At 39.5% G+C, this 144179-nt stretch overlaps 2 protein-coding genes and 1 long non-coding RNA gene across 6 annotated transcripts; 1 reads left to right on the forward strand and 2 right to left on the reverse strand.

The window, feature by feature from the left end:
• Positions 1-19978: 19978 nt before the first annotated feature.
• LOC117399335 (nuclear receptor subfamily 4 group A member 3-like) lies at positions 19979-55480 on the reverse strand. Of its 3 annotated transcripts, none has more exons than XM_033998428.3 (8): positions 55148-55479; positions 50262-50426; positions 45973-46844; positions 40446-40575; positions 37677-37840; positions 36713-36912; positions 31039-31217; positions 19979-25144 (listed from the first exon to the last, which is right to left on the reverse strand). In XM_033998428.3, the coding sequence occupies exons 1-8, from the start codon at positions 55308-55310 to the stop codon at positions 24870-24872; spliced, it is 2148 nt and encodes a 715-aa protein (XP_033854319.1). In that variant the 5' UTR covers positions 55311-55479; the 3' UTR covers positions 19979-24869. The 3 variants fall into 3 exon arrangements, with proteins under 3 accessions (XP_033854319.1, XP_033854321.1, XP_033854320.1); XM_033998430.3 differs by lacking the exon at positions 55148-55479 and adding an exon at positions 49587-49668 and having other exon boundaries at positions 50262-50384; XM_033998429.3 differs by lacking the exon at positions 50262-50426 and having other exon boundaries at positions 55148-55480.
• Positions 55481-56118: 638 nt separating this feature from the next.
• LOC131736940 (uncharacterized) lies at positions 56119-62544 on the reverse strand. Its single transcript, XM_059022785.1, has one exon. It carries the CDS (start codon positions 62118-62120, stop codon positions 56517-56519), a length of 5604 nt encoding a protein of 1867 aa, XP_058878768.1. The 5' UTR covers positions 62121-62544; the 3' UTR covers positions 56119-56516.
• Positions 62545-68667: 6123 nt separating this feature from the next.
• Positions 68668-100926, forward strand: LOC117400676 (uncharacterized). Of its 2 annotated transcripts, XR_004544238.3 has the most exons (5): positions 68668-68784; positions 70103-70251; positions 80174-80254; positions 90046-90138; positions 99403-100926. It is a non-coding gene; the product is annotated as an uncharacterized LOC117400676 (long non-coding RNA). The 2 variants fall into 2 exon arrangements; XR_004544237.3 differs by lacking the exon at positions 99403-100926 and having other exon boundaries at positions 90046-90912.
• The last annotated feature ends 43253 nt before the right edge of the window (positions 100927-144179 follow it).

Here is a 144179-nt window from a genome sequence, read left to right on the forward strand (position 1 = left end):
TCAGAAATCCATTGAGGAAATATGCACAGGTCATGCATTTTCTCGGGGCACTCTGGGTATTTTTATTCATTATTTTTATTCATTCCAGCCTTCAGTGATGCAAGCTTCTGCAGGTTCCCTTGGCACAGCGACAGTGAGACAGAGTCCTGGCAAAACTCAAGCAACACAGATGAGAGAAAACAAGTTTATTTTTTATTTTTTTTACAGACAAGGATAATATTCACTCAGTGAACCAATCACCTATTAAATTGAACTTGAAAATGGGCTCTGCAACCTAGTTTCAGCATTCTGGTTATTGGGGGAAAAACTGTAACTTGGGGACCTGGAGATTTGAAGATCACTTCTGAGATCCAGCTTTTATATATTGCAGGAATTTCCTTTGTATAAGAAATGACATGGCAATCCATTTACAATGTACAGGTTTTTAAAAAATGGTTGTAGACCAAGAAGGCAAAATCCCTCAATTCATTAAAAAATTCCATGACATTTCGCTAAACATTTGTAAAGCATTTAAAATGGAAAAATTTAATCTAACATACATGCAGACAAAAATGGCCCACTACAACAGTTCAACTGAACAGTACTGCCTGAATATGATCACGTAGCTTGCGTATGAGCTTAAGCTCTTAAACTCAGTACACCCCTTTCTGACACCTTTGCAACTAGCCCCTACCCCCACAGTCAGCTGCCAGCTCCCATTCACATTCCATACTATACAAAGGCAGTTATCAGCTGCACCACTCCAACATACATTGACCCATCACCCTTTGTACACTAACCCACTTTCCATAGAGATCCCTGCCCTGCCCATTTTATTTGCAATAGTTCCATGTCGTCACAACAGGTGGCTGCCCAATCAGTGGCCACATTCACTCTCTTGCTCACTCTCTCCAGTAAGGGGTATACAGAAGTTAGCTCACAAATCTTGTAACAGAGCCAGAGTGAGCCACGTCAGGCAGCTGGCATCACCTTATCTGTGCAGAGAGAGAGAGACAGAGAGCAAGTGAGGACGGTACATTCTTTGACCCATGTTCGGCGCTTCAGTCAGCAGTTTTCCAAGTATTGTATTATTTCTGACATCATGGAAGACAGACAGGCAATGGGATAGCTAGGATTCAAGCAGCATGCCACCAGCAATGCAGCAATGGAGCTCCCTGTCCTCCCTGACACATGACATGTTAGCAGCTACTGTACTTCATCTGGTCAGCAGCAACTTGGAACAATTACCACCTGTACTTTTTATCAACAAAGCCCCAACTTCATAACCCACCAGGATTATGGTTAAGATAATGTAAGGTAGAACAATACGGTTCTTTCTTGTATACAAAATTCCTTGTAAATCCATGAAATACCAGTGCAAAGCACATTGAGGGTTTGCAGTTTGTTTCAGAAACCTGAAATAAGCAAGTTATGTGATGAACCTAGTTCCTGACAGAGGAAATAGATCTTAACTTCCTGCAGCCTTGAGAACCATTTCCTTGGCAACATTAGAGCATGTTCAGTGCTGTAACCATTACTAGAGCAAACGGTTGGAGTCATTAGCCAAGGACATTACCAGTCTCAGATGCCACATCTTGTAGGCAGAGACCAGGTTAAAAGATATGGGGGAGAGGGGGGTAGGATAAGGGTTAAATAAAAATAAAACATAAAATTCATTTTTCTGTGAAATGTACATATTGCCATGTAATATGTAGTTCCTCATGAGAATTCCCATTTCTGAAAGAATACTGTAAATATTATACCAATTTATATCACTTTAAAATAAATACAGCAAACGTTTGCCTTATTGATGCACTACACTGCATTTAGGAACCTGACAGACGGTTTTGTTTGTTTGATAAATGATTGAACACAATTTCTTTAAAATGTCTTCAACAAAAAAGACACCAACTGCATCAAAGATCAGAAAATATTTCTGCTAAAGATTGCTCTGTCCAGTACAAGAAGAGGACAGTTATTTCATGTGTCTGTTGTTATTTATTTATGTTTTTATTTTGTTTGACAATCCACTGATGGTGAAAACAGAAAGGTAAACATAAAAAAACTAAATATTCTATTTTGCATATACTGTTTTTCAGGTAAGCATTGAAATATTTAGGAACAAACTGTATAATAACTCTAGAGAAATTGATACATTTTGAATGTGACAATGCAATTTTTTCTGCTTTAATAAATATTTTGTTTAAATTGTGAAATACCTTGAAATGCCTATTTTTAGACTGTGAATTAAGCCATTTCTTACTGCGAAAAAATAGAGACCTAACGATATATCTTATCGTAATAGAACAAGCTATGTATTGTTTGTACAGTCAGCACTCACATATCCGACCCTATAAAATTTTGACTTCAGTGACGGTTAAAACGTGTGTGATGCATATCTAATTATTTCATTTTGGCCCATTCCAACCCTTGTCAGTTTTTCACAAAAAATATACAATGTCCAAAATACTTAGCTGAAAGGACTGTGTTTTAAAATAAGTAGGCTGCTATTAGCAGACACCCTTATCCAGGGCGTTACAAGATATCACATTATTTTTACATATAGTTACCCATTTATACAGTTGGGTTTTTACTGGAGCAAACTAGGTAAAGTACTTTGCTCAAGGATACAGCAGCAATGTCCCCCACCTGGGATTGAACCCACAACTTTCTGGTCAAGAATCCAGAGTCCTAACCACTACTCCACACTGCTGCTTTAGATGTACTGTCATTGGTTTTCTTGGTACAGTACTATATTTTGAACAAAAGTAGTAGTTTAATTCAGAACGATATGATTCTGAAAATATCACTTACCAAAAGAGACAACAATTAAATCAAAATGCTACCCATGCACAGAACTGCGTAACACGTAAAAGGTAATGTAATTTAGAAAAAAGATTAAAAAAATAAAATAATAAAATGTAGTGACAACTATTTTGTATTCAAAATTGCAGAATATAGTGCTCGATAAGGCCATAATGTCACAGTTCATTTGCTAATGAAAATGCACAAAAGCAACTAAAGGTAAAACGCGATTGACGTGTATCTGAGTGTCGTATATCCAAGTTCTGACTGTATTATGATACAAGACCAAAAGCACAATATAGCTCATTGTAGATCACCAAATGGTTCTTGAATGAAGAATAAGTGTGTTTTATAGGTGTGGATACATACTCTCCCTATCTTTTAACAGAATGGCCCATCATTAAATGTCCATTAGCCAACCAGGTCACTCTTCATATATTTTATTTTTTTAACAACTCAGATTGTGTATCCACTTTTGATAACAGCATTAACCTTCAATAATGAACAACTTACCTAGTTCACATGACATTTCCAGAGCACATTTACTGTAATGGAAGCCAGTTTACACTGCTACTTCTATTTTCTGAGAGGCATTTTACTGTAGTAATACTTTTATGCAACTAAGACTTTGATGGCACACTTCATGGAGGACACACAGCGTTGAATGCACAGTCCTTGACTCTCTCTTTCACTTATGGTTCTACAATTTGGTAAGCACACACACACACAGCACTCCTAGAGGTTGTGTGCTCAAACTAAATTTTACTCACACCAGTCCATACCCTGTCCTGAAATTACTTCAGTATAAGTGGTCTGCAGGTCTAGATGCAGTCAACAATTAAAAAATGCGGTCTTCGCAATACAGATTGAAATACATGCCACAGTAAGATAACACTGATATTTAGATTTGAATCCTATTCAAATGGTGATTTTTCTTTCAAAAATTGACCTTTTTAATGTTCTCACAAAGCAAGTACCCAATAATAAGCAGACACTACCGGTATACAGAACATTCAATGATTGCCAGGCACCCACATCTCAGCGAATGGCTAGTTTAGAGATGTGCAAGAGCAGAGTTTCCAGTAAACCTCATCAGGAAAAGATAACCTTTCTCATTTTCGCACATCCCTAGTGAAAAGCTACTGTTCAACAAATATTGCATATGCCTTTCTGTTGCAAAACAAATGAATTAATTAGCATTGGACAATTTACGTATTTATTTATTTATTTATTTATTTTTGCAAGTACATTGTAATGTGTTTGGTTTATGTATAATACTGCAGAACTTTTTTTTGTTCCAGAAACAGTACACGTTTGTGTTTCTAACATCTACAGCATTGTACAGTGATAGTGGCACATAAACTCCCATGTATGTTGGGATTCTGCCTCCCTTTACCTTCTAAACAGCATGCAAAGAAGTGCACACATGTTAACTATATTATGCAACTAGTCCACCTGTTTCTGACAACGCGATATTGCATCTCATTTATATTTACTTAAAGAGACATTTACACAGGCATCTCATTAAACCATCATTTTTTTGTTATAGAATCATACACGGATACAGGCTGATCTTAATCAATCTGTTAGCTCACTTTTAACATAATTAAAGTATATGTTGTCCGAGATAGCAATGGCAACCTAGAATTAAAAAAAAATAAAAGTTTTTGTTTTTCATTTTACAGTAGCAGAGTGTACAAACTAATCAGAGTAGTTTCTTTTGAATGGCACATCTTCTATGAACAGAATACAAACATGGTGTTTGTTTGAATATTCAAATGCTTATCCCAGCACTATTTTTTAATGGCATTATTCATAATCTTGATTTGAATGACAGTCCATTGGAGATCTGTTCTAACTGCACAGTGCAGCTGGCATGGATGTGCTCCTGGTATAATGTAGAGACTCCATTGTTCCATAAAATAGATCCTAACAGTTGTGATGGGGTGTGCCTGCGCTACTGTAACCCAGGGGCTTTTAGGACTATGGTGAGGGGCAGCCATTGTGGACACACATGCTCTCCCAGCTTCAGTGAGTGCAGCTCCCATAGTCACTCGCTTCAAATCAGCTCTCAAGACCCACTTGTTCACTCTTGCTTTCAATGCTCTTTAGCCTGATATCTGTTATTAGCTGCTGTCTAAATTGCTATTTCAGGTTTGTCACTCCATCTTATTCATATGATTCTGTATGACACACGCATCCACAATGTTTAGAATTCACATCCTAGCCTTGTATTTAATGTAATATGCCTGTATTTAATGTATTTGTATTTTTTTACTGTTTGTATTGAATGTACTATGTCCTGTATTTCACTGTATTTAATGTATTATGCATTGTTCCTCACTATCTTGTAAAGTGCTTTGTGATGGTGGTCCACTATGAAAGGCTTTATATAAAATAAATATTGATTGATTGATTGACATGCAAGGTCGGGAGCCAAAATGGATGCCAGTTTCCAAACAATTGGACACAGGTGCAGCTGGTTAAGCTGCTAGCATATGGTATAAAGGGCAGAAGAAATATTTATTTAGGGAGAGGGTGTGTAGGAGTTTCTTGGTGCACCCACACAAAAGCAGTGATAGAGCCCCAGGCCATCCTGACAAGAGGGGCTTCATCACACAGCCCACATTCAGTTTGAATGAGATACTTATGGAGGCTGGGCTCCAATGAATGCCTGGCCATTTTCAGATACCTCAGAGAAGAATACTGTAATTTAACAATTAGCCCTATTCAAAACTGGTAATGGATTTTATAAATGATATCCTACTTTTTTGTTGTGGCTGATCTCAAAATGTTCTGAGGTCAGGTATTAAAGGATCCCAATGAATTTGCATCAACAACATGGCTAACCTAACCCTAAAATGTCTCCTACTCTCTGTTATAATGTTGTCTCCACTTAATTTCTGATTGTGTCCTCTGGTTTTGGTTTCTGTGCTGGTCTTAAAGTATTGGTTAGAGTTAACTTTCTCAGTCTTCTTTTCTGTTCTGAGCTAAATCGATTCATTTTCCTCAACTTCATAGATCATTCCCTCAATTTCACAGATCATCTTAAACCCTGGGATTAGTCTGGTTGCTCTTTGTCAGACTCTCTCCAAGCCGTAATATCCTTTTGCAATGTGGTGAGCAGAACTGAACACAGCACTCTAAATGCGGTCTCACCTGTGTATTACACAGCCTCACGACGGCATCATTCAAGTCAATATAATGTGATATCTGTATAATGTGAAATAATGTATAATGTGATATCTTGTAACAATTGTAAGTCGCCCTGGATAAGGGCGTCTGCTAAGAAATAAATTATATATATATATATATATATATATATATATATATAATTATATATATAACATCAAAAATGTATTTAAAATGTGAACGTTACATAAGGAAAGCCACAGTAGTTTGCTGCCTGTGTCTTTCTTCTATATGTGTGGCAGTGTGTGGGTGTGCCCGTCTGTGTGTATGCACATGGGTGAGCTTGGTTTTCTTTGAGAGTCTGTCTTTGCATGTGATTGTCGAGTGTCGACATCTTTGTGTTCAATTGTGTGCTTTACAATAAATGCAAATTAAATATAAAAAGACAATTGTGGCCCTAACTTGCAAGTCTGAATATGACAAGTACCGCACTGCACTGGAATTTGTTAAGGAGTTCTAGTACACTGATCCGCACTGAGAGCAAGGGGTTTGTGACGGCAGTGGTAAGGATTATTCTCCGGCGCAGAACGCAACTGTGAAGCACCTGGCAGTGACAGCGGGGAGTGTGAGAGTCACAGCGGTGCACTGTGACAGACTTGTGAACGCTTTTTGATATACCTGCCGTTTAGACAGGCATGTGAAGAAGACTAACAGCCTTTTTTTTTTGCCTGAATGCATCTGTCCTATCAACATTATATGGGAGTAATTGTTAAAAAATGCGGAAAGATTAAATATTGAGGGAGCACTCTATGTTAAATAGTGAATTAGACTAATTAACCTGCTTTTTTAAAAACAGAGCCCTGCAACATAGCTAATGTTTATTACTGTATCTAGAAGGAACATCTTATACATTCTGTACACAGTAAATAACACAACAAATCACGGAGTATCTGTTAATGGAATAGTAGTCTCCGGCTAAATCCCCTTTCACACTGGCACTCTGTGACAGAAATCGAATTATTCTTTGTGTTATATCTCCCTCTCGACCTGCAAGGGTGCTGTGTAAAGGGAACAAAATACCCTGGACTAAATGGCACGACAGTTTATTCCTAGGGTCAGCCATCTAGAAAGGGGGCAGAGCTATGGTACACAAAACCAATGACCCGGACGGGAAATGGCGTGGCATCCGCGGATTGGAGGAGCGGATGTGCTCGTTGACCAAGGGGTAGTGGGTGACATTATAAAAAGGGGACGTAGTGATGTGATCTGTTCCTTTGTGAATGGTTACGATGGAACGATCCAGAGCTGTCGCCAAAGGCCAGCATTAAACCTGGATCAACAACACTGCACTTTTGTTGTCACTAAAGAACTGTATTCACCACGAGCACTAGAGCACGCACTGTGGACTGGCGTTTGTGTTTGTGTACAGTGCCTATAGTAAGTATTCACCCCCCTTGGATGTTTTCACAGTTTGTTGTGTTACAACCTGAAATCTTGATGCATTTAAATGGGATTTTTTTTCCTTTGATTTACACAACCTACTCAAAAGGCAAGAGAATTTTTATTGTGAAACAACAGTTAATGAAAAATAAAAAAACTGAAATGTCTTGGTTAGATAAGTATTCACCCCCCTGAGTCAATACTTGGTAGAACCACCTTTGGTAGCAATTACAGCTGTGAGTCTTTTGGGGTAAGTCTCTACCAGGTTTGCACATCTGGATCATGCAATATTTGTCCATTCTTCTTGGCAAAATTGTTCAAGCTCTGTCAAGTTGGATGGGGATCGTTGGTGGACAGCAATCTTCAAGTCTTGCCACAGATTCTCAATCGGATTCAAGTCCGGGCTTTGACTGGGCCACTCTAGGACATTCACTTTCTTGTTTTTAAGCCACTCCAGTGTCGCTTTGGCTGTGTGCTTGGGATCATTGTCCTGCTGAAAGGTGAATCTCCATCCCAGTCTTAGGTCTTTTGCAGACTGAAGCAGGTTTTCCCTCAAGAATTTACCTGTATTTAGCTCCATCCATTTTGCCCTCTACCCTGACAAGCTTCCCAGTCCCTGCCGATGAAAAGCATCCCCATAGCATGATGCTGCCACGAACATGCTTCACAGTAGGGATGGTGTTACCTGGGTGATGTGCTGTGTTGGGTTTGCGCCAGACATAACTCTTTGCATTTAGGCCAAATAGTTTAATTTTTGTTTCATCGGACCACAGAATCTTTTGCCACATCTTTTTAGAGTATCCCACATGCCTTTTTGCAAATTCCAAGCGGGATTTTACATGGGCTTTTTTCAGAATTGGCTTCCTTCTTGCCACTCTTCCATACAGTCCAGATTTGTGGAGTACCTGAGCTATTGTTGACACATGGACAGTTTCTTCCATCTCAGCCATGGAACGCTGTATGTCTTTCAGAGTTGTCATTGGCCTCTTGCTGGATTCTCTGTCCAATGCCCTTCTTACCCGACTGCTCAGTTTGGAATGATGGCCTGCTCTAAGCAGATTCTGGGTGGTGCCGTATACCTTCCGATTCTTAATGATCGTCTTGACTGTGTTCCAAGGGATATTCAATGCCTTTGAAATCTTTTCATACCCCTCCCCTGATCTGTGCCTTTCCACAACTTTATCCCAGAGTTGTTTTGAAAGCTCCTTGGTCTTCATGGTAGTATCTTTGCTTTGAATGCACTGCCCAACTGTCGGACCTTACAGAGACAGGTGTATTTAATCTGAAATCATGTGAACCACTTTTATTGCACACAGATGGACTCCATTTAACTTGTTGTGTGAATTCTGAAGGCAATTGGTTACACCTTTAGGAGTGTCATAGCAAAGGGGGTGAATACTTATCTAATGAAGACTTTTCAGGTTTTTATTTTTAATTGATTTGTTTTTTCACCCCCCCCATTTTTTCACATATTGAAAGTGTTGAGTAGGTTGTGTAAATCAAAGGGGAAAAAATCATATTTAAATGCAACAAGATTTCAGTTTGTAACACAACAAACTGTGAAAATGTCCAAGGGGGGTGAATACTTACTATAGGCACTGTATGTGTTACGTGTGGGTGAACTGAAATGGGACTGTTATTATTTCGGTGCAAACCCACAGATTATAAATAAGCAATACACGCAACTGTATTGATTCATCAACATTGTTACTGTTTACTGCTGTTAGCCATCAGGCATTGGATTATACAATTAAACCTTCATTGCACCTGGATTATTATTGTTTGTCTGATTATTGATCATCTGCACCTGCACACTGTTAACCACTTTGCCACACACTCCTACCCGGGTCCTGGCTACCCGTGTCACAATCCTGTGTAGTGTGAAACCACGTACCTAGGTCGGACCCGGTTAACCCAGGTCCCAGTGACCCACCTGACCCCGGTTGAGCGAGACAAAATGCTTGATGGCCGTTCGTGAGCCAACGCAATAACAAACAGCCACGCCTGCATGAAGGTTTCACTTCCTCAAGGAACATTTCTGTTTATTCTGTTTGGCCATATTTTTGTTGATTGAGACACAGCATGAGCCAGATTGCAGCAGGGATGTAGAAACATTTGCTCTAATCAACATTTGACGGTTCAATCCAGAGAAGCTTGGATGGAAGCGTCTGTAACAAGCTGCTTCCAGGGCACTGATACATGCATTGTCACCCAGGTCAACCCTGCTTTATCAAAAGCATTGTGAAATCACGTACCCAACCGGCATGACGCCAGGTCCTGTCCGTATAGGTTCTGACCCGGGTAGAGCATGCCAGTGTGAAAGGGACTTAAGAGAACACCCCTCGGGCAGCAAGCGAAGTGTTCTTATGTTCTCTAAGACGGAGTTAGCCACCATACACAATATGAATCAACAAGTAAATAAATAAATATGTATTACTTGTCATGACGCATGAAATGATTAAGATTAACTGATTAACAGAATGGAGAAGCAACTCACCAGAACAGGAAACACCAAATTACTTGGCGACTTGTGTCTGATTCAGGTTTTCTTTCAAGAGCTTGAACAATTTCCAACAATTTCCGATGTTTGTTTACATGCCATTTTGTAGCGATGATGTGCACTCATGGAAATCACAATACTGTACCTACATACTGTAGGAATCTATGCAGGGTCAGGTGTGGTCCTATTACCTGTAATACCGGAAGTGAAGAGATGAGGAAAACAAGTACGACATTACTGGTCTTAGTGAAAGTGAAGATAAAGTCTGGAAACACAAAGGTCATATTGAGAAAGGGTTTGTTGTGACATTGTGTTTATTTGCTAATGAGGGGAAAGGGTATGTTTTTAAAACCTTACTTATAATGGACTCTATCTGCTCTCAACAGGATATACCCCCTGTAAGTGGGACACTGTGTCTCAGTGGGTTATTTCCTGTATACAATTGCTCAATTAATAATGTCAGATTGGCTTCATAGACAGTAATTTCTTAGAGCTGAAGTCAGCATGAGGTACTGCATGCCTACAGATGGGACCGGCCCTGTTATATAATAATATTCACTTGCTTTCTCTGTACAAGACACCTCAATAGACGGTGCAGTTCAAATGGCTGCTACACCCTATAATATATTATTGCAGTGCCAAATGTTACTACATGGAGAATGGAGGGTGTTTAAAGGATGGGGATGTCTGTAGCTCTGAAACTTACATTATAACCACTGATTTAATGTATGTTTACTGTATTCATATATATATATATATATATATATATATATATATATATATATATATATATATATATATATATATATATATATATATATATATATATATATTTTACATCTTTAACATGAGGAATAATAATAAGAAAGCAAACAAATAAGCCAGGAGATTTATGTTGAACTGCTAAAACTCACAGCACCTCTGGTTGCTGGTTTCCAGTGGGGTGTTTGGTAAACTGGTCAGTTTGTAAGTGTTCTTGTAGGTATTTATTTTCAGTGAAGATATTCCCATTAATGGATGGATTAAATCAAATAATATACAAAAACCATACAGTGCTCTCCCATTGTTTTCTATAGAGGTCTGCCATTCTGTTATTACTCAGTAATGAAACAGTGAATAAAGCACGGCTGAGAGGGGATGCTAATATTGCACCTGTTTTCAGCCAAACAAAAGGTGCATAAATAAATTCATAACTCACCAATAATGAAACTCCCTTGCTCAAATAATGATTTACTTTATTACCTCATAACATGTCAAAGCAATGCCATTATCCCTTAAATATGGCTATATGTGATTTCATTGTTCTATGGCCCTATTCAGTCAAACTTCCATATATAGCAGGTAACACCATAGCTTTATTGACAAAAATGCCCCAAACACTTGATAACATTCAATAACCCTATGGCAGGGCGGAAGCCCTGCCTGTGTAAATTGTGTGTGTTTTATTATTTTTCTATTTAAGTTTGGCAGAGATGGGGTTAATTCAATCCCTGCCAAAGCCTATTGGAAAATGTGGCTGGAGCTTAATTGATTAATTGAGGATCAATTATGCCTAGCCACATGCTATATAAAGGGAGCCTTTGTTTGGGTGAGTTTGTTAGTTGAGGGAGAGGCTGAGTGCAGCAGGGTGTGCTTGTAGGCGAAGCAGTGTGATAGTCCAGCTTGGGTGCTGTTCTGTTTTGAAGTGTTTTTGTTTAACCCTTTTATTTAACAATACAGGAACACAAATAAAAGGGTTAAACAAAAACACTTCAAAACAAAACAGCAAAAACAGCACCCAAGCTGGGCTGTCATAGTGCTTGGACTGAGAGTTTGGACTTACAGTTGGAGACAATTATTAAATTTTGTGTTCATATCACTTTTCAAAAGTAGCGGTGAGCTGAGCCTAAAAATAATTGGTTATTCTAATTTGGGAGAAAACACAAAAAAATTATTGGCTACTAGTAATTTTTTTTAAAAAAATTGAAGGGGGTTAGGTAATGGGGGTCAAAACCAATTAAAACTGAAAATGAAAAACCTCAAATAAGGGACCTTACTTATCAAATCCTTTGAACATTGTAGAGACTCAATGGCAAGGTGAACTCAAGCTGGCCTAGCTCCCAGGGTTCTTGGCTTGCCACTGAGTGCAGAGAGACCTTGCATAAAGGCCACCTTGGTACAAAGACCACCCTGTAATTAAGACCATATTATTACAATCTCAATTCTATTGACTTCAATGTTAAAGACCTTTGATATTAAACCCACTATTAAGGCCACATTTTGTTGGTCCCTTGACTGGTTTCAGTGTAAATCAGCCTGAGGATCTGGACAGGTTAAAGTTCTTATATGCATATTACAACTAAAATTGATTCTGAATAACACAATACAGTACCTGAGTGGGTGCATGGAAAATCTGAATGTGCGGTTGAAACAGAAAAGGTTAAAAGTTGTTAACATTTGAAAATATTTTCATCACTTCACCGGTTAGCACGACAATGTCGTTAATCAATTCTTCATATTAAGCTCTTGTGCAATGATAAGGATCAAATGCCTCAGAATTCAAAAGGATCCAAACCTGTCACTTTTCATATTGGCATGTTACATCCAACCCCATTTCAATCCAAATTAAGAATAAACATTTCAATATCTATCACATTTCACACTTGTGGTTAATCTAAAGCTCTGACAGTAGGGAAGGGACCAAAAGGAACGGTAATAATGGGCTTCTTTCTTTTGGTAGAGGAGGAGTCTTTGGGGAAAATGACATGCCACTCAGATGCAAACGAAACCAAAGGGAAGCAGGGTGGTGTCTAATAAAAAAACATCTCTGCAGATACAAATACAACCAACACACACACACACAGTGCTCCTCCATTATGAAGCATTCATTCATACCGCAAAACTGGTCATGAGGCAGTGTGGTCATGGCTCCTATTTTTACCATAACAACTCTAGCATGATAAGTATATTTTATTGGCCTTACATTTAGAGAAAAAGGAAGCAAATACTGGTAGTTTTATGAACAATTTATTATTCCAGGAGCATATGTGTTTATATGTGAAGCCTTATAGATGCTACTGCAGCTGCAAGCATTTTCTCACCAGATGAATTGTCAACCTGCCCTTAAAACACATTAACGGTGGTGATGCTATTGAAGTTGTATGGAATAATCATTTAAAATAAGTAACAATTTCCAACATGTTTTCAAAACCAACAAGCAACTAAACTCCTTTTAGGACACGTAGAAAGAAATGTGAGAACAAAAGTGTTTCCAGACAATTGTGACATTTCATTGTCACAGTAAACTGCAGATAAGCAGTCTAATTATTGTCAACTAGTTATTACACAAGATTGATATAGGTTTCACACAAGGTCAACTTCTATAACTAGAGATTCAGAAAACTAACAAGGGAAAGCTATTATGGATGTAATAGTGTGACCCACGGCTTGGGATGTTCTGACTGGAAAGCAGGCAGAAACAGCTGGTTTTGGTGCAAAAGTACAAGATTTATTGAATGAACAGATCAAACTATTTATACAACAACAACAACAACAAACTTCCACCTGTATACAAACTAACAAAACAAAACCCTAGCAGGTTCACCTTTGCAAATATATAAATAAGCAGTATACCAGGGTAAAATACCTTTTACCTCTTCTCCCCCCAGCTAAGCAAAACTGCCAGTATATATAGTCCCTCCCTGGATTAAACCATGTGTGGGGGTCTAAGTCTCTTATTAACTAACCTAATAATAAATAAAGAATCATATTAAACACAATAGACACAGGCTTGTAAAATAATCCTATATATATACAAACAGTCATCATATACATATGTAAACAGATAGTGCCTAAAAGCAAGCAATCTAAAATAAACATTTCAAACTAACCCCCTCCTGCTTCCCATACTTGGTATGGCCCTAATTACAGGAAGTCAGCCTGAAGCAGGGTAGTAAAGGCTTCCTCACCTAAAATTGGCGGTTTCTTCATTTCCTGTTTTAAAATAGAGGTCATTATGACAATGCCAAACAAGGTGAGTACGAACATTTTGAAACTAAACAAATATACAAAGTAAACGTTTAAAACCAATGTATATTTATAACGCATATGTTAAAATAACAATACAGGGTAAGACAGAGTCCATTAATGTCCATGTAAAGTTTATTATGCCATCACAATGGAATACACAGATGGTGATTTTCTAACTGATATAAAGTTTTTTTTTGTTTGTTTGTTTTTTGCCTCTGTATATGGAGATGGTGAAATACCGGGGTAGAATACACGGGGTAGAAAGGCAGCAGATATTGCTACTAAAACCAAAATGTTGGAAGCCTCTCTTTCTTTTCTGTTTTTTTCTTAATTCAGCACTTTGCCTGCTAGGGCTTGAGCAAGAGAAAAATAATTTGCACCTCCTCAGCACCACCACAGCTCTCACCAGTCACTGCCGGGACATCCCCACACCACCTTATCAACAAACATGATCAGCTGCACCTGCAGGCAACACAACGCCACAAAGAATGGTGTCGTAATTCCAAAGACGAGTCAGAGCAACACTGCATTTTATATCCACGACTATTGTGATATTATATAATTATAAAGATATTATACATACAGTATTATATATATTGTGTTTCTGACAGTTATCTAAATCTTAAAAGGATAAGTGCTACCAAGGTGTTCTGTTCCTCTAATTTCCTGGAACTTTTTTTTGTATAATACTATTAATTAAAAAATAAAATATTACTGTAGAGGGAAAACAGAGATTTACAGGAATATATGGTCAAGTGCAATAACATATTTGCTTTATGAAACTATGGGCTATTTATTAAATTAATGTACATATAAACAGAATGATATATATGGGTCAGAATATATTACCACACAATAATATGTCTCGAGTTGGTTTTGAGCTGTAATGCACGAGTGGCGTATCCACGAGTGCATTGCTAGCTCAAAACCAACGAGAGGCGTTTTTGTGTGGTAATAATATAGTCTGACCCATATATATATATATATATATATATATATATATATATATATATATATATATATATATATATATATATATACAGTCACCTCCAAAATTATTGGCACCCTTGATAAAGATGAGCAAAAAAGGCTGTATAAAATAAACAACACAGGTAATGAGCTATATTTTATGCTCAAATATATGGGAAAACCATATTCTTTTATTCTAATACAATTGCTCAGAGAAAAAAGTTTTTTTATTAACAAGTAATAACATTTTTTCTGAAAAAGATAGGTGTCAGAATTATTGGCACCCCTAAAGATTCTTATAAATACAATCAAACAAAATGAAATCTGCATTAACATTCTACTTCTTTAAGTTCATCTCAGTCTTAAGGAACTGTATTGTGGCCTTCCATGGCTTCCTGTTTCACTGGGGTATAAAAATGAGGTAACAAGCATATGAAATCCATTTGTCATCCATCACCATGGGGAAAGACAAAGAACTCACAAATGAAAAGAGACAAATGTTTGTTGACCTTCATCAATCAGGCAATGGGTACAAAACAATAGCTAAAAAACTAAATATACCACTTACCACTATTAGGGCAATAATTAAGAAGTTCAAAACCACTGGAACAGTGGTAAACTTGCCTGGTAGAGGATGCAAGTGTATCTTGCCCCCACGCAGAGTGAGGCAGATGGTTCGGGAGGCAATGGGAAATCCAAGGGTCACAGTTGGAGAATTACAGAACTTGGTTGCATCTTGGGGTAACCAAGTCTCCAAATCTACAATTAGATGCCACCTCCATGCCAATAGGCTATTTGGAAGGGTTGCCAGAAAAAAAAGCCTTTATTGAGAGCAACCAACAAATGTAAGCGCCTGGAGATTGCTAAATGGCATTGGCACTTCGCTATGGTCAGATGAGACGGAAATAGAGCTCTTTGGCCACGCACACCAGCAGTGGGTTTGGTGTCGAAAGAAGGATATGTGTGCAGAAAAGAACCTCATACCTACTGTAAAATATGGTGGTGGAACTTGGATGTTATGGGGCTGTTTTGATTCCACTGGTCCTGGGGCCCTTGTTAAGGTCAACGGCATCATGAACTCTATCCAGTACCAGGACATTTTAGCCAAAAACCTGGTTGCCTCTGCCAGGAGGCTTAAACTTGGCAGCAAGTGGACCTTCCAGCAAGACAATGACCTCAAGCACACATCAAAATCCATAAAGAAATGGTTAATTGACCACAAAATCAACATTTTGCAATGGCCATCTCAGTCTCCGGACATGAACCCCATTAAAACCTGTGTTTTCAATTGAAGAGGGCAGTCCATAAGTGCAGAACAAAGGATATCAAGGATCTGGAAAGATTCTGTATAGAGGAATGGTCTATGATCCCTCCCAATGTGTTCTCCTATCTCATTAAACAGTATTGAAAAAGACTCAGTGCCGTTATCCTTGCAAAGGGTGGGTGCACAAAGTACTGAAAACAAGGGTGCCAATAATTGTGACGCTTCATTTTTTTTGGAAATAAATTCATAATTTGAGAAATGTGTAATTTTGGTTGATTCCATTGAATCATTAATAAAGTCAATTATATTCCACATGTTGGAAAATTACAGTATAGCTCAGTACTGGTATTATTTATTTTATACAGTCTTTTTTGCTCATCTTTATCGAGGGTGCCAATAATTTTGGAGGTGACTGTATCTCTCTCTCTCTCTCTCTCTCTCTCTGTCTCTCTATATCTATCTATCTATCTATCTATCTATCTATCTATATCTATCTATCTATCTATCTATCTATCTATCTATCTATCTATCTATCTATATATATATATATATATATATATATATATATATATATATATATATATATATATATATACAGTGCCTTGCAAAAGTGAGGTTGGGAGTGGAGTAATGGTGCACCAGTCAACCATATCAAGAGCTCTGCATAACACTGGCCTGTATTGGAGGGTGGCAAGAAAGAAGCCGTTACTCAAAAAGTACCATCTGAAAGCACATCTGGAGTTTGCCAAAAAGCATGAGAGTGACCCAGCTGCGATGTGGGAAAAGATTTTGTGATCAGATGAGACCAAGATAGAGCTTTTTGGCCAAAACGCAAAGCGCTATGTGTGGCGCAAACCTAACACTGCCCATGCCTCAAGACACACCATCCCTACAGTGAAGTATGGTTGTGGCAGCTTCATGCTGTGGGGATGCTTCTCATCAGCAGGGACTGGGCATCTTGTTAAAATTGAAGGTAGAATGGATGGAGCAAAATACAGGGAAATACTGCAAGAGAACCTGCTTCAGTCCGCTAAAAAACTGAAGCTTGGGAGGAAATTCACCTTTCAGCAGGACAATGATCCCAAGCACAAGGCCAAAGCAACATTGGAGTGGCTCAAGAACAAAAAGGTGAATGTCCTACAGTGGCCCAGTCAAAGTCCTGATCTCAATCCCATTGAGAATCTGTGGCACTATTTGAAAATTGCGGTCCACAAGCGTCGTCCAACCAACCTGAACAACCTGGAGCAAATCTGTACATACTTACCCCAAAAGACTTAAAGCTGTTATTGCAGCGAAAGGTGGCTCTACCAAATATTAATTTGTGGGGGTTGAATACTTATGCAAGCAAGATATTTCAGTTTTTTATTTTTCTTACAAATATTTCCCAACATAAAACCAATGTCACCTTACAATAATTGATTTTGAGTTTCAGTGTTTTAAAATAAAATACCAAACAGAACGAAATCTCAATTTGTAATTCAGTAATATGAGAGAATTGGTCAGGGGTCAGGATACTTTTGAAAGGCACTGTATATATATATATATATATATATATATATATATATATATATATATATATATATATATATATATATATATATATATACATATATGCTAAATCACAATGGAGTCAGTTTGTTACTCACCTTACTGCATTTAAATGTATAGATTTCCTTTACAGTTTAATTTACTCATAAACTGATGTTTTTCATTGCCGTTTAAATAATAATTTTAAATGATCTTTTATTAATAACTTGAAATTGCCTAAATAAAACATAACATTCACTGAGTAACGGTTATATATCTGTAGTCGGTAGCTATCCAGTAGCACTGGTTATAGTGTCATACTTAGCTTGATTCCTGAATTTCTAAAAGAGTACTTTGTCAAAACTGACAGGTTTCATTTGTTGTTGTGTTGTCTGTAGCAGAAAAACTACTGGAGTGTATTTTGAGAAGTGAAAGCATGTTTAGCACGCAGGTGATACAGCAGACTAGATGCACTTCTGCGAAACTGGAACTCACTTTGACAGTAGATACAAGTAACCCTCTTTCTATCTAATGAACCGTCAGAAAGTTTTTAAACAATAAACGTCCCATTGACATTTCCTTCAGTTTGAGTGCTTTGCTACATAATGCAGTTCCATGACACATTTTATAATCAAACAATAACTATTCATTCAACACTCATTCAATCCTGGCATGCACTTAATGCACTTAATGCCGCAGGAAATAAATTATGGTATGCTAAGAGGGACAAGACAGGAGTGCGATTAACGTGCTCCCAAAAAATGTACACATTAATCGCAGAAGTTAACTGCGTAATTGACAGCCCTAATTATTACCCATCTTCAAAAATCTCCTCCCCCCTCCACCCCAGCCCCGAAACAAAAGCCTAGCTATGCCACTGACTATATATGAATATATCTATAAAGTTTACATTTCAGTAATAACACAACTATTTCACTTTCATTTTGTTTATCCCCAATATGATGACCCTGCTGTCTAGTTAGGTCCTACAGTATGGTTTGAAAACAGTGGAAACTAGGAAGTAATATGATAGCACAGTAAATCATAAACAACAAATAAATAATGCATTGTGTCATGTGTTTAGCACCTCTTTGTGCAGGTATATTTTTTTCTGAAGAAATGGATCTTCAATCTAAGCTGAATTGCAGTCGTGTGGTAATGCCACTGTGGGGCACCTGGCCCTGCTTTCTCTGGATTCAGTAAATGGAGCACACAGAGAACACCAGGAGAACATGTCTTGTTTCAGTTGGGAAGGGGCTGAGGTGTGGAATCAATGCGGAAGGACGCCTTGTTGTTTCAGCTGTGACGGGCCGATGCTGTAAAATCCTGTCGCTTGTCAAGTAGCTTCACCAGCCTACCTGCCTGAATAGGGGCTCAGCGTGGGGGATTAGGATATAAGGAGGGGCTGTGATGATTTCTGCTAATTGGTTAAATTCAAGTGGCAGGTGCTTGATACAGGAGAGATAAAGAACTCTGTGTTAACCATCTGGATGACAGGACCCTTCACGCCTTTTTAACACTGCACAGAGACCACGGAGAGCAGGACAAATTAAATCCACGCATGATGTTACTCACAGGCTCATGCCAGGCTCAGAGGAGTGCCCCCCCCCCCCCTTTTTAAGATGCTATTGGTTTCCTTTTTTAAAATGAAGGAAAATGAATACCTGTTACCTCTAGTGTGACCAGTTAGCACAACTAATGACTGGGCAAACCCTTTATTGGACCATAGACTAGATTCTGTGTTTGACATGTCTCTTATGCATCATGATCAGAACAGGAAGGACAAACAGCTTTGAAATCACTTTATGAGGAGCAACCCACCAAACCAGGGGATGATTTGTTTAACCCCAGAAAGTAGTATCATAGACCCCGCAACTGAGTATTTCCTACCTGAATGTATAGCATTGTGATTACATGGGATTTAGACCTGGTTCAGAGGGCATTTGTCTGTCAGTGTCTTGGATCATGTCGTATTTTGACTGTTGATGCACCTTGATTCCCTTGGTGTATAAAGGCTCAGACAGCACTTAGATATTCTCAATGGACCTGTCTGTATTAGTACACTGCCAGCACCTACAATTTTTTAAATCATACTTGGGTTATTTAATGAAAAGAGCATACCTTACTAGAGGAGTTCTCATATCCAGTTCAAGCACACTACATCATTTTTGCAAAAGACATCAGAGAAATCCTAAACAACCATAAATACACGTGTGGGGTAACGTTTTCCCCTATTTGTTGCGTGTAGAGGTTGTGGGGTGCAGTTGCTGCAGGAGCCTCCTCGAATGAATACAATTCTTTTTTTGTAAAAGAGAATAAATATGATTATACAAAAGAATTGAAACCAACTCGAATCAAAGTCTGATCAAAGTTTAATCAATGTAATCTTTTTTTTTAAATTTACACAATCTCTTTATGTACACAAACAACTTGAGAAATGAGAAATGCACTCATATTAACACGACACACTGTCTTGATGCTAAAGGAGCTCAATGGCTCTTCGAGATACACTCTGCTGTCAAGAAATGCAAGGCACTCTCCTACAACTGCTGGGATATTCCTGAATTCAGCCTGTAAACAAGGGAGAGTTCACACTGACACCAAAAACAAAACACTCTGCATTAGAACAAAATGGTCTAGACTATTTACACCGAACCCTGTAGATTATGTTCAGTCAAGGGACCAACAAAAAGTGAGCAATTTTTTCTGAAAGTCTAAAATAAATATGAAATAACCTGGCTCTTTCCAGGCTCCTAAATTAAATGTTGGATTTCTTATTTCTGGTTTGGAAACAACATTATTGGATGCACTAATCATGATTTTGGAGTGAAGAGCTTTGAGAATCTAGCACAATGCCAGCATTTCATTAATGGATCAGTCTTGCAGAAAGTGTTTTTGATGCTTCTTTGCCTTGTCAACCTTTTAATAAGTAGGAGGTGACCTCGCCTGTATGAATCACATAGAGCTAAATTTTCAAAGCTATTTACTCCAAATCATCATTCACACATTTTTTTTCAGAAAGGAGAGACACACCCAATAAAGTTACCAAACCAGATATAAACAACTAATTCTGGGCCTTGAATGATGTATGAAGTTGTTTCGTATTCATTTTAGATGTTTACTTGGTTGTTTTTCCATTCAGAAACAAAGTGCGCTAATGACAATTTGGAGTAAATAACTTTGAGAATCTAGCCCATAGTGTTCTAGTATTGTCAAAAATATTATTGACTGTAAAAGTATTGACTGTATGTTGGTACTATGGGATTTATGGCAGCAGTGTAGAGCACATAAGGGTTCTTTTCTTGCCAATTTTTATTTAATGGATGGGGGTTGTCAGGTAACTTGGGTGTACCAACAATCCCATCCTGTCCGTCAGGGTGCTATATTATTATTATTATTATTATTATTATTATTATTTAAATATCAATTCAGTACGAATCATCTTTTGAAATCACATAAAGATAAAAGGATTCTGAGAGAAAAGGGGAAGTATGTACAGTATATGCTTGTTGGAGGGAATTGTATGTTTTTGTGAGGGCTGATCCACACACACACACACACACACACACATATATATAAATATACTGATGCACAATGAAAACACAACAGAGTCTATGTTTTACATCAATAGCTCATTGGGCATATACATAATGTTATTTACATTTTAAATAGTGAGCAGATAGGTTTGTTGATTGTTTGAGTAGTATTGTTCCTTGGGATAACAAAATACTGAGCTCAAGTCATGTGATTTCATAAAAACGTTAGGTGCTCAGTGTTTGGTATTTGAGTTGAGTTAAAATTGCCAAAATGAGTTGATTAAGAATCTGTATAAATAGCCATTTGAAAATACATGATTTTAATTAACACAAGAACACTGAAAGATATGCCCTGCTTGAGTAATGAAGATTGCCTGGTTGCTAGCGGCATGATTGAAGGTGGCCTGTCTGTGAGAGAAGTTGCCCGGAGAATTAGATGTTCTGCTTCAACAATCAGCAGACTAGTCCAGAGAAACCAGGAGACCGGCTCTGTGAGGGACAGGCCACGTCCTGAAAGGCAGAGGGTCACCACACTGGCCCAGGACAATTACAGTGACTTGTGCGTTGTTCAAGCCAACCGGTGGGGCGGAGGAAGTGTGATGATGTGGGGAGGAATCTCCTTTAATACAAAAATGCCTTTGGTGCAGATTGAGGGCAACCTTACTGCTCAGCGACACATTGACAAAGTCCTTGAGGCAACAGTTTTTCTGTTCCTGCAAGCCAATCCGGAAGTGTCGATTTTCCAGCAGGACAATGCAAGACCGCACAGTGCTAGGATTACAATTGCACAACTTCAAGAAAACAATGTCGAGGTCTTGCCGTGGCCAGCTTTTTCTCCTGACCTGAGTCCAATAGAACATCTGTGGGACCAAATCGCCAGTGCCATCCACAGGAGACAACCGCGACCAGCGACCCTTCGCCAGCTGGCTGCAGCTGCACAGGAAGAGTGGTGGAACATCCCACAGCAGTCTATCCAGAGGCTGATCAGGTCTATGCGTCAACGCTGCCAGGCAAGTCATACCCGATACTAACTTTGTAATGTTTTCCTTTTGACAGTGTGTCATGTTTCATACCGAAAAACTTATCATGATTCTTTGATCTGTATTTTTGTTCACATTTTCTGTGATTTTGTTTGATATCTATGTTTAAAATATTTCATTAACTCTTGAGTGTTGCATTTCTTTTGTGTATCAGTGTATATATATATATATATATATATATATATATATATATATATATATATATATATATATGGCGTACTAAAATGTTATGAATCATCATGCTTGCATGAATGCCTTTATTTATATTATATCTGGGTAAATGGGCACTTGGGTGAGCCCTGGCTATGATCTGTTCCTGGTTGCTAAGACTTAGTGCTTGAAAACCCTGAGCAGTTTCTCTTATACACATCAGAGGTGCTGATTGTGCTTGCGTGCGGGTCTCAAATGTCAACTTTACAATCAATGATGTTCCGATGATGCTATGAGAACCCCTTGATGGCTAACAGATAGCAACCCATGATCACACCTGCTTACAGCCTACTGCACACATCTACATAAAGACACAGTTACTCTAACACACCTTTACAAATACAGCTATTATATGTCAATGAATGGAAAGCTTGCAAATTGACACAAAAAAACAGTCTGTAATCGCTGCTAACCTGCCTATGAACTTATCACCATGAACTGGGAGTAATGTCCCTCTGAACCACATTTATTGTACTCACAAAAACTGGCCCTTGGTATTTGGAGTTGCTTGTTATTGTGCATTTATAGCAGGGAATGATAAATATACAATAACTGTATATTACTATTACACTGCATTTTAGTTCATCTGATTTAACAACATCTGATTTAACAACTACTATCTGAATGGGAGAAATGCCAAACCTGTTGAGTGCTGTCAAGCTGCTTACGCTGCTAAAACCTTTCTGATTTAACTGAACGATTTAAGAAAATATTATATTTCTTAATGAATTACACCTATCCATACTTTCACTGAAGAATCCACTCTAGGGGGTGCAATAGAAATGCTTTGATGAATAATTGACTATAAAATATCATGGTTGTGAACCAGGTTTCTGATTTTCGGTTTCTTTGAAGACACACTGAAATTCTAGTGTTCTGCCTTTTTTTTCTTTTTTTACTTTTATTTGGTGTATTTCTTTAAATTCTGAGAAACATTAATTGCTACAGCAAGTAAAACAAAACAAAAAAAAACATGAGTTATAGCTAACAATCCAAGCTGGATCTTTTAGGGCATCTCTGACGTCATTTTGCCTCAATGCAATTTGATTTTGTGATAGAAAGATGCTCGCATTGTAACTCGTGATAAAGACTTCTAGATATTATCAAGGTTCTTTTTGGTGGTTTGGTGTGGAATGGAGGATGGCAGCAGTGTCTTTCAGTCAGTGTGAACAAGTCCTGGAATAACTCTGAGCTGGCAGTCTTTGCAATAAATACAGGCAATGTCGTTACAATTGACCATGCATATAATCTTTTTTTGTACAAATAAAGACATTTAGCAACAAATGCATCTTATATTAATAAATGGCATCAACAGTATAAACATAGAAAAAAAGAGTACGAACTGGGAATGTATAATCTCGGCCCTCTGTACCCTGTCTAGCACACATTCTCCTGCACGTCTCTGGAAGCCTTGCTGGTTTCTCTAAGAGAGAGCAGTGTGCCAACCTTATTTTAAAAAACAGAAAACCAAACAACGCAGTCTTCCGTCTCTGACCCTGTATGACCCAAAAACGACTTCCCGACTTCCCTCCTTCCTCTTGATAAAGGAAACAGTGCTCGTCCTAATTCTCTGTGTCCAGGCTTCATTCTCTCTTTCTTTGTCCTAACTCTAAATCAGTAAAATCTCCACTACAGCAATTCAAGTTCATGTAACTTTGTCGATAAAAATTAGTGCGAACATTTCATATTTTTTTGCTTTTTGCTTCTTCATGTCTTAGTATTAAAATAAATTAGAGTTAAAATAAACAAATTAGGCTGTTTTTAAGATAGCACTTCATAAATTGCACTTGAGTATGAGAGCTAAGAGCCTTCGTCATGTTTTTTTTTGATGTAATCCATTTAATGCGTACAATTCAAAACTTACTTCCAACCATCTGCACCCTTTTTTTTTTATAACATTTTAAGTCAAACTGTCAAAAATAATGAAATGTCTATCAATTTTACCCAAAATAAAAAATATATATATTCTGGGATGTTATATTACATACAACTGTAACAATGCTTTCCGTCTAAGCCAGCGATGGCTTGGTTAGGAGACTCCAGACATTTCTTAAGGATATTACAGACTAACCACAATCAAAGAGTTATGCTGTTTTCTCTGCCAGGACAGCATCGTGCAAGAAAGTGCCATTGTTAGCGATTTCCCCATAAAAGGAAATATATATATATATATAAAAGCAGCAAAGCATTTTTTGTGTGTTAACAGTTCTGCAATAAAAAAAAAATAAAACAGTCAGGGAGTAGTAAGAAGTCCACAAACATGAAGTGTCTGGGCTTCTTCTTCTTCTTCTTCTTCTTCTTCTTCTTCTTCTTCTTCTTCTTCTTCTTCTTCTTCTTATTCTACTCATGTATTTGTGTTAAACCAGACAGGGCTGCTGAAGTGCGTGGCTCTACCTCCGTGGGGAGTTTACTGCCAGGGGGGAGAGAGAAACAGAGGGTTGCCTCGCTGACTCACTTGCTCAATAGGGGAGAGTGTCCAGGAATTTGTCGATGATGGGCGGTGGCGGGACCAGGTCCTCTAGTTTCAGGTAGAAGATGCGCTGAAGCCCCTGTCTGCGGTGGGACCTCAGCTCGCTCCGCACGTTCAGCACCCTGGACAGCGGTGTCGACCCCTTCTCCACACCGGCCCCACTACCTCCACTGCTGCTGAAGCTCAAGTGATCCCTTAGGCAGCAGATGACCTTGTTCTGCATCTCCTCCACTTTCTTTGGTTCTTTTAATCCATGCCGCTGCTCTGTAGGGGCACAGACATAAAAAAAAAAACACAAAACGTTAACACTGATATATTTGACACCGATCTTAAGGGAGAATCTTATCAGTTTAAAAAACTGTACAGTTCAATTGATAACCAGTTGAAATGGCAAAACCATGCCTTATTTGTGTGGCTCTCTTTGCTTATTTTTTGTTTCAATTTACTGTCTTCTTTTTATATTTATTGCAATGAAATTTTAAGATTTATATTTTTTGTTAATTGTCTTCTTGTCAAGCGAATAAGGAAGTCTTTAGCCATGAAAGGTGCTATATAATTGTAAGTCTATTAGCTTTTGCAGTAGAGCTGATCTGGGCTGAGCAGTCATGGCCTTGACTCAAGGACTCAGAGAGAATGAGTGCCCTGGGAAACATGCTGCTTGATGACAGACAAATCCCGCAGTATGCCCCTTGGTGACCTGGAAACCTGCTAATCGCCATGAGAACCACAGTGCCACTTACCCCACATATCTGACCCCCTCCCCCAACAGACACCTAGAATGCAACACTACAGTTGGTGCTGTATTCTTTTCAAGACTACGGCTGCTGATTGTACTGTCCTGCTGTACTGCAGTGAAAGTAGATTTTTGATGTTTTATGTAAGAATCACAAAGCCTGTCTCTCACCGCTACAATGAAAGAACATTTATCTGTACATTAAACACGTATGTTGTTTTACAAAACAGATGATCCAATATTTCCTGGGGACCTCCTGAGAATTATTTGCGGACCCCAGTTTGAGATCCTGGATTGCATTGAGACTACCACTGTCTCAAAAATAACTGCCCACTGAATTTGTGCTTTCAGCTTCTAAGAAATAAGCTGTGATCCCCTTTTAACCACTGGTCTGCCCCAATCAATTTGTGCATGCATCCCACCTAATGCCATGTCTAAAATCTATTTGAGTAAAGATCTGAAGCCACGACCCCTGGAGGATGCAAGGGTCTGGCGTGTGGGAGGCAGCTCAGCTAGAGAAGGCTCTTTTTGGAATTCTCTCAGTTTCCACCAGCAGCTGCCAGTGTTCAATAACTATGGTTACCATTATTAATTCACAAACTCAAGAGCAGATCAATATCCTTCATCATGCAGTGCAACTGTCAGCTCCATCCTGACCAGGCTGCAAACTCCGCTGGGACTCTCTCCACGCAGCTGCACTGCAGCAGCTAGAGCACTCAGTCTTTGTCCCCACTGCTGTTTAAAGGCTTGCAGGGGGAATCCTAATATAACTCCAAATTGGCTATCACCTCCAAACACACACACCTCAACTTCCACACTTCTATTTTTGTTTTGTGTGAAGGAAAGAGGCGATATTGGGTACAGACCTCCACTGTAAACACTGATGTTACAGAAAGCCCTTTCTGTCTCTCCAGTATCCAATCCATTTATTTTCTCCCTTTTTAAAAGCTCTTAATCCTGTAAGGAGCTCCAGTCAATAGGGTAACCCAGCAGAGAGGTACTGTGGAGGAGCGAATGAGGCACGTTGACACCATTTTGTTTGTGTTGCAACTGCACTACTATAATCTAGGTCTTTGAAACCAAACTGTCAGTTATGTGAGCAGGTATACACTGCTTCCTTTTAAGTCTTCAAGTTCTGTAACCCATTATTTTGGCTGCTTATCAGAATAATGTTCTGTCAAGAAAACACTGTGTTAAAACCTTTCAGAGCCTTCAGTTCATAAAAATGCTATCTAGTAGTTGTGCTAAGTAGTAGTGGTAGTTGTAGTAGTAAATATAATAAACTAATTTAGGTAGACAAACATTTTGGCTAATTGTTATTTGTCCCAACTTCGGCAGCCTAATACAACTCACAGCAGGCACAGGGCTCCCATTAATTGTACAGTACATTAACAAGTAATCTATGAGAACTGTGTGACTACCTATGCAATACAATTGTTTGCCATATGATGAGCTTTATTGATTGAGTTACGTGGTGTACTGATTCAGTAATAAAAAGCTGTGTGCACTCGTATCATGGCTCAACGCGGCTGATGTTAGTAACCCTGAGTGGCTGCTTTATCGTTTGGTTAGTATAAATATTGTCAGGAAGGAAATGTTGGAAAAAATAACATTGCACAACAAATCTTTCATCCATTTCTTGTTTTCTTTTTATAAAAGCACTGTCAATACAACACAAATGTTTACTGGATGTAATGGATTATTTGTATATACATATATAATATACTTTATAACAGGACATTTTGTCGGGGAATTTATTTTGGCTTTATTGGTGGTTTTGATTGGATCGCCAATGATTCTTCCACCAATTAGAGTGTGGCATAGAGTGAGTGATCCCAGCCTCTGACAGACTGGTATGCAGCACAGGTTAAAGATGCGCTGGGCAAAAGGGAAAGAAAGAATGTGTCGGATGTCAAAGTGAATATGAGAATATGAGAATGGTAGTGTGATGAAGCCAATTTGCTTGAAAAAATTAAAAGCAGACCGGACATTTACATCAATGGATTTAGAAAATCTGGAATTTATGATGCGATCAGGAACTCCGAGGCTGTGTAAACTGCACCTGCTACTGTGGTACCTGTACGACTGTTCTTTTTTAGGTTAAGCAGTTTTGTGTTATTTTTTTTTCATTATTATTATTATTATTACAAGGGGTTAATTAAGTAGCAGACAAAATTGTTTATGCCAGACTTACTAGAAAATCTGTAACAATGGTGCAAATGTGCTTTGGATTGTTAATGTCGATACATGTAGATACTACTATCCGCCATGCAGGTATCGCAAAGTCCCTAAACAATATGTTAACATAAATTAGTTCTGCACCGTATAAAAATGAGTTGCTTGCTAGTCTATTAACTAGTTTTAAATTTAAAGCATTTTAGTTTTGGCTTTATTGTTAAAGTTTTCACACGTGGCAATACTGTCCTACAATTACTAAATGATATTGTGATCGTTCCATTTATGTCAGTGAACCAGAGCTACGTTTTAAAACTGAGAGTTAGCAAATGCCTATTAAAGTGTACTGCAGCTACTAATCCTTTCCAATTACTGGTATCTGAAAATTAAGGACTATATAACAATAGTGAGCCTGTAACTCATTTTTAGAAGACCTTCTTTGTTGTTCTCCAAGTTGCTGCAGGTACATTGTAGATGCTATAACGAGTTACTGTAAATGAGATACTGTTTTAGAAGACAGATTTCATAAAGTAAACATGCATTTTAATGTTTTTGAAATTAAAAGTAGACATACAAAACTGTGGCATTTTTCTTTGTGAACGTGCTCAGAGTGAAAAACGCCAATTCAAAAACCATCAAAATCTACCAAGGTAGCAAATTTGCCGAATTTAATACCAGCCAAAATTTCCCGTTATACGGTATGGCAGACCCTGTAGAACTCCTCTTTTTTTCCCTCTGGACACTTATCACTCTTCCTTAAATGCGCTTTACTTGCTCTTATCTGCCCCCTATTTTACTGCATTTAATCCTGTACTTTAGAGTACTGTAATCTGTCAAGTGTTATTTAATCTGTAGTATTTTGTATTTAATTATATCCTGATGTAACTATCACTGACACTATTATCTGCTCTATTATTGAATAGTATTTTGTCATACTTGTACTTGCTAGAACCAAAGTCAATGTATTTATCTTGCTCTTAATTGTATTATTACTTGTACTGTGATTCTTGAAATGTATTTTTGTTTACGACTGTAAGTCGCCCTGGATAAGGGTTTCTGCTAAGAAATAAATAATAATAATAATAATAATAATAATATTGAAATTTCTTTGTGACAGATGGCTTGTTTAAGATTGTATCAGATGGAAATGACATTAAAATGTGGTATAGTGTTTAATTATTTTTATTTAATTATATATTATAAAACATTTAGTAGAGGGTGCTGTTTTAAATACAAGTTTATTTTCAACCAGAACCTCTCCTGGAGTGGATAACAGCTTATATTGTACAGTCACCTATACAATTGTCTCTATAAATATGTAAAATCATACTGTAAATAAATGCAGCCTAATGCAGTCCCAGTAGAAACAAACCCTGCCAGTCAGTGGAGGATCAAAGGCCAGTGTTTAAATAAAGGGAGCAACAGGGCTGCTAGTCATGTTCTCGCTAGCTTGTGTAACACAGCAGGGAGGGGGTTAATATCCTCCCTGCAGAAAACATGTGCGTATGCACATTTTGTTAATTTGCTTATTGTTTAATTGTTTTTCTGTTAATTGTTTTATTGTTAATTATCACCTGCACCTGGCTATGATTGTAAATTAGAGCCAGGTGCAGGGTTTATAAGGAGAGCAGTCAGTCTGCTCTAGGCTGTTGAGTAGAAGGAGGCAGAAAGAGGAGCTCTGCTTCTAGCAGGCATGAGGTAAAGTTTGTTGTATTAAACCGGTGTGGTTTTATTTACTGTTTGGTGGGGAAACAGCCTAGCTGTCCCACTTGTAGTCAGGGTGTACCTGTGTGTTAGTTAGTACTCGTAAAAGAGCTAAGTGTTTGTTTTGTTTATTTTGGTTTTTGTGACTATTAAACAAATAGCGCAACAGCGCTTTTAAAAATCAAGTACTGTGTGTGGCTGGGTCATTTAAAGTGCTGAAAAAGAACCCGAAGGACTAAAACCCTTCACATAAGATATTGCACTGGGGTCAAAGAGCGGTAAATCTGTTAATATCTCCCAAGTATTTTCATAGGGCATTCCTGAGGCAATGTGCTTGAAATTCAAATCTTTACTATACTGTGAGTTGCTTTATATTTTGTATGTTTGCAGCAACTGTTCAGGAAACACCTTTTACAGAGCTTGCAAAACTATATGCCTGTCTTCATTACTTGTGGATTCTGATCATTTGTTTTTATTTTTAACATCAAAACAATCTCTCTACTTCAGTATAGAGATACAGAGCTTTCAAAGGTGGTAGGTTTATTGGCCTGTGAAGAACTGTTTGACAGATTTATGCAAATATAGTTCTCATCTGAGCAGGATGGGAAATAGAAACCCTAAATCCTAACATTTTGAAGCAGACATGTGAAAAACACAGCAACAAAACCACAGAACAACCGTGGCACTGCATCAACCAACTGCAGCAACAAGATAGGAATCATAATGCTTTAGCAGCAAACAAGAACTACGGTACGGGCTGCCTATATTATAGATGCTGTTGTCGCTTTATTTATTTGTCTTTTTTTCAGTACGTTTTAGTATGTGTTGGATGAAATTTGCAATGTCCAGAATGTCTGGGACAATTAAGATTGCGCAATGGGATAAAAATACAAAGCCCCAGCATGGAGGCAGCTAACAAGTCATTATCACCTGCTGCTGCTGCCGGCACTGCTGCACGGCTTCCCTGCACCCTTCAGAGCAACAGCTGGACCTTAACACTGCCTGCCTCGAACTGAAGCAGAGAGGCCAGCAATCTGCACATGAATATTCAACAGCCTTCCCAGCAAAATCCCTGGAAGATGTAATTATCCAAACGTAACAAGACAGGGAGAACTGTAACAGACACTCTAGATGATGCTTTAAACCCCCTCCAGGGATAAAGGGATTTATTAAGAGCATGTCTGCCATCCCAACAGGCTAAAATATAGAAATCATTTTATGTCAGTCTTTAAAATAAGGATAAAAAAGAGACTTATGCTGGAATTGCCTTATAAAAGTCTACCACAATACATTTGCACAATAATTTTGCAGTTTTCCCATGGTTGTACTATACATTTACCATAGATTACCCTGTTTTGCCATGTTTTTGTTTTTAATATGCTTTACCGCTCTTCTCTGTGCTCTGCAATGCTTGCCTTAGCTTTACCACCATGCTTTCACTGTGCTTTATTACACTTTGCTATGCTTTTCCTGTGGGGAAATGTTCATAGGGGAAATACCAGGAAAGTAAAAACAACTGTGCCACATTGATATCAAGCCGACCCACCTGTTAATATGATAAGTGCTGACAGGCAGGCAAAGGCGGAGATGTCCAGGTTAAGGCTTTGAAAGTTTGAAGTAAAGTCTTTGACTGAGTCGAGCCACTCCCCAAACCCACGAAGGCACTGAGATCTGTGCAGCACACGTCCGTTACAGAACACAAACTTATCCTCAGCAAGAATCGACCTGGAACGGGAAAAGAAAAAAAAACGAAGGCGTCAAAATATCGGGACACATCGCGTTTTCATATATAACATCTTTGTGTTACAAACCTCAGAATTAGCACCCTACAGTCTCAAAGTTGCCTTTTCTTGATCACTGAAACATTCAGACAGAATCTTTTAGTTACGTTTGAAGTACTGATGATACACCACCCCAGAGTAATCATAATTACAGCATTAATCAATTACAGCATGATCATAATTACAGCATTTAGCCACCAATGGCAATGTTTACCATGAAAACGCTGGATTTGAAGTTAAAGAGCAAGTAGCAGGGTTTCTATAAATATAGCGCTACACGTCCCACGTGTTGCTACAACTGTTTAAATAACCTGCAATTTTTCTTTTCATTGTTAACATCCTGACAACTTTTTACACTTATAACTTTAAAGTCTGTTTCAAAGCTCTTTTCAGAATGTCTGCTCTAGTGCACTGATAGTGTACGGTTATTACCCACATTGTCAAATAGGTAACACAGCAATAACAATCCATGATGTGGTATGGAACACAAAAGCCAGAGCACTACTTGTTTTTTTTTTGTTGTTTTTTTTCGTTTTTCCTGCAGTGATTTAGAGGACAGCCCTTATGCAAGTTTACCATGGTATTTTCACACTATTACCATGCTTTTACCATGGTAATACCATGCATTAACCATCATTTACCCTGGCTTACCATGTTAATGAATACATTTTACCATACCTCACTGTTCTTTACATTGCTTTGCAGTGCTTTACCATGCTTTCACTATGCTTTATTACGCTTTGCTATTTGGCTATGTGGTGTTTACTGTGGTAAACTTTTATAAGGGAATCTCAAACCCCAGTGCACTGGAGCGGCCAGTTAAGTGTAAAAAGTTGTCAGGATGTTAACAATGAAAAGAAAAATTACAGGTACGTTATTCAAACAGTTGTAGAACCCTGCTACTTACTCTTTAAAAACATGAGTCATATTATTCAAGACTGTTTTTTGCATAGCTCTGATATACTCATGGGTATCCACAAATATCTATTTTTTAACCTCAAGATTCTCACTTTCTGTCTATTCAAGCATTATAATTGGCATACAGTAACTGTCTCCTTAACCCCACAGGGGGAGGTGAGGGTAGAGGTGAGGGTGAGAGGGAGGAGGAGGTGAGGGAAAGAGGAGGTGAGGGGAATGGGGAGGTGAGGGAAGAGGAGAGGAAGGAGGAGCTGATGGTGTAGGTGAGGGAGGAGGAAGGGAAGGGGGAGGTGAGGGAAGAGGAGAGGAAGGAGGAGCTGATGGTGTAGGTGAGGGAGGAGGAAGGGAAGGGGAATGGGGAGGTGAGGGAGGAGGAGGAGAAGGAGGTGAGGGTGGAGGTGAGAGAGAAGGTGGGGAAGGGGAAGGGGGAGGTGAGGGAGGGGGAGGGGAATGGGGAGGTGAGGGAGGAGGAGGGTAAGGATGAGGTGAGGGTGCAGGTGAGGGAGAAGGAAGAGGAAGAGGAAGGGGAAGGGGAAGGAGGAGGTGAGGGTGGAGGTGAGGGAGGAGGAACTGAGGGAGGAGGAGGAGAAGGAGGTGAGAGTGGAGGTGAGGGTGAGAGAGAAGGGGGAGGGGGAGGAGGGGAATGGGGAGGTGAGGGTGGAGGTGAGGGACGAGGAGGGGATGGGGAAGGGGGAGTTAAGGGAGGAGATGAGAGAGTAGGAGGGGAAGGAGGAGGTGAGGGTGGAGGTGAGGGATGAGGAGGGGAAGGGGAGGTGAGGGAGGAAGAGGGGAAGGAGGAGGTGAGGGTGGAGGTGAGGGAGGAGGAGAGAAGGGGAAGGGCGAGGTGAAGTTGGAGGTGAGGAAGGGAGAGAGGGGGGGAGGGGGAGGATGAGGTAAGGGTGCAGGTGAGGGAGGAAGGGAAGGGGAAGGGGGAGGTGAGGGAGGAGGAGGAGGGGAAGGAGGAGCTGATGGTGGAGGTGGGGGAGGAGGAGAAGGAGGTGAGGGTGGAGGTGAGAGAGAAGGTGGGGAAGGGGAGGGGGAGGTGAGGGTGAGGGTGAGGGAGGGGGAGAGAAAAGGGGGAGTTGGAGGGATGAGGTGAGGGTGGAGGTGAGGGACGAGGAGGGGATGGGGAAGGGGAGGTGAGGGAGGATATGAGGGAGTAGGAGGGGAAGGAGGAGGTGAGGGATGAGGAGGGGAAGGGGAGGTGAGGGAGGAGGAGGGGAAGGAGGAGGAGGGAAGGGGAAGGGCGAGGTGAAGTTGGAGGTGAGGGTGAGGAAGGGAGAGAGAGGGGGAGGGGGGAGGAGGAGGGGAAGGGGAAGGATGAGGTGAGGGTGCAGGTGAGGGAGGAGGAAGGGAAGGGAAGGGAAGGGAAGGGAAGGGGAAGGGGAAGGGGAAGGGGGAGGTGAGGGAAGAGGAGAGGAAGGAGGAGCTGATGGTGTAGGTGAGGGAGGAGGGAGGAGGAAGGGAAGGGGAATGGGGAGGTGAGGGAGGAGGAGGAGAAGGAGGTGAGGGTGGAGGTGAGAGAGAAGGTGGGGAAGGGGAAGGGGGAAGTGAGGGTGAGGGAGGGGGAGAGAGAAGGAGGGGAATGGGGAGGTGAGGGAGGAGGAGGAGGGGAAGGATGAGGTAAGGGTGCAGGTGAGGGAGGAGGAAGGGAAGGGGAAGGGGGAGGTGAGGGAGGTGAAGGGGAAGTAGGAGGTGAGGGTTGAGACGAGGGAGGATGAGGGGAAGGGAGAGGTGAGGGTGGAGGTGAGGGAGGAGGAAGGGAAGGGGGAGGTAGGGTTTGGGTATCTCTGAACATGCAGGTTTTATAAGAAGAGCAGAATCGTCCTCATGGTGCCTTTGTTCTGGAAATGGCCATGTAAGCTCTCCTTGCAGTGAGGGATCAGTAACCAGCTTGTAACCTGCTCTCACCTGTTAAACTGAAGCAGTTTACCTAGAATACTGTATGCTGCATGTTTGGGGGTTCCAAAGTGTATTTACTTTTCATATTTCAATGGAAGCTTGTAGCAGTGTGAAGTCACAATAGCAGCTTTGCTGGGCTTTGAATTTAGAGCTCCCCACAGCAATGTCAATTTTTAATCTGTTAAACAAAAATAAATTACTTCCTTAAATCTATCATCATAAGATCATAAGTAATAAAACTAATTTTGGTTTAATCAAATAATCACAAACATAATAAACATAATAAACATAATAAGACTTTTTCTGTTGTGTGTTGGGGTTCAGTAGTCCCGTGGTAGTTGGTTATTATTTGTGCCCAGTGATATCACTGTAACAAAGTCAATCACATCTATAATTTAAGCTCTAACAAGTTGCCCAGGCACCCTCAGCAAGTGGAAGACAAGTCTTGGGTATAAATATGAAATGCACATTTCCTGGCTGTGTGTCTGCCCCCTGGGTGCACAGCCAGCATGTGCTTTATTAATATTGGCTAATGGATTTAGGTTTGTAGCCATCTGCCCAACAGGCAAGTGCGGCACATGTCACTCAGTATATATTAAAGGCTAGGGGTCTGTAAACAGTGTGTTTGAAAAGCAGGCCTGAATCAGAAATACAGGGCTCCTCAGCATTGACACGTTTATATGGACCCGGGGCTCAGTGAACACGCCTTAAGTTCCACTGTCTAAGAGTCTAATGGAATACTGCTACTTCAGTAGTCCATAATATTCTAAAATGGAACATCAAAAAAGCGCATTGAGGTGTGACACATGCCAGAGCAGTATAAGTAATCTTTATTTAATCATGTCTGGAGAATTTTGTAAAAAGGCTTTTGGACTCAGAATGACCCTTTTATACTAGATTGGAGACCTATACAAGAACACAGTGCAGGCAGATATGTGAACTAGCAATATAATGATGTAGGATTATTTTATTAATGAGTATATTGAGAGAGAATTGTAATTATGGCTACACGAATTATTGTTTGAAAGAATAGAAACAATTAAAATGACAATCTAATCCTTTACTACTTTCTTTCTGTTTTTGAATACTGGTTGTATAAGTAATAAAGTATAGAGTGCTAGTTTATATTATTATTATTATTATTATTATTATTATTATTATTTATTACTTAGCAGACGCCCTTATCCAGGGCGACTTACAATCGTAAGCAAATACATTAGCAGAATAAGTTTATAACGAGACACTGAGGGTAGTGGAATGAGCTACCTTTACTTTATAATAACAAATTACTGACAAATATAAAAGAATAAAACAGAGATTACTCAGGGTTTTTTTCTTTAGAGTGCTGTATTTTAGAGACTGCTGCACTGTTCATGACTCCACCAACAAGTTTATTGAAAAACATGTTTCTGATAGGATAAGATACTATTTATGGGTGAAAAATATATTAAACTGATGTATGTATATATATATATATATATATATATATATATATATATATATATCTTTGGGGAGGGACTGACACATATGATATGGCAACATATTGGGTAAGTATTTGGACTGCAACATAATGCCAATATATTTTTCATCAATGTGGAGGATGCTTTATTGGACAGACTGGCTGGGCTAACTGATTGCTTACCCTACAGACAGCTGTCACACAAATGAGCCATTACTAGCGCCAGCCACATAGGAAAAAGGCAGCAAATAACTGAAACTCAGCCGACCAGCAAGACAGAAAATAAAGACTTACAAGCCAAAGCAATCTTCAAACAGTTTGACATTAAAATAATTAGCTAATGGCAGACAGTGTCGTACCATTCGAATTTGATGTAGAAAACCTCATGAAGGAATTACAACAAGTGCAACTGCATTGACAGGAATATGCTAGCATTAAAGAAAGACAATTCACACTATTCAATTCAAACATACAAATACAATGAAAAACATCTTCTGGAAAAAGAAAATGCAACTGCCAGGTAAACTCTAAACAGGAGCGTTTCTGAAAGCAAAACTCTGTTGACTTGGAAAATCGGTTACACAAAGACCAAGCGCCCAACAACTCTCTTTGTTATTTAGCTCCACTGAAGGATGAACAGAATAATACCTACTTCTGCACTAAACCTTGCAAAAATACCACCAGCCCAAAGCCATCATATTAGACTCGACCAGTGTCTGAACATTAACCCCAAGCATGTTTTATAAATGCTTTTAAAAAACGAATTTTAACCAGTTAAGTTCATTACAATTATGTGGCAATTGGAAGCATGTAGCTACTGCTGTATACAGTGTATTTTACACATTACAATTCAGAATAAAAATGTATCTTAAACTCAAGATCAGGACCATGAATCTTATGTATTGGATACATTCTGTGAGTTTCCACAGCAACATTCTTTAGTTTGTCAGCAAACTGTTGTGGCAACCCACACTTCTCTCTGTGACGGATTACAGGCACACCACAGGTACTTATTCATTTGGGAAGAATGCAAGAAGCCTGAGCGTGCCCTTTCTACTCTCACAAAGCCTCAGCATTGAGGTCTCTGCAGGAATGAATAGTAAGGACAGAAATGTGGTTGTAATGTACCCTCACAATTGCAGAAGGTAGCGCTTCCCTACCTGTTCGCAAGCCTTAAGACAAAGAGGTCCAGGAATGCAGATTCTATGAGGAGGGTCTGGTCTTCCTTGGGCAGCTCATTGAACCCTGGGATCTTGTCGGCCCAGGTCCGGGTCACCTCTATCGAAACAGTGAGGAGGCCATAGAACTGCTGGAGGTGCTGGGCGTCAGTGGAGGCGGCTGGCTGGTCTGTAGCACAGAACTGAGGTGTAGGAGAGGACAGTCAGGTCTGTGTTGCACCATGCAATCCAGGATGGGGGCAGGGTGGGATTAAGAGGAGGGCGGGGGGGCACACGGTACATTTGTAACTTTGTTTATTTAATGTAGTAATAGGGAAATACACTAAGTAAGTAATCAAGCTTTAAATAATAGGGCTCATGTGCATTCCTATTATTTTAACAGTTTTTAACATATGCGAGATAATCGTAATGCAGTTTCACTCTGCAAATGTAAATCAAGCATTCATACCTGCTAAATTGCATACTTCAACGACAGATCAGAGAATCAAACTATGCCACTTTTGTAGTGAGCTTTTCAGATATAGCTCAGAGGGCATCTACAGCATGATATAGTAGAAGAGGTAAAGGGCAGCGGTATTTACATCAGTGAAATAGGGCCCACTTATCTGCTGCTAGCTGTAAGCTTAGAAACCTATTGAGATGTAAGTGAATTTGTATGATGGTTGACTGAATCTACTAGTCAGGCAGATAAAGACTTCCAATTCCGCATTTTCTATGAACTGCTAAATTATGCAGAGCTAAGTAGCTGTGTTTAAACAGAGGGGAGAGAGTGGGGGTGAGGGAAAGAGTGAGAAGGGGTAGAGGGAGGAGAGGGACAGGAGAGTGAGACGAAGGTAAGATAGATAGGTAGGGGGACAGAGACACCGAGTGTGGAGGGGGATGAGAGATTTAGTGTGAGGAGAGGGACAGGGATAGAGACAGTGAGGAGAGGATTGTCTGTACTCACCGTGGAGTAGTCAAGCTCTCTGGGTGTAGACTCACTGAGTGCTCTCACTAAGGCATTGACCAGGCTGAGTGGAGGAGAGGGGGGAGAGGGTTCCTGCTGTAAGGGACTCTTTGGTTTGGAGGGCAGGCGACCCCTTCTCCCTTTCAGATTATCAGTACGGACCACTGGAGAAGAGAAGAGCAATATTAATCAGCACTGAAGTGACAGCAGAGCCATCACAACAGGGTAACAGTAAGACACGTTTGGGGCAAGTGCAAAGAGCACTTTTCATAAATGACCCTCATTTTAACAGCATAACACCAGCAAGAAACTACTCAGCAAGAACGATAAAACAACTGTTCCTTCCTGCAACCGGGCAGGGTCATGCTAGTTGAATACTGTTACAAATAATTATTTATTTGTCTTTTGCACTGCCTTCACCATAGGGCCACTTGGTGTGCAAAGAACTCAACTGAGTGTACTGTTTTATAATGCTAATTAAGGAGACAGTACACCCCACAATTTAAGCTACATGATAAAGTTGTTACTCAATTCAAGCAGCACTTTACTTTTACTGAACAGCCAACTACTGTACTATGGGATTTTCTGGTTAATTTAAAGAGATGTCCAGCCTGTGATCATTTAACTATACAAGCTGAGTATCGGCTGGCATCATACAGCTCCCTATATAATATTCTTTCTATTTTTTATACAAGGCACATTACATTCACAGAAGTATTAAGCTCAGCCAGGAAGTCTTTTTTCCACCAAACCCATAGCGAATGTCTAAGATCCCCACTAATAATCACACAGGTTTTTCTTTTCGGATTATGAATCAGCTGGTTTGAAATTTTTCAAATCAGTGCAGTTTCACAATGACGCACTTAGTCTGCTTTTGTTTGCTGTGGGTGAAACTCTCTTTCTATTTACACTCGCCAGGCCAAGCTGAAATAGCAGATGTTATCAGTAATTTTTGCTTGTTTATACAATTGATACTACCGCAGCATCCACAGTTAATAAAGGAGGTGAAATCGCTTCAATGGCGCGTGCTTGGTAGTTTTTTCTTTCTTTCTAGATATGGCAGGTTGTTGTGGGAGTCTTAAGCGCGTTATGATTGTTGATTGTACACTGCTGGGCCTCTTTATTTAGGATACAAATAATAACACACTCTGGTGTACCAGTTGTTACTTAAAAGTTAGCCATGATTGTGAGAACTCTATTTTAGATTTTTTTTAAATCACCAAGATGTGGCGACAAGAAATGGATACAAAGGGAATCAGAACAACTAGAAGAATGCATGGTTTAGGATAACACTGATGTTTCATATTCGTATCGAGCTGCTCTTTAAACCACCCTGTGGTCTGTTACAAACAGACTCCAGGGCTACCCAGCATGCTCCTGAAGAGCAATTGACAGCTATTTATAAATCAAACAACGGCAGCAAAGTATTTGCTTTCGATATTGCATTAATTCACCAGAGAAAGCAGGCAGATCAGAATTGGCAATCATGCATTTCCACAAATAAGTAAACCAGTACAGTTCACATCTAGGTAGCAGTGTCTTCGGACATCATTAAATAATATTAAACAAATTGCACTTTAAATCCCAGCTCTGTAACTTGTGACATGAAAATATGTTTTGTCATTAATAATTGTGCTGCAAGTGATTAACGCTTTGGAAAGCTAATTATTCTGTACAGGAAATTCCAATTGCATGGGTTTAAACTGTATTACAATGCTAATGCAAGAAGGCTGTGATTGACCTCGTTTCAAAATGCAGCAACTGCTACTGCGTGGCATGAATGTAGCGAGCAGTCCCTTTTAATGAAGGAATTAAAGTTGCAGTGTATTGCAGTTAAGTTTCATTTTACACTCAAATTTACAGTAATCCCATTATAACAGGCTCACACAATGATTTGATCGAGTCAGAGTTGAGAATCATTAACTATCAAAGTTAAAATGTCTTTTTTTTATTAATAATTGCAGCAGCGCTTGTGTGGAGCAGTGAGGTTCACGTCTGCTAATAGTGAAGCAAGACACAGATGACAGCCAGTAACAAAGTTCTAAGGTACCAGGACTGACCAATACAGTACGTTCTTATTGACCTCAAAGGTTTGAATCACAGCTCCAGCAGACTCTACATGAATTGAAACACATGTTGGGATCCATTAATAGAACTATTAGGGTTACGGTCTTGTGTGGTGCAGACGTGATATTTTAGTTCCTAGCATTAAAAAACGATTGTGTATGATGGTTAGAGAGATCATGGCAGTTGTCGTATTACAACTTAATACTGCAAATTAAATTGCAGTTCTACAAAACAGCAGTGTTTATTTTCCTTTCTAAATAAAACAAAACACATTATGAATCATGTTTGCTCTCCAACATCTGTAAGGTTAATTATCCAATTGAGCAGGAAGCACGTGTTTGCATTTCTCGTAATGCCCTTTTGTCAGCAACTGAAATATAATAATCTATAAACTTGTGTGATTTTCTATTGAACATATACTTAGTTTGTATAGAGTAAACATCAATCACAATCAATTTGACACATGTTTGATATTACCTTCAAACTGTATCTTTTGAATTCTGAATTTTATACAGACCTAAAAAGATACAACTTGAGTCTAGAAAGAGGCAGCTGTATTACCACTGGGACTTGATTCCAAAGTGTTTATTTTTTTATTTATTTATTTCTCATTTTGTGACTTTAGACGTACAGCAGCAGCAGCAATGCTGGAATAAAATAAAATAAAATACTTGGTTCCCAGCCAGGGTGCTTGTTCCTTACCTTCCTTTACCATCCCCACACTCAGACACTTCTGAAACCGGCAGTACTGGCACCGGTTACGTCTGCGCTTGTCCACGGGGCAGTTTTTGCTCGCCAAACAAACATATTTTGCATTTTTCTGCACCGTTCTCTAAAGAGGGAGATAGAGAGAGAGAAAGCGAGACAGTTTGAGATGACTGTTGAATTTGAGAGAAGAAACCGTCAGGTCAGATTTTAATTACAATGTGAAAGGCTACAGTGCCATTGGCATAATTACAAACTCATTTCCTAACATGGTAGCCTTCAGGAAAAACAATTGTATTTGTATTAGTATTAGCCACTGACAGTGAAAATCAGGGAGGATCATGCTGAAGCAGGTCTTGGGAGACAGGCCGTGAAATTACGGGGGGTGGGGGGGGGGGGGGAGAGATTGTATATCTCGCCTTCTAATATCCCTTTGGGGATAATTTTCTACTCGGCTGCCTCCCAAGATGATTACTGACCTTATTAAAATAAAATCAGAATGATCTGGGGTGCTCTTCTATTGCCACTACTGTTTTTAAGGGGAAAAAATATGACAATGGCTAACTGAGTAAGTCACACTGTCACACACATAGTTTTTGTAAACCTTTTACCCATAGATATATTTATAATGATATTATTAAGGAGAAGTGATTTCTTTTTGGGGGTATTTAAGCCTAAAAACTATAGTAAATTAAAAAAAGCATTTCTAAGAATAATGTTTGTTTTAAAGTTTGACAGGCTTTTCTATTTTTGAATGTATTTTTCTTTGTTGCTTTATTACACAGTACTGGCTATGTATATCGTAACCGGAACTAAGTTTTCATACCTGAAGAGATTTCTTTCTGTTTCAAAATTCTCTCTCTACTTTTAAATAAATATTTTAAATAAATAACAAAAATAATTACAATATTTAAAAAAATAGAAATGGTTGAGATCAGTGTTGTTTGTTGTTACAGTGAATTGTAAGATCATTTCTTAATGGTTTCTTTTGTGCATAAATTAAAAAAATATATTATATTCTGACAACCAGGCCAAAATGCAGCAGTTCTTTTCAAGCATAATTAAACTGCATTACAACAACCATCTGTTAATGCTAAATCACTGATACAACTATTTATAGAAAACCACCAAAGGTACAGAAATGGTTTACCTAGTAAGAAACAAGTTTGATGTGCACATGAGCAAAGTCTTAGTAAATCTAATCTGTAATAAATAACACATATGGACAATTTGATGGGGTACTAGGGTTATTTTATTCCAAAGTAAAAAGTCATTTTTGAAAACATTTATATTTATTCCTATTTTTTATTCACTGGAAAAAATTTTAGTGCGGTTTGGGGGATGAGCTGTTGATACATTTCCTTGGTGATCTATCATGCTTTTTAACATTGCCTAACTTGAATGCTTCAAATGAAACAGATGGAAACAAGATCAAATATCTTAACTAAAAAAATAACTAACCACAAAAAAAACAAATGCTTTTAATCAACAAAAAAATGTATAAAACCGATGTTCTATAGAAGTCTACTTTTGTTTAATTTAAGGAAAGTCACCCTGCTACACCAAGGTACATTTCCAGCCAGTTGAAAACATGTAGCAAATAGTTAACCTCTTGTGGTTTGTGCATATACAAAATAAAACCTGTGCATTACCTGCAGTGCACTCACAAGTTGTGCTCTATTTCCTAACCATGTACAGATTCTCTCTTTTTTGTTCTTTCAGAGTTTCTGCCATCATTACAGTACACAAATAATCAAACTGAATATATATATATTCCCAGTTGGGCATGTAGCTATAAATTTTACATGCCCAACACAAAATTTTACACGCCCAAGTGTGAAACTGAAAAACACTTTTCTGCTGCTGGTGATTCCACATCGATAGAGGACTTCTGGACTGCACGTCTTGCTGTGTGACAAGTGTGTCTCGTGCCAACAGTCTCAAACACCCAATGTTCCACTGCTGCATACTGTTAGTTGCCATTTTTTTTTCAGCAAATAAGCATACATCCAGTGCTTAATTTGTGCCGAGGCTTGCTGTGTTTAAATTCTCAACACAGCTGTATAAAAGTCTGCAAGTTCTTGCGTGAGCGCTAAAGAAAGAGCCTGCTTTAAATAACTTTACAATTTCAGCTTGAGTGCCTTTAAGGAAGAAGACACTGGCTGCAACTCTATTGTCGTTTTTTATACACAAATAAGCTTACTTGATTTGAAAAAAAAGTCATGAACGATGCAAGCAACTTCTTACACTACTTGGTTTGATTAAATGTGTAATACACAACATTATGTTTTATTGATATGACTTGTTTTAGCTTATGCTCTTGTTGTGTTGTGTTACTGTGTGTACTTCCAGAATCTCTGTTCATAGTACCAGGACAAACATTTTCATGTTCAAATATTGTTTCAACAAATATTTGAACAAAAAAAAAAAGTTTCATTTGTACCATTTTACTTTGGAATAAAATAACCCTAGTACCCCATCAAATTGTCTATATGTGTTATTTATTTCAGATGTCACTTATGCATTGGTTTCCATTGCATGATGTTATTTTTGCCACCAAATACATTTCAAGCAGAGTTTGTTTGAATATGCTTCCCTTGGCTAGAATTAAATCATTATATATTTTTGAGCACCACTAAATGTGAAGAGCTCACAGGTGAGAAGAAAAAGTGTTGTACGCTAAATGTATGACTTAGTCTCGCTTCAGTCTCAATTATTTTCCTTTTTAAGATTTATTTTTAAATTGCATACTGAGATCAGAGCAAGAAATAATAAGGTATCAAAAAAGGTTCAAACAATTAACATTCTGGTCATCTATTAGCTATGTAATGTATCAACAAGGCTTTCCACAGCTCCCAACGCCATTTAAACAGCAGGTAAAGCACTTCTCACACTACAGGCTGGTCAACAACAGACCACTTCACTCTGTGAGAGCTGTCAGCCATAAACATTCGCAGTAACATGCTTACACACGAGAGACAGAAGCAACATGTAACATGTGCTAATACTAAAAGGACTTCCAGGGGTATAAAGTGCAAATACAGAAATAGATTGGATGGAATGTTATGGGGAATTTGCAAAATGTATTAATCATTAACTAAAAAAAATGTAAATCTTTGGATGATGTATTTATTTATCTTTTATATACAGTGTATTTTAATAGACATGTTCATGTGTTCATTTACAAAGGAAGCACTGTATTTAATTATGAGTTTGTTTGTTAGTTCATACATACAGTAATCAGGCACTATTTCAATGATTTGGAATTTTAAAAACTGACACAGTCATGTGACTAGCTAATCAGCCACACAAAACAGAGATATCATTTTCAAACTGCAGTGCAGCAGGATACCATGAAATATAGTAATACACCCCACATTTTGAGATGAGACTAACCAAAATGTATCAATGCTGACATTTACCAGCAGAAGGTAAATTTATGTATTTGAATGCCTGTAGGGGAAGCAAGTTTCCATAATTAATTAAAAATCATTAAAGCTGAAACATAAAGAATGTATTTCAAAATTAAATATTAATTACAATGCACTGCATTATAATTATGAATGTATTAATGTATCACCTAACATTTTAAGGTCCAAGCTTTAGTATTTGACTGGAATTCATTTTTGGAACTGCCTATTTAATTTTTTCTGCTGTATTATTTTTATTAACAATTTTTGTCAACATTGCAATTTACTAATACGTGCTTAAATACTGTTTAATTAAATTAACAATACTAATCCATATGGTTTTTTTAAGCCAAAAATATAGTCATTTATTATTATTTCCCACAATTTTTTTTAATTGATTATGTAGTCAGCCAAAAAAAAGTTCATGAAGTCACTTAAAGGTAATACTACCCAGCCTGAAGCTACATTTCTGTCTGCTTCTGTGGTTTTATATGAAGACAGTGCCACCTATCAAACTAAAAAAACTACAAATGTGTGCTTTTATGTAGCAATATTTTTCAATGTAAGTGCTGCTATACCCTTTTTCATAGTAACTGCTATTTATTTTTTAAATAATACTTGGGTTATACAATGTTACTTTACAATGGAGAGCTTATTCATACAATTTTACAATACAAATACAAATCAATATTAAAATACAATAAATATTCTAACATTAGCAGGAAAACCAAATGCAAACTGAAGCTATATGTGTTCCTGTCTTATTAATAAGATTTGATGTGGTATCCTTTTTTGTTTGTTTGTTTTTGTCTACTGTAAGAATTGTTTTTTTTTTAATGATTGAACCCATAATGTTGCTGTGCCTCTTTAACTCTCCAGTGGCTTTGGATCCGCTATACTACTTTATGATCTGTGACATTTTATCTGAATATGAAAAGACAAAAATATTTTTCAATGCAAGAAGTAACATAACATTTTAGCAAATACATTATTTTATGTATTTATTTTTTGCACACTTAAAGCATGTTGAAAGTAAATTCCCAAAACATAATAACTGGTACTAACGGAATTATTTTCATAAAGTACTGTGTAAGAAATACTCCTAGCTTTAATTATCAGTACCTAGTACATACAGTTACGTTAAAGTTTTGCAGTTTTCCACTCTATGGATTTCCCATAGTTGGCCATGATTTCCCAAGTTTTTTTTTTTTATTTACCATACTTTCATTATGTTTATTAAACTTTGCTTTGCTTTTATTATGGGAAACTTTTACAGTATAAGGGCTATTATACCAGATTGATACCTACGGACATCACTGCAACAGCCTCTTTCCTGTAAGAAACGTTTCTTTGCTGTTCTGACAGCTACAACAATCAGAAAGGTATTCTTTGACCAAGTCCCAGGGTCACTTGTATATAGGATCGGTCCACTATCTGCAGGGACAATGGGCCCTATTTACAAAGCTTTAATTCAGGAGCTACTTCAAAAAAGCCTGTTTTGATATTTATGAAACATTTTCTAAACTGTCGCTATTGGTTTATTTAACAGTTTCAGGAACATCAAACTTAACAATATACCTGACAAACTGTGTTGACCACACTCAAGATCTTTTTAACTTGCACCCATCATACAGTAAATAAAACCAATAATCACAGAAGAAAAGCACCACATTAACCAGCACACTTCACTAAAACAAATATATATATATATATATATATATATATATATATATATATATATATATATATATATATATATATATATATAATATATATATATATATATATATATATATATATATAATATATATATATATATATATATATATATATATATATATATATCCCCTTCGGTCGCTGAAACACAATGTTAACATTCCTATCTATGCTATATGTTTTTTCAAAGACTTGGCCAGGCAACATCATAGAACCATGCAAGTTTTGTCTTTCAAAATATGTACTGTATATGAAAAGTTATCCAATTCCTTTCAATAACAATACTAAACACAATACATTGCACATTGAAAAAAGCATGTTGCTGTGCCCTACCCTACAACCCAACACTGCACTATATAGTTTAGTTCAGTAGGAGATGAGAGGCTGGTTTCACTGACCTTGAAGAAGCCCTTGCAGCCCTCGCAGGTGCGCACCCCATAGTGCTGGCAGGCAGCGTTGTCCCCGCACACCGCACAGGTACCCTCCCCGGATGAGGAGGAGCGGCTGGGAGGAGAGGGGAGGCTGCTCTCCCCCAGGATCTGGGGGCTTTGGCCCATTGTCAGTGGGGTGAAGTGTAGCCCGCTCACCTTACCCAGGTGCAGGGGGTACAAGTGCGTCTCCAAGCCTGGCTGCTGCCCCACAGAGGAAGAGGAGGGGGATCTCTCGGGACCCATGGGCAGGCTCAGACCGGGCTCGTAGCACATGTGACTGCCAGATCCCACTGTGTGTGGGGGGGACTGCTTCAAATGGAACAGGGAATACCTGGGGGTCGACTTTTGTGGAACAGGTTCCATTAAATGACTGGGGGCCATGCAGGCCGGGGGGACAGGTGTCAGGGAGTCATCCCACATCGATGAGGGCCCATGCTGGCCAGGGAAGCCAGGGGTGGTGGGGGTGGAAGGGGGAGACGGCTTGAAGTACATGGAGGTGCTAGGCATGGGGTCCTCAGACTGGGACTGCTGGATGGACGGAGGTGCGTAACGGGCATCCTCCACTTTAATCAGGGGTCTCTGGCCAGAGGATTGCATCTGGTACAGGCAGGAGGGCTTGAGTTCGTAGGTGCCGGTGTAGCCCTCCACGAAGGTGCTGAAGCTGGGCAGGGAAGTGGTGGCGGCGGCAGTGATCTCTGCGCCACTCAGGTCCATGCCAAACTTGGTGTAGTCCGGGTTCATGACGTCAGAGCTGTAGTCCCCTGCGTAAGGGTAGGTCTGTGTGGCATAGCTGGAGCTCGGGGGTGACGGGCCATACTGAGCCTGCACACAGGGCATATCTGAAAGAGAAAGGCAGGTCTGGTTACAAACCATGAAATGCAGTTAAAATTACAACTGCTGGCTGGCACTGCGATGTCAAAGCAGTAAGCTAATATCAGTCTGCCTTTGTGGCTTCTTTTTGGTATGCTGCTCAGTCCCAATCCTCCAGGTTTTACTTTTTACCAAGATCTAAATTTTGGAAACTCCTTTATATCCAAGTCCTTTTTTTCAATAAGATTTGACATCATTCATTTTAGTGATGAAGAACATAAAGAAAAAGTGTTGTATTGTGTAGTAAACAGTGCATTACCTAATTAGCAAACTTTTAAGGTTAGCAATAAATCAGGTATCATATGAATAATTGATACTATAGGTTGTATTTAGAGAGGTTGTATCTCTATTTATCTCAGGTGTCAAATGAAGCAAGGAAGGAAGGAATTCAGATAATTTTGATTTCTGGTACAGACAGTCAATGAGGTGTGGTACCCTTATCAGCATAATATATGATATTATTATTTGTTTATTTAGCAGACGCCTTTATCCAAGGCGACTTACAGAGACTAGGGTGTGTGAACTTTGCATCAGCTGCAGAGTCACTTACAACAACGTCTCACCCGAAAGACGGAGCACAAGGAGGTTAAGTGACTTGCTCAGGATCACAGTGAGTCAGTGGCTGAGGTAGGATTTGAACCGGGGACCTCCTGGTTACAAGCCCTTTTCTTTAACCACTGGACCACACAGCCTCCTACTGGACCACACAGCCTCCTGTAATGATACTGGCTATGGTGCCAGTGACATCCTGTATATATATATATATATATATATATATATATATATATATATATATATATATAATAAAATTACAAATCCTGCCTTATGAATAAAGCACTTGGTGTCCAATGATCTGCTGACAAAACCTAATTTCAGATTGCAGATCCCTGTCTAGAATTATATCCTGCACCATTACCGTCAATGCCAATTCAGAAAATAATAAAGCATCCGTCACATTGGAATGCATGGCAATTGTTAAACAATGCTTTAAAAATACCAGGACACAATCCCCAACCTAAATATCTACGAGTTACATAACAAAGCCAGGACATAGGCTTTTCTGAGTTAAAAAAAAAAAAAAACCCTGACTTGTAGTAGACTTTCGTTTTGAAAAGTTTTAGGTGTTTGCTCCCTGCACTGAAAAGAGAACAGTCAACAAGGAAAATGTAGTTGTATCAACAGCTTTTCTGTAGGGTCCCCATAATCACTAACATTTCTGACGTAATTTGTTTGTCTTGTATTAAGTATAAGACTTTGACATGAAACAGTTTGCCATGCTGTGTAGGAAGTTTCAGCAGTGTATACTCTTGTGACTAGCAGATTTAATTGAACCACAGCTATGAAACAGGCCTGCTCTGTCGACAGCTCTAAGCTCTCTCTATATATTGGTAACCATGGTAAAAGTGTAGTTAAGCACAGTACAAGCTTAATGCTAGTTTGGTAAAAAATAATAAAAGAAAAATTCTAAATTACAGCTTTAGCGATAAAGTCCTGAGAAAGACTGTAACAAACTGTTATTTTTTTTATTTTTATTTTTTATTAGGTAAACCTGTTGCTGTATTTTACACTTAAACTCTTAAGGAGGCTGTGTGGTCCAGTGGTTAAAGAAAAGGGCTTGTAACCAGGAGGTCCCAGGCTCACTCACTGACTCATTGTGTGACCCGGAGCAAGTCACTTAACCTCCTTGTGCTCTGTCTTTCCGGTGAGATGTTGTTGTAAGTGACTCTCCAGCTGATGCATAGTTCACACACCCTAGTCTCTGTAAGTCACCTTGGATAAAGGTGTCTGCTTAATAAACAAATAATAATAATAATCAAATGTGACTAGAATTGTAACAATAAACTATATAGTAAACGTGGAAAGCTTATTACATTCATTTTCCATAAATAAATAAATAAGTTGTACACATTTCTGAGATTGTCTGGTTTATGATGATGATGTATTTGTTTAATTAAAACTGAAATTAAAATCTCGTTCACAAGATATACACCCCCTATTACAAAACAGGAACGTATTCCTCACTGCAGAAGTTAACTGAACAGGAAAGGGTCAACCAATTGTAAGCAAGGGAGTTGCAAATATTTGTTTTAACAAAATAAAAGTTACAGCGTTATTTGTAAGACAAAATAAAGACTCACATATCTACAAGTCCTGAGAAAACACACGATGTACAACTTAGGCTGTGTCAATTTTACTAATAGGAAAGTAAACCTTTGTCAATCGCCCTACACTGGAAAGATCGTGTTATATTGAGAGAAAGTGAGAGTCTGAGTCAGTGACATCATTGCTTGGTGATAATAATGATGTACACACAGTTGACCAACACTTATTTCCATGTATAACGCGCTTTCTCATTCATCTTAAGTGTGTGTTTTAATGTAAACAATCTACAGATATGTTATAGATTGTGTTACGTGTGTTTTAATATCACGTTAAATCCAAAATGACATCACACAGCTAGGCTAATACGTTAGTTGAACACCCTTTTAAATGCTTTATTTATTTATTTATTTATTTATTTCACTCGAATGTGCTCGACGTCATCATCAATAATAGTGCACCGGGCTTTGATTTGCCACAAAGTCAGGTGACAATACGAGCGCACCTAGAATTTCTCTCAGGCAGGCTGTGGTCGACAAATGTTACCAAAAATGTTTAACTTTGTTTTACATCATTTTAACTAAATGAATAATTGACAAAATAGTCTCTACCTCGAGGTCTGCATTTTAGGTGGACAAAATGCATCCGTTCCAAAAACTGAGCACGCCTGTTCATATTCAGTATGTCATTGATCTATATGAACAAAAATAAATAAAATAATAAATATATGAATTGCATTTTAAAAAATAAAACAACAAAACTGAAAAGAAAAAAGTCGTCAAGTGAATCATTTCTGTTAGTTTAAATAGTCATGGTACTGCTGTATTAGGCCTGAGACCGGTAAATTCAAACCGCAGGACAGACATTTGGAGGACGTGGCCACACAGAAACGTTGGGCCATAATTTTATTTGGTTTCGTTTATTTCCAAGTTAAAAATGACTTATAGTTGTATAAATTACAAATGTAATATAACTTTTTTAGGTTTTATTTGTAGATTGACATTTTAATTGTAGACCATTTTTTGTCAAAAGCTGTGCTTAATTTTTCCATCGACCTGAAACAAAAGACCACTAAATAATATCTTAGCTATCACCTGTGAATGTTGTTTTTGTGCTGTTATAGACGATATGATATAATTATGAATACTCGTTTATATTGAATTAATATGAAGAATTACGCATATGGTTAGCCTATATATAACCTGACAGAATTAGCCTATTCATATTAAACCAGACGAACTCAAATAACAAATTACATTCTGCTGTAACTTGACAGATATCCTTGCCTGGTTGATATTTTGCTCGCTGAATCGTGCTTGTTTTTCCTGGGGGAGGTGTGACGAGAGGAGTATGTCTGGACAGTTCAGAAGAAGCCGCAGCGGATGCTGAACTTTCCGTTAGCCTGGTCTCGGAGCCGGAGCTCGGCTGGGGGCGCTCTTCCGAACCGGGGTCTAAGAAACGGGTGTAAGAAAGAAAATGGAACTTCAACAGAGGAGAGTGAAATAAAAAAATTAAAAAAAACTAGGCTAATAGTATAGGCCTAAGTCACTTATGGTGAATGTTTATTAAGAAAGAACTATAATAATAATAATATTCATCATCATCATCATCATCATCATCTATGCTAAATTATTTTTCCCCCTAATACCCATTAAATCTTCAAAAGCGGACACGTTTTTATAATTTAAAATGCGTACTTCAAAATTTCTAATGCTCCCCAACAAAAAAACCTACAACATGTGTTTAATATTTTAAGTGTGCGTTTCTGTTTTCCCGACAAATAATACAATTAATATTGTCAAGACACTTAAAAAACAGCCAAGTCTGTGGAATGAGTTTGCTTATTTTAACAACTCAAGACAACGCATCGACATGTATTAGGCAAACTCATCACTAAAAAAAAAAAAAAAAAGTGTGGTGTAAACCTCAAAAGGAAACACATGCATCTGTTCAATGAAGCACAGAAACTGCGTTTGCTAAATAATACACTCATAATGTTCATGGGTATTCTATCAAGAAATACCAGTATATGATTTCATTCGGATTTTCTCTGGAATACTTGTTTAGAAGATCCATAAAGAACTACTATAGCTACGAAACAACAGAAGGTTCTAAACTATTATTGGTTCCATAATACGATGCATAATACCCCTATAGGGTTCCAACTATGAAGCACTCGAATTTCTAATGCAATATATAAGAGCTCTATACTGTATATAAGAATTTTTCTTTTTAAAACCTAAACAAGGGTGCAGTAAAAATCGGTGTACAAATAAAAACACAATTAAAACAATAATAATAATAATAATAATAATAATAATAATAATAATAATAATAATAATAATAATAATAATAATAATAAACGTTATTTAAAAAAACAAAAAAAAACAAACAGTTCTTATGTAAAAAGTTAACCCTTATTACAATATATTTCCAAAATATTCCAAAGAAAGAATTATCAAGCTAGTATGAGATTAAAGTCATCGAATCTAAATGTTTTGATCTGTGTGGCAATCAGGTTAAAATAAAACGCACATATGCATTTCAACCAGCAGTACAAAAATACACAATCATAAACGAATGTCCTGCAGCAGTTGCCGGTCCCTCAATTAAAATATGTCGGCCAGGAACGCCGATTGTGCCTCGTTATACAGCCCTATATCACATGATGTAATTATGTGTATCTGCTTCGATCAATTAAGCCGCAGGTCAATTCGCTTTAAGTTAAAAGCAATTGGACTGGTTACAATACAGTGGCTTGTCTCTTTTTAAAAGTACATAACACATTTTATTAATCCATAAGAGATTGAAGGTTGGTTTATATTCAGAAACCAATTTCATAAAACACTGTACACAAATACACCCACGATTAAATCCAATAAGAGTAAAGAAATGAATTCACTTTAAATAACTGTTTCTTTGTATCTGTGTTTCAGACTCAATTCTTGGGTCTCGGTTACAAGTTTGTGTTTTGTTTTTTCACTAACCACTTCTGACATGAAGACACAAAGGCTCTCAATGCGCGTCTAGCGCCCTCTCTCTACTTAAAACGGGAGTTTATAAAACAAAATGTAACTCGTTCTATGAGTGTGGAAAAACAAAATACTAATGTGACACACTCATACAGAGACAGACAGAGACGAAGAAACGGGAATCTTTATAGATAGCTTATTATTAATATTAAACCGCTGTTTCTGGCTTTAAAACATGCATCTCAAAGAGGTATTCGCACAAACACATTATTGTTAGAAAGCTACACTAAAATATAATAACCCCGATTTATGTCACTAAAACATTACGACTTTAAAGTGGTCAGAATAAAATATTGACTTCCTGTGCTTTTTTTAAACACGTGTCTACATGTTTAATCCTCTGAAAGCGAGCAGTAGCCTATTTTATTGAGCACAACTGTATTTTACATGTTAGAAATCATAACGGCACTGCGTAATGGCCAGTCTTAACTCTTTGAACATGCACTATAATATTCCATTTCCAATAATATTTTCACTTTCTCTGTTTGCCATTATTGATTCAGCTTTTCCGATTGGTAGCCTAATGTTGACCAGATTGTCACACACACACACACACACGATAAATCCATTTAATTACGTCTGTTACATCCTTTTGCATCCTATTTTTTTTTTAAAAAAATACATGATCTACTATATACCGGTTTACGCGTTATTTACATGATCTACTACATGCAGGTTTACGCGTTATTTACATGATCTACTACATACAGGTTTACGCGTTATTTACATGATCTACTACATACAGGTTTACGCGTTATTTACATAATCTACTATATACCGGTTTACGCGTTATTTACATGATCTACTACGTACAGGTTTACGCGTTATTTACATGATCTACTACATGCAGGTTTACGCGTTATTTACATGATCTACTACATACAGGTTTACGCGTTATTTACATGATCTACTACATACAGGTTTACGCGTTATTTACATAATCTACCATACCGGTTTACGCGTTATTTACATGATCTACTATATACCGGTTTACGCGTTATTTACATGATCCACTATATACCGGTTTACGCGTTATTTACATGATCTACCATACAGGTTTACGCGTTATTTACATGATCTACTACATACAGGTTTACGCGTTATTTACATGATCCACTATATACCGGTTTACGCGTTATTTACATAATCTACCATACAGGTTTACGCGTTATTTACATAAGAACATAAGAACATAAGAAAGTTTACAAACGAGAGGAGGCCATTCAGCCTATCTTGCTCGTTTGGTTGTTAGTAGCTTATTAATCCTAGAATCTCATCAAGCAGTTTCTTGAAGGATCCCAGGGTGTCAGCTTCAACAACATTACTGTCAGTTTCAACAACATTTATGATCTGCTATATACAGGTTTACGCGTTATTTACATTATCTACTATATACATGTTTACGCGTTTTTTTTTTTAATTAATTTTCTAGATTTATTCTTTTTTAGACAGCCTCTTCCAATTCGATTTCCCCCTCCCCCTTTCTTCTATGTGAATATTTAAACCCCCTCAGCAGACCCTCAACTCCGCTAATTTCGTGCGCGCCAGGCTGAATAAATCAGATGGTAACCTAGAGAACGGTCTATGTTGCTTTAAACACGCACCTTATTACTTCAACAGCCCCCAAACTCCAATAACCCAGACAGCAAGAGGCTTACAGGCAAAAACAAACAAAAAAGACACATATTCCAGTACAGTAAATTAGCAGAAGAAACGGCTCTTGACAGCTTTCTTTTTACCCGGCTAAAACTTTTTTTCTGCACAAACTGGGTATGGGGATTTCTTTTTTGAATTCCCAGATTTTATAGTATACACACACACACACACACACACACACACACACACAAACACACACACACACACACACACACACACACACACAAACACACACAAACACACACACACACACAAACACACACACACACACACACACACACACACACACAAACACACACAAACACACACACACACACACACAAACACACACACACACCACAAACACACACACACACACACACAAACACACACACACACACAAACACACACACACACACACACACACACACACCACAAACACACACACACACACACACACACAAACACACACACACACACACAAACACACACACACACACACACACACACTCTATTGTAATTTAAATGTTCATAAGCCATTCATGCGGAATATTTTTTTTACTGGCGTTATGTGTTTTTTTTTTTATTATTATTATCTTATTAAACGCCGTGATTTATAATGTACGGTTGTTAAGCAGGATAAGGAAAATAAATTAAAACTAGAATAAATCAAAGCGTGAGAGACGGCATAGGCTTATAACTTTTGTAACAGGTATAATTTATGATCACACTAAGTTATTCAGTTTAACATACTGTATTACGTACATTATCATCACAAGAAGAATGCTATAATTCAGAACATCATAACGTAACTTACTGTAGAATGTTTACAACATGCATAAGAAGCGTGCATAATGAGAAAGAAAGAAAGAAAGAAAGAAAAACATTTAACGGAATTTTATAAACACGTGTTGAGCTATGTCTCAGAAATCTATGATGGACAAGATACTCCGTCACCAACCAAATTACATTTTAATAGATGCTGGTAATAAGTGATGGTCTCGGAAAATAATAATTCAACTCAAGCAATATAAGTTACATTCAAACTGTTACACCGTATTCATTAGAACCATATGTATAGTATATAAGCAACTTTTGCTAAATGAGTCGTTTCGTACCACAGTGCAAGGCTACTCAGCCGACTGGCGTTCCATTTCCATGACAACTAGCAAGAATACCTTCAATACTCGCCGATCTCACTTCCATTCGACGCAATAAAACTGACAATAATATACAGTCCTTTCGCCACCTTTGTTTAATTAATTCGTGTACTCAGTTTGTTGTCGCCAGATATCCAAAAAGAAAATAAGCTTTCAGCAGAACACGACATGTATACGATATATATATATATATATATATATATATATATATATATATATATATATATATATATATATATATATATATATATCTCTTTCAAAAAAGAAAAAAAGAATTGCCAATATTTGGCATTTTCTAGCATACCCCAAGTTTCATAAAGTCCACAAATCATGATTTATACGTACTTGATTGCTGTGTCGGTTCCGTCTTTACATTTGAGATAAACCTCCTTAAAGTTGCGTGTAGATTTCCAGAATAATAAAAAAATAAAATAAAAAAGGATGCAGTAGTAGTAGTAGTTGCTGGAGTGCTTTTGTAGGTAATATAAAATAATTTCTCAGGTTGCATTTGAAATGGTTTGAGGACCCTGTGCGATCCAGTTACCCTGTAGCTGGTCTCCGTGTTGGTATAACGATGGTGATGCCCTGTGATGAAGTTGCAATGTGCCTTTGTTTATGTGGTGAGCTGAGCTTTGAGTACTGAGAGAAGTCCAATTGCTAGTAGTCATTTATGGAGAGCGCTTACACCGTGGAATGCGAGACGTCAATATGACGCCATGGGAGAGGTGACGTCACTCACTGTAGCTGTCAAGAAGGTACTCCCCTCTAGCTTTGCTCTTTACAGTAGACATACAAACGCCTATCTTACTGTGCCAGATTTAAAAAAAAAAATTTAAAAAAGTTTTATGGTTCACAAATGAAATTCATAAAAAAATGAAGCGAGAGGGTTCATATGTTTAATATTAATAACGGTGAGAAAGGCAGCGATTCTATCGGCTATTATTTCACAGATCCCGAATAACACTATTCTTGGACTATTCAGTGTTAGTTTAGGTACAGTAATCCACGATTACAGCTAATGAAGGTCTATGAAACTATCTGTATATTGTATAAAAAGACACTGAATCAATTTAATATGGCACAGATAGCTGTCCTACATTACGAATGAACAAGTGCACATATACTAGTACTACTCTACTACTACTGCTACTACTACTATTATTATTATTATTATTATTATTATTATTATTATTATTATTATTATTATTATTATTATTAGTAGTAGTAGTAGTAGTAGTAGTAGTAGTAGTAGTAGTAGTAGTAGTAGTAGTAGTATTTTAGTGGTAGTACTTGTCGTATAATACTGTAGCGTTTTTGTCAGGTTTATGAAGCAGGACTCACGGAGACAGTGTGGAACTCTCGGTCTCGAATCTTTATTTTAATAAACAGAGAATTCCTGTCAGGGTCCGGAATTCACGCCACTAAAACAACAAACCCTTCTTTATCCTCTATTGCTATCTCTCTCTCTAGTCGCTGTCACTCTCTCTCACTCCCCGTCTCTCCCCCCTCTGTCACTCATCCACCACCTTATATCACCTCCCCTCATCTCCCGCCACTGTCCGGCTCAACCAATCGACCCATGGTCTGCAGTCCCCCTTTTCCCGCTGCCAACTAACGGCGTGACCCGTTCCCCTTACAATACACATAACATAAAAGACAGACAAGACAAACGGGACAGACAACAAGTCCTGCAACAATACAATTGTCCGGGTCGTTACACAGCCCCCCCCTTAGTCCCTCGTCCTCGAGGGAGGGCAAAGTCTCGAAAACGGCCCGGAAGCCGATGATGTCGTTGCGGCCGTGGTCTCCTCACAGGCGTCGATCCCCCGTCAGTCACAGCAGATGGACTGACCGAGTCCAAGGGTGTGGAGCTCCCAGGCAAGGAGCTGTCAGGAACTGGGGTAGAAGGTGAGGGACTCGCAGGACAGGGTGAATCAGCAGGAGGCAAGAGGGGACTGTCAGGGGTCGCTGTGTCAGTCTGTCCTGGGTTCCGTCCCAGGTAGGGGGCCAGCCGGTCCCGGTGCAGGACCACTTTGCGCCCTCTAGGTGGAAGCTGCACCCGGTACACTACCTCCCCGATCCGCTCCAGGACCTGGCAGGGCCCGAGCCAGTGGCTGTCCAGCTTGGGGCAACGGCCTCGCTTTCTCTTGGGGCTGAAGATCCAAACAAGCTCCCCGGCGATGAAGTGGCGGCCCCGAGCCCTGAGGTCGTAGTTCCGCTTCTGCCTGACACCAGCAGCTTGCATTTGGTCCCGGGCAAAGTGGTGCGCTACCTCCAGCCGGTCCTGCAGCCTCCGGGCGTACTCTGGACCTGGGGGCACACTGGGGGTGTCTGAGGGGCGACCGAAGATCATCTCCGCTGGCGTGCGGAGCTCACGACCCAGCATGAGCAGAGCTGGAGTGCAGGCAGTGGAGTCCTGCACAGCTGAACGACAGGCCATCAACACAAGAGGCAGGTGGGTGTCCCAGTCTTTTTGGTGGCTTGCGGTGGTCACAGCCAGCTGTACGGCCAGCGTGCGGTTGAAACGCTCAACCAATCCATCACTCTGCGGGTGGAGGGGGGTGGTCCGGGTCTTCCGGATCCCCAGGCGCCGACACATCTCCGCAAAGACCCGGGACTCGAAGTTGCGCCCCTGGTCTGAATGGAGCTCCTGGGGGATCCCGAACCGGCTGAAGAACCCCCCCAGCAGTGCTTCAGCGACCGTCTCTGCCTCCTGGTCTGGCAGAGCGTATGCCTCCGGCCACTTCGTGAAATAGTCAAGGGCCACCAGGACGAACCGGTTTCCCTTCTCTGAGCGCGGAAAGGGGCCTAAGACATCCACAGCGACCCTCTCCATGGGTCCACCGACCTGGTACTGCTGGAGGGGGGCGTGCGACCGGCCCGGGGGTCCTTTTCGAGCAGTGCAGGTGTCACAGCGCCGGCAGTGGTCCTCAACGTCCCGTCTGCACTGCCCCCAGTAGAAGGACTGTCGGAGCCGTCGGAGCGTCTTCGTGACCCCGAAGTGGCCGGTGCCTGGGGTCCCATGGTGGGCCTTGAGCACCTCCAGGCGCAACGTTTGGGGGACGATCACCTGCCATCTCACCTCCCCTGTTGCTGGCTCCTTCCACTGCCGTTGGAGGACGCCATCCTTCAAACCCAGCCCTGTCCACTGCGACCAGAGCCCCCGGGTGGCAGTAGAGTATCTTGCTACCTCTTCCCAGGGTGGTCTCCACTGGTCCTCCAGCCACTGCAGCACCGGACAGAGGTCTGGGTCAGCCTCCTGGTGCCTCCTCCACTCCGTCCTCTCCACTGGCACCAGCGTACAGCACTGCTCCGTACTTCCTGAGGACAGCTCGGCCTCCTTCTGTTCCCTCCGGTCGCAGTGTGCACAGCCCTCCTGGGCACAGGGTCGGCGGGACAGGGCGTCCGCATTAGCGTGTTTCTCCCCGGCCCGATGCTGGATGGAATAGTTAAACGCTTGTAGTTGTTCTATCCAGCGGGCAACCTGTCCCTCCGGCTCCCTGAAGGTCAGAAGCCACTGCAGGGCTGCGTGGTCCGTCCGCACTGTGAAGGGGAGCCCACAGAGGTAGTGGCGGAAGTGGCGGACCGACTCGACCACTGCCAGCAGCTCCCGTCGGGTCACACAGTACCGACGCTCGGTCTTGCTGAGCGACCGGCTGTAGTATGCAACTACCTGCTCACCGTCTGACCCCGGCTGCGACAGGACAGCTCCGATTCCCTTGTCGCTCGCGTCAGTGTCCAGCAAGAAGGTGGAGTGGGGGTCTGGGGGTGCCAACACGGGGGACTGACACAGGGCCATTTTCAGGCTGTCGAATGCCTCCCGACGTTCCGGGGTCCACTCAAAGGGCTCACCCTTACGCAGGAGGCAGTGTAAGGGGGCAGCGATGGTGGCGAAGCCCTGCACAAACCTCCTATAGTAGGACGCTAGTCCAAGGAAGCCTCTCAGCTGGCGGAGGTTGATGGGGGTAGGCCAGTCTCTGACTGCTGCGACCTTGCAGGGCTCCGTACTGATACCGTCCTCTCCAACTCGATGACCCAAGAAGGTAACCTCCTTGCGCAAGAACTGGCACTTTTCAGGGTGTAGCTTCAGTCCTGCCTCGGTGACTCGTCGGAGCACTTCTCGCAGGGAGGCCAGGGCCGCCTGGAAGGTCTTCCCATGGACCAGCAGGTCGTCCAAGTACACCAGGCACTCTGTAGGGGGCATGCCGACCAGCACTTTTTCCATGAGTCGCTCGAATGTTGCGGGGGCGTTGCAAAGTCCGAACGGCATCACGGTGAACTGCCAGAGCCCTCGGCCAGTGGAGAAGGCAGTCTTGGGTCGGGCAGCCGGGGACAGGGCCACCTGCCAGTAGCCACTCCTTAGGTCAAGGGAGGAGAACCACTTCGACCCGGCCACCAGGTCCAGGGACTCGTCGATGCGGGGGAGGGGGTAGGAGTCCTTCTCCGTGACATCATTCAGGCGTCTGTAGTCGACACAGAAGCGCCACTTGCCATCTTTCTTCGGAACCATGACCACCGGGGATGTCCAGGGACTGTCTGAGGGCTCAATGATTCCAGCCTCCCGCATCTCCTTCAGTGCCTCCTCTGTAGCCTCCTGGCGGGCCAGTGGTTGGCGGCGGGGCCGCAGCTTGATGGGCCGGGCCTCCCCTGTGTCGATGGAATGCTGGACCATGTGTGTCCGGCCGACGTCTTCAGGGTTGGTAGCGAAGCTATGGCGGTAGGTCAGTAACAGCTCCCATAGCTGGGCCTGTTGCTCCGGGTGAAGCCCCTCACAATTCTGGCTCCAGACTGTGGTCACTGTGGCAACAGTGGGGTCCTCCATAGTACCTGGGGGGGGAGCAGACGAACTTGGGGCTGACGCGGTCGTCTTTGCTACTGATGGGGGCTTGGAAAAGGAGGGTCTCCGTCCCTGGCCGCTGGGGGCCCAGGGAAGGGCTGAGGTCCCCTGGGCTGGCATGGAGGGCTGTGGGAGTGGAAGTCCTCTCCGACGCTGGGCCCGTTGGAATGCTGTGTTGCCCCTGGGGGCAGGGGTCGGCGAGGGCGTCAGTACGCGCTGGCGTGGTGGGGTCCGGGAGAGGGCTGAGGTCCCCCGACCCAACGTGGAGTGGCGTGGGCCATGGCGGTGTAACAGTGGGTATTGCTGGCTTATTAGCTCCCCTCTCTTAGCAGTCTGGCCCTGACGAGCAAAGGGGTCCCGGTCACGGCCCAGCTGCCCCGGTGGGAAGGCTCGCCCCTCCGGATAGGCCAAGGCCAGGGCCGGGCCCCCTTGTAAGTGCAATGTCCCGGTTCGGAGGTCCAGTTGCCCGCCTGTGTAGCGCAGGAAGTCCAGACCCAGTATGCAGGGATCCTGGACAGCTGCTACCCAGACAGGGTGATGTACTGTCCGCCCAGCCACTTCTATGGCCAGGTTGCCCCTCCCTTTCATAGGCGTCAGCTCCCCAGTGACTGTACGGAGTTGAACAGTTGTGGGTTCCAGCTGGACCCCCTCTGGGAGCACATCGGGACGGACCAGGGTCACCGTGGAGCCGGTGTCCACCAGGGCGGTACAGGGGACCCCCTCAATCTGGACAGGAACATGACAAAAGTCCCCTGCGGTGGTTCTCCCGACTACCACAGCTGGTCTGTGTGGATTGCTGTCAGTGGCTTCAGGAGAGTGGGGGGGCACCCTCTCCCCGCTTGGTGGTCGGGCCCCAGCTGTGTGTGGCGCAGGTGGACGGTGGTAAGTATGGGAGACAGGATGGGGGGCCCACGTTGTCCCACTTACGATGTTTTCCGACGATGAGCGGTTGGGTGGGGCTGCAGCGGAGGGGCATCGCCGCTGTAGGTGCCCAGGTTTGCCACAGTCCCAGCACAGGCGCGTGTGGGGGGCCTGTGTGGATACGGTACGGATCAGGGCGGCCAGGTCAGAGATCCAGGGAGGAGCAGCGTGGCTGTCTGCAGTCTCCTCCTCTTCTGCTTGGGCTTGACGTGCAGTGGGCCTGGGGCGGTCGGTCCATTCTCTCCCCTCTCGCTGGTTTCCCCCAGGGGCCCAGTCACGCTCACCCTCCTCGAGCACAGCCTCGACACGTTCTGCGTGGGCCAAGGCGAGCTCTAAGGAGGTTGGGGCAGCGAGCCGGACCTGCTGGCGCAGGGCATTAGGGGTCAGGCCACGGACAAAGGCCTCCATGGCCAAGTCCCCTTGCGTGGCTGGCGGGTAGTCGGGGTACCCCCGCCGGGCCAAGTACAGGACATCTGCTGCAAGCACACCCAACTTCTCTCCGGGGCCTCTGATCCGTGTGGCCAGGCGTTGGCGCAGGCCGACAGCAGGCTCTACTCTCCCAAAGCGACGGTCCAGGGCCATGGCGATAACATCATAGCTGTCCAGCTCGTCTGGGCCCAGGTCTAGCAGCACCTGCAGTGCTTTCCCATCCAGGGCTGCCGCTAGCTGGCCAGCTTTCTCTGTCGGGCTCCAGGCATTGTTGAGCGCAGCCATCTTGAATTTGGCCTGGTATGCCTCCCATGGCGATGTCCCGTCATAGCGGCCTGCTTTTACCGTACTTCGGCCAGCCCCCTGCATCCTGTCACTCACACTTGCTCTACTTCCACTCCCGTGGTCGGCACGGGGCCCATCTCGGGGCCTAGCTACCTGGATCCCCACAAAACAGTCACTTAATTGTGCCAACACACTTTCGTAGCTGTCACCATGAGCTACATCAATAAACCGGAGGTATGGTAAGGCATCACCCGTCAGGCTGGTGATAATGCCTACAGTTTTTTCCTTATCAGTCCATCCTTCTAATTTCGCCATTAATTCAAACTGTATTAAGAACAATCGCCAGTCGGCCTTACCATCATAAGTGGGTTTGTTGATGCAGGCCCCTTTGTTTTGATCCAGCAGCTCTGATGTTGCTCCTGCGCACCGGGATGACGTCACTTCTTCCGGGACAATTTTTTTTACATGGACGCTCAATGCCCTGTGCTCTGCCCCACTTCCGCCCCACTGTGACGTTGCCTCCTGTTTGACGCGTCGTGATGCTTCAGCCGCAGCTCCGTCTTCGCTATCGACGCTGATGACACACTGATCTCCTGCGCTTGTGGCAGATCTCCCGATCACAGCCTCCGCCATCTTGGCCCTTCGTTCTGTTTCGCCGTGCAGGCTCCCGCCTTGTATTCGTTCCCCGCTGTTCCTGGTCCTACTGGCGCTTGTCTTTTGCACCCCTCTGACACTCAGCTCTGCTACAAGGTCCTCCAGCCTGCAACGCAGCTCGTCTCCTCCCAGTGGCGGTGAAACTGCCATCTCCGCCGGTTCCTGCTTCATTTTCCGAGGCAAGTGCGCCATAATCCCGCTTCTGTACACCAATGTAGCGTTTTTGTCAGGTTTATGAAGCAGGACTCACGGAGACAGTGTGGAACTCTCGGTCTCGAATCTTTATTTTAATAAACAGAGAATTCCTGTCAGGGTCCGGAATTCACGCCACTAAAACAACAAACCCTTCTTTATCCTCTATTGCTATCTCTCTCTCTAGTCGCTGTCACTCTCTCTCACTCCCCGTCTCTCCCCCCTCTGTCACTCATCCACCACCTTATATCACCTCCCCTCATCTCCCGCCACTGTCCGGCTCAACCAATCGACCCATGGTCTGCAGTCCCCCTTTTCCCGCTGCCAACTAACGGCGTGACCCGTTCCCCTTACAATACACATAACATAAAAGACAGACAAGACAAACGGGACAGACAACAAGTCCTGCAACAATACAATTGTCCGGGTCGTTACAATACATATGTGCTTTAAATATGATGCCAAGGCTGATACAGACTAGAAACAGGGAGATGCGGGTTTTATATTGAAGATAATGTATTGCCTGGGTATGTAAAGGACAGCTCGTCATATATCATATATTTCTACGCATTCGTTGCTCTTCCTCTACTGTGTATACAGATAGTTTTGTTATCTGTCATAATAGAAACTAACCAGTCCATGTATGTATTTATATACGCATGGATTTATTTATTTTATTTACTCGATCATGTAAATGAGCCTAACCCTAACAAAAAGTATCCTTGTACCAATGTATTAAGAAGACATGAATGAGGAGAAAGGATGTGGGGGGGGGGGGGGGGGGGGGCTAACCAGAGGCGGGGGATCTACACTCTGACATTTCATGTGGAAAATTTTTTTCTTTACCGGTAATTAAAAGTTTTCAACACATTTGGTGCCTAATATACCAGAGACTAACCAATAACTGATCTTACAGCGTGCACATTCCGACTGCAAAAATTCTGTACAATGTATATAAACAGAACATATCTGGCTGTTACACAGAGGAGACAGATCTGTTTACCTTAATATTATTGGATGTTTTCATTCTATCTTTTTTTTAGACAGTTCAATTATGTAAATGTAGGGTGTACAAAGTTATTATTATTATTATTATTATTATTATTATTATTATTATTATTATTATTATTATTATTATTATTATTATTATTATTTGAAGTACAGAAGTGGTTCAATTGGATGGTCGGAATCTTAAATTTTACTACAAAACGAATTCGTGAAGAAACTGTATAAAGCGGAGACGAGTAACACACTATTACACGAGGTTGCTCTCTGACTGGGTTAAAAGAAAGGCCGCGTCTACCAATCACATGTCCGGTGGTATCCCAGGAACAAAACGATTTCTGGCCAATGGTCAGAAACGTTCCATTCGCAAGGGCGGGGCGGAGACGTTGACGCACTTGAGGCGCGTGATTGACGCAAGCACTGTTCTAAAATTAACACAGGGCCAATTCGGCGTTGTGAGATAGCATAGATCCCGTTCATTGTGACGGGGCGGACCCGTTTATTTTAGAAAGTTGATTGTGATCCAGCCAAACCAAATATAGTTGTCGACAGGTATTTTTAGTAGCAGCGTGGTCTTTTTTTTATTTATTTTTTATTTGGCCGAGGATATTTTACATCTCTGTATTCTAATTAATGGCACCGGGTTATTATTTTTTTTAACATAAATTCTACTTGTGCGGATATGAGAATATGGTGAATGATGATGGTATTTTTACAGTCTTTGAGTGCTTGTTTTGGCGCTTATCTATTTGCAATCACGACCGAAAGCAGACTGTAGTCCAGACATTTAAGGCGTACTATTCTATTATTCGGATCGTCTGTGTTGTTAGCTACCAGTGATGGTAGGTAGAGGGTAAGGAATATGGAGAGAGAAAGTGTAGGAAATGTGTGTGTATTTAATGTGTTATTGCTTCTGTGTTATACACAGTCCTTTCTCCTTTCTCGAGTAATTAATTCGTATATGTTGTTGTCGACAACTGTGTGGTGCATTTCTTATCCAAGTTGTAAAAACATTACTGTTATCATTCTTTCTTCTGATCACACTTCTCATAGCATGAATAAGTCCTACCTTTGTTTGTAGGTATAATTGTAAATACTGTATATGTCTGTGTGCATATCCAAGACCTTATGTGAATTCATATTTATTGTCAATTAAAATGCATTAATTATAATTCCTGCATTGTTTTGTTTAAATGTGTTGTTTAAAAATAAATCTTGGGTAGGATCAGGCAGCAGTGTGGAGTAGTGGTTAGGGCTCTGGACTCTTGACCGGAGGGTTGTGGGTTCAATCCCCAGTGGGGGACACTGCTGTCATCACCCTTGATGAGTAAGGTACTTTACCTAGATTGCTCCAGTAAAAACCCAACTGTATAAATGAGTAATTGTATGTAAAATAATGTGATATCTGTATAATGTGAAATAATGTATAATGTGATATCTTGTAACAATTGTAAGTCGCCCTGGATAAGGGAGTCTGCTAAGAAATAAATAATAATAATAATTTATATTTAGAATGCACTTTTATGACGTCTGTGCTGTGAATAAAGTTTTGGGAGAAGAAAAAAATATCATCACTGCCAATCTGAGCAGATAACAAAATCAACAGGCACATTCAAATCAGAAAACGAAAGGTGCATTTTAACATAAGATGCAATTGTGTATTACTGTGTAAGTGACCAGGTACAGCTTTAACATAAAAGGTGTTTATTTTAAGTTCCGTGTTTGTCCCAGATATTCGTTCGGATGAGATGCAGCCTTGGCTGCAGAAGTCCACAGTGGCCCAACACCCTGTCCACAGTGCTGTGGCAGAGGTATTTTGGTATGAAACAGCTTAGAAGTGTAGTCCCTAAGGTTTTAAAATCAATTTTCGTAACCTTTAATGGCTTTAACACCATTTATATTAACTGATCACCTTTTCTTTGTACAGTATAATTTCTAATACATGGTGCAACACTGCAGAGATGCCTTCTCCAGCATCCTCGCCTATTAGAGCTCCCCATGTGTCCATTGCTGGACAAAAAGGCTCCTCTTTTCAGTGTCACCTGTCAGCCTCCCCTGCTGGTTTGTGGTGCTAGAGGGTGGGGCATTTTGTTGCATGTCGTACCGCACTTGGATCGCTTTCAACTTACTAAACATCTTCAATCATGTAAATAATTTTAGTAAGCAGTCTGGCTAGGGTAGTGGTACCCCCAGCATATACAAGAACAGCATCTCGGTAGCAGTGGCACTTATCCTTTTTTAGAAACACAATTATAAAATAATAATGGTTTAGTACAATAAAACATCAAGACTAAAATTATCGACAATATCCCGATCATGAAATATTGTCTAAACCTTATGCCAACGTACACTGCCAAGACTGGTAGTTGAGTCAATGTGAATATCTGACCTGTCCTGCCAGTCACCACTGCAGAATCTCCTCTGAATAGAACCCAGTCACTGGAGGTAGCTGGGGAGGGCAGTGGTTAAAGTCCAGGGCTTGTAACCAGAAGGTCACCGATTCAAATCCCACCTCTACCACTGACTGACTCACTGTGTGACCCTGAGCAAGTCACTTAACCTCCTTGTACTCCATCCTGCAGATGAGATGTTAAATTAATGTCCTGTTGTAAGTGACTCTGCATATAATGCACAGTTCACAGCCTACCTCTGTAAAGCGCTTTGTTTTGGTGGTCCACTATGAAAGGCACTATATAAAAATAAAGATATTATTATTAGTATTATTATATTATTATTATTATTTAATGTAAAACAGGAGGTATCACATCTCTGCTGAATGGCATGGTTTAGTGATAAGACTTCAGTTAAAACTAGTGGAAGCAGAACTGCTTTTTCAACATCCACTTAATGGAACATATTAACTGGATTTATATATATATATATATTAATTACAAATATTTAGGCTAAATACACCTTTTTAAAACTACATTTTTAAAATGTTACTCATGAGACATTTGGTGTTTTAATATCCACACTGTTGGAGCTAGGGCCCGAAGGAGATATTATTTCACCTTCAGTCTCAACATATAATATTAGACCATGCTAGAACTTCTTTTAAATACAATTGAAAAACTGTGACCAAAGTGGACATAACACTGTAGAGAAATAGAGAATGTTAACCCTCAGAAATGCACTGTTACATGTTTGATTTTTGTTAACCCATATCTTGGACCTGCTTACCTGCAGACGTAATGTAAGATTAAGAAGAAGTTATGTGGGAATTCCCCCAGTGTGTAGCGTGACTCATGAATTTATTGGTTTGCATTAAATGCCAGTTTCTAGGTGGATATGTGATATAGCATAAAATGAGGAACATTGTATGAAAACCAAAATTTTACAAACTCTGTGCTGACCTAAACAGAAGAAGCCGAATGCCAGCCCATAGATGGTATACAATGGAAGAATGCACATCGGTCAGCTAATTATAGGCCTGGGTATCAAATGTAAATAAACTATTTAGTTAAAACTAATACACATGGAAGTTGTGGGTATAGCTAGCGAGTTTTTTACTGTGCTGTTCTCTTACGTCAGGAGCCTCTGATGTAACATACAGAAATATAGCACCATCTTATATAGTTAAACACCCTTAACATTTTGAATGACTATTTTTAAAGGGTTGATGTACTCTTTATCACCTACATTTGATTGAATTTTTAGAAAGAAACCTAAGAATATAAAGCTCCAGTAGCCATTTATTTGGATATGGCATCATTAACTACTGCTAACCTTATATATATACTGTGTGAGAGTTGTGTGCAGACTATTCAGCAACAGTCATAGGAAGATCTCTGGCTTCACAATGGGGCACCTCATCCCCTAACTGTGCAGAGTCTATTAACCAACATGCCCATCAGGACAGCCTCCCAGGTGCTCCTGGAATGACAAACGTTTGCAGACCACCATAAAGCACATCTCCAGTCACAAGCAGGTGGTGATGGATCAAGCAGCTTAACAAAATGTATATCATTATCAGCATCACTGAATTATCTTTACATTTATATAACTGCTTCCAGAATACAGAAGTACATACACCAGGCTTTCTTATTGCTTTGTAAGTGTATAAATAAATACACTGTGTTAATGTTATTCAAACTCCTTGCTTATTTTATCTATATTGTGGCTGGGAGGGGAAACTGCATTCTAGGAATCACAGAAATATTTATATTTTATAAAGGATGTTTTCATTCCAGAAAACCAGCATCCCTGGTTTTAATATTTGCAAGAACCAACCTGGGATTAGGAAGCAGCATTAAATTAACATTCAGAGTTAATTCTTAATAACTGCACTGGTGTGAACAGGAGGAAATTGGAACTGATACTACCATTTGGCAGTTACAGTTGAAGCATATTTTTTACAAGGAGTTTGGTCTGGCTTTATCTTGACTGAAGTGTTACAAGATAACATTTGATGTTTAAAGAGGCATGGTCAAGATCGTATAAGGAAGAGTTGGCTAGCCATGACGATTGTAGTAAGACACTAAAGCCTGAGGACTCATATACAGGTAGCTTCAATCACCGCTATGGGAATGTGACCTTTTAAAATAGAGACAGGCTAAGACAGTTCACCAGGCGAGCATCAGCGAGGATTAAACTTCTCTGAGAGTGCTGCTGTACATACACGGTTTCTGTGGCTCTTTTCCACTGTGTTAGTGAACAGAGTTAGTAAATTACACGACTTCACACGGGCTTCACTGTGCAAGTGTCAATGTATGTGTTAGGTACAATTGCTTGAAAAATGCTCCATTAAAAAGTGAATGGTTGACTTAAACATGTAGTAACTATGGTTTTAACATACATTTTCCTTCACTTTCTGAAGGTTGCTTCACAGTGTAGCTGCAACCACTGTATGTATGCACATGTGGAAATGAAAGTATAATATAAGATGGGTGGACAGATGCCTCCAGATTGTTAAAATGTAAGTGTGTCATACAGACAAATGGATTGGAAAGACAAACAGTACAGTTCTTACTGTAGCAGCGGTACCACTGGGTGAACTTTTGAACTCTGGGACATTGAACTTGGTGGGGTTTTATGTCAAGGTGGTTCTAAACTAGGTCCTTTTTGCGGCATAGAAGTGTGCTGTTCAACAGCTGAACCGAACATGGAGTTTGCCATGTTATTATTATTATTATTATTATTATTATTATTATTATTATTAGTAGTAGTAGTAGTAGTAGTAGTAGTAGTAGTAGTAGTATTATATGTTCCTTACTCAAATATAATACCTATTTCCTCTACAGAAAAAAAAAAAATTGGAAAGAAAATAATGCATAACCTCCGACCGCTGAAAGTTAGAACAGGAGCATGCTCATTTTGTCACACAGAGGGACTTGAATGACAAGCAAGTTTTTATTGGGAAATGCAAACAAACATTGTTATTCCTGATTTGTGTGTGCAATGGATTGAGGAAGACAAATACAGTACTCAACTGTATAACCTGTAGTTACTTCAATACAGAGAACAAACTGTACTCCATGCAAACATGTGATCCCGCTCTGCACAAAGCGCTGTCATGAGACGCTGAGTGGGGAGGAACGTTCTCAGTACGTACGCTCAGACGCACTGTGGGGAGCGTCCTGCCGCCGCCGCGCTTTGAGGTCATGTGGTCTGTCTTCCGGGAGGAAGATGTTGATAAACTAAACCAGATATTCCTGTTTACGTAAGTACGAGGGGGACCGGAAGACTGTGTATCTCGGAGAGAATTTCGGAATATCTCCAAAATAGGAAATCAGGGACGCAAAAGAGACAAATATGCAAAGAAAGGAAAAGGAAAAATATATACCTACATCTATAGCATATACTAGACAGTGACCACAGTACAAAGATTCAGAATCACAAGCGCAAACTGTTCTTTCACAGGGCAGAGGTGTAAGAAATCTGAGACGTACATCAATTGTTTGCGTCTCCCACAACAAGTCTTTTTAAAAGCATGGTTATTAAGGTTCTTATATTGAAATCCCGTGTGAGTTTGTTTTTAAGTAAAGTGTTTTTAGTTTATAGTATTGAGTTCTGGCTGGGGTGTTCTTAATTTTGTTGTGCAACTAATATCCTGGTTAGTAAAGCAAACTTTGCATTTCATGATTTTAAAACGGAATACAGAAATGTAATTATTTCATAATTTAAGTTAACCAGCAAAGTTCATAACCAGACTCAAATCACGTAATAACAAGTAGGTACATATATAGTTTTAAACTCAGAAACACCAAACAGCTCTTTATCCAAGGATAATCAGGATCCACCTACTCGTCAATTGTTAGAAATAGTTAACACAGAAGAAAAATAACTGATAACTCACTATTTAAGTGATTATTTTATTTTATAAAAATAAACACACGTTGCAACATTAGCAGTGGTGAGTGCTATATCGGTGTGTCCAGGGCTTAAAAAAGCAAATCATATTCTGCATGTGCAGGGTACATCAATAGAATACAATATGTGTATCTGTGCACTTGACTTTTTTTTCCTTTCTATTGAAATGGCATAATTAGCTAGGATCTTAAAAACAAACTTCTCTGTAATACATTTAATTTAAATTTAGTCATACCAAAATTAGTATTGTTTGTAATACAAACGGAAACCAAGCTTAAAATACTGGTACCAGTATTCATTTATTGTATTTTAAAAATAAGAGTATCCAAATCCTATTAGCAGTATTAAACACAAGAAGTGAACACACAGCACTGGCAGGAAGAATGGGATTCACAGGAAAAATATATTTCGAAAAGCTCAACAGTAAAACAATGAAGGATGCTGTCATGCTGATAAAGGGTTAAGGTACCTGTTGGGCCACTGTGCTAAAATATGAAATCCCAGACCAATATTCTTATCATGCTGGTGAGAGACTGACTGTGCAAGGATTGAAGTTGAAACGTGTACGCAGAAGGCTCCACTGCTACCCCACAGAAGCATGGTTTAAGCTGCACTGTGATAGGCCTTGGACTGGTGATTATGTGATTAGTCTTTCCTTTCTCATTTAGGAAAATGGTTACAGGACTGGCATAGCAGGTGCAGCTGAGAGATTTGAACCCATGGCTCTAAAGGAAAAGGCTTCAACGTTCAAGCTACAGGAGTCATCAGTTTGGAGCCTGCAGTTTGTCACATCATTATATAGGACCTATTGAGAAAGGTATGTTAGGAATATACACATCTCCACCGACACTAGATGAGTCTGTATCATGAAAAAGTACTTCACCATGGCCTAAAGTCACTATATCATCATCTTAAAGAGTAAATAGCTTCAATCGTCATTTTAATTGCTTTCTTAAAATTTGTTTTTTTCTTCACTGATGGTGTTTCTATCATTCTGTTTCATTTCTGTTTCTCCAATATTGTATAATTACTGTTTTCTCTAAATCCAAATCTTGTAACAAAGCACACTATCAGAATTTCATACATTAACCAAACCAGAAATCATAAACCATAAGTAAGTAATCCATAATCTTTGATAGAGTCAATGACAGCTGTTGGCAATGTTACAACACAAACACTACCGTGTTAATTTCTGTCCCGCCCCATTCTCCTAAGATTCTGCTTTGTTCCTCAAGCTGCTTTCCCAAAATTCATTTTAACATTTAGAAGGTGAGGTTTCTGTAGTGGAGGCGGGATGACAAATGGAGGTGTAGGTGTACGATTAGTATTTACATGTTTTGAAATGCACTTTTTTAGGGGCCAGACAAAAGTCAACTGTACTTTAGATTATATTTTATCTATGGGGTATCAGTGTGTGTGTGTGTGTGTGTGTATATGTATATATATACATACGTATGTATGTATGTGTGTGTATATATATATATGTGTGTGTGTGTGTGTGTGTATGTGTGTATATATATATATATATATATATATATATATATATATATATATTATATATATATATATATATATATATATATATATATATATATATATATATATATATATATATATAATTACTCTACAGCAATTTAACCTCATAAGGTAACCATAAGGTATCCATTCGGACCCCACAGTGCTTTAGTATCAGTTATTATGTGGATCTAGTGACTTGATTTTTGTTTCCTTTTAGGTAGTTGTCAGTTGGAGACCGCAGTATATGTGTTTTGCCTGATAGTGAATATTGGCATTTTTGTTCCCGAAATGATTTTCAATGCCCACTACAAACTAATATTGTAGCGTACAGTGGAAAATGAAGGAAGGAGACACACACAATTTGCAGGTACTCGAATTCCTGTGATGTGGGCTTTCATGTCCCCACCAACCCGGAATTCAATCAATCCCGGCTGACACAAGCTTACTGCTTCCCTGCTTACACTCACATACACACAGGGTCCGTAGACCAGTAGTGCAACAGTATAAATCCCGGGTCGTTAGAATATAAAAGAAGCTGCTATTCCACCAGTTTAAAGTTTACTCCACTCTTATTTAAATTGTATATTTTTTTATAATACATGTTGTAAACTGTAAATAAATAACACAGAATCCAAGGACGTTTTGTTTCGTACTTGTTTGGTGACATTAACGGACAGTTTGTTTTAACTTTAAAAAAAAAAAAAAAAAAAGCAGTGCAAGCACAGGAGCTTTATAAGTACTACATGTCCCAGTTTCAATTTAAATGGGTTTAAATACTGTAGTGTAAAACAACAATAAAACCCAACGTTTGTGAGTCAAATTGCATTATGGGGGAAATGGGAGCCACAATCTTACCGTGTTATAACCAATTCCGCACTATAACGGGTCGCGTTATAACAGGGCAGCATTGTGTGTGGGTAATATAGATAGATAGATAGATAGATATATATATATAGACATATATATAGATATACATATATATATTAGGGCTGTTCAGATTAATTGGACCGATTCATCAACTAAAGAGTTGATTGCAGATTCATTTTGTTACAATTTAATCGTGCATTAAAAGTGCATTCTGGGTAGAGAGAGAAATGCGTGCTGCTATTTAAGGAAGTGCTGATTTGAAGTGCGCGCTCTCTCCCCGGAAGTGGTAGGACACTGGGTTTTTAAGCTTGTATAAAAGGGGTTAAAGTTGTGTAAAATAATTGTTGTCTTGTTTTGTACAAGGATTGCTGATAGTGTGCTACGGGTGTATATACGTGTTTGGAAGTGGAATGTTTATGTACGTTGATTTAAATGATTGCCAAACATGAGTCTGCAAAGTTACTCGTGTGCATTGTAACCAGAGCTGTTGAGCGCTGTGGTAAAATCCAGCGTGGCGCATTTATCCTGAATAACATAAACTGTTGATTTAGTTATAAACATTGGAGTGTTTTTTGTTTCCGTGTTTGTGCATTGCTAATAATTTTGCTGTTTAGGGGTTACCCCAGAGTACACGTATAACTGTGCTGCTCTGGCCCTTTGGGGCTTTGTGAGTTAACAGGTCCCAAAATCTATATAAGTATTACTATGCTGTAAGATTGTTACCTTTATTAAAAATGTGCATGGATTAATCTATAGATTTAATCTACCGGTTAATCAACTAATGCCTATAAACTAACCGATCAAAATCTGTAATCCAGTGACAGCCCTAATTTTATATATATATATATATATATATATATATATATATATATATATATATATATATATATCTTGTTTTAAAAACAGTTTGTGCTTGCCTTACAGATCTAGGCAGTTCATTTGTTTAGAGGCTTTATAGCTGAATGTTTTACCACATGTGTTTTTCTGAATCTTGAGAATAGTAAGTAACCTGACATCTGTGCTCAGAATGAGCGTCTCGGAGCATATGGAGTTAAACAATAATTTAAATAAGATGAAGTAAGACCATTTAAAGCCTTAAAAGTTAAAAGCATAAAATTGATCCTAAACCAGACAGGGAGCCAATGCAAAGATGTTAACATAGGGGGAATGTGTTCTTGTCTTTTAGTCCTTAAAGCTAGTTAAAACTCTAGCAGCAGCATTTTGTACAAGTTGCAGATGAGATATAACATGACTACGAGTACCAGAGAAAAGGGCAATACGGTAATCAATCCTAGAAGATACATAAGCAAGCAATCTCAGCATTTAGTAAAGCCAAGCAAAAAGTGGTCAGTACAGAGCTACTTAAGTTGTGACATTGTGTTAATTTGATTAAATTCTCTGAACACGAACCCCGGGAAGCAGCTGTAAATTGACAATGGAGGACCAACACAACCTTAATAGAATAATTCAGTTGTGGAGTTTAATGAAACACTTCTCCTTGTGATATATTCAGTCAAAAATCTTTATGATAATTCTCTATATTTTCTGTTTACAGGAGCTTTTGTATCTATAGCTCCCTTAGTCCATTCAAGGTATTTTGTAATTTTTTAATTTACATTTATTTATTTCAGTTGTGTATGCTGATTGTAATCTGAGTCATCACTTTGTACCACCACGCTGCTCATGGAAACTCTACAGGGTTTTGTGCTAATTCTTTGAGACTTACAAGACTGGCAACTTGAGATGCCAAGCTACTGGCGTCAGCTGAAAAGTCTTTTTCTGCACAGGCAAAGCAGGCTTTCTTAATGTAGTTATCAATGAAGGGGTGTCTGAAGAAGGTGCAGACAGTCAACCATGTCTATTGATCGGCCAGTAAGGGTGTTAAGATGTACCAGTACTTTTTTTTCAGTTCTCTTTTTAAGTTAAATACAATAATGTCAATACTAATTCAATCTCATGTACATGACATTGTAGGAGTCTGGGCAAATACTTAGCCCAAATACTTAGACCTGGGCATGTCGGCATTTAAGTTTGGGGAACATGACCAGTTCAGTGAAGTTTTCATTTAGAGGAAGCCCTTGAGGGCAGTTATGAATTCAACTGCTGAGTCATTCTTTGAGGGGCAGGATATTTACTTGGGTGCAAAAAAACATAATTGATAATGTGTTAATTGAATCCAGGTACACTGTGGGACAGATGTCCCTTCCTCACTATGGCCTTTTGCACCAGGGGGAGATTCAATAAAAATACAATGCAGGAGCATAATGGACAGAATGGAATTATAAATGCACGTATAACAGGGTAGAGGCTGGGTGTGAACCGGCGGCCCGCACAACAAGGACGACCATCTTAACCCCTATGCAAAAGAGCTGGGTTCATCTGCAGTCGTGGTTTGAGAAAGTTTAACCTCATCTCATTTCACCGACAGAGGACAGAATTCGTAAGTGCAGCGCATCGTACAACACAGCTCGTTACACAAGGGCTGTGGAAGGTTGATGAATCATGATTGACTTTTTAAAATGTTTTATTAAATGTTTTTTTTTTGTTTAACTTACCGAAGACAGGTATTGCACAGATAACCATTAATTACTAATTCCCTGTGTGCATGTTTAGCCTTCAGCAGAACACCTCGTGGAAGACAATAATTACCGGTGTTCTGTGTAAGGTTAAACATACTGTGTGTAGGTGTGACCTTTAGTAGTAAAGGTAGTCATTGAAAAAGAATCACATTTATGAAATCTGCAATTGTCATCCAACTCTTAGGGTTGCCAAACAGTTATGGGAAATATACAGTATAGTATTCTTTGACCTTACGTTAAATCACAAATGACTAATTTGCTCTTTATCCTACAGTAACAATTGGTTTCTGCATGGTGACTGCCAAAGATTGTTAGTGATTTAAATAGAAAACGTTGTTGGGGGTAGCACTGGTTTTGTAAGGCAATAAAATTATTTCAAAGGGTTAGTTGAATACTTTTTTTGAGTCATAGAAAAACCCTGTCCTGTCTGAAATAAAAGCACTGCAGAGTTCTCATTTCTGTCCACGGCAGTGTGTATATGTCAGTCAGTAAAAAGTCAAAATGCTTCTGAAACTTACAGTAACGCTTACTTAACGGTACCCATTTCAAAATTGAAACTAGGAAATTAAAAGAGCACCAAAGCACTTGTTTCCATTACTTCATTCACATTTATTTCAAGGGATGCTTATCATTCAGATTTTCTAACTTTCATTTATTACCTGTTTAACATATGGTTTTTAGTACTAGCTATGCTACTAACTATTGACGCCCCCCTTTTTTTTTAATACTAATTTGATATATTTTTTACCATATGATAGGAAATATAGCTGTACTATAAATACCGGATTCTGCCAATTCAACAACCAGGCATTTTTAACATTTAAGTAGATAGATTATGTTTACAATTAGGCATGCTTAAAATTCAAAGGTAGAGCACGGTCACGCTAAAGAATCAAGAAGTGCAGTTAACATATTTATTGACTGATGAAATACAACTCAAAGCTGCTGCAGTATGTCGACTGTTTTGTCATTTCAAATCTCACAAAACAAACATTACACTTTAAGATTAATTTAGGTGAAAAACGCTGAAATAAAAGTTGCTACATTTAAAAAAATATATAAACACATGGAATTTTCGATCTTCTAAAATAAAGGGGTTTACGTAATCTCTGCAAGTAAGAAATTGCAGTGTCCAGTGTGAAAACACAACACGAAATAATGAATTAACATCCAAAGTAGCACTATAGTATTAAAATGTTCAATACAAAAAATGGTGCCAGAGTTACAACAGGAAAGCGTAACCAATTAGACTGCGGAGTCTGTATCATCTGATCCAAAACTGTGTGAGTCGTGATTTTTCCCTTCATTATTTGCACATTGTTATTAAAACCCGGAAATTAATGATGAAAATTTGACTTTTAGCTTAAAATAAAATGTTATTACTTGTTGCTAGTGATCTCACGAGGTATATGTCAACAGAAACCCTTGCTGTAATTAAAGCCTTATTATGTACAGTCGGGTGTATGTAGTTCCTTAGATTATTGTTCATTTAGACTAAAAGACTATTTGTGGGGGAAAAAAAACTGGTTGGACATCAATTTCCCACATACTAAAAACTAAAACTATTTGAAAAAAAAAAGGTTGACCAGACACTGAGGGGATTCCCTTCACAGCAGTACAGGAGATTAAATAAACCTCAACCCAGCACATTGCCAATTGATTTCTAATGCACAGAGTGAGTATGAATGCCGCCTCTGGTATCCGGGTGAATGACACAATAGCTTAGCTTTACTCTTGCACAGAAATGTGTACAGAAACGATTCGCTGAGATGCATCATCCTGGTTTATTTATCCTTTATTTAACCAGGAAGTCCTGTTGTGATTAAAATATATTTTTACAATCAGGACCTGAGTAAGCAGCCGACATTCCAGAAAAAAATCATAAAGACACACCTTCTAACTCCTTAACTCCTTATAACACACACAAGCACAGCAGCCAGCAATCACTTCAACAAAGCAACAGTGATATGCCACACTCAAAGAGATCTCTTTAAGATCATAGATCATTTATATATAACTACGCAATAATGCATTACCAGAAAACGTTATAATTTTTTAATAGATGCCTGTGACAGGGTAGCTGAACAGTGATTACGTTCCCAGACAAGACACAGAAGCTGACAGAGAACACACAGACAGGTACTCGCATGAAAAAGCGCTCTCTTGTGCTGTTTTTTATTAAGCAAAAATAAAATAAATATTTTAATGAAAAACACTGCTCACAGAGCAAAAGAAAAGGTTGAACTAAAAACAAATCAAGAACACAAACCCCCAAGCAAATACCAACCAGTAACAATTGCTTTCTTTTCTTTCTTTTTCTTTTTCAGTTTCGTTTTTTATTTTTATTTTCTCCTGTCTCACTCTCACGTTCCTCCTCTTGAACACCCACCCTAAAGCAGAAAAGCTGCAGGCTTTTATACTTGTGACCATCTCCGAATTATCACTAAGTGAATCAATTTCGGAGATAGTCACATTCCACACAAGTTTTGTGGGGTGAGGCTTTCCCATCTATGCTGCGAAACAATAACAAAAGATTGTATTTTAAATCAAACACAAATGTACATTTAAATCATACAGTACATTTCTCCCGTGCTAAATAAACCAAATATATTCCCTTTTGAATAATAATAAACACAATACATTTCTATCAGCAGAGCTTTGCCCTTCCCCCTTTTATTATGTGCAGTGCATTTCTGCCCTGCCCCACTAACTATGTGCAGGGCTATATCCTGCCCTGCTACAATGCCAAAAGCAAACTCTGCACGCACCTTTCAGTCAGTAGATGGTTTGGACTGTGGAGGTAGATTTCGGACAGAGAGTAAGAGACACTGCTTTACACAGAGTGGTAAAGTAGGGAATGGGTTACCTAGCCATGTTATTGATGCTGAATCACTAGGATCCTATTAAACCTGACTTGACAAAAGTTTTGAGGACAACCAACGCATTGTTTTCTTTCATTTGTTTGGTGTAAATATAAAACAAGTCAGACACTGTTAGACTTGCTTACCGGCTGAGTGTGTTGACGGGATTGCAGCGGGGGATTGGATGGCTGAAGATCCCTGACCGGCCGGTGAGCGGGTCCTGGCAGAGTCTCGCGATAAAAAGGAGGCTGTGTGGTCCGGTGGTTAAAGAAAAGGCCTTGTAACCAGGACGTCCCCGTTTCAAATCTAACCTCACTCACTGACTCACTGTGTGACCCTGAGCAAGTCACGTAACCTCCTTGTGCTCTGTCTTTCGGGAGAGACATATTTGTAAGTGACTCTGCAGCTGATGCATAGTTCACACACCCTAGTCTCTGCAAGTCTCATTGGATAAAGGTGTCTGCTAAATAGACAAATCATAATAATATTTTTGTACAGTTAATGCAGTTAAATATAGTGGCTGTATTTAAAGTTTATAAAGTATCTTTTAAGTTATTTTTAAAGGCAATGAAATCCCTAGCTACAGCGGTTGGGTAACAAGAGGCATATGAATCAGTGTGGGATTCCATTATTCTTTTCCCGATACATTCACTACTCTGTGGTGTCTGTCACAGATTCCTGGAACACTGTATCAGAAGGGAAAGTGGGAACACCCTGCAGGGACCCGTCAAATTCCAAACGTGCAACGGAGACTTGAAAGATTGCATCAAAGTCCGGAAAAAGGGAGTCCTCTCCGTGACTGCCTTAAAATAACTTCTAACAAAGAAGCTTATCTGTGGAACTCATAAGGATATTATGACACAGGTGTTGTAACTAGTCATAGCACCCACACAAAGGGCGTGTTTTAACTTGTTGCAGCATTCAAATCAGTCTCTTACATAACTGGCAACTGGAAGATCCAGACTTTTGTAAATATAGGCCAGCAGATCTCAAAGAAGGGTTGCCTGACTAAAGCAAATGCTGCCTTTTTTAAAAAGTGTAAAATCTAGCTTACTTTGAAAAGAATCTCTAGCAGTTCACAAAGGCAGCATTCAAGAAAGCTTTTTTTTTTACGGCAGATTGCTGACTCACAGGATGTGATTCAGTGTTTTTGTCATGTAAACTTTATAAAACAATCTTTATGTAAATGTTTAGACAGGAATGTTTTTGTGCACTGGATAATTTAATTTAGGAACTGAGAGCATCTGACTGCAGCCCCACATCCTTACTTAAGACATGGTATTTACAGTCCTACCACACCCACTCAGTACATTTTCCTTTAACAATGAATCAGTACACTGGTGCTTGTTTTGGTATGTGGGATTAAATTGTTCCTTTACATTTCTTGACCAGGTTAGTGTGTTACTCACTCCCTATCAGCCAATCAATATGGCAACAGCAATTAGTGCAGTTATTAATACTAGCGAGGGAGACACTCAGTGCTTCTTTCAGCTAAAGCAATGATTTGACAATTACTCTGGTCTTTCCTTTTATTTAAGATACTGTTTTTTCACTCTGCCACAGGCTGCTTCTGTTATTTTGTCAATGAACTCTTCATGACATTGGTTATCCAAACAAAACCCATTGTTCTATTGCAGCATGTGGACTCTCAATGAAGTGAATGGCGGACATATTCCACATACCATGTAATATATGATATAAAGTATAGTGTGTGTATATGTATTTATAGGTCATTCCATACCCTCACCACCCTCTGTCCTTCGTTGGAAGCCGCTCTGTGGTTTAAGACTTGTAGCAGTTGATTGTTCCGCTAGGCACTGGTTCAATTACATTTAAAAAACTGCTTGGAAAAGCTCAAAATAGAGAGATTTTTTTTTCTCACTGTTTTCATTAGTGACCTGGAAGTAGCTTTTCTGTGTAAATGCTTTACATTGAATATCAGTTTAATGAATATTACTTATCTGTGTATAACCGTAAGGGTAGTATTGATGACTATCTAACTTCAGCTTAGTTAATTACCATTTTGTGAACAGCTGAGCAGAATGTTGATCCATGCAATTGTTTTTAATGTACAATCTGTGATAAATTGCATTTTGTGAGGGTTGTATGTTTTTCTTTGATTTTATATTGGTCTGTTTGACCTGGTCTCCCTTCTTAAAGAGATTTTAATCGCAAATGGGACAGATAGTTAAATGATACATTTCAGGTGCCATTATTCTTATGAGGTTTTCACCAGTATTTTCACCAGTAATAGTGGTTCTGAGTTGAATTTGTATATATTTTTTCTGTGTATCCGAATTCTAATGGCATTATCTGTGCTTTTAATGTACTAGTTGCTGGCAGGTAATATTATAGCCGAGTAGAAACGTTACAGCATCATGTGATTTCTTCAGAATCAGGAAGTTCTTGAAGGGATGTGATAGAATATGCTGCATTGGTTTAACATAGTGACAGCACTGAATCTATTTAGCTTTGAACAAAGAAGAATTAGGGGGGGCATGATTGAAGTCTTTAAAATCTTAAAAGGAGATGAGAAAGTTAACCCTAACCAGTACTTTTAAGAGTAGCAGAGAAACAAGGACCAGAGGACACAGTTGGAAATAAGTGTAGATAGACTTGGGACACAGGGTAGAAGACACTTCTTTACACAGTGATGAGGGTGTGGGATGGATTACCTAGTCATGTTGTTGAGGCAGAATTACTTGGGTTCTTTAAGACCTGACTTGACAAAGTTTTGAGGTCAATTCTCTACAAGGAACCAGATGGGCTGAATGCCCCCTCTCATTCATACATTTTCTTATATCTAATATTTTAAAATCCATTCTTTTACCTCTTAAAAGCATACTTAACACTATCAGTGGTGATCTGTTTAAATGTGGAATAAAAAATGTTAAAGATATCTGTTTTGTTCCAGTGATGTAGCTGCAACCAGGCCATGTGACCTTCAGGACAGGAAGTAAATAGATACCAGGAGGATCATTTCTTTGATCTGCAGGTTTGTACTTTAAAAATAGGTATGCTTTGACGTGAGTCACTGTGAAATAATCCTGGTCAGCAATGGGAACGTTGATAACTGAATGTCTGGGTTGAAGAGGTTGGGGAAAAGACAAATGTGACAAAAGATTGTACTAGAAGCAAGAAGCTGAGTGGTTATACCAAAATTGAATACAGATAAACTGGAGGGGTTGTCAACTCCTCAACTCTTTGGCTGGCCAACAATAAAATGCAGGTCCCAGACGGGAGGTTTGTATTGCAGGCGGGTCTGGGGTAAGAGGAGTCTGGTGAGAACACTGGCTAGGAGTTGCCAGACCTGTCAGACCTGTTCATCTCTCATTGAAGATCCTGCCTGCATGAGTGAGATTGTGTTTGAATTCTGAATTCCACATTCTTTTAGAAAGTCAACAGTGGGCTGGATAGACCAGCATGGTAATTGCTTGTTCACAGTGTAATTTTACTTATGTTAGTTTGGTGGCACTATTGAAGGTTTCAACCCTGTAATTCCCCAACACTTTTTAGTGAAAAATACCACTACGTTTATATGACATAGTTATTTGCACGGAAACTAAAAAGATCTGGCTTCCAGCACTAATTTGCAACTATGCAAGTGCAACTGGCAGTGCTGGGTGATGTACTGCCATTATAGACTCTGTTCCCTGGAGGTGAGATGAGGTTAAAAGCCCTATATCCACAAATGCAGACGAGCCCGGCTCTTTTGCATAATACAGTAGTTAAGATGCCTACAGTGTGCATAGTTGTAACAATTTGTTAATGTACTGTGTACAATTTCTGATAAAAAAACAACACCTTTTATTAAAAGTTGAGAATATACACTAGGACTGGAACACTTTTACAGTGCTGACATAATTTGGGACCAGTGTAAAGTTTTTAATAATGCTGATGATTTTAGATGCACATTTCACATGGTTACTTTTATTTTCAAATACACTTGTAATAGCAGGGGAGAGAGTATAACATGTAGAAGACTAGGAAGAAACAAATAATGGCTATATTGTTACTGGATGGTATATGAAATGATACAGCACCTGGACTATAACTACTGTGTGCCATATCCCAGTGGTCTCTCTCATGCTGTAACACACTGTCCTGCTGTGTTCACCCGGACTGCCCACAAAGTGGCTTCTGTTTGTATTATGAGTGCTTGACCTGGACACCAGGCAATCTGAACTCAGTCTGTCTCTAGCAAATCTAAACTGCAGTGGATACTAACTCTTTCAACAATTCTAACTGTAGATTTCTGTTGTAGCTTTATATCTTTTGGGACCACAGAAATGTATTAGTAAGGTGACAAGTGGAAATAGAAGACAAAGAAAATTACTCATTTCCGCTACTTTCTCAAAAGCTAATCTTTATATATTTATATACATTGTTTAGCTGATCCTAATCAAACAGAACATCAGAAAAAAACAAACTTGTTCATACACACATCTTGTATGTGGACCAGCACGGCTATTGACTAGTTTTTGTAATATTGAAAGATAACCACTCAAAACCAATATTGTGCAGAACACCAGATAGGTGGTTCATGCAATCCAGGGGAATTCTCCAGTGCTATAAAATGCTCCAATAAAAGTCAGCTGTGGCTTATCCCCGTGGGATGTATGTTGATCAAATCAACCCCTTAATGCTGAGAGAGTTAATACTGCTGTCCTAAAATATATAACCCTGCTTCTTTGTGGACCTTACCCCCGGTGGAAAACATCAGCAAGGCATTAGTAGGAAGGATACAGAGACATCAGTATTTAGATTGCGCTATCTGATAAGCAGTGCTACACTAGGGCCAGGTTGTGCATAGGTCTACAATGTCTACTTGCTTATATGTATTGTAACACCTCATTATTGGTGGCTGTGAACAGCCAGGTAGGAAAATTGCATCAACTGAGCTGATAAGAGTGTGTGTGGGTGGTTGTAGAATATTTTCCATGTGCTCAAGCCTGCTGTGTGATAGTGAAATCCAGCCATATTCTGAAAAAAAACCCCACATTTTAACAACTGTTAAATACTAGTAACTTTGTGGCAGGTATTGGAAGTTCTGAGTAGACTTTTAAAATTGTTTAATAAAATTGTACTGTGAACTTGCTTCAGATTAATAATATTTCAAAAAATTATGATATACTAAAAAAAAAAAAAAAAAACCCTCATGAACTGAACTTAGAAATCGGAATTCCAGATCTGTTTATTCTGTGTCACTGTGATGCACAGTTCGTGTTTGTGTCATGGTGATGTACCGTCATGTACCTCCAAACCCACTTGGTCAGAAATCTATTGTAAACCTAGGAGGCTGAATGTGTTACCCTGCTCAGGGTACTCTTAAATAATACAGAAACATTGGTATTTAAATGTAATGTCTTAATTGACATCTGTAGGTTGTGTTTTTGTGTCTCAGGGAAAAGCATTAGTGGGCCTCATAATATTCCCAAAGTGGTACTAAATGCCATAATTATATTTTTGTATTCTAAAAGCTATTGAACTGCCGCACACAGGCCCTACAAAGAGCTCAAGTGAGCTAAAAATAGACAGTAAGCCATTCATATCAGCTATGTAATAAAAACAAGCATACAAAAATAAAGGCATTGTCCAAATATGATGCAGACAGGAAGTCCATTACACAAGCAGCCCCTTTGTATTACTCAGCTTTATTAAAATCCTGATTCTCAAATAATCCTTTTAATGGCGTCACATTGATTGGAGAAAAGCATACAGAAGTGTCTTTCTGGTATTCCAGCCACAGGTCTCTGTAAACAGCTGCTAATTGTGAGATCAAACATTTTTTTCTTTTGTTATCAAAAAGGCTTTCTATTAGAAGGGTAGGATCCCATTTGTTGTTCCTCGCGAGTCATTTTCATTTACAGCTGTAGCAGCGGGTGCTGGCAAAAATGACTTGCTTACGTCACATTTTTTAATTTTGCCTTGAGTCATTGTCATTATTTGAGAGTTCATTGATAATTATACAATTACCAGCCCTCGCACACTGCTCCCAAAAAACACGTTGTAGATTCCAAACCTGCACCTGTTCTTCAAACAGCTGGTTTGGCACAGTAGAGATGGACACTGACCTTACATCTGGGACCTGGTTTGAAAAGGACCACTAGGGACAAGGGCCAGGTCAAGAACTGTTTAACCAGTGGGAAGTTCAGTATGTACAGCTGGTGCCCTGTGGTTTGTAGAGAACATTCCCCTTAGGTTTGGTGCTTCTGGAACTGTAAGTCGTTGAGTGTGACTCCTAGGTTTCAGTAATCAAGCTGCATTTATTCACACTGGCAGGAATCCAAGGCTCCTTCTATCACTTTTTTACTTGTTTGAGTTATTGAGTAAACATACTGCTTACAATGAATATAACTGATACAATAAAAGTTCCTATAAGGCTTCCTACTATCATTGTCTTTGATAAAAAAAAAAAAAAAAAAAAAGTAGCGAGTGCTCACGTATCTACCATGTGCTTTGCCATATTCCATCGCTCACATCTTGTTCTTGGTATGGAGAAAGGCATAGGAATGACAGTTCATTAAAACTACATTTTAAAGATATAGGTGACCTTATTTTCAAAGACTTTCTTTAATGAACTCGTACTTTTTGAAAGGAGAAAAAATCATGTTAATGTTGCAAAATTAGATAAAATACATATAGACAGTGCTTAAGAGAACTTGGAATATATAGCTTAGTTGTTTGGTTTTTTTTTTTTTTTAATTTAACAGTTGTTGTTTTACCTACCTAAAATAGGAGTTAGTTAAAGACTGGAGTAAATGCTATGAAAATATGGCCTAAGATGTTTAAGGAGGTGTTGAGGTTCATTACAAGTTGCGTGAATACTGTACTCAGTTATTCATTTAGCTCTAAATGTACCCATTGGTGCACCATATATGATACAATATTTTGCTACCATCAAATCAGAAAACAGCTGAATTTATCATAGCTTCATAGTATAAGCAAGCTTTTGCACAAGGGATATATTTTGCCATTCTTCTCAACACACCAGTTTCAACTGCCCAGTGCTCACTGCACCAGCAACCTCTCCAGATCAATCCAGTCAGAGGCTATGGACCAGTAACCTTGATATTAAACTAGTTTAAACATTGGGAATTTACATGGAAATTAATGAAAAACACATTGCAATGCTGGTAGTCAGTAGGCAGAGCTCAGAGCGGCAGATGAGTTTGAAACCTACACCACTTGTAGACATCAGTAGCACCAATCACAGAGCGCAACTGGACAAGCCAAACCAGTGTGTGCATATTTTCTCTGGAAATTCAGACACCCTGCGACTAAATCTAATGTACCAACAATCATTTCACAAACAAGTGCTCCCACACTGCAATCGTTTATAATGTTATTTACAGTATTGAAAATAGGCTGAATGTCAACATTTACAGGGTTCTGACACATCCCTACACTATGCTAAACAGCATAACTTGCAGGTGGCCACAGCCCCAGTTTACACACTCAGGATCTGTTTAGGTGGCAGCTAGAGTCGTACTGTACTGCTCAGGGCATTTGCCTGTGAGGCAGTGGTTTTGATTTTACACAGACTGCAGATGCATTAACATTCTCTCAAAATACATGTTTAACTGCTGAAGACTGTGGAACAAAAGAGAAATCTCAGAAGTATAATTAAATGCCAAATATGTTTGAGTAATTGATGTAAAACATATTTCTTCCATGTTTTTTTTTAATTCTATTTTTGTAGATGATTTGTTACTTAAACGTAAGGGTAGAAATACTCACTAGCACCCAATAACAGTTATAGCACAGACCTGTGTGATACAAGCTTTTCATCAGAAGGAAAAAAAAAATCCAAACCTGAAAACTTGAAATGCACTTCTGTGTATGTCCAAAATAATTTAAAGAGCAGTTTTTATGTTAAAGCGGATGAAATGTGGAAATTGTTACTGCTTATTAACAAATGAATTTATTTTTGTTACTTGGCGTTATTGTGTGTTGCTGCTGCCTCGTTCTCATATTTACTTGTCATTTATAGAATTAAAATGAATTGAATGTGAAGGAAAAGCACTTTACCAGAATGATTGAGGTCCTATTATCAAGTGTCACTTTTAAAACAGGTTGGTTTCTGTGACAGGCAATCTTTAACACACAGGTCTTTCGGTCACATTTTCGAATATGTCAGGAAAAGGAGAAAAATAACAAAAGAGAACAGACTTAAGTGACATTGCCTCTCTACAGCTGGGAAACCTGCTTGACAGGGAAACTGTCAGCATCTTAAAAACATCCACCTGAAAGAAGTAAGCAATTTTAATAGGCCCTCACAGCATACAAACCCAGCACAAAGTGCACTGCAGAGCATTGTTTTCAACAGTGAACCTGTTGGAAGACTTGAAGGTATACATTTTGGATTTTGTCTGTAAAGCTATGATTACCATTAGAATGAAGGTGACAGGGCTAATGGACAGTCACAGTGGGTCATGGGATAGAGGGCTGAAGTGGAATAAGTCATAACCACACTCACCTCTCGCAACAGAAAGCCACGGCATGCTGGAACTCAGTTTGAGGATCTCTCAGCACTAGGCACTGAGTCTGACTACACTCCCTTAATTATTTTCTGTGTGGACTGCTAATTTTGTAATAATTATGTTTGGCACCTGCAGCCCAAGCAGGTTTGTAAAGATTTAGTGAACCATATGTGACCCAGATTCATGCAAGTTACAGACACCTTTTAAAGCTGACAAATTGTAGAAGCTACCTTCTAGAGTTGTTATTATTGTAATACATGGAGACCTTCTATAAACTGCAGGATTAATACTGTTACAATCTCACAATTCTGCTTTGTCTGAAGTCCTACCTAATACAATGCTACCTTTCACAATGCTATTGCTCTGCCTACTGATGTTATTATTGTAACCTGAGAGTTCAATGCTAAACATCTTTTAACTGAAATCTGGGGCATTCTACATGGCCTACATGTGCCAGTAACCTTTTTTCTTAAGCTTGACTAATAACAACAACAACAACAGAAAATACATCAAAACTATATATATATATGTATATATGTGTGTGTGTGTTATAGACAGGCGCAATGCACTGAAAACATGTGTCTGGGGCCTAGGCATGGTCATTGTGCAGGTTACCATGCTTTTCCCAGACTGCACGCCCTTATGAATTATTAAGAAGAAACTACAGTAATGTTTTGTGTTTGCTAATGCTGTTAGATGTTTTCCACTATCTGGTACACTGTTTTAGTGCTGCAGGGATCACTTGTCCCATCACATGATCAACCTATTTTGCATCTCTAATTCAAAGCGATGCCAAATCCAGTTGGTAGACAGGTTCTAATAAATTGTCCAGACAGTGTATAAACATCAGAAAGAGGCCCGGGCAGTAGGCTTGTCATCTGAATAGTGCAATTAAGAACACATTGAAATGAATATCTTCGTGCACAAAAAGCTGTGCCGTGGCCAATTATTTTGCAGGTTTTTGTCCAACATTAATGATTGAATCCGTGCCACTGTGTTACTAATTAAGACTGCACAGGTTCAGTGAATCTTTCAAACAAGTGGCTGTGCTGTACATGAGGCATTAATGATAGTAAGGGATAACACTTTACATGAAGTGTCAGAAATTCAAATGTAATTATTTCTGATTACTGCTGGATGCCTCTCCTATACTTCACACATTAAGTCTCTGATTAGGAAAGTTGTAAATCAGACCTTTACAGGCAGAGAACGCACTGTGTCAAATCAATGGTCTGGCTTTCCTGGTGTCTACAGCCTTATAAAAGTTTACTATGGTAAATGTACATGGTAATTTGCAGTTTTCCTTTTTGGTGTATTTTATTATGCATAGCCACATTTTTCATCACACTTTACCATAGATCTGTGTATATTTTCGTGCTTACCTTTGCTTTACCATGCTTCTACTATGCTTTACTATACTTTGCCAACCTGTAACCCTAACATACCATATTGGTAGTACTTTTTTGTAAGGGCGGGGCAGGCAGGACAGCTTGAAAGATTTTAAAATCTCAAAATTAGTTGACAAAGTTAACCCATTGCCATTACTTACAGGGCAGTAAAGATACCAGGGCCAGAGGAAGCTAATTAAGACCAGAGATGATTAAGTGGAGACTTAAGATAGGGTAGGAGACATTTCTTTACATAGAAAATGGCAAGGGTATGGATGGGTTGCATAACCATGTTGTTGATGCTGAATCACTGGGATCCGTTAGGACCCGAAGTTTTGCAGTGAAGGTCAATCTGGTTTTCTGTCACAAGAAACATACTGTACACAGTGCATGACGATATCACAGCAAGGGGGTGGGGGTGTTTAGACAGAAAGACATTTTTTGGAGCACTCTTTGACCCTCATACACCTGCAGAACCGCTTATCTGATTGTGATGAAACTTGCCAAGGCCTTCTTTAGCTCAAATGATCGCATCATACGTGCATCATAATTACCAGTTGTACTAAGTCTGTCTGTATGTGCCCCTGACTGTGTTTGTATGGCACACATTTTAACAAATAATATTTTATGAAACCTCTGGAAATCTCTCTCTGTCTGTATGTCACACAAAGGGTTTACATACCGTATATCTAGAGGACTGCTCATCCAATTATAATGAAACTTTGTCGGGACATACTTTAGCACAAATTATTGAGAGTATCTGGAGGTAAATCAAAGCATCTGTCCATCTGTCATGTCAAACAGTGGATATAGCCCCTGGTGATGTGCTTTGTTATGTTACTGATAGCCATGATTTTGGATTCAAAACAGTGGGGGCTGAATGCACGTGACAAGCTTGTTCTGATAGGAGTTGGATGTGTTCTTGCTCAGACCAGCTAGTGGTATGATATATATAAAACTTCAGTTCTACACTTACTATTTAGGCCACCTACTTAAAAGACTTGAGATGTACAGTACAGCTTGGCTTCAGCTGATGCCAGTATATGTCATATATCTACTGTACTGCAACCTGTGTTTAGGGTTTTTTGGCTGTATGTTTTCCACTCACAAGACACTTATGACGTATCATTAGCCTTATGAGTTAATCCCCCAGTCTTGAGTGATTCCGTACTGGCTGTGAGTCTCAACCAAGTGTTGTACTCCAGTTAGTCTACCTGTTTAGAACAAGACATCACCATGGTGACAGAAGTAATCTGATTGCCATCATTGCTCCTGTTTGAGATGCAGTTGGTATGGTTAGCAGACTGACTTGTACCTTACACTCTGGTAATACAGAAAAGTCCATTCTTCAGTATTAAATATTGAAGCTGAAGTGAAGGGAATATCAACAATTTTGTACTCTCTGACTTAAGTATGGGATGGTTAAAAAAAAAAAAATTGTAAACATGTTATCATTACCAACCTCAAAATAATAAAAACTGCTTTTTTAATCCTACATTACACATTCCAGGGTTGTATCCATGTCGCATTCTTGTGTGAATTTGCAGTGATGAAGATAGTATGCCAGGCTTCATGAAGCCTTCAACTTGCTGGAATCCCAGTTGTCCAGATATACATAATGAATATCAAAAAGATTTTAAAATACATGGTCATTCTTATTCGTAATTCTGCTTTTATTCTGGGGTTTTCTCTTTGTCTTTATAGATGTATAATTCTACCTATACAGCTTATTTTAAACAAAAATAGTTTATATAAAGTGTTTTTTTTCAGTCCCTAATATGTAAACGCACTACTTCCTTTACAACCTTTCAGAAACATTTTTTTTAAATACTATACTAAAAGAGTAATGAAGGTGTATCATGCTGGTTTACAGGGAAATTATAACCATGCAGGGCAAGGGGTTGGCTACAAAGCATATAAGAGTATTAGGTTTCTAAGATGAGCTCAATTAACAGGTACAAATGTGTCAATAATTTTTTTTAACTGATTGTCTTGGAGGTGCTGGGACTTGGCTGCTGCTGTGATTTCTGAAACGCAGCTTAAAGAAAGTGAAGGTTATCAACACTTTGCTGTTAGGCTTTAATTGTAAAATGGTACCACTTTAGGTTTAATTTATAAAACTTTGTGACAAAGTGGCTGCGTGGATGCAGGTGCAGGGGTGATGCAGTGCGGTAATGAAACAGACAGAGAGGTTTGATCCGGTTTGGAAAAGAGTGCTTTATTATTTTTCTTTGTATCCAGGTCTGGTGACTGATAACAATAATAATGAACAATAACGAGTTTGCACACCCAAACAATAATAATAACCCAACACTTATCCTTACCACAATTATACACACACGGTCACCAGTCCTGGGTGAGTGCAGTAGTGCTCGTGGTGGGTGATACAAGTTATAGTTGTGACAGTAGTGGTGCTGTTCCGGTTTTAGTGCTGGCCCTCGGCGACAGCTCTGGAATCGTGTTAGCCGTCTATTGTGGTGTAACAAACAAGACAATTACACACAGACAAACAAACAAAAAACATTCACGATACTGCTTTCTTTTACGGGGTCTCTCACAGTCCTTCTCAGTTTATATGCAAAACCAAATGCGAAGGAACAGATTACGATTCTCCGTCCCCTTTTTGCTGTCACACATGACCCCTTGGTAAACGAGTGCAACCGCCTCTCCAAACTGCGGCTGCCACGTCGTTTCCCATCCGGTTCAATGCATTATTGCAACTGAGTCTCGCCCCCTTCCTGGCTGGCTGACTTCCCTTGAACCCTGGGAAAGAACTGTCAGGCCAGCCCGTCCAGGGAACTCTGTTCTCACTGCTTAGCGCCCTCACAGGTCAAGAGGGAGACTTACAACCAAGAATCATTGTATTTCTCTCACAAACATCTATAAATATTTATTTATTTTTATTTATTTTTTAGGATCAGATTTCTACCTAATTCAAAATGCCCAGTTTGTATATCATCTCATGGCTGCAACCTGCCTTCCAATCAGGATCCCTGAAAACCAAGAAGGTGAGGACCCAGCCAAGGACTTTGTTTTTATTAAACTTAGTGTTGTTGTTTTTTTTTTAACTTAAGAGCTAAGCCAGATGTTATGCACAAGACAACATCACTGTGCATGGGTTAAGATGTACTAGAATTAAACAAATCTGTATCAGTGATTGATTGGTAGATTTCTCATTTGTGATTTATAATGAGGCAAACTACTGTAGCCCAGAAATTGCAAACCCCTTATAAATACATTTTTAATAGTGTTTACAAATATTAACAGAAACAACGACCCTGCTCATGGAAAACATAGTGTCATGCTTATAAAGTTATAAGGAATCTTAAGGATCACTTTTTTTTCACAATACCATAGAAGGTAACTTTAAAATGAAGGTAACTTTAAGATGACCAGTTTGTTAAGATAAGAAAGGGTCTGTGTAAAATGAGTTCTGGTATCTCAGCCTGAGCTGACACCAGTAAAAATGTAAGTGATAAACCTTTGGATTACAAGAAAGAATAAGGTCTATACAACCTTGTGGCAGGGCAAAAGCCCTGCCCATGTAAAGTGTGTGTGTGGGAATGTAAGTTTGGCAGGGATGAGGTTAAATCTCTCCTTGCTAACAAACACAGGTGGGGCCTTTCCCCAGTTAGGTAATTGATGCTAATTGGGGAGTGGCCACATGTATAAAAGGAAGTAAAATCCTTTGTTTGTTGGAGGAGTTTCGTGCCGTGTTTATTTTGTTCCTGTTGTGTGTTTGTTATTGTTAAATAAACGTGTGCACCAGCACTTAAACTGCAGCTTTCTGTCTCTGAGTCTAATTCCTGCCGGGACCCAGCCTGGGCCATGACGCTACCCTGTCACATGTGGTGTCAGTAGGATAGTGCCCCTTGTGATCCAGAGCAGGACTGCAGTTTATGACGCATTCCAAACCTAATGGGATGGCGGACTGGAGGACCTCCTCGGTGGCCATGAGCACCAAAGTTGGTGCCTTGCGTGCGAGGACTTTGGTCACAAAGTGATATGCTGTCCCCTCTAAGAGGAAGAGGAGGAGCTGCCTGCCCGAAGGCTGGAGAAGACCAAACTGCCTGCCCCAAAATGAAAGGAGGGGAGGTGTGGCCGTTACTGGATGCGAGTGAAAGAGCCGGTGCCATCTCTAGCACCAGAGAGGGAGGTGCTGCCTGCCCGAGTGCCAGAGAGGGAACTGCTGTTGTCCCGAGAGCCAAAGGGGAAGGAGCCTCTGTCGTCTCCAGTGCAAAAGGGGAGAGGCGCCATTGCCATCTCCAGTGCCATGGGGGGAGGAGCTGCTGTCATCTTCAGAGCTGGAAGGGGAGGAGCTTCCCCGGGCTCCAGTCAGCAGGGCAACCACCGGGCCAACCTCAGAAGCTGCTACACCTGCTGAGGAGAGCAAGGTGAAAGCCAGCCGCACGTCCACTTCCAGAGGGCTCAGAACCCTCGCTGCTGCCAGGGCCACTGTCGGAGCACCCAGCATCACAGCTGCCAGCGTCGCCACTGCCGGAGTGCCTCATGCCGCTGCCTGCATTGCCACTTCCTGCATTGCCCCACACCGCTGCCAGCTGACAGGATGGCCACACGCCGCTGCCAGCTTCACCACGTTCAGAGGGCCGCAGCCACCACTGCCGGAGGGCCCAGCACTGCTGCCAGTGTTGTTCACCACCCTTTTAAGAAAAGGCCTGAATGGGGAAAAGTCACTCGGGCTTAGGGGGAAGAAAGGGTTAAACATGCACCTCCTCACAGAAGCCCAGGGGTAACCACAGGGGTTAAATGGGTGCCCCCTTCTAAAAGCCCAGGGGTTACAAGAAGGGTTAGACGGGCACCCCCAGCCAAAGGAGGAGGTGTGGGGACCACCTCTGGTACAACCCCGACCACCAATCCGGTTTGGCCCCCTCTTCAGCCCACCCACAAGAATCAAGGGGACTTTTGTATGAAAGACGGGTTCAAAGGGGGAGGGGCTCTATTTAAGGGGGAGGTGGCCGTTGGCAGCTGTTTGCTTTGCACAAGGGGGGAGGTGTGTGGCATGGGCGAAAGCCCTGCCCATGCCCCAAGTGTATGTGGGGGAATGTATGGTTGGCAGGGATGGGGTTAAATCTGCTCCTGCCAGCAATCACAGATGTGAACACATGTATAAAAGGAAGCAAAATCTTTTATTTGTTGGAGGAGTTTGGGGGTGGGTGTTTGTGCTGTGATGCCCTCGTGTCGTGTTTATTATGTTCCTGTTTTTGTATTCACACCAGCGCTTAAACTACAGCGTTCTGTCTCCGTGTCTAGCTCCTGCCAGTAGCCAGCCTGGGCTGTGATGCTACCCTGTCACAAACCTTCAATATGTTTTAATGTTTAAATAAAAAAAAAAATGGAACAAAAGATAGAAAATCTGTAGTTTTTACCGTTATTCAACATTAAACATATCCCTAGCAATAATGGTACGATAATCTGAATATTAAAAACAATATTTTCACAGTTCGGTACACGACTATTCCTTCTAATCCACTTCTCAGGTTAAACTAGGCTCAAAGTGCTCATGATCCCCTAACCGTCCGTACCACACAGATGGGCTTCACACACTTAATGACTGGTGTCAGACGGAGCTGGAGCTGGACGACTTCTTTACGCTGTAGCTAAAGAGCAGCGGTTATCAACTTGGGGACGTATTAAACTCTAAAAGGGTGTGGTGAGCGTTCTAATAATACAATAATTATAGTGATACTAAAAAAAAAAAATTAAATAACATTTTACGCTTAATTCTAAATATGAAATGTAATAACTTGGAATGTACCTTTTTAATTTGTCTAATGGTGAAATTATTAAGGCTAAAACTGTTTATTTCAAGTTTTTGGAGGTACGTCCGAAGTCTCCACAAGCAAGACTTTTAGTCACGTGATAGGATTTATGTTTATACACTATTGTTCTATGTTGCCCCCAGGTATACCTGTAAATATATAACACACGTAGTTCTAAAAGTTGCATAAAAGGTATTACAAAATAAATTGTCAGAATTGTCCAATGATACCTAATTTTACGGTACTAAACTTTTATAAGAGATAGCGGCCTGACTCTTTATAGCTACTCTACTGTACAGGCTGTCAGCTCAAGATATTTTGCAGGAACTGCCTCCTTTGTCGTGACTAGAGGTTGTTGAGATGAAATGTTGGCATACAGAACACTGCAATGGGTACTATACAGCTTTCTTTCTGGTTTATAATTCTTGCCATGTGTTGTGCTGTACAGCATACACTGTACCAATTGTAAATACATTGTATTAATGAACACTACATAGTACTTATGTATATTTTGAGTTCCACAGCTCTATTTTGGCATTTTATTGGGGAACTCCTGATAAAGTCAACTCTGCATATTGTGTCTCAACCATCATACATATTTAACAAAAAAAATAAAAAAAACTTCTAAATATAGGTAGCTTGCCATGGATCTTAATCATTGTGCAGGAATATTCAAATATTTCATTTACAACATTGCTATAAATACAGGCTTAAAACATTACCATGGGGACTGATTGTTATCTAATGGAAAATGATATTAAAATGTAGTGACAAACTGGATACTTAACCACACATACTATCAACACTGATGTTTTTAGTAATATAATAGCCTGTTTTATATAACCTGTGTCTAATCTGCATACAGTCAAACCTACTTACTGCTTATAATGACCACCTAAGGGATCGTCAAAGAAGTGGTGTCTTTATAGACGGGTGTTTCTTTTATGTAAAAGAGGATGTTACTTGCTAAATAAACTGACAGGCCAACAAGATAGACAGTTTAAGTACAATTATTACACTTTATGTGGTCACGTGACGTCATGTGATTCACTAGATGTAGGTAAGTGGTGTGAGATTTATGTGCAACTATTCAGCAACAGTCATGAGAAAGCAGAAAGATCTCTGTGACTTCCCAAGGGGCGTGATAGTCATTGCTCATGCTGATGGTTTGCCTCTCAGCACAGTCACTTAATTGACCCACATGCAGAAAACAACTCACTTCACAAGTGAGTAATGAAGGGTTAAACAACACAAGTGCTACAGTGTTCCAAATCGCAGAAACCCACAGCACTGGACAGGACTCTTCTGTTTCCATCCAGACATGTGCTGGGAGACAGGCATAAAGATACTGGGCTTGGATAAATACATAGTAACACCTGCCACAAAGTCAATGGAACACCAGGCAACTTTATTCTGGAAGTGAAGTGACTTGCACCAAGATTGTGTAGGTTGTGTTGCTTAAGCTTTGCACATTGTGAAAACAGCTTGACAATGACATTCCAAAAAGCTGATCCATAGCCTTGAGACAGCCATTAGAGTTGAACCCCCACGGGCAGCCAGGAACGCACACATTCCAAGTGATGAATTTGCTAGGTGTTTAAAGTGTTCTGCAGGGTTACGTGACAATTCCTTATTGGTAACTGCCACTTATACCTCCAGGTAAACTGGAGTAGAACTCCGTAGGGAAGTCTGTTCTGCAGAATAGCCATTGGGTCCCATTTAAAGCTGTTCCTGCAGTTTTGGATTGGGAAGCTCTTGCCAGCTCAGCTCCTATTCTCTGCTCTGTATTAATAGTCTGTCATATATCACACATCGTAACTGAAACTGAATTGCAACAGGGAGATGTAACTTTTATATGTCACAGAATAACTGTTAGGGATTGTCATGGGATGAACCATTTACACAAGTGTGCTACTGCATGGGGCTTCTTTATCTTAGAGTAAGCAGCGGGGCTCCGAAAAATATAGTGTTACACGTCCCCATGTGTTGCTAGAGCTGTTTAGATAACTTTTTACACTTATAACTTTAAAGTCTGTTTGAAAGCTCTTTTCAAAATGTCTGCTCTAGTGCACTGATAGTGTAAGGATTATTGCCCACTTTGTTAAACAGGTGACACAACAATAACGATCCATGATGATGTGGTACGGAACAGAAAAGCCAGAGCACTTCTTGTTATGTTTTTTTAAATTTTATTTTTTAATTGCTCTTCCTGCAGTGATTTAGAGGAGAGATCTCAAACCCCAGTGCACTAGAGCGGACATTTTGAAAAGAGCTTTGAAACAGACTTTAAACTTATAAGTGTAAAAGGTTGACAGGATGTTAACAATAAAAAAATACAGATACGTTATTTAAACAGTTGTAGCAACATGTGGGGACAAAGAACGCTATATTTACAGAAACCCCGCTACTACTCTTTAAATATGTATGTAAGCAGACTGACACGTGCTAATAGAATGCAGCTCAATTAGAACCTCCTATGTTCCTATGGCACATGTCTTCTGACTCCTACACCCCTAGTTGTCATTTCCTTGCGATTTTAACTTGCTGCTCACTCCACAGCATATCCTGGAAAATATAGATCAGGTAACCAAATGAATACAATTTAGCCAGCCTGCAAGGTCGAGGAAAATCTGCAGCTGCCGAGTGCAGCAGGGTCTAGAAGATAACAGCTCAACACTGAGCTGCTGTTTTTAAGGAAATGGAAAAAGCAGCGAGCCATGTGCCAGGGTTGTGGAGTTGGTTGTCTGTGTGTATTTGCATGGAGGACAGCCCCGCTTTGTGGAAGTACAGCTTGGGCCGAGAGGGTTTTCCAGCTCATTGCACTTTCCTAGTTTGCCTTTTGTTCCTTATCAGCTGGTTGGAGGGCAATGTCCACCCTACTTTACATATTAACTACAGCGATGATCTCTGTACAGTCAGTGTAATGTACTACTGTACAACTACAGAAGTATAGTACAATCCTACAAAAAACTTTAGTGACTGTTTACAAATTTTTGGCAGTGGAACGTTCTTTTTCTTGATTGTTGATGTCATAATATAGCATTATTCGTTTTCTAGATTTTGTAGATTGTTAAAAGTACATCTCAGACATTTCACAACAGGCTTCCCTGAGTAATCTCAAAACATTGTAAGTTGTCTGTATGTTTATTTATAAATAACAATTGCAGACATTATTTAGTCGAGATATACACTCCTCCAAACTATCATTGATAAAAAAAAACAATGAATCTCCTCGGCAAGCCCAACTCTCTTTGTAGCTCAGTCAATGAAGACTTGATTGTGGTTCTTAAGATCGTCACTGTTAGAATGTATTTCCATACAAAAGTACTTCTCTTATAATAATTATAGTACTTCTTTTATAATAATTATAGTAGTATAGTAGCCCTTTTTTAATTGAATATATTTGGAGTTAAGAAACACATCTTTTTTTCAAATATATTTTGTTTTAACTTCAAGTTCATATTACAGTGAAGATATTGATGCTGAGGGTCGCATTGCTTAGTGAGGGGTAACCATAAAACAAAACACATATTAACAGTATGTAGTTATATATATATATATATATATATATATATATATATATATATATATATATATATATACCTTTTGGCACAACTTTACAAACACATTGCCAAATCCATTTTCTGCTTTGAGGGAATGTTAACAGAAACATTTAACAAATAATTACAAGCAAGGTTGGCCACAATTAGTTAAGTAAAATTGGAACATTTCTGTAATATCATTTTAAAATCTTATAAAGTTGTAGTAAACACCCTTTTTAATTCAATGAATGTTTAATTAATGGTATGGTTCATCTGAAATATGAACCCCTCCTTAATTACCATAAAATGAAAACCACTGGTGCAGCACGAAAAAGCTTGTTGTAAACCCATGTCAAAATAAAGTGCCAGGGTCAAGTGGATTTTTTCAGGAATAATAGTGCTGCTATTAGCATGCCACCTTTTTTGTTTATAGTGAAACTGATTTGCTTGAACTTGCACACATAAGACTTCACTGATGGAGTGTTCAAATGTTTGCTTTGAAGCACCTCTTGGGCTTTACATTAGATGCCCCATCCTACCCCACAATTCTATATCTAAAGAACAAGCAGCTCCAAATGTATTTCTTTTACCTTTTCCCCTGCCTTTTTTACGATGCTTACAAATTCTAGTATTAAGTTATTATAATTTTTGTCTCTACCTGTCTGTGATATTGTCTGGAAAGTTCTAACCGCCAAGGACTGAACAGACTCCCTTATTCCATTCAGATCAAGTGACAATGTGACCCTTCACCCTCTCTGTAGAGAAGGCAAATTAAACATTTTGAATACAACTGAAAATCTTATGAATGGATGTTGAGTTAGAGATTCCTCCAATGAGCACTTATTGGGCATATCTATGAACCTGTGAACCCCAGTAAGGTTTAAGTTTATGAAATATATTTCCTAGTTTTACTAACCGTGATCTCAACTGAATAGCTAGTCTTCCATATGCAATTTGTTTTTGTTCCCAGAATCAGTTAAAAAGAGCCTAGCATTATTGTAGTTCTGCCAATGTAAACAAGTGTCATGTTTGACCTAATAAAACAGACAGACCATGCAGCTATTACACAGGCAGTGATACAGTTGGTTCTGCCTTACATGTGACAAGAAGCCAAGGAATTTGAACGATAAAGCAACCCCAATGACTCACACAGCCCTATACAAACCACAAGATGCTGGCTCTGTGTAATAGATGTGTTTAATTAGTTATTTTAAATTATTGGAGTTATTTGGTTAATGGTTTTTGTTTTTTTATTTATTTTTATTTTTTTTGTGCGCCGTCTTACGTTCTACAGGTCGGTACACAGTGGAGCCAGCTGTACACGTGAACTGCACTCAGGACTGTATGTTTTACAGCGCTGCTGTGTCCCCTTAAAGGGTTCATCAGCACTACATGAAAGATAAAATATATCCTACCTTGCTGCTCCGAATGTATTTGATAATTTTATAATAATCTGTATAATCTGCGTAATGCCACACTGCTATGTCCAAAATTACTGTTCTCGAGCATCTCTTCTGAGCCAAAAAACATGACTTCCACATGTACCCTCACAGGTACTCTGAACGTACCGGCGCATGCTCATTGAAGCATTGTATAAGCTGTATTACCTCCGTGTGGAAACACACTAGTCTGTGTGACAAACATGGTCCCTTCTAATTTTCTGTAAGGAAGGAACTTGTACCTGCTTTCGTTTTGTGTAATAGACATGTTTCACACTGTACACGTTTCCTTCGCATGTTGTATTTTGATGTATTATTATGATTAATGTTACATTAAATAATAATAAAAAAAAAAAAAAAAAAAAAGTCTTTGCTGTGTAAGTGGTTGTGACTGAAACTGAATTGCAACAGGAAGATGTAACTTTTATATTTCACAGAATAAGTGTTTGGGATTGTCATGGGACGAACCATTTACACAAGTATGCTACTGCAGGGGCTTCTTTATCTTAGAGTAAGTAGCAGGGCTCCGGAAAATATAGTGTTACACGTCCCCACGTGTTTCTAGAGCTGTTTATATAACGTACCTGTAATTTTTCTTTTCATTGTTAGCACCGTGACAACTTTTTACACTTATAACTTTAAAGTCTGTTTCAAATATATTTTTAAAATGTCTGCTCTAGTGCACTGATAGTGTAAGGATTATTGCCCACATTGTTAAACAGGTGACACAGCAATAACGATCCATGATGATGTGGTACGGAACAGAAAAGCCAGAGCACTTCTTGTTATGTTTTTAAACCCCCAGTGCACTAGAGCGGACATTTTGAAAAGAGCTTTGAAACAGACTTTAAACTTATAAGTGAAAAAAGTTGTCGGGATGTTAACAATAAAAAGAAAAATTGCAGGTACAGTATTTAAACAGTTGTAGTAACACGTGGGAATGTGTAATGGTATATTTTTCGGAACCCCACTACTTACTCTTTAATATCCAAAGCTTTTCATAAATTAAATAATCAAGCAGCGTTTCCTGGTAACCTCGTATACATATTCCCTTGATAACATTGGCACTGCTGCTTCATTATTCCATGTATATATGGTATTCAGGGTTCTGTGAACAGAGATTTGTTTTATTTGACTAAATAAATAAAGTTTGGTATTCAGGAAAAAACCCAGCGACAGCCTAGAATTAATTCATCTAAACAGACTTAAAACAATAGTCTGAATAACTCCTGGGTTAAAGCTCTGTGGGTCCCCCTATGTATTTTTTAAAGAACAGTTCTAATGATAACATTCTATTACCTCTATAGGGGTTCTGAATAACAACAATGCCTCTGTACTGAGATTTCAGGCCCCCAGTTGCAAAAGTTATTTATCTTTATTAAAAAAAAAGCTAGTGACCATGAGAGTCCATATCAATGGAAATGACATTAACAAAAAAGATGTCAACTCAAATGCTATTACCTAAACATTAACACAGATAAAACCAGGCAATTGTCCTCCCCAATCTACAGGATAGAAAAAGAGAATGCAGCGCTCCTTGTGGACCCACAGCCAAGATTGGAAACTCAGTATGACCAGGATTCTACCAACAAGCTCCTGGTCGCTTGACTCAACCTGAACTGCACATGGTAGGGCCTATAAGGCGGATCCACTGAGGCCCCTCTGTCCTAGCCCTAATGATCTGCCTGGAAACCGAAAGCAAGGAATAGGTAGTGTACAACAGACATGAAAATACTATTCTATGACAAAACAGTGTATTATAAACCTGTGGTGTTTGTGCTCCTACAATATTTCAGTATTTCTACATAGGCTTGGTGACTAAAACAGATCATGGGAACTGAACTTCAAGTGGCACACAATTACTGTAACAGAATAGAGAAATAAATGTTTGAGACTAGGGGAAACCCAGAAAATCTTTGTTTGTCTACTTGATTAAGTCGTTGATTTTAGTTAACCTACACCCAGCTGTATTTGTTAGCAGGTAAATCCAGAATAGTGGTGGATAGATGGTTGATGCAGTGCTGTAGAATGCTATAAAAAATAAACTGGCTTATCCCAGCAGGGTATAGGTTGATCAGATCAACTTCTAAATGTACCAAAGTTTTACCTCTAAGTAATAATAACAAAGTGAATATTTTTAAACGGTGCTCAATGATTGAAAGTATGGTTATGGTTTATGAAAAACAGATTGCTGACATGTACCAGAAGACACATGTAGAGAAGGTAGTGAAGGGAAATAGTTACTTCAGCTGCAGTAATCAGAACATCCCTGTAGTGAGACACTGATGGTACTGTAGTTGTGTGTTCCGGACTATAGCCTAGAAAAATGCAACCTCAGCAGTTTAGCTTGGCGCTTGTGCGGATTCTGTATTCCCCAAGGCTGGCCCTTATTAGCTACGATATTACAATGAATGAACAAGCCTGCCATGCCTGTCATGTTCTGTACACTACACTGATTCTCTCCAGCTGACCTGGTTTCTGATCTCTCTGTTGAAGTTTGTGGTTACAGTTACAGGTACTGGGAATGGGGTTCAGCTTACACTGCTGCAGCTGTGGTACAGCACTCTAGACGATCCCTTTTAATGGGGGCCCGAGGCTGTTATCTTTTTGGGGGCTCTTTACATATTAATTTGCTTCCCTTTACTGTTTTACTACCACCACACTCGATTAACATTAATGTCAAATTATTCAATCTTTGCTGATCCATATTTTACCTGATTTGATGTTTTGAATTGGCACCAGTTTTGAAAATGAGCATTGGCCACAGCATTAGTTACTGGCAGTTTCAAATACAAAATGGGAAGTGCAAACTGAAGACTCTTTTGTCATAAAAGCAAGTTATCTGGAGAGTTATCTGGAAGCCTCCCGTATTTTAATATGAATTGGTTTATTTGCATTTGGAATGATAATTTCTCAGTCTAAAAGAAAACTACATGGAAACGCACACAACCCAAAACTGCTACCAAAATAGAGTGAGAAAAAGGTGAGCCTTATTTTTATTTTTCCATGGAGATTGCCCCACTGTAATCCATATAAACCTAGGTTGTTTCCTCCTGTTGATTTCTCCCAATGTATTTTCCGAAGTACTGGTACCTTTACATACATTTGTTGGTACTGTATTTGTATTCTATTAAAATACCGTGTTCAGCATCGCTCTCATGCTTCCTAGGTGCTGCTTTGTCAGACATTTACAGGTTCTGATCTGCGTCACGTTGTTGCCGCAGCACACCTGATCAAAGTGGCACGTAACTTGATCGCAGGTCAGGTCATATGATCAGGCAGTCCCTGCTCCTCCAGCGCAATACGGCGTGGTTAAACATGTTGTTCCGATCCATACAGTCACACGCTACTTATTATTTTTTTAGATATTGTATTATAAATGTTATATATATATATATATATATATATATATATATATATATTGGGGCCCCTTAGAATCTGAGGCCCTGGGCTGCAGCCCCTAAAGCGCCTGCGTTAATCCGGCCCTGTTTACCAAGTTCAAAAGCTAATTTGAATTAGTTAGCATGCCTATCATCAGCCTTTCAGAAGTATGTAAGAAAAACATTTAGACAAAATTACATTTTTTCTATGTCTTAACGATTTTAAAAACATTTACATTTTTGTTGGCTTTGTTGGCTATTATTTTAAGTGATATACTGTTCCTATTCTTTATTAATCATGTATGAGCAATCAACCAATCACTATTAATTATTTTTTTAAGTACTATCCTGTGTAAAAAAATTGAGGGAGAAACTTACCTCTATGTTATGTTGTAAGGGTAGACCCTGAACCCGCCCTCAATACTGTAGTTCCAAAGCCAGGGTTTTGTGGATCCATGACATTCAGTCTATAGACCCTTGTAAAGGTATGGGGAGTAGCCCACACCGCTGCATTTCAAATGTCTGTGACTGATGCACCCTGGAATAAAGCCCACAAAGTTGCCGTGCCCCTGGTGGAATGGGCAATGAGCTTTTCTGGAGGGGGCAAGTTGGCCAGCTCATAGGCAGTCCTGACAGTATCTGCTTTCCATTTAGATCGCCTCTGTTTTGACAGGGCTTGACCATGGGACTGCCCCATAAGACAAAAAACTGTTCAGACTGCCTCCAAATTTGTGTCCTGTCAACATAATACTCTAGTGCCTGCACAGGGCAAAGCGTATGGAGCTTCTGCTCCCTGTCAGACTGGAAAGGAGGTGGATGGAAGGCCTCCAATTCCACAGACTGGTTGACATGAAATGCCGATATAGTTTTCGGCAGAAAAGCAGGATTGGTACGAAGCGTAACCTTTGTCCTGGCTTCTGCAAAAATTAAGTTGGCTTTCACAATTGAAAATGCTTGCATCTCAAGAAAGCCTCTTTGAGCGATACAAATTTCAGCTCAACTGAATGCAAGGGCATCAAGTACCACGTTAAGCCTCCAGCGAGGAACAATATCCTTCATAGGTGGCCGAAGCTGCCAAGCTCCTTTCAAAAATTGTCCCACCAGAAAATGAGCTTCTGGGGAGACTGAGTCCATTTTGACATGGCAAGCTGAAATAGCTGCCAGATAGACCTTTTAATGTAGAAGGCGATTTCCCCTCGTCAAACAGGTCCTGCAAAAATTGTAGTCTAACTGCCATGGGACAGGCCGTCAAAACCCAGAGGCAGGCACCACGTCTGAAAGATGTCCCACTTGTACCCCTACTGGGAATGCATGGACACTGCTTTGGCATTTTGCAGGGCTCAAATGCAGCCGTTCAGGGTCAGACCCAAAGTCGTTGGCTTGATGGACCCGGATGCCACAAGGTCCCCCGCGCCTGACTTAGCAGGTTGCAGTGTTTTGGCAAGCTCCACGGCTGGCCATTCAGGAGCTGCAACAGAGCTGAAAACCAGAGTCTCCTGCGCCTGCAAGGGGCTACTACTTTCTCCAGACACAGCAGGAGCATGACGAGCGGTGGGAAGGCATATAACAGTTGCCTCGGCCACTGTTGTGCCAAGGCATCTATCGCCAGTGGGTCCTCAGCTCCTGTTATGGAGAACCAAAGGGGACAGTGGGTCGATTCCTGGGAGGCAAAGAGATCTATCTCTGCTCACCCGACTCTCTCCCAAGTGAGACTCACCAAAAGGCATATGAAAAGACGGTCAGGGCCGCAACATTACGTTCCCCGGCGGCTGTCAGATCTGCAATAATTTCAACGAAGCCTGCACCTGTTCTTCCAAAAGTCCAAAAAATCAGCCGAATTTCAGAAAACTACTGCCAACGCACCTAAATCACCCTCGTCAAGTGATTAGTTAGTTATTCTCTGGGGATATTAAGGTTATATTAAAACAAATATGTAGATCTTAAAAATGCTTTATTCAGATATGCTGTTGGAGTTAGTAGCCTGCCCGGAGGAAGGGCAATCGGATCAGCCATGGATTCTCAGAGGTTTATTACCCAAATTTTTGCTTTGTTTTCCTCTCCTGCGTGCTGACTATCCTTGTCAAAGGTTGGCTAAACCTTCAAGTGGGCTATATCCAGTACTACTTGCAGCACTGAGACCTGCTTGTTCTTTTTGGGGGTCTCTGCCTCGCCCAGTTAGCCAGGCAGCAAGCCCTCAAACCAAGTTAGGTTTGATGTCGAATGAATGCGTATATAGAAAATACTTCTGTGTAGCATTTTCCTCAATAAATATTTGTACTAAAACATGTTGTGATTGGTGTTTGTCCCGAACTACTGAAATTAAGTTTAGAAGTTCGGGAGGAGGGTCAGACACCAATCTCTGTGTCGCCAAATTGAATCATTCAGTTTACACATTAGCTAATTTAAGATTGTTAGAACTGTAAATACCCTCTTCACTTAACTCTCATTTGCGTTTCGATTTCATCGTAACCCACCACCTCCCCATCTCCACCTCTTAAAAATGTAGGTTTTGTCAATGGGGGTCTTCGTCTCATCCAGTCAGCCAGGCAGCGAGCCCTCAAACCAAGTTAGGTTTGATGCCAAATGAATGCGTATATCAAAAATACTTCTGTGTATTTTTGTATACTTCACATTTTCCTCAATAGATAGTTGTACTAAAACATGTTGTGATTGGTGTTTGTCCCGAACTACTGAATAAAACTTTAAGTGAGAACTCTATTCTAGAAACACAACAGCATTTAGACAGACAGCAGATTTCACTGCCTAGGTTATAAAGTGTTCTCTGTGACAATGTTTTACGCACATTTTGAGTACAAACATAAGTATTGATATGGTTGGAGGTATGCCTGTACATCTTGCAGCTTCACTCTAGGACGGGGGTCTGGAAAGCAGGTGTTGTGATTGTGATTATACAGGGCTTGTCATGCATATTCATAAACCTGTTCCTGCCCCTCCGAACCTGCGCCAGAGTGAGCAAGTAGCACAGAAGAACCAAACAAAATGCTGAATGTTCTGAGAGGAGTCGGGAACCAATGAAATGTTTCTGATTGAACAGGTTGGATTGAATCCACTGGTATTGTGAATTCAGTAGACATTTTGACAGGAAGACCTGATGCATAACCGATGTGAAACTAAAATTATTGGTCAAAACTGTTGAGAACTGATAATTGTCCAGGGATATGTTAAAAAAAAAAATTATAAAAACAATCGTGATTATGTTGAAAAAGATATTGTAGGAATACGTACAACAAAACAGAAAGCTAGGGAAAGTAACATGTTGTTTTTCGTAACACATTTTTACCTCAGAAATGCCGGCTTTACCCCAACATCATTTTGATCTTTGAAATATAAATTCCTTTTTTATTTTGGAAATAAAACAGAAATTCTATTTTAGGCACAAACATATACCGATATGTCTGGGTCTAAAAATTTAGTATCACCTAGAATTTTAGGATTGAGACAAAAAAATGATCATAATTTAGAACTTTTATTTAACATAAGAAATTACAAAATGATATCGCAAAAGTCTATCGAAGCCATAATAGTAGTACAGTAGTTCACATTTTTCAATTTTTGTCAGTTTTTCTTTAAGTATACGGAAAACTACAAAGCAGTATGCAATACAATATGTTAACGTATCATTATTCAGCAGGTTTCATTCGACTTTATGAAGCAAAATTTGTTAATTTTATACAGTGATGCAAAACTTTTGGCCATAGCTGTAGGTAATTTTTTAGGAAGTTCAATTAGATATGATATCAAGGGTTTAAAGTTAGCTCCTCAAACGTGTATATAAAAACAATGTGTATGGGTGTGAGTGTGTGTGTGTGTGTACTAAGTAAATATGTTCTAAATAGCCTTTCCTGTTCTAGGCCATGGACTTGGAGGTTTTTTTTTTTCATTAAGCTACTCGTTAATCATTTGACAGAGTGAAAACATAAGTGAGAACATTAAGTTTAAAAACATTATTTACTTAAATAGACTACATAAAAAAATATATATATAATAAAAAAATTAAATAACTACAACAATGAAATCTAGGAAGTTACAAGAGAACATGTATGTAAAACTAACTGACAGTAAAGTTGTTGTTCCCTGCTGATTTCACTAGTCTCATCAAACACATTCTGTGGCCAGCATAATATAAAAGAAAAAATGCGGTCTTGTAATCAGCCTGTGTGGACACAACTTGGAAAGTTGTTTATTGTAATGGCATAGTGCGTGGGCTGCTGCTTCACCTCTTAATGCGGCAACAGGCAGCACACAGGCTGGCTCTTCACTGTCAAATATGAATGGAAATTAAACTCAAACCATGTGGTAAGCTCATGGTATTTTCCAAGTTTGTCAGAAACCGAGGAACTGGAACCAAAGCTGACGAAGACATTGTGATGTCACTCTCTTCTGGCAAGCCTGGGTCTAACCACTTCCTCTGCAAGTGGGCCAGAGATCACATGACGGTCCCTGGTTTCATACTGCATTCATTACGATGATGTCAAACTCAGAGGAAAGATGGGGGGGAGGGCTGAACTGTTATGAATGAAATATGTTGTGTAACTGTTCTACAGTTATTTTAGTGCATGTACCAGTGATGAAAAAAAGAAGCTACAAACCAACCGCAAGCCTCTGTTTTCCTTTTCGTACTATAGAAAACATTTTCTTTTGCATTTTTTTTTTTTTTTTGCTTTTTTCAAAATTGCACAAAGCCAACATTCTGTTACCATTAATAAAAGTGTTTGTTTTGCCATGTTTTCTTTGGCCTATTTTGTAGTGCTGATTGATTAACATTCTTTAAGGAAGGAGTAATTCCATTAAAAAGGCATTCTAGTTACAAATGTTTTTGATATTCACACATCAAGTGCGATATCACATCCTCTTCACAGTGAGGTTGTTTTTAACTATTATAATGACCATTTTTGTAATACTTACTTTTATTATAAATCATGAAGCCACTCTCAGCCAGTCAAAACGACAAATTTCACAATGTTCCAGCTCATCTTTTTTGTCATAAGTGTCATCTCATGCACAGGACTAGACTACAAACTGACAACTATTCTAGTGATAAGGATTACAGCATTAACTATGTATTGTGTGCTTCTCTTTCAATTTTTAAACACATTTTTTAAGTTGTTGTCTCATTTTTCACTTTGTTCAGCAGTCCTCTTGCCCACCCAAAGTGCTCACAAGAAGACACTCTCATATCAGCAGTGTGGAGTAGTGGTTAGGGCTCTGGACTCTTGACCAGAGGGTTGTGGGTTCAATCCCCAGTGGGGGACACTGTCATCTGTTGTACCCATGAGCAAGGTACTTTACCTAGATTGCTCCAGTAAAAACCCAACTGTATAAATGGGTAATTGTATGTAAAAATAATGTGATATCTTGTAACAATTAATGGATAAGGGCGTCTGCTAAGAAATAAAAAAATAATAATAATAATATCACAAGAGACAGGGTCATGTGTACATCAACTTAAAGGAATAGAACTTTGTCTGTGTCTTGTAATGTCCATTTCTTAACAGTACATTACCTATTAATGAATGCTTTATGAGCAGTAGCAATATTGTAATCTCCATTTTTACCTGTTGAATATATAGAGGATATTGAATGATTGCTTGTGGTGTACGGTTTTTATTTGCTGCAGGAGGATGTCCCAGATCACGAGCCCTGACAGCAAATAAAAACCGTATACAAAAAACAATCATTCAATATTCTGTTTATACTACAAGTATATTTTCTAAATATATCGCAGCACAATGTGCACATTTTTAAATATTAAATCAATTAATTTTACCTGGCGGATCTTTACTTTCATTGTCCGCAGACTATACTTCAATGCGGATTCATTTTAAACCCTGTTTATGGTCTCTTCACAGCCGTCTGTCAATTTCAGCAGTACACCACTGGCTTGGAATGTAAGCAAAGACGCATTCAAAACTAGTCCCGGTAAGCATGTTATCCCACCTAAGTGGAATACAAAAATTTATCTCACGCTAGATATACCCATTCTTGATATTTGTTTTATACTTAATACTTCAATTTAGAGTATGCAGAATATCTCAAAGGCCACGCTATAGATATAAAGTTGCTGCTGCTGCTGCTTCCTGGTAGTTCAAACTTACTCCTGATACTCTAGCTGAAATCAGACTATATGACCTACAGCAGCAGGATGCAGCAGCTTATCTGCAGTACAGAATTGTATTCCCAATATTTGCATATCCGGGAATACAAGTAAAGAAGAACCTAAAAGATTCTCAGCACAATAAAGGTGGCCAGTAATGGTGTTAATAAATCTAGTAAGTGGTAAGCATTGGTCAGTGCTCCTTTAAGAACAGTAAGTTTGACATTATTTTCGTGATCAATATGTTGTGCAGTACAAACATACATTTGAACAACAGGGTGCTCTAATGTAAAGGCATTTTGCTCTGCTGCAAAAATACCTAGAACATGGCGCTGCTGCTTTGTTTTACCTGGTAATGGGAATTTGTTCAGTTATCTCCAGGTCTGACCAGTAGGAATAAAAGTACTAATTAATTTGTTTTCTAAAATCCCAGTTTATCAGTCAAATACTAGGTAAGCCTCCTTTTAAAATGATTTCTTCAAAGGAAGGATGTATATTTTCAACCAATGTAAGTAGATGCAGAGATACAGAGATGCAGTAGATTCAGAGAGAAACCACAGTAAAAGCACTGGCAGTGGAAAGACAATGTTACAGGTAAAACATGTTATTTTATAGGTCAATCAGGGTAAAGCATAGATAATGTATTTCAGCCCTAATTGTTACAAATACTGTTTAATGCTACCAATTAATAGAAATATTATTCATAGAAAATATTCCGGTTGATACCAATTTTATGCATTAATATTACTCACAATACCAGGAAATCTGTCACTAAACAGCTATGGTCAAAATTAACTATAGCTATAGAATTAACACATTTTGCTTCATAAAGTAAAATGAAACCTGCTAAATAATGTTGCGTTAACTTATTGAATTACATACCGCTTTGCAGTTTTCCATATACTTAATGAAAAACTGACAAAAATTGAGAAATGTGACATTTCGAAATCTAATATGAAATACTGTACTATTATTATGGCTTCCATAATACTTTTGCGATATAATGTTGTAGTTTCTTTGATTAGACGATGTTAAATAAGAGATCTAAATTATGTTCTTATTTTATTTTTATGTATAAATCCTAAACTTCTAGGTGATGCAAAACCTTTGACCATAGCTGTATATTTATAGTCTTCCAGAAGTAATGCCTGATTTTACTTTGCTGTCTTGGTCAGGCTTCATATTTCATGGGGCACTGTGGGGGGGTCGGGATCTCGTTGGTCAGATGCAAAGAACAGCCCAAACAGTTGTTTCAAACCTGTAAGGTGGTTTATTTATTTATACACACAGTACAGTATATACAAAGAGGTGAGTGTAAGTGCTTTCCAAACAAACTATACTTAAGATCAGCAGTCCTGAGTTCTCCCCTCCTCTGCTTCTATGTTCACAGCACATCCAAGAGGGTTCTTCCTTATAACAGGAATGAAAGTGCTAGTGGAATGGCATTACGGGGCAAATGGGAGCCATGACCATGCTGCCTTATAACTGGAATTGCATTTATATATCTTCCTTTCCTCTGCTCAAAAAAGATTTAATTTGTGCTCTGGGTGACACAGCATTAGTTGTGTCTGTGATATATCTGACAGTTGCAGTTTGAGAGTTACCACATCAAAGCGAAGACATTACTGCTGCGCTTAGCAACTACCAGGTACAATAACTCTCACGCTAGGGTGTGAGGCCTGCCGCACCTGTACCCCGCTGCATCGAAATGTTTTGCTCGATGTCTGACAGGCACCAGCTGTCAGCTACCTCAACCCTCTTCCCTGCTTGCTGGCGTCTCTTTCATTCCAGCGACGAATGTTGACATGTATCATACGGTGTCTGTCAGGAGAGATCAGCGTCTGCGTGTCCCTGCTGCTGTAACCTGCAACACTCCGTCAGGAACAGCCTTGGGATTAATACACGTTGAGCACAGCTCCATCGAAACACAACCTTAACTGTGTCAGGGATGTTCGGGCCTGGTACAGCACGCACTTAGCAGACAGACTTTTTGATTTGATTAGTGTATCCTGCTGCTGTGGTTATAGCAAAGCTGTCAAAAATCAATTCCACAAGTATAATATATACACACTCAAACTGGGACTGCAGACATTTTTGACGGGTGAAACCTGTACAGATGGTGAGCAGATAAGGCCAAATTTTAGCATTGGTGGGTCTGGAGACTCCACACTTTCCTTGTCTATGCTGCAATGCCTAGGTAGAACATGTCTCAGTTAAGAATGCTGTATTGTAAAAACGTTACCCCAATTTCTCCAGTTTTGTGAGTTTGTTTCGCGAACGTAATTTTATCTTAACAGTTTTTTGCAATTAATTTTGATTGTAATTATTTACAGTGTATAATAGTGGTAGGGAGCCAAGCCTTTGTCATGAGATCAATGAGCAGGCCTCCAGGTTTGTGGAGTGGATTTCCTTTTTTTGTATATATATATATATATATATATATATATATATATATATATATATATATATATATATATATATATATATATAATATAATTTGAAAGTCTAAGGTCTGATAGAGCTGACACAGTATCAAGCCTCCTTCTCAATAACTGCCAGACTGTCTTCTACATTACACAGCGCTATCAGCACCATTTGCTGTCCAAAGAACTCCAATAATAGGGAAGGTTTATAAAGGCTTTCCACATCCCCATGGAAACTGGCTTTATCCTGTTACCATAGTAATTATAAAGACCTTCATAAACCTTTGGTGGCAAAAGGTACACACCGCTTTTTTTAGTCTCCCTGAAATATATTAATTAGTAAAAAAAAAATAAAAAATCTTGATATGATAATATATCAAATCTGTTCATAAGTATATCTCAGATATTATCTCTTTTTATTATAAGATACAGTATGCCGTCTTGTGCAGTTTGGGTGAGAGGATAACATCTATACACAGAGTGAGATTTGACAAATCTTTTAACAACTGATTTCTCATAGGTGATTTGTATCTGCCATAAATAATAAATGTCATTACATGGTAACTACTTAGCACTGCATTCATATGCAGTAAACATTACCATAAACAGACCAGGGAACTGGATTCTCAAAGCTCTTTGATCCAAATCATCATTAGCACTTCACCTGATATTCACCCATCACTGTTTCTGTAAAATGAAGCCAGAATGTTTAGTTTAACAATTCATTCATGACAATCTGACGAATAACAGTTTATAACAACATGTGAATGACACCTTGTAGTGTAAAGCTGCTTGCCATGATATAATGTAATGATACGTCTTCACTGCATGTTCTTATAACTGCGTTGTTTCAGACTGGTCTTGATAAAAATAAATATGGTCTAATATTGTTTATAACATGCTCTATAACACATATGTACAGTATATGTATCATAGATTGATAACAGATCCTTAAGCTAAATAATTTTTGTGAAACAAAATATTCAAAATGTGAAAAAAGAGTTTATCAAGTATACACTGGTCTGCGGTCCTGCCAATCCAGCACATTTATTGACCAACAATAAATAAAAATGACCTATAAATGTCTAAATTGGGGTTCTAGACAGGGGCCAGGTCAGATGGATGCAGGTGAAAAAATTCTGGGATGAAAACACGAAGCAGCATTCCTGTCTTTTTAGTCATGCATGGAAAAGCTCAATTGTTTCGTTCATCGTTGAAGAACTCCAGGTTTTGAATACTGTGCAGATTATTTTAGGAAAGAAACATCAATATTTGTTATAGATTGCATATTTAAAATATTGAGGATTAGATCCATTGAAGCGCTCAAATAAAAAGCAATGGAATTATAAGGTTGGATTAACAATGACCTTTTAAACACAGTTTTAGAATCTCTGTCAAATCTGCAGACTCTGTAAAAGTTTAAAGGTAGCTCAGAAAGTAATGTATGAAATCAAACCTGGTTTAGACTCTAAAATCACAGTGTTATATTTAATTTTTCCAAAAGGCTGCAGGATAACAGAAACCTGTTTCACTATAAATGTACAGTAATTGCTAACCTGAATCTCACTAGTCTCACCTGTAATCTGAACCATGCTGCTATCTACAGGTTGATAGCAGATGTAGAAACTTCATAGTCAAGGTGATGTGCTAGATATTTACATTTGTCTCTATATGTTTTATTCAAAGAGTTATTACTGATTTTTCTGTATAATATAAGTCTGAACTGAGTCCGTTCCACACAGGTTTGGATTAGCGAGAGCAACGCACCAGATAAACTGCTTACTGGCTATTTTACGTATTCCAAAAATTTGAATTACGTATGATAGTTAAATGTAATTTATAACGAATACTCGTAGCAACATTTCTGCACAGCTTGAGCTTGCATGGTTCGTTGTGTCTCGGTGGTCATTGTGAATATACTGCCAAGTATGCCAAGACAACTAATTGTAGCCTGCCTGGGACTTGCCAGAAACACCTGACCAATAAGTCAAAGTCTTCAATTTTAACACCCCCCCCCCCCCCCCCCCCCCTCCAAAAAAAAGAGAATCACTCTTTTGAAATGGTCGGTATCTTGTATTCTGTCACATTTCATTTTTGACTGTGTTGGTATATCTGTATCTTTTGTATTTCCTTCCCACCACAATTGGGAGGGTTTTTCCCCCCATTAAAAGGCTGGAGTAGATGCTTTGAAAATATGACCCTTTATGTACATACATGCATAATGATTACAGTGTGTATGTACTGCTCTTATAGTCATACAGTCACACATATCATGCAGTATTACCAAAGATAGTGTAAAAAAAAAAAAAAAAAAGGAATTTGTATTGTGTATCTATACCTTTTAAATCACAGGCATAGATACAGCCCCCCATTGTCTATGGATTTAGTATCATCAGGATATGATGTACTAAAGCCACTGACCACACTGATTCCACACAGCTGCTCTGATTGCTTATGAACACATATGCATTTTCAAACAGCCTGAAAACTTAGCCCTATCTCCCCCCCCCCCCCTTGTGGGGACCTGGGCTCCAGTTTGAAGAATGCTGACTAACGCTCATGAAGATCTTTCTGCCAATGAGAGGGCACTTTCTGACAATGTATGCCACAATGCATCACAAACAAACCCATTCATCTAGTTAAAAAAATCATACCCACAGCACCTCTTCGAATTCCTGTCAACACCCAGTGCTTTCATTCTACTGCTGCCAATATTCCCTCTTAAGCTGACATTTGTCCATTAACCCTCTAGTACACCAAAAACCATAGCAAAGAGCAAATTTCTATGATGTTTAATACAAGGTTACAAAAAAGGAAAGAAGTGTGTGTCTTTACCCACTCTTCTCCCTCTCCTCTTTCTCTCCCTGTTCTATCTATCTCCCTTTGGTCTCTCTGCTTCTCCTTACACTCCTCTCTGTTTCTGCCTCCACCCCCCTCTGTTTCTCCCTCCACCCCTCTCTGTGAGTTGTAGCTGCTTACTGGAGATTTATTATAGTATGATCCACTGAGTATCAGACAAGTGAGCAAAAAATGAAATATGACTTTGTGCCCCTGGGGTGCGGGAGATAGAGATGCGCTCTGACAGGCACACACACTACACATCCCGGGCATGGCAGCGACAAATCAGAGTGGCACGTTCTCTCCAAGGGCTTTGGTGTGCAGCTAGGCCTGAAACATTTCAGGAGCGGCGGTCACATGACACTGTTAGGCTGAGTGGCTAGTTGAACCAATCTACGGTAATACTGTGTAGACAGAAGGAAATAAAGCTAAAGAAGACAAAGAAATGAACAAAGGGCTATAATATTTTGGTTATTATTATCATTATTATTATTATTATTATTATTATTATTATTATTATTATTATTAGCTGTTTTATTTCGTTTAAATGCAACAAAGTTAAATGAAGTCTCATTTCATACAGTTTGTCTTGGTCCCAGAGTGTGCGGGGTGGTAATGTTTTGTGATTTAATCCACTAAAAAAATTAAACCAATTATGTTTTTATTTCCTTCAAATGAAAATAAAAAAAATGTCATGTTCCTGTGTTGTGTGAATACATGACTGATTCCAGCCCCTGCAGGTGATACCAATTTAAAAGCTCGTCCATAACTATTAAACACTCAACAGTGCTAAATTTATAAGACAAATTATTTTATAAATTCAATGACAAACGTTTCAGCTTGTAACAAAATTAGCTGATGAGAGTAGAAACATTTGTCTTTGAATGTATTATGTTTCTTTAACTTTTTCTAAATTTAAAAGCACAAAATCAGATCCTGCAAACAAGTTGGTGTGTGCGTGATTACGCTTTCCAGAAAAGGTGAAAAACGTGTGTTTCCAAAGGAAGTCTGTGACTGTGTTGGAGCTGGAGCTGAAAACTTTCAACATTTCATTTTGATAGCGACAGGGTTCAGATTATATGGTCAGTTTAGCGAGAGCCCACAGTATCATTTTTCTTTTGGGGTGGATTGGGCTGTAGAGCCCAGGTAGCATTTCTTTAAATCCTGTACATTCTGTACTGGACTGAAACTTTGATTTACCAGTCTGATGGGATATTTGACATTTTCACTTCTATTAATATGTAATTGTTTGGACAATTGGTAACCACATGCATGATATGGAATTCATATCTTTTCTGTTTTACAATATATAAAACAATGGACACCTGTTTAGGAGTGCTTTACAGCATGTAATGTACTAGAGAGAATGTAGTTGATTGTGATTTAATTTTGTACCATGCTTAATTTAAATCATTGACATGCTTCTAAGATTTCACTTCTTTCCTGTTTAATATCTAAGTATGTGTGTTGATTTTCTGTTGTTGTTTCTGCCATATAGAATTATGTTTATTTGCTGTGTTTATTGACTATTTCAGCAAAAAAAAATCTTCTGAAAAGTCTCCTCTGTGGGAGTTTTGTAATTAGTAGTTGTTGTTGTTGTGAATATCATGGTAATGCACATCCACAGTTGAGAAACATATATTATTCAGTGTGCCTCACTTCAGAATGAGTGTCCTGTGCTCCATGAGCACCAAATTTAGAGGGCCCAACACGGCCCTTATAAAAGTTTCCCATAATAAAAGCATAACAAAGTGTAATAAAGCATGTTAAAGCACAGAGAGGTATGGTAAAGCAAATTAAAAAAAACAAAAAAAAAACATGGCAATGTCATAAACAAATTCAGCCCAGAGAAAGAAAGACGACGTTTTTCTCATATTCTGCAGTTTAACTTTCTGTGAAAAGCACCCTCATATGCCAAATGTGGGCAGGGGGGTACAGAAAACAGCTGCTTTGTGTAATAACTGTTATTTTACATATTCAAATGAAGGACATCGGAAACGTGTCTTTTGTTTAAAAAGCATTTAGTGCAATGTAAACGTGAGAGGGATTTATCGCTGACGGTGGCTACGAGCCGGTAGTGTCCCGGGCACAATGGGGAGGGGGCAGGGGGAGGCTGCAGCAGCCCCATGCAGCCCTAGCCTGGAGTAGAGTGGCTAGTGGTCTCTCCACATGAGCGGGGTCAGTGCTCAGACACAGCAGAGTGCTGTCATTGAGCTGATTATAATACTTCCCTCTGACAGCAGCACATCTTAACGCAGCAGAGCCGCGTCCTCCTGAAGCAATATGGGCAGAGGCGATTTGGCAGTTTGGATGGGGGGAAAAAAAAGAGAAGAAAAATATATACTATATTGTACATAGTATCACCCTTATACAAGTTACATCATCCATAGTTTACCATGGTTTGCCATGTTTTTTTAATATGCTTTACCATACCTCTGGGCTTTACAATGCTTACCTGTGCTTTGCCATGCTTTCACTATGCTTTCTTATACTTTCCTGTGTTTCTAATATGGTACTCTTTTATAAGGGCACAATGTTAATTTATTAAATATTTTGCTTATCGCAGACCTTATTTACAAAGCTTTTACTTGTCAGGCTACTAAAGTTTTTTTAAAAATCTGTTTTGATGAATCGAATAATGTTCTGGATTCATTAAACTTTTAAAGAAAACAACAGTCTAGAGCAGTTTCTTTATTAGTTAATACATGAAGGGTCTCTTAATATATTTGGAATGTCATCTCATACAGCGTGGGTTCGGTTCAGATTGTGAGAAATGATGTCTCTTGTAGTAAGGAACAGCCTAGAAATGACACATAACTTATAAATCACAAAAACAGATACTGTATCAGGGAACTTTTACTTTCCAATTGAGGTGTATGTTCTTTGCATTGGATGCATATTGCAGGAGGTCTGTTTTTTGTCTGCACCAACCTAACCCATTCAAATGTGAAACCTGACTGGTCACAACACCTGTGAACACCTGCATTTTCTCTGCTTGAAACATAGATCCTTGTTTATCAATAACACCGTGCAGTCCTTTGTTGTCTATTCAGTATTATTAAAATATACCTGCGTCATGGTGGTTGCACTGGGCTTCACTGAAAACTTTTTTTATCATTCATATAATATATATATATATATATATATATATATATATATATATATATTGAATTGATGATCATTAGCACCTGTTTGGTATAATTGTTTAATCATACACCTGACTATATGCCTACAAAATCCCTGACTTTGTGCTAGTGTACCTAGAAGAATTGATGCTGTTTTGAAGGCAAAGGGTGGTCACACCAAATATGGATTTGATTTAGATTTTTCTTCTGTTCACTCACTTTGCATTTAGTTAATTGATAAATATAATCTATTAACATGTCTATTTTTGAAAGCATTCTTACCTTACAGCATTTTTTCACACCTGCCTAAAACTTTTGCACAGTACTGTATATATATATCGAAGTCAGCAAAAATATTTTAAAGAATTGTTTGTTAAAAGTAGGTATTTTTGCCAATCTGCAGAATAGTATTCGCATTGTAAAATACAAAAAAGAAAAAAAAAAGTTCCCCCTTTTAATTCTGAATCCAAATTAACATGTTCTCGTTATTACAGTGCTGGGAGCCAAACAGTTGGCGTGCTATGGACTGTTACAATAAACATGATTTTAATGGGATTGAATACAGTTTGCAGCTAAAATACAGTAGAAAAAAAAATCTGTACAGAGAAATGTCCCTGTGGGGAGAGGTATTCACATATTTTGATTCTGCTTCTTGCCTTGTTAATTTTACATAATTAGAAATGTAGCAGGACCGCAATTATGACCCTCCTTGTCCTATTGCACCCCTGCAAACTATCTCAGCTACGCCACCCTCTAATATAGATTTTATGTTATAGAGCTAGAGGGACACGCTATACAACAAATACATATGCAATTGTTATCAGGTTTCTACAGGCCCCCTCAATTAAATGAGCTCACATAGAGAGAATGAGTGATAGATGCAAAACTGGAAACCACCACAAGATGGCTACCGCTCAAAATGTTGAAGGTTCTACTGATATGATAGATGGTAATAGTAATACTAGAAATCTCAAACAAGAAGATACAATAGAGCAGCAATCAGAAACGTTTTAGTTTTAGATAGACCACTGAACCTCTCCCAGCATGTACTCACATAGGAGGAGTGAACTAAAATAAATCAGTCTGGTGAAATATACATAAAGTGCACGCAAAACAAATATCAATTCTCAAATGAACATGAAATACAAAATATAATCACAGCAAACAAAACAAAACTCACCCCTCCAAAATATCCTACACACAAAAAGTTTTTATAAAGTACTTCATTATCCTGATTATACAGAGAGCTGTAAAGCATCACTATATATAAAACAAATAGACTACACAATCGGTATAAAGGAAAACAATACACAAACTACTAAAAGAAAAGCGGATGAAACAGTAGCAAAAAAACATATAAAAGAAACAGTGGCTGTGTGCACTCCTCGGCAAGTTCGTACTGTGGCGACACAAACAAAGCAGTAGTTACACCGAGTCACCCTTCTCTGGAGGAATTAACAAACATGGGTGTATGCTGGCAGTCCTGATCAAAAACAGTGTTGTGGTCAAGAGAAACAATGAACACAGCTTTTATAAGGTGAGTAAATTGGATACAATTAACACACAATTACGTAGTCAGCAGTAGTCCTACCTGATACATTCTACCCCCCCCCCCCCCCCTTTTTATGCACCGACACCCCGTTTCTCTCAGCTAACCTGCCATGGGCGAAAATAAGAGGAGGTAAGTGGATTAAGACAGTCACCCTCACCAAGCCCCAGGAGAACAGCAGCCCCCAACTCCCCCTGCTGGTCCTGGACCTCAGTTGCCTGGATCACCGATCTTGGGAGATTGTATTGATTTGGATGCTGCCCTGCAGTATTCCTAGTGGTCCGTCGCAGGGTTGCATTTTCTGCTGGTAAAGCAGTACCTGGGGCATGTGGGGTAGGCATGGGTACCACCTCTTGATTTGGTGGGTCTAAAACAGCAAACAGAATGGAGTCTTGATCCTCAGAATCCTCTTCTGGCTCTCCAACAATATCACTCTCCATAAAGTCTTCACCCTCCCATTCTGTGATGATCGCTGTAGATTGCCGAACAGCTAATCGTAGCTCAAAGTGGTGTACTTGTCAGATCAGGCCAGTCCCATTAGCAGGGCTGATGGAGTAAACTGCACCCTGATCGTCTGGTGCACGGAGAACTCTGTACAGGACAGTACTCCAGACCTTGTGCCAACCCCATACACTGTGGTCTTTTATATGAACCAGCTGCCCAACCTGTAATGCAGAATGTGGGAGAGTGCTAACAGGTCACGAAGTGTTCCATTAAAGTGCTCGCATTGTCCATTACCTTGTGGGTGATATGGGGTTGTGCGGCTCTTCTGGACACCATACACCTGACGAAGTTGACTAATGAATGCACTCTCAAAATTTCTGCCTTGATCTGAATGTATTTGCTGGGGCACTCCGAAGAGGTAAAACCAGTCAGTCATTAATGAGCGCATTGGCGATGGTACTTGCTCACTGGTCCCTGGTAGGGATGGCCTAGATGTATTTAGAAAACACATCAGTTAATACAAGCACATTTTCTCTTCCATCACTAGAAGGTTCAAGCACTGCAATGTTGATAGCTAGTTTTTCATGGGGTTGTGATGCTAACAGACTACCCGCGAATGTGCGGACTCGGGGCTGAATAGCTTTTGACAAGACATGTGTTCACATTCATGGTACCAGCATGCCACATCAGCTCCCAAACTGGGCCAGTAGCAGCATCTCCTCACCAGCTGGGTGGTCCAATCCAGACCCTGGTGACCCTGGTCATCATGCAGGCTCTTCAGGACCTCAGAATGCATAGCTTTAGGCAAGACAAGCTGGACAGATTCCCTACCACAGTCAGGCGAGTGTATCCTGTGGTAAAGCACTCCTTCCTTTTCCTCCAGACCATCCCACTGTTGAACCAGTTCCTGGACATCCCTTGGCAGTGGTTCTTGTTCACAAAGATCAGGTGCCTGCCGCCTTCTCCAAAACTTCAAAAGGGGGCCAATGATAGGGTCTTGTGCCTGCAACACCACCAGGTCAGTTTTATCTCGACCCGGAAAGGCCGCAATAGTTGCTTGTGTCGCCTCCTCCTGCAAAAGACTTAAAACAGAATTTTCTGTGATTAAGCATTGAATATCTGCCGATAAACTTGTGCCTCTAGCAATAGCTTCAAATTCTCCCACCTCCAATTGCCCTGGATGTCTCCTGGATAATGCATCAGCATTTCCATTTGCCCGTCCTGATCAGTAAAGTTGAAGGGTGTAAGCTGTCCTGCCCAGCGCTGCTCCACTGCACCAAGATTGGCAGTTTGCAGGTGGCTCAACACATTGGTTACCAAGCAAATATTCACAAAACTTCTCACATATAGCCCACTTAAGGGCTAAAAACTCCAATTTAATTTTGGTCGGTCTCAGATCATAGCTGGCGAATACAATAGGATATAATCTGCCATCTTGCTCCTGTGAAAGAACTGCACCAAGGCCACTGTGGCTGGCATCTGTCTCTACAACAAAAGGCTTATGAAAATCAGCAGAAGCCAGCACTGGTGCAGTCACCAGCATAGAGTCTAGTTGCTGAAAACGCTCCTCACATTCTGCAGTCCAGTGATGCTTCAAGATAGCACTAGGACCACGCCTCCTTGACTGGTTGACTCCAGTGAGCTCGGCCACTAGGCGGTGCAGAGGAGCAGCCACCTTTGTGAACCCCTTGACAAATCTCCTGTAGTAACTGATGAAACCAAGAAATAGGTATAGCTCAGTGAGATTATGTGGTCGTGGCCACTCAGCCGCTACAGCAACCTTTTCCGGGTGCGTTGCCACACCATCCCTGGAAACCACATGCCCCAGGTACTTTGCCTTCTCTTGGAAGAAATGGCACTTTGAAAGTTTCACTTTAAGCTTCTCTCGTTGCAGATGTTCAAACACCATCTCCAACCGTTGGAGGTGCTGCTCTATGGAGGAAGGGAACACAACAACATCATCCAAATACAGAAGCAGTGAATTAAAGTTTTGATCTCTGAATATCCTTTCCATCAATCTCTAGTAGGTACCTGGCACATTTCAAAGCCCAAAGGGCATACGGTTGAACTCAAATAATCCAAAAGGTGTACAGAAAGCGGTCTTAGAGCAATCTGCTTCAGCCACTGGAACCTGATTATACTCGCTAGCAAGATCCAAAGTAGAAAACCAGCGAGCACCACAAAGCGTATCCAGGGAATTCTCTAATCCTCTATTCTAGACAAAGGGTAAGCATTTTTACGCATCTTGGCATTCAACTGCCAGTAATCCACACACATACAGAGGCTGTCGTCCCTTTTCTGAACCAGAACTATTGGGGAAGAATAAGGGCTCTCCCGAATCAACTGGCTGTCAAGCAACTGCCTAATGTGAGTCTACGGAATCATACTGTGATGGTGGGATACGTTTGTACCGCTGGCGTACGGGTACCTCGTCAATTAGTGGGATCTTGTGAGCCATCAAACTAGTGCACCCTAAATCGCCATCATTCCTAGCAAAGATATGGGCATACTTTTCTATTAATTGTTTAGCCTGTTGCTCTTGTGTGGATGTGAGCCCTTCCCAGTGCATATATATCAACTCTGATAGCTCCTGATGAGCACTAGTGCTACAGTTCTGTACAGAAACCTGTACCACATGTCCTTGAGCCACTTGTTCCTCATTAAAATCTACAACCTTTCCTGGCCAGAACAATTTCACATAGGTGTAAAATTCCTATTACTTCTCTGGGCCTAACGAAGACATCAATAGTCATCAATTTTCTCAGTGCAGATCCACAGTGCTGGAGGATAACACAGATCTGCAGACCCGCAGGGGCGGTGAACCATGGATTGCCCTGCCGACCTAAGCCCTCCCTACCTGGGTGTCGCTCGGCCAATTGTGCGGCACCCCCTAGGAACCCCTGCTCATGGTCGGCAATGGCATAGCCTGGATTCGAACCTGCGATCTCCAGGCTATAGGGCGCATCCTGCACTTCACGCCGAGTGCCTTTAATTGATGCGCCTCTAGGGATCCTGCACTCCGTGGCTTAGATACACTGAAATTGCATTTCTTTAAAATCTGTAAAATTGTGATATAACAGGGTTTACTATATAATTGCTATAACACCATGCTCTAAGTAAAAGCAAGAACTAACACAGTAGTTTGGTTTAAGATTTTTTTACTGGATGCTTTCTGAACTATAATCTAAGCGGCTATCGTTAAGATGTATATTTGGGATTGTTGCTTGGGCCCAGTCTCTGTCTGGTACTCAAGATCATTCTTGAAGGTTGTTCTAATTCTATATTTTACCAGGTAAAACAGAATGGTGAAATTCACATCAAAGAGTGGAAGGAGATCTGGGGGATTCCATTCCGGATTGCATAGTCTGCTTGAATGGAACAAAAATTCTCAGATTCATTTTCTTTTCTACTAGTGCCAGGTCCTTTAAATCAAAGTGAGCACCTGAGCACTGTCCACATATCTGCAGCAAGTAAGTACCACTGGCAGCAGTTGTAGGGTGGGAGTAGGAGGTCAGAAGCTGCCGACAAACCTGATGAACCCCTACGACTTGGAAGCTGGAATTCCATCGTAATCCCTGGAATCTGACATGTAATGGGGGGAAATGTTATAGGCTGTAACATTGGCAGACAGCAGCAGTTGCTATTTCCTTTACAAAATACTGAGACATATTTGTTTTACCTTAATTGTCAATGCTCGTAGAAGTATGGTATTTTTTATGGCTGCATCTTTTCAAATTCTCGATAAACTGGACCATCCTACCATGTTGGGGATTGTCTTAATTATTTTTAGTAATTCAGGAATGTAATGATTGGCTATAGGATTACTTCTGAGATTGGTCACATTTTATTAAGAAGCTTACCAACATGTTAACAAAAGTGGTTCATTTTGTATTAATAGTTAAATATAAATTAATACAAAATAAAATGTATCTAATTTGCTAAACATTACAACAGTAACATCTTTAAAAGTGCCTTTAAACCAATTTAACACCATTACATGTATTCTTTTTTAAATTACATCATTTGTACATCATTTGTTAATATCTTGCTGTTAATGGTTAATATACAAAAAAAGTAAAAGTAGAGGTCTATCGAAGGCTAGGTGATAAAAGTTTCATAGCAGTATCGTGTTTATTATTTAGAGTGTGATAGAGACAGAAGGATGTTCTGTGCATTTTAAATGATGTATGTTTATAGTGTTCTGTGGCTACATGTTGAGAGTGTATTTTTCCCCCGCACTCTTTACTGTGTCTATCATTATTATTTATTTCTTAGCAAATGCCCTTATCCAGGGCGACTTACAATTATTTCAAGATATCACATTATTTTTACACATTATTTTTACATACAGTTACCCATTTATACAGTTGGGTTTTTACTGGAGCAATCTAGGTAAAGTACCTTGCTGAAGGGTACAGCAGCAGTGTCCCCAACCTGGGATTGAACCCACAACCCTCCGGCCAAGAGTCCAGAGCCCTAACCAGTACTCCACACTGCTGCTCATCATACAAGAGAAACATACTTTCAACATAATTAGAGGTAGTAACTTATAAACATTTATTTATTAAAACTGGGTAAACTCCCCTCTTCTTTTGCTATGGTTTAATCTAGAATGTATTTTAAATGTTTATTTGGCATGTTTTGTCATTGACATTTTGAGTGAAAGATCTACACTCTCAGCATAGATAAGTGTATGTTCAGATGGGGACATGACTTAAAATTGTTGATGGGGATTTTCCACTCATCCTAACTTCAATGTCTACCTGAAACAAGACTCCCAGGGCTGGACAGCCAGCATGCACAGAGAACAGCAGCACTATATTCAATTTACTATTCACATCATTGCATTTCTGCAACGGCTCAACCAACAAGAGCTCTATGCAGGCGGAAAAATCCACAGTGACTCATGCACTTGTAACCATTACCCCATAACAAAAATATTTGATTGAAGATCATTTGGCAATGGTAGAATTGAAAAAAAATGCAGATCTCAGTGCTGGAATCTTACTGTATGAGCAACTTGACTATGTCATAGTGAATTGTATCCCTGGAATTAGCTGAGCTTGAGAGCAATACCTGCTACTCCAGTGTGTAGCTCACACTCTATTTATTTATACTAAATTCATTTTTGGCATAGCACGTCATATCCCCCCATCCCCATCCCCCCCCCCTCCATATTGAATGTTGGTCCCTTGTTTTTGGTCCATAAGGCAATACTGACAAATTGAATCCTGGCAGTTTCCACAACTGTAAAAGAGGTGTCTGATTACTTGGTTTGGTTTATAACAACGGCAGATAACTTGACACCAATCACACCCAGGCAAACAATGGCTGGGGGTGCACAGCCTCCTTCCTCATATTGTAAGTGAAATGAAACTGGCCTAAATTAAACATGATGCAAGGGAAGTTGTTTGTTGTACTAGAACTACAGCAACTACTATAGCAATTAAATGTATTTCCTGGGATATTTAGTCAATCAGTTCTGTAATGATTCATATTCATTGTTGTTTTCTTTACTGTTACACAACCAGAGAGTACGACATGGATAAGGGGAAAATATTCAGAATGAATACAAATACAAATCTGGGTTCTGTCTCAGACCTAATCTATAAAATAACCAGGTTTCCTGTAAATCCACAATAATTACATTATTATGCGAAAATCTCAATACACATGGCTTGCTAGGAACAATGGCAGATTACTTTTGTTAAGGAGACAGCACCATTGTAGTGCCTATCAAGAAGTGAGGGCAGTTACTCTCAGTGTATCGCAAGTAACCGTGATTAATAATTCATGGGACAGTAGAGAGTGTGGCATGGTTGCAAACACAATCGTCCTGGTGATTACACAGCCCCATTAAGTAACCACTCATGTGAATAGTTTTATACAAGGGGCTTCCATTCTTACTAGAGTGCATAAACAGGGCTTTACCATCCACAATACACTGTTGACAAGATAACTCTTGTAATTATAAAACACATTAGCAATTGCTTCTATTACCCTGTGGGCTCATATGAGTCTAATGATGAAGGAACAGTTTATAAGGCAACAGAGCAGCAACACCTACACTGATAATTAACCACTTATACACTACCTTCTCACTAGCTGAAGCTTAGAGAAAGTATGATATCCATATTATTATTATTATTATTACTATCATACATGCCAAACTTTTCAGTCGAGAGACCAGATTAAAAAAGCACTTTAAAAAGTTATACTGTCTTCCCTTACAGAGATAGTCTGGCACTAAGATTACAAAGGATCAAATTTACTTGATGGTGTGACAGAGAAAGAATGAATCTTGGTTATAAATCTCCCTCCCGACCTGTGAGGTTGCTGTGTAAAGGGAACAGAGTGCTGATCAGATAACACTATGTAACACAATTTTTGTTCCTGGGTAGAAAGTGTTATTTCCTAATTGCTTATGCCTCAAAAGTATAGAAAATGGCTATTATTCCCCACAAACTTTGCTTTTGTGACCAGGAGTGATATTTTGAAATTTACCTATTTCCAATGAGAAAACGGGCGAATTTGTGTCTTTTCGTTCACATAAAGTCAGAAAAAAACAACATATGAATCCAAATTAACATGTATTTATACTAAAGTAATACAAAAATGACTACAAAAGATTTAGAAGCGAGTAGTTTTTCGAGATTTACGATTATACTGTAAATCACTTTCATGAATCAGCCCCCAAATGTAGTCTCCCATCATGTTCTCATTATACTGTCCTTCATTGACAGCTCATCCAGGAGCCTCAAAGCCGTGCTGCTCCATAATGGTAACAAGTACCCGTCTCTTCCCCTGGCTCACTCGGTGCACCTCAAAGAGGATTACAACAGCATCAAGACCTTGCTGGACGCCTTGAAGTATGATGAGTACGGCTGGGACCCCCGGAAGGTGCTGATGCCACCACTGCACATCAAATTGGGCCTTATGAAACAATTTGTCAGAGCTCTAGATAAGGAGTCGGCAGCCTTCAAGTACCTTCAAGACTTCTTCCCTAAGCTGTCTGAGGCAAAGGTCAAAACCGGTGTCTTCGTTGGACCACAGATAAAGAAGATCCTGGAGTGCAATGAATTCCCCAAGAAGCTCACTAGTAAGGAGAAAGAGGCTTGGAACAGCTTTGTCGCAGTGGTTCGGGGCTTCCTGGGCAATCACAAGGCCGAAAACTATTTGCAGCTGGTTGAGACTCTGGTGAAGAACTACGGCACAATGGGCTGTAGGATGTCCCTCAAAGTCCATATCCTTGATGCTCATCTTGATAAATTCAAGGAGAACATGGGAGCGTACTCGGAGGAGCAAGGCGAGCGCTTCCACCAGGATATACTGGACTTTGAACGCCACTACCAAGGACAGTATAACGAGAACATGATGGGAGACTACATTTGGGGGCTGATTCGTGAAAGTGATTTACAGTATAATCGTAAATCTCGAAAAACTACTCACTTCTAAATCTTTTGTAGTCATTTTTGTATTACTTTAGTATAAATACATGTTAATTTGGATTCATATTTTGTTTTTTTCTGACTTTATGTGAACGAAAAGACAAAAATTCGCCCGTTTTCTCATTGGAAATAGGTAAATTTCAAAATATCACTGTCCTGGTTACAAAAGCAAAGTTTGTGGGTAATAATAGCCATTTTCTATACTTTTGAGGCATAAGCAATTAGGAAATAACACTTACTACCCAGGAACCAAAAAAAAAAAAAAATTGTTACACGGTGTAATTCATTCCAAGGGTTAGGTGGAAGTCGGCCATCTAGAAAGGGGGCGGAGCTACGGTACACCAAGTCATCGCTCCAGAGGGAAAGCAATGTGGCAACCGCAGATTGGAGGAGTAATGGTTGCACTCACTAACCAAGGGGGCGTGACATCGTTGTGTATTGCCAGCCCTCCATTTCTTTACTGTTGTCATCAAACTTTGGATTATAAATAAACCACCATTTCACCAGTACTTTGTTGTTTGTCATTGTCTTGAGCACTGCATCACCTCTACTCCTGCGCACTGCAAACCATTTTGCCACAGGTGGTCTTAAAGTTGGATTTTTTTGCCCCTGAGAGGAATACAATCTGACCTGTGTCATCCTGATGGAGGAACTTCTGGAGTTCAAAATGAGGAAGGATGTCGGTGCAGATCAGTGGCAGGGCTGAGCTACGAATGACTAGAAGCAGGTACTTCCTAAATTCTTCCAAAATTCCACTCATTTAATAGTGAGTAAGACAATATAAACCAGTGCTCTGTGAATACTACTGGTCAGAAATTCATATATCATGTTTTATTTTATTCATAGTTATTATGGTGACCACATTTTATTTCTTCAAGCCCACAACAGCAATAAGACTGTACACAGCATGACTGGCTCATAAACTCTTCGTTCTTTGCTTATTCATCTTGAAAGTTGGCTTCATGGTGGATGAAATGATAATTTCCAGTTTCTACTCTCTTCCATGTACTATAGGAAACAGTGTGTCCAAGATGATGAGGCAAGGAAAGATGAGTTTTTGAGCCAGTCATGCAACGTACAGCTCTAGCTAGCCCTATGTGCTTTGATGTCTGTGCCCCAGATTAATTGAAGATGATGTCCTGGCCAACAGAAAGGATTACACGATGCATGGGTTCAGTGGTGGCATTAATACGGCCTGAAGTGATTGCTTCTTTTCCACTGTCTTTTTCATATAGCTACTTCAGTAACATATACAGCCTGTCAGGTAACATGTCAGTAGCTTGATTGCTTGTTATCTGGCTTGAAGGAATCCGGGATGGCTTAAACCCTTTAACTCTTTTCAGATCAGCTTTTATAATCTGGGCTGCATGATAGAGTGTACAACTAGGTTCCACATCTGCAAAATCCATGTTCAGGTTCTTATTCAACTTTTGTTTCAAATTATAAGCTACTATAGCATAATTTAGTGTGATGCAGTAGTTATGAATGTTAGAACTCCTTTCACTAACCAGTTTCTTATGTTGCCTAAGCAATGCAACTAATTCAGAGGGACAGCCCTTCATGAGATCAAAGTGTATGCAAACAATGCAAACTGGCCTTTTTTAAACACTTTTTTAAACAGAAATTTTAATTACAAATAAAATAATACGTGATTTATGACTTTCTGACAAGTATAATTCACAGACTAATTAATGATTGATATTGTCCTACTTACTCTATTAGCAGAATTTTGGAAAAATGTAAGAAGTACCTTCCTCCAAAAAAAAAGGTCATAGGTCAGCCTTTGCCACTGATGTGGCACTGACACCCTGTCTCATTTTGAATTCCAGGTGTCCCTCTATCAGGCTGACATAGTTATATTCCTCGGCCACTGTTATTACTATATGGCTTGCTTTTAAGATAAAAACAGAAAATCAAATTAATTACGAACAAAATAATACATGATTTATGGATTTCTGACCAGTAGTATCCACAGAGCACTGGTTTATTGTGTCCTACTCACAATTACATGTGGAATTTTGAAAAAATGTAGGAGTCTCTTTATCAGGCTGACTCAGGTATAATTTTAATCCTCTCTGGAGCAAAAAATAAATAAAAAAATAAGCCTATTTTCTTGTTTGGACTCTGGACTATTAAAACATACGTGCTGCTACAGCTCAACTGCATTTAGTTAAAGAGATTATAAATAACTATAACATGATATTTGGAAGTCAAGGAACAAAACACAGCCAATCAAGAAGAAACATCATTTGAAAATCAATATTGCAGAAAATTAAATGCTGTCAGTCAAACAAAAAGAACTGTGAGTAAACTAAAACACGATGGCCTGACTTAAAGCAAATCACTAAAGATAAACTGGCAAAAATCTGCATGGGTGGTAGACCACCCCTGGATACTTATTTAACCCCTCTGGAAATAAAAGTCCAATCACCTATGAACATGGAAAGCATCGAAGGAATAGGGGGAACAGAAATGGCATTCAGTTGTTAGACAGTCGCTAATGTATGTACTGTACACCATAGACTCCGACTCTGTGGGTGCTCTGGGCACCCACGACAGTTTTTGTTTTATGCGATAAAGGTGATATATGATTTAGTTTTTTTTTTAAAAACATAATCTAAAACAGATCTATAATATGAATGCAATTAGAATTAAAATACATCATAAAAAAGTATTTTGTTTAGACAGACCTGCATGAAAGAACCTTAAAAATGAACCTTGCAATCATCACCAAAAGACAGACCGTGGGCTAAGGAGGTAGTTGCCACATTCATGTTATCCTTCAATCACTGTCAGCTACCAACAGCATTCTAGCCAGGTAAATGCCTCTCTTTGCATTATGTACCATGCTTTTGGTTTACCTCCTCCCCACCCCCCACCCCACCCCCCTCAATCTCCACCTCATTACCAGGGAGGATAGCAGTCAAACTGCCTCCCTGTCTATCTCTCTGGGCTGGCTGAAAGATGTCAATCAAAATTCGGAGGTAGCACCAAGTGCCCAGAAAGGTGAGGCTAAGTCCCAAGAGTCTCAGTGCTCAAAATATAAATTGATTTTTTTTTCTTAAATGATTTCCTAAAGTAGGTCCATATCTAACTATCATATCTGTGATGAGTTTGTTGCTACGCTTCGCTTCTCTGCTTGTAGAGTGGATTGTGTTAATTTGGCACGTCCCACTGGAGGTGCAGCAAGCCAAGTTTAAATTTAATTCACAGCATTACTTGTGAGTATCCATTTAACTTTGAACACCAGCCAGGTCCAAAAATAACACTGAAAAATCCACTTGTGTGTCTATCACATTCTGTTCCCTTCAGCTGTACACCAAGCTCAGGACTAGAGAAACTCTAGGCATCAACTTGGCTCTCTCGTGACTAGGTCATAAGGTACCTGGTACCTTGTATGCAGAACAATGGTGCACAAAAAAACAGATCTGGTCATATACAGATTGTTGACTTTCCTTTTAAGTACAGTAAAGACTTGATTATCCAAATTCTGATTATCTGAACATCTCTGTTATCCAAACAACCCCTTGGTAACCGTCTAGTTGTGTGCAGTGCTCTTCTGCCCTGCTGTCATAGAAAATGCGCTAAACAGCCCTATCTCTATGGTATTTACACAACAGTTCAGTACTGTATGCTATTTACAGGTAAATTGTTTGAATTATATATTTTAGGAGGTTTCTTGATTGAGAAAGTCATACTGTATAAACAATTTCATAGTTATAACTTGATTATCCAACACACTGGTCCCAATCAGTTTGGATAATAGAGGTCTCCACTTAAAAAAAATCTAGGGGGCCACATAAGTAGCTTCTTGGAGGCCACTGGGCGATTCTGCAAAGCACCTTTAATCCAAAAACTTTCCAATTATGAAAGGTCACTGAATCATGACCCAATATGGCACTTTCTATGGCCATTTACATCATAAATGCTCCAGAATTGTAGACTGGGTAAAGTGGCTGCTTTTCTGGCAAATTGGGTGGACTAGACAAAACAATAAGTGTAGAGAAGGGCAGAGCCCTATACTGTGCCAGAGCCAGGGCTAGCCTTACCTCTCTGTGGTCCCTATGAGGTCGACAAATGGGGCCCCCCTTTCAGCCATGTTATGAATAGCTATACAATGACTTAAAGGGGTTGGTTGCCTGGACAGCTTTTCAGTGTTTATTATAATGTTTTCTCATTAGTAATCAGTAGCAAAATGACACTTAACCTAAAATAAGCTTTTGTCACACCTAGTTCATCATCAGAAATAAACTTTTCTCGTTTTTTGTTACCGTCATGAGTGGGAGGGGAGGGCGATGTTTAATTGTGAAATACAGGCTAACTTCACTATAACGAACCCTTCTTACAAATGAACACCCGTTTTTAACGATCCCAACAGCAAGAACTGATTGTAGCCCTATTAGAACGATCACGTACAGGATCGACCCGGATACAACGATCTCAGTACTGACTGACACTGAACTTTCTCCAGTGTCAAGTGTGTTATTCTCTCAGTGAAAACAAAGGGAAGGGCCCTTTGAAGCACGGAGCCCTATGCAGTCACATAGACTACACAGGCCTAAGGCCGACCCTGGCCTCAGCCTCTATAAGTGTAACTTTAGGAACCCTAGGAGCATGTATATTTATTTTTAGAATGTAACTGCTGGGCTGTTCCTATTAGACATCTGCATGTTTTTAAATAGGTTTTTAATTTGTGGTGGGGGCTGAGTGATTGGAGCACTCCCTCTCAGGTTTGTGTAATCTGGCCCACGATAACAAAGTGCTAGCTGTTTTCCAGTGCCACTTAAAGGTAATCACTGATTCTTTTGTAAACGGAGAGGGCCGGGCATAATGAAGGAGACAGGAGCTTGGTTGTTGTTTTTGTTGTTTTTGAATCCCACTTTCTTTCCTTTACAGTGGCTCTTTCTTCATGTGCTTGTTACCTGGCCTGAAACCAGAGACGCTGGAGAAGGGAGCCCAGGCAGCTGTTTACATAACCCTTCCCCCCGTCTCTGTCTCTCTAAGAGATCCACCCACCCATGTCCTCCTTTCCAAGCAGAGCCCGAACTGAATTTACTGGTCCCCGTGGTAACTAATAGAAGTGCCAGCTCCCGTTTTATTATTTCTGTCCTCTGTTCATTCCAGCGCAGTGACGCACAAGCACTATAATAAGCCTCTGTTAGCGGAGGGTTTTAGCACTCCTGAAGTAAGCAACACCGCTTTCTATATTTACAACACTTTCCACATTTAGACAAAGGCTATTTTTATCTGGTCATTCTATTTGTGGGGATGCGCTGCTTATGTCATAGTGCATTTACAGTCGCCGCAGACATCATATGCTTTTTTTTTAATGAATTTACTTTTGAGCCAAGTGGAGTTCTTCAATATAAAGCATTGAATAGAGTGTGTTTGGAGGGGGGGAGTCTTGAGGGGGGTGGGCAGAGGACACATTTCCCCTCTAAGGCCTTGCTTTCACGGGGGGCCATGAAGCCATACAGCTACAGGCCCACCGTCTTGAACTCATACATCAGTTGCATCTCGGTCAAAACTCCACAGACCTCCTAACACAGACAATCAAATACTGTACATGCTATCAGAAACAATTACATCAGAGAGAACAGTGTGTTCTAAGGCCTGGCTCTTTTAAGAACCCTTCCAGACAGCTCTCTTATGTTTTTGATTTCTTTATAAAAAAAAAGCTGTCAAATTTAGTTCACAGGGATGGAGAGGTCCCAGCTGGTTCCAAATCATCCCAGATCCTGGGATTGAGTTTATTTTTTAATGTACTATCATTAATCCCCCACTGACGAAAACCTAGAGTCAACCTAGAGTCAAATCTCAACCAATATAGCTTTGATATATCTTTGATTCCATTAAATACAGTATATGTTTTTAAAATAGTAAACTTTTAACCTGCATCACAATTGATTATGGCAAACAAATGTATTAGAGGAGACTTGTTTGACTAAGCAAACCCGAGCCAATTTTTATGGGATAAGTGTATGGGATGGGTTACTGAGCCAAGTTGTCAATACTGAATCATTGGACTCCTTTTAGACCAAACTTCATACAATTTCAGGGTCAATCAACTTCTTGGAAGCATTACTTGGCAGAATGGCCTCCTCTTGTTCTTAAATGTATTTTCTTATATTTAAAAATGATTTGTAGATTAGTATGATAAACAACACGTTTTTACAGTTTAGATCACTTTTTATCTGGGGGTCTTTCTCTACTTATTATTCAGAATGATATGCTGCTATGACACAGGTTGATGGTATTACAGTGTTTTTGCACTGTACACTGCAGAGAGTTCTTAGCAACAGGAGCACTTCTAGCTGGCTGTCAACACCAATTAATAAACAGAGCATTTCACAGGCCACATTCCACATTCCAAAACATAGGTTTCTGTTAACAGTAGCATAGCCAGGCCCATGTACTGGAGAACCCCCAGAAGCCTCTATGAAAAAATAAAATGTTAGAAGACGATGTTTAAAACTCTATAACCAAACCTACAGGACAGCCTGGCTCTTTTGTATGGTGGTTAAGATGCTTGCTTTTGTGAGCAGTCATTGGTTCACACCCAGTTTCTACCCAGTTACATAACTAAACAATTGATTTCTAAGGAATCTGCAGACACATGTCGTACATACTGTCAGAGGCCGCACTAATAAATGTTGGGAATTATATGAAATTCTAGGGTAGTTTTATGGCTGGAGAGCTTAACACAATGTTTTAGATCTGCAGACCAGTTTTCCAACAAGACAAACAAATATATCTGAATATGCTACAACTCTCTTATATATTACTTATTTCAAAATACAAACACATATTCCTGTTGAAAATCCACACATTTCTTTTAAATATTTAATTTATCTGTGTTATAATAGAGGGTTAAATAATGATTGGAACTCAGTGAAGGATTAGGTGTCATATTAAGAACTGTAAACAGTAAATCAGTTCTAGAGCATAATATACGTCATATAATAACCATATTTATTTATTTATTTCGTAGCAGACGCCCTTATCCAAGGCCACTTACAGTTTTTACAAAATATCACATTACAGATAAGAGCAGTTATAAAATACAATAAATTCAGCAGTAAATAAGAGCAAATTCAAATAAGAACAAAAATAAAAAATACAATAAATAATTACATTTGAGAGCTAAAAATATCTAAGTGTAACAGGCAGTGTTGTGTGATGGCATTTTTGCATAGTGGCTAAGACACTCAGTTGCGTTTTGTGTAGTTGGTTCACACACTATTTCATAAGCAAATGTAACTGAGTTATAAAGAAATTTGCAAACACATGTCTCACATCCTATAGGAGGCTACACCAGTAAGTGTCAGGAATGTTATTAAAGTGAAGTACAGTTATTAAAGTGACAGGTATACAGAAGCCACGGACCAGGCTGGCTACTGGCAGGAATTAGATCCAGAGACAGAAAGTTGCAGTTTTAAGCACGTTTATTTAACAAAAAAACACAAAACACAGGAACTAAATAAACACGACATGAGGGCCAAAATAAAAGGTTCAAACAAAAGAATAACTATGTGTAGGCTGGGCATCAGTCTTCACTACCACGTTGCTAAACAAAATCACAGCACAAACACTCACCCTCACCCAGAACCTGCCAGTTTCCAGATCCTGGTTTTCTACAAGACTCCAAGATCTTCAAAAAGGCAACCGTCTTTATCAAACTATTCGTGCCATTCCTTCAAGATTGAAGCTGCAACCACAGCTGCTCAGCAAACATTCCTGCACACGTCATCAAAAGCTTGGTTGGTCATCTTTAGATACTTAGGAGATTTCCATAAGGAGCAATATTAAAGACATTCTCATTGCCCAACACCACCTGGAACCTGCATCCTAATGAAGGACTTTACCATATCCTTTGTAACACAGTATTGTGCTATGATGCCACCTATTATTATGTATAATTATACTATTTTGATTTTTTTTCTTCCCTCCGTTACATTCAGTCATAAAAAATTAGATATCACATTGTGATATTATTTTTTGGGGAGTTCACTATTTTCTATTTTTTCTATTTTTTGTGAATTCAACAAAATGTGTGAGGTGGTGTAAGGTGGTCATAATTATATATGTATTTACATATTTATTTATTTTTATTTTGTTTGTTGACAAATTGTTTTGTTCACCGGGATGAACACGGCGCACCAATTTTTAGCAAATAGGGATTCTCCGCAAATCCCTCAGCCTCTCTTTTCCTTCGGGGGTAGGGGGGAGTAAACGATGCTCCTCTAACCCAATATTTTTTGTTCATCTGGTCAGCACATCACATAGATTTTTTTTTTTTTTTTTTTTGTTTATCAGGCGGTACCGTAATGCTCCGAAGGACGAGGCTATACTACAACTATTTTTATTCTGCTTTTTATTTTTTCTTTGGGTTCAGTGTTTTTGGAAATCTGTAAGAGTTTGTATCATAATAAACGTGGTTATTTAACACAATATTGTCCTGACTGAAAGGTAGTTATGGCTTCGAAATACCGGCTAAACAAAAGTTAATTTTTTTTTCATGTTCCGATTGGCAGATTTGCTGTCAATCAGGTTTGTGAAAGCATGCAATTATTATTTTACTCACCAAATTATCATGTCAATTAAAAATAAAAAATAAATCTTGGAATTTGTGAGGCCCCAGTACAGTTGTCCCCCTTTTCCCCCCCTCTCATCAGCACTGTTTCTGGGTAACCAGTGATATTTGTGTGTGTGAAAGAGAGGGAAAGAGAGCATGTGTGTGCGTGTGTGTGCGTGTGTTGGGGGGTATACCCAATTCCAATTCATCTATTCAATGTCTTTCCACAAAATGACTGACAGATGCCAGTTTAGTGTGATCATTTCACATCCTGGAAACAAGCTGGTATCATGAGCCTGTTCCATGTCTCCTTACCCGAGTCCCTGCTGCCACCTGGATTAGAATAATGCATGCAAATGCATTCCTTTTGCCCTTTTTATTAGTTCCACCCCCGCTTATTGCATTTTCCTTTTATCCCTCCAATGTAAACACACTGCTCAGACTTTCCATTCTTCTCCATTGTATGCTTTTTTTCTCTTTTTTTTCTTAGTTCTCCAACATTAGTGCAGCGTGGGTGGCTGGCTCAGGGAAGCTATTTATGGATGAAGCAATGTTCTAATTTCATCAGTTGATAGCTAGATGCAGCAAGAACAAGCTGAGCCCTAACAAGCACCACAAGAGTTATTGAATAAAGAAAATGACTTCCACATCTCTCTTCTTTGTCATGCAATATAATATAATTACTTTGTGATCTTCAAACAGAAGTAACTGTGTGTTGTTCAGTTCCTAGTATCTGCAGGGTGCAAGAGGCACAGTGGGTAGGCTGTGACAGGACTAATGGATTTTCAGGATACCCACATGCATATTTGCAACAACAGCTTATACTGTATACTCCTGCTTGGTGCTTGCTTTCTCTGTGTAGGCCGTCAGGCTGTAGCTAATCAAAAATAAAACATTTGTGTAATAGATAATTTGATTGTCCAGATAAGGACCTGTGTTAACTGTAAAATGAATTCAGTAGTTAAGACAAAACCCCACACCACATATATGGTTTGAGACTATGTGCTGCTCTCGCCTCCACTGCAAGGGGAGGCTACCCGCTGTTCCCGCCTTCACCGCCAGGAGGCTACCCGCTGCTCCCGCCTTCGCCACCAGGAGACTACCCTTGGCACCCACCTCTACCACCAGAGGGAGGCTACCTGCCGCTCCCACCTCCACTGCCATGGGAGGACTACCTGCAGCTCCTACCTCCACTGCAAGAGGGAGACTACCTGCAGCTCCCACCTCCACCACCAGAGGAATGACCAGGACGTAATGCTGGCATTCCTCAGCAGCCACTGCATAGGTTGCTGAGGGGAGCACGGGGAAAAACAGCCCGGCCAGAGTGGCCAACCCCAGCACCACGACTGGTCCTAACTCCATCACCAGGGGGGAGAAGTGGAGCTCCTGCTGCCGCCCTCTTGGCGCCCTTGTTGTCGCCTTCTGAGGTACCGCTCCGGCCCTGTCCCGCACCGCCCGGGGTTGCCTGTCCCACACTGCCTGGGGTTGCACAACACAAATGAAGGTGTAAGTCAAATGCTTTCTCATAATTTTGCCTCAGAATTTATGAAAAGATTTTGTTTCAAAACTTGCTTCTACTGAGTACATTTCTGTTAATGAAGCTCTGGAACAAAAAAAAAAAAAATTAAAAAAAGAAACTCAACTAGTGTTGACAAAGTGGTGAAGAGGGCAGTGGGGTTTTAGATTTTGTATGAATTAAATAAGTATGACTTCCTTCTCTCCAGTGCTATTGAAAGATAATTTGAAAATGTCACACCGTTTGGGTCGAGACAGCAGCACACTGGTTTCTGTGGTTTCACTGGTTAATTATTTCTGAAGCCGATGACTGTGTCATGATTTTCTATATAATTACTGAATATGTGGCTTCAGAGGAAAAAGGTGTTAACAAGAATACTGGGGGAATGTAACATTAATTCATATTGGATAACTGTTCTTTGCTGTTAATTTGGAGCTGAAAAGAACCACCAGAGTTGTTGCTCATTGACACTGAGGATCCAACCCCAATCCCAGGTTCAGAGACTATTGTCCAGAAATAGAAAGCTCTTTATTATTATTTATTATTATTCAAAATGGTTCCAAAAGAATAGCACTTTTTACCACACATTCTATAACGCATTTCCAGGGGTGAAATACTCAACAAAAATATGCAGGTACTCCGATGTGCAGCCGGATGTCTCCATTTTAAAAATTTGCGTGTCAATGAATAAAATGTATACATATCAGTACACAATATATTTATGAATACAAAATAAGCCTTAACAAATAACTGATAAAATATAAACAATTCACCAAAAACAAGGAAGCTGACAATAATGAAAGCTTTGTATCCTCTCTATGTATCACTCAGTCATGCACTGTAATATAACACTTAAGTTAAACCTTACATGACAAGCATTAAGAAATGCAGCAACTGCTGTAGAGAGGGAGTTTTGTTTCAAGATATCTTTAAAAAGGGATGATGTTATTAAAAAAATGGTATAAAAAATTGTGCTATGAAAAAATGATACAAACAGGTGTAAGTTTAAATCCCTGGCATTGTGGTTACATTTTCATAAAGTAAAATCATTACTGTGGTTTACTTATGCCTTTTTTTTTCTAGTTGTTGTCACAGATATCTCTGTGGTTACGTCAGGCCAGGAAGTAGACAGACAACAATACTGTGAGTGAAGCGCTGATGCACGCGTTTAATCATAAATAAAAAGATTTAAGAAAACAAAACACTTCACACAAAAGAAAACGGCACGATGGCCAACACAGACATGGAACAAACAAACAAGTATCTGGCTGATTTACACCCAGCACGCATAGCAATTGTTTACTTTTAGGTTTCACTTTAGAGTTCACTCCTACTCTCGACTCCCTTTCCGCCTCTGAACACACCAACCATCACCTGTGATCACCCTATTTATATATTTATACACCTGTGGCTGGATCCTTAATTAATCATTTAATCACTTGTTCAAGTCACGGCTCCAGCCACATTCCCACGTGTTTTTGCCGGGAGGATTCTAACTCCCTGTCACCCATTATTCCACACACACACACACACACACACACACACACACACACACATCCCCTTGCTCACATACCAATATACCTTTTTAATCTGCACGTGATTGCACGTGAGTGACTGCGCAATTCCCATGCCTAAATACAAATATACATTTGAAATCACCCGTGTTACATAGCCCACACTCTGTACACCACTACATACATAAATATAAACATACAAAACACACAGGGTCGGAGCACCCTTCCACAGATGTATACGCAAGTGAAAACTCAAATTTAACTTAAATAAGCTCTTAAAAAAATGTCGAAAAGGGGGCATTGTTCAAAGAAAAAACACCTCAACGTTTTGGTTTTCATTTATTACAGTCCTCATAACAGAAAATACTAGGATCACAACAAAACAAAACTGTGAGCAAAATACTTTACATGTACCTTGCAAGTTGGGCCAGTGTTTGGAAAGCGTGAAGCACACCTCCATCTCTATCCCGATTCTGACTCCAAATCTGAAGCAGCACTTTGTTGATCCTGTGTTTTTAATGTTAATCCCTACTCTCCCACACATCACTTGCCATTTTAGAAACTTCCGCACAAATTCTGTCAAGGTGGTAAATTGGTGCAAGACAAAACACATTGTGATCATTATTTATAATATTTATTAAATATGTAATGTATGGTGGACACTGACGTGGATTTGTACCTTCAAATGCATGTGCAGCAATGGTCGTTTGAATATTCAGATAGTTTCTCAGCCACACTAAAACAAAAATACAAAAATACTCCATACCGCTGTTTTCACATCACACTGCTAAAGTTGTCTCTCGTTGATCAACCAATGAGCACTGACACAAAGCGAAATGGTGGCGATTTGTGACGCATGCCAAAATTAAATCTAATCAGAATGAAAGCTCATGCAGTGATTATACTGACGTTAATGCTGGCCAGTAGCAGCTAACAGAAACAGAAGCAGCATGAGGAATCAAATGCAAGCAGCATGAACTGTGCTGAATGAAAGTGTGATAATAATGCAGATTAAAGATTGATTAAGAGAGGAGTTACTGGAGGGCTGCTTTGGCTGCACAAAATCCCGCTGGTGGGCACATTTGAGAAACATTGCTCTAGTGGATTGTGTAAGAGTGAACAGAATGCATGCGCTTTGGATGAAAAGCAGATAAAATACGTCCCGGTACCCAGTACTGGCATTAAAATAAGTCCCGACAGAATTTCACCCTTGAGCATTTCCCTTATATTGATAGATGGTGGCACAGCTTTGATAGGGATAATGGGTAGAATAAATAGATTATCAGGCCCAGTATTTCACATAGGATTAGGCTGATGGAGGACGATCAACCTCTTTGAAGGGAGGTACAGCTGGAAAGAAGGCAAAAGGGAGGTGGGCTAGAAAGATTTCCGGAACATTTTTGGGAAAGGTGGTTTCAGGCTTTATAAGAGTGGTTTGGCAGTAGGATTTAAAGAAGGGAGCTGAGCCAAGAACTACGGTCAGCCAAGAATTAAATAAATCGTACAAATGAAATGTATGATTTTTCATACAGTATATTTAAAACACATGTTAGTTCTGTATGGGTGTTCCAGAAATAAAGAGTTTACAGTCAGGACAATCTTGCTTAAGTAGCCACCTTTGTGCCACCTGCTAAAAAAACAAAGAATAAATAATAAATCTATGCAACGTGTTCAACCATGTGAACAAAAATTATTAGGCAAAGGAGCATTGTATACTCCCCCTCCCCCCCCCCTCCGGGCAAGGCTGGGAGTGAGGTGGTGGTGGTTGGGGAAGAGGTGGTAATTCAAAGCACGGCAGGACTGAGTTTGCAAAATAGGTTTATATATCTAATAGGTTGATGGGAACTTCCCGGTAATTGGTTTGTAGTTCTACCAATGAATAAATGCGATGTACTAGGAACTGCATTAATGATACTATAGATTTCCTGCCTGAAAACCTTGCAAGCTTTATAATAATTAGGGTATTAACCACCCTGTACAAGGAAACAAATTGATCCTGACCCAACAACTGAAAGATTCATTGGCTGTGAAATCAGCAATCAGGACTGTTTTCTTATGCTTCAAATAGCACAGTGTAGAATGTGAGGACAATGTAGGTTTTCCCGTGGTAATACTGTGCATGTTTTCCATGTTTATTAATATTACTGATGGGCACCAATATCGATATTTTGACATGATATCAATATTGATATCGATAATAATTTCCATATCGTGATATCATGGGATTTAAAAGAATTCTCACACAGAAAGCTCACAGAGCAATACTTTTTTTTTTCTTCAAAATTTGGAATCGCCAATTGTTTTTTCTCATTTTCTCCCCAATTTGGAAAGCCCAGTTATTTTATTTCAACCCAGCTCACTGCTGCCACCCCCACGCTGACTCGGGAGTGACGAAGACGGACACACGCATCCTCCGAAACGTGTGCCGTCAGCCGCCTGCTTCTTTTCACTCTGCAGGCCCAGCGTGCAGAGTGAAAAGAAGGACCATGCAGCTCAGGGCAACTTACAGGCAGGCCCGCAGGCGCCCAACCAAAGCCCTCCCCACCTGGGCGACGCTCGGCTAATTAGGTTTCTGTACACAACACATCATTACTCGGGCAGTCAAAGGAGAGGTTGTCAGACTGTCACTGTCTTGTTCACGCAGAAATTACCACAGAAATAAAAGAGAAATGGACATCAATGAGAATGCAATTATTAAAGTAAAAAAATATAATGTTCTTTATGATACCAGTGTCAGTGGTTATAAAGACAATACAAAGAAAGATGCCATATGGTAAGTAATAACAGAACAGTTGGAAATTGATGGTACCGTATGTCTGTCTCTCTTTATTTCACCTTAATTTTAGTCAAAGTGACAGGGAGCGCCACACACTGCTTTTAATAATGTTGACCAATAATAATAATCACATTCACACACTAGCTGAAGATTTTATTAAAAATGAAAATCAATTAAAAAAAAAGTATATTAAACTCATTTTCTCAGTATTTACAAAGAAATATGTGTAGTTGTATTCTTTTTGAATGATTTACATGTTAAACCAGATCACATATAAACATTCGCTGTTAAATGTCATTTTTTTAGTCTGTGGTGTACCCAGACTATTTCTTTGTTTTATTTATTTTATTTCATCTCCACAAAAGGAGCAAAAGCAGACAGTATTTTCTTTTCATGACTACAGTTGTGTGTGTGTTTTTTTTTATGTACTCGTGCTGTATTCATGTCGTTTGCTTCGCTCCTGGTGTGCATAGCCCTTAAGTCTAGGTCAGTGGCGTAGCTGTCAGCCATGTGCAAAAATCATGATCCGTCACCAGCAACCCCCACCCCAAAACCCCCCAAAAGTTTTTTCATCAATCCCAAGGTTTTTCAGCAGGGGTCTCACTGGTATGAACACTTAGGGGTTGACATGTCTGCAGATCGATCAATCAGCTATTTGCACCTTGTTACTGAGCGATTACCCCTGTACTGTACCTTGGATATTTAATCCCTGTATGCAGTGTCAGGTTTGAAAAAACAGCACTGACTGCAACAGCAAGCAAGCATGGCTGGAAAGGGAAAGGCGATGAGCATCAGCACGAAAATTCAGTGTAAATAAAATGTCTCCGTAAGATGCTGTGCGCTTGGTTAACAAGCGCACAGCATCTTAGAGACATTTTATAACCACTGACACTGGCATGCATTGAACTCTGTCAGTCAGCAAACAATGCAACATTGCTTCAAACTTGATTATGGACTGGGGAAGTGGGTGGGAGGACTCTGTAAATAATGTGTCTTTGCAAACTGTGTTATTCTTGTTCAGATGTGTTTGTGTTCTCTCTTTGTTTTGGTGCTTGTGTGACTAGAGCGGAAAAGACTGCCTCTGTGTAAGTGTGTCACTGAGGGGGGTGGGAGCAGGTCTGACACGAGCAGTCAGAGGGAGTGTTGGACCAATGATTGAGGAAGGGGGAGGGACTTGGGTGTGTGTGGAGATGACAGTTTGAAAGAGAAGCGGATCTGGCGACAGGAGAATTGAGAGAGAGAGTTAAGAGAGGCTGAGTTTGTGAGAGAGGAGAGGAATGAGAGCCATTGTTCATTAAAAGCTAAAGAAATAATAAATACAGCAGCTTCCTACTGATTTGAACCGCAACTGCTGTCTGTCTCATTATATCCTGGAAAAACTGCAGCTCAGCGCTACAATATGTAAATAAATCCTGTTCGCCTGCGTGGCGTATCAACTTCAACCCCTGTCTCGATCTCCTGCCTGTCACTCAGCAGCGAATGCACGCATCCACACAGCAGACTGTTACTCTTTCACAAGCATTAATACCCTGTATCTTTCTAAACAAGGGATTTAGGAGAGCTCTCTAATAAATGTTATTTTATATTAAGACACAATACCCTCATTGTCCAATCATTGTCAGTCTCATAGGCAAAGAAACACCACACACTAAAGTATTATTTAACCATTTTATTCCATTGATTTGCATGCTACATTAAGTTTGGAACAATTGACCGCCCGTAAAGTGTTGACCAGGTCGTGTCGAATTATGCATCCTGCCTTATTTTGAGATATGCGCATGTGTCAGCGTTTCATTTAATTCTGTTAGTGTGTTTACTTATGCTGGTATTCATTTATTCATTGGCGTGAACTTTTGGTATAATAAGTGAGATGTACTTTTTAGACATCAAAATAGTATCTCAAAATCAAACCACATCTCAAAATCATGCATAATTCGTCATGACACCATACTTTCAGAGGTGTGTGAGTCAGCATGTACACGCAGAGCAGCTTCACATTAATTTACTTCCAGAGTGGCTAGAACAACCCCGAAGTCTGTGCGCAGTGAAGTGTGGAAATATTATGGTTTTGACGTGGATGATGATGGAATCGTAAAATATAACAAGACTATGTTTTTCTCCATGCATATTACGAAGCAAAGCACCACTAAGTTAAAGTAAGTCAGTGCTTTTTGTATGTAAATATCTGTTAACGTCTGTGTTATGTTAATGTTTATAATTTAATGTATATATTTGATATTGCAATTTTATGATATTTTTCTGTTCTTTTGAAGACTTCAGTATTATCGATATCGAAATACATGCACGATATCGATATAACATTTTCATATCGTTGCCCACCCCTACATTATCTTTACAATGCTTGCTTATGCTTTTCAATGCTTTCACTATACTTTATTGCACTTTGCTATACTCTGACTATGGTAAACACAGGTAGTGTATGGCACAGTATAGGAATTGTTAGTTCAGTAAGGACCATTAATGTTATGGCGCCCAAACGAGTGCCAACCCGGGACAAATCAGACTGGTTAATTTCCATCAGCATCGCCTAGAGATTGAATTAATTTCAACTGGGACTCAGTTAGCCAGCAGCGGCTCATATATAGAAGGCATTAGGGAACCACCCCACCAAAGTACGCAAGCACACACATATTTTTTATATATATATATATATATATATATATACACACACATACATACGTGGGTGTGTCACTAAATACAAATATGAACACAGCAAATCTACAGCAGGGCGTTTTTCTCCATGACCCTTGTGGCACTTGTGCAGTTTTGATTTCCAAGGTCTGACAGTTATTCTGCTTTTCCTGCTTGCTGTTTAGCAGTGAAGTTGCTTGGATACAAACAGGAATGAATGATTTAAAACAGCTTTCTGAAAAAATGAAGAAACGTGAATTGTGCAAATGCCACTCAGACAACTCAATAAAGCTGGCAAAGTTAGTAAGTGTAAATATTGCAACATAGATTGAATAGGAAAGCGTAACATTGACAAGGAACCTGTGTGACCCTGAAAACCCTTCCTTGTACAAGATGTGATAAATTAACAAATAAGTATTACTTGTCATGACACACGTGTATTAAATATTAAATGAGCAGAATAAGTAAGAGAAAAGCAATAGGCAAGTTTATAATAATAAAGTAACAGACAAACAAATGTTAATAAACTAAATGAACACAGCACCCCTATAAAAAAAATCTAGAAAAAAATCTAGCAGCAGCTCTAGATTAATTATGAATACATGTACAGGAGCAATATTCAAGACATGCACAACATTATTTAACAAAATGGTGAAGCAACTCACCAGAAGGGAAAACACCAAATTGCTCGGCGACTTGTGTCAGGAGCTCAAACAATTTCCAACTTTTTGTAGCAAGAGAAACAGCAGCACGTTTCGCCGTTTGTTTACATGCCATTTTGTAGCGATGAGGTGCAATCGTGGAAATCAGAATACAAAACGAGCCAATGATATGACGCCGGTTCTGGAAAGAGATTTAACCAATCAGTGTGCCTCAAGAGACTCTGGCGATAAATCACTTTTGAAAAGATTGAAAAAAACATTTGAAAGTAAGTTTGATGATGATGAGTTATCAGGTTACAAAACAGTACTGTATCAATTGTGAACGAATCGCTAGTGGTGCCAAAAAGGTGTTCTTTTAAGCAAAGTTCCTGTTCCTTTAGGTGGAGCATTTACAATGGGAACAATCTGTTTCACCACAAGGGTGTTCTCTTAGGCAAAGTGTTCTCTTACGAGGTGTTCCTATACACGGATACTACTGTATCAACAAAGTGCAGGAATCCAATGAAGCAAGTGGCACAAGAAGTGTGTGACATTGTAATTGTTCATGCGAAGGATCGCTTTGCATTCACAAACCATCTAGTTATTGCAAAGTGACTTATTTGAAAGACATAACCAATGCTTTCCACTGCAAGCATTCACCTTTATACAGTACATAGTTGAAAGTGTTTTATTTTACTGTTTTATTTCATATATTTATAAATATGTTTTCATTTTTATTCATTAAAATGCATATTTCAGTGACATACATTGAACATTGAATGCATATATAATGTAAATGAAACTCACTCACTTGAGTTCGTTGCCCCTTTAAGAATCTGACCCAGCACACAGAAGTGGATTTTTCTAAGCGCGTTTGCGCAATTTTTTTAATAAACAAAAACACAACAAATACAAAAATCAAAATAACACCTAGCTCTTCTGGAGCACTAACTCGACTTTCAGGAAACACCCTGACTAACGCGGGACAGCTAAGCTGTTTACCCGTCTTACAAACACACTGCTACAAACAGCACTTACTCTCTCTCTTCATTTGGCTACCCGGAGACAGCGCACCTACTGCCTCCTTCCACTCAGCAGCCCCGAACAGACTGCCTGCTCTCCTTTTAAACCCCCGCACCTGGGCTTAATTTCCAATAACGCCCAGGTGCGGATGATAATTAACAATAACACAATTAAACAAATCAATTAGAAAATTAAATAAAACAACAAAGCAATACAAAACGGTGCATTCTCACATGTTTTTTTTTTCCTTGCAGGGAGGTTAACCCCCT

Source organism: Acipenser ruthenus, chromosome 4, assembly GCF_902713425.1.
Source record: "Acipenser ruthenus chromosome 4, fAciRut3.2 maternal haplotype, whole genome shotgun sequence".
Classification (NCBI taxonomy): domain Eukaryota; kingdom Metazoa; phylum Chordata; class Actinopteri; order Acipenseriformes; family Acipenseridae; genus Acipenser; species Acipenser ruthenus.

Excerpts from the sequence above, each read along its gene's own strand:
- LOC117399335 (XM_033998428.3), bottom strand. The coding sequence starts at position 55,310 with ATGCAACCTGAGAAATTATTTTATATTACCTACAAAAGCACTCCAGCA. Across the intron at positions 37,841-40,445 it reads TGTGGGGATGGTAAAGGAAG|TGGTCCGTACTGATAATCTG; the intron begins GTAAGGAACAAG and ends TCTCTTCTCCAG. Across the intron at positions 25,145-31,038 it reads AGCACTTATCATATTAACAG|AGCAGCGGCATGGATTAAAA; the intron begins GTGGGTCGGCTT and ends GTGCCCCTACAG.
- LOC131736940 (XM_059022785.1), bottom strand. The coding sequence starts at position 62,120 with ATGGCGCACTTGCCTCGGAAAATGAAGCAGGAACCGGCGGAGATGGCA.